Here is a 144,179-nt window from a genome sequence, read left to right as displayed (position 1 = left end):
GATGGGATCAGCAAGAATGAGCTCATTTTGTCTGCAGAGTCAGAGCATGCTGTCCACATGATGTACCTCAGCTCCCTGGGGACAAAAGGACTAATGAAACTGACCATGACAGACTTAATACTAATATTATTTCCTGAGCTCAACTCCTCATTTGTCTTACCCATGGTTTTTCAATCATTTCCTAAACTGCTTCCCTAAGTACAAATGTCAATGAATCTGATGAATAGTGTCCTTTGAAAAAACAATTTCAGTAGAGTTGGTAGGACATAGATTTTAAGACTGAAGAATCATCATTAGAATGTATGGAGTTAAGAGTTTTACTTGTCTCTTTTCACTTAACCTTGGCAAGAATCCTGCAAAATTGTTTATATTTTTTGGATTAACAGTCTGGTGTTCAGAATAGTTAAGTAACTCAACCAAGGTCCCCAGCTGTTGTGTGAGATAGGGTCTTAGCCGAGATAGAATTTCACTCGGATGTTGAAATAAAATGGAGTTGAATGAGTGGGCCTTTTCCAGAGGTGTGGGCAAGGTTAAAGATACCAGAAGGAATGTCAAGGCTCCCAGGGTCTGACGTAACTGAGAAACCATTGTTATCCTGATATGTGAAGTAGCAAAGTCCAAGTTGGCTAGTTATAGGATTAAGATCACATAAGAATGCTTGTGAGTGTAGGGGAAGGAATATTAGAAAGAGACAGTTTAAAGAAGGGATATAACTAAGAGGGTATGGATGGAGAAAGAAGGAAGGGGAAAGAGCACAAGTGGAGGAGTTAGCATGGGGGAGAAAGAACATCTCTTTCCCTGAGACCATAGAGCGCTAGGAGAGGAATGAAGGAACACTGTGGTTTGTAAAGTTGATGGTGAGACTGTCATCCAGGAGAAGAGAGCTTAAACTGGTATAGGAACCAGAGAAGAACTGACATAATAACATGGTACTGGGGGTCACACAGATGTCCGTGCAACCCAAGTTTGCCACGTATTCAATCATCAATGTTACCGGCAAAGAGACAGATCAACTGTTATTGATTTTATTCTTTCCTTAAGAAAATGTTGTAAATAACAGGGTTGAAATGATTAAAATATCATTTAAAAGACTTTTATTTCTGGAATTATGACTACTAATATTCTAATATTCGAACATACCATTTACATGGAGTAACAAGTTCTTGGGTAAATGCATTCTTAGTGATATGGCTGAGCTCTCAGGAAGGAAGGGAGGTCTTCCAAGGGCTTTCTCTCCATTCAAAAATGCCAACTGTAGCTTTGACAGACAGGTCTGGGGTTGCCCTCAGGACAATGAAAATAGCTGCACCAATATTAAGATATTGATATTGTAGTCATGGTAAAACAAAGGAGGCATATAAACTATATATTTTACAGGATAAAAATGTGAAGATGGAATTAATAAATCTTTCATCAAATAAATGTTAACACATCTCTCAAATATTATGTTAACACACATCAAATAAACATAGTAATATAGATGATCTGAACAAAATTAATGAGCTTGATCTAATGTATAGATCATATACAGAGCTTTGTTCTCCAAAATTAGAGAATCAACTTCCTCCCAACATTCCTCAAAATTGATCATACTCTTATAAAGTAAGTTGCAGAAAATTTAAAACCTGGTATATAAAGACCACTTTCTTTGACAAGAATAAAATTATAAAAAGATGGAAAATCCATATGCATCGGAAACATTTAAAACATCTTTGTAAGTAAATCATAGGTCAAAGAGAAAATTATACTGGTTATTTAATTATTTATATCAGAATAACAATAAGAACAATACATATTAAAACTTATGGCACACAGCTAAAGTAGAACTTGGAAGGTAATTTATAGCTTTAAATGTTTACTTTGGAAAAGAATAAACCTGAAATGTAATGAGCTTAAGAAATTAGAAACAAGTCAAGAGAATGCATTCAAAGAAAGAAAAGATATGATGAAGATAAGAATATAGATTAATAAAATAGAAAACAAATATACAATAGGAAGAATCAAGAAACAGGAAAGTTAAATCTTTGAAAAAGCTAATAAAATAGCTAAATTTCTGGCAATATTTATGAAGAATAAAAAGTAAAATGCACAAATAAACACTATTACATGTGGCAATGATTAAAAAGAAAAATATTATGAACAAATTTGTGTCATTTAATTTGAAAATAGAAACAAAATGAACAAATTTTTAGAACTTAAAACTGACTCTAGAAGAAATAAAAAGCCTTAACAATCCTATTCTTGCAGAATAAATTGAAGTATATTTAAAATGGTTCCCCACCCCCTCCAAAAGCAGCATAGTCTAGAAATGTACAAGTGAATTCTACCAAATTTTAAAGAAATGGATCACTCCAATTTTGGAGAATCTGTTTATAAAGTAGAAGAAAAAGGAATATTCTCAAATGTATCCTGTGAGGCAGAATCATATCAATACCAAAACTAGACAAGAACAGTACAAGAAATATAATTATAGTACAAAACCACGTACAAGTGCACACAAAAAAAACATTAATTAAAACATTAGCAAACAAAATATCTTATTGTATAAGAAAATAAACACAAAGGGATTGACTGCAAAGGGGCCTGAGGGAATTTTTAGGGTGATGACAATGACCTATGTATGCTTATAATGGAGGTACATCGACTACATATGTTTGTCAAAATTTACTGAACTGTACAGTCTAAAATGTGAATTTATTTAAGAAAATTATAACTCAATGAATCTATTTGTTAAAATAATAGATTTTTTTATAGAGTTCTTCACCTATTTCATGACAAAAATTCTTTAAAAATTACAAGAATAAAAGGAAATATTCTTATTGTAATCTACCCAAAATTTATATCAGGCATCATTCTTTTTGTTGTTGTTTTAAAACTTTATTTTATTTATTTTTATGTGGTGTTGAGGATGATACCCAAGGCCTCCCCATGTGCTAGGTAAGCACTCTCTCACTGAGCCACAACCCCAGCTCCTCAGGCGTCATTCTTAATATGGATCTAGAATCATTAACATTTGAAAAAAGATAAAGATGTCCACTGTGAAAGCTTTCATTCAACCATGTGTTGAAGATTCTAGCCACTTGGCAAAACAATAAAAAGCAACCAGAAAATAAGAATGGATAATTCCAGATATTAGATTTGAATATATAAAAAAATCTAAACAAAAGAATTAGAACAATACTGGAATTTAGCAAGCTGTCTGGCTAAAAAAAGCAAGATGATAGATATAGTTGTTTATGTGCCAGTAAGAAGCAAAACAATTTTAAGACAGGAAATAATTTGTAATAACAAAAAATGAGATGCTTAAGACTACAAATGATGTATAAGACTTACATGGAGAACTTTTTAAGATTGTATCGGAAGAAAGGAAACAAATGGAGAGATTCTCTTAGTTCATGAATAGAAAGATTCAACATCATAAATATGTCAAGGATCTTCAAGTTAATTGATTCCAGGCAGTTTCAATCACACTTTCGCTGGTTTAGAACTCATCAGGCTAATTCTAGCAACTATGTATAAGATGGAAGGAATAAGATCTAAGAAAAGTATATCTGAATCCTTGTCCTGCCCATTATCAAAGCTTATAAAGATGCCAGGTGTGGTGGTGCCTGCCTGTAATTCCAGTGATTTGATTGCAAGTTTGAAGCCAGCCTCAGCAAGTCAGGGAGACCCTGTCTCAAATTAAAAAAAAAAAAAAAAAGGACTGAGAATGTGGCTCAGTGGTAGAGCACTCCTGGGTTCAATCCCCAGTACCAGGGGAAAAATGATTTATAAAGCTTTGAAAATAGATAGATTCCTAGATAAAAACAGAGAACCCAGAAATATGTGTGTGTGTGTATGTGTATGTTTGTGTATACATGGAAATTTGATACATGATATAGATGGCTTCACAAATCACTTAGGGAAAGAAAGACTATTCAACGAATAATCTGGAAAAATTGATTATTTACATAGAAATATCTACTTCATTCATGAAATCAATTCTAGGTGTATTATGAAATGAAATGTGAAGATGAGACTTTAAAAGTCATCAGTAACATATGGAGAAAGCCTTTCTAATTTTGGGATAAGAAAATAATGTCTTAAGACAAAACACGTCTTTACCATAAAAGTAAAGATTAAAGTTAAAAACTTCTCTTCTTCAAAAGGCATTAAAAAGTAAGGAGAAACACAAGCCACGGGCCGAGGGAGTGCAGAACCATACAAGCACTCTGAAGAACCATCTGGCTCCTCTCATTAGCCTGAACTCATTTATCCTGTGGTCTGACAATTCCACGCCCAGGTATGGGAACTCTTGCTTTCCTGTGCTGGGAGACAAGGAAAAGAACGTTCAGGGCTGCAGCATCTCTAAAAGGGAACAACCAGCAACCTCCTGTCCCTTAGGAAGGGGGCTGGACTTATTTAGGGTATCTCTACGGGGCCTAACTTGGTTTGGTAAAAGGAATCTTCTGGAAGGCAGATTTTTCTTTCAGGGAAAAAGAAGAAAACTTTCTAACCATCAAAAAACATCCAACAGCTGAGTAGCCTGCCTCTCTCAGCAGTGAGTTCCCATAACTGGAAGTGATTGAGAGCCGTTCTGGGTGTTGCAGGGAGAATTCCAGCACTGGGTGGAAGATTTTAGAAGGGCCTGGAGATTTCTACCAGCTGTTAAGGTTCAGGAATTCCACACCTACTCCTCACAAGAATGCTCAGCCATGCTACCAAGACACCCCCGCAGCTGAAACACCTTATTTGGGTATCAGTGGACTCCAGGCATCCATCTTTAAAGGACAGTTGCTTCTGGGCAGTGAGCTTTAAGCAATTAGCTCATAACCCTGACCTAATTTATCAAAGATGAGCAATATGGTAGACTAAAAAAATCTGGAAGGAAAGAGAGGGAAATAAAAACAACATTACTTTTATTAACAAAACATGATCATAATAACTGTAAAGGAATTTTTACAGCAGGAAAAGTCACCCTTATCCCATTGTTTTAAAACTGATCCCACTTTGACAGGACTCCTGCCTGCCTTTGTCTCTCTGCATGCTGGGGCTTTTCTTTTGAATATAACGGCAGCCAGAAATACTTTGATTGGAGAAGGCTTGAGGAATAGGTTTAGGGTCAGCGTACTGGCTCAATGTGGATGGAATATTGCTGAAGGACTTTTAGGGCAGAAGAGTTCTAAGAGCATTAGAAGCGAAAGGGTAGGCAGGCTGCAGGAAAGAAGAATTGGCTGGGTAGGCAGACGACAGGGCAGAGTACCTGCTCCTGGGTGGTGATTCCCTCCTTGCTGGCCTTAACTAGGTAGCAGGGCTACTCCTGCCTTAGGTAGAAACCACATGTCCCCTGCCTCTGATGTTCTTGCACCCTCTCCACCACTCTGCCTCCTGGATCTCTTCCTGCAGGGAAACCCAGCCAAGCAAGCCTCCTTTTATTGCAATGTGTTCAGACGCGCTCCCAGTTCCAGATGTTGCTGGCATCGGTTGAACAAACCTCATGAAAACCATAAAGCCAAGCACAAACCCCAGATTAACTATTTTAGATGTTTTCTCTTCCTGAGAACTAGGACGGGGGTCTTCAATCTTCTTCGTGCTTCTCCCAGTTAAAGGGACAAGTAAATGTCACAATTCTTAACCAGCTGTTAATCATGATTGTGTAAGAAATCAGGCCCAGGACAGCATAGTGAACTTTACCAATGCTCAGTGGCCTCTAGCTAAAGCAGACTATCCCCTCACTGCTATGAGCCAGTAGTACCCTGAGCACCAAGAAAGGTGACAGAAAGGCATGTCAAAATCTGTCTCCCTACCTATGACAACAAAACTCATCAGCAGCTATCTCTCAGCTAATGGGAAGGCCAACCCAGGCCAAGAGGACAACTGTCACCCATGATGCTAGGCTCTTGGCAGACCTTGAAGTCCTGGGCACTAGAGGTATAGCTGCATACCCCATCCATCAGGGAAGACAGAAATATACCACTTTTTAATCCCACAACTCTCTCTCAGGCCTCTAGGCCAACGTATACACTACTCTTTTGCCTAAAATTCCACCTCTATCCAAAATCCCTTTGCCTGGCTCCTATTTAATTTTTTTTCAATATCTTTTACTGGTGCATAATAGTTGTACATAATGGTGGGATTCATTGTTACTCATTCACACATGCACACCATATAACAATACAATCCTGTTCATCTTTTAAAATGTATCTTGATGTTCCTCCTTTGGGAAGTCTTCCTGAACCGTCACATCCAAGTCTAAGTGCCCGTGACACCCTGTACTCTAGGCCTATTTTGTGTTTGTCTCTCTCCACCCTAGCCCACAGGTTCCTCTGAAGTCAGAACTGAGTCTTTTCTACTCTGGCCGTATAGGAACTGCTCAATATTTCTTTGAACAAAGAAAGGGGTCATGCTGGGATTCTGAGGAGCAGCAAGCATCAAGACACAAGACGTTCTAAAGATAGTTTGTCATCAGAAAGGGGTAGTGCATCTCCTCTCAGGAACCTGGGACCAACAGTTCCATGGAGGTCCAGGATGAGGAAGAGAACCATCCTGGAGCTCAGAGACCATCACAGTATTAGAACTGAATATGCAGAGTGGTGTAGTTGTTCAGAGGCAACTTCTAGAGCAATGATGGTGAATATCTGTTTTAATTCATGATGTTCAATTCAACATTGAAAGGGGACCCTTGAGATATTTGAATACAACAGTGTCTCAGGGATGCTTGCAGATAAGGACCAACAGGAGCCCCAGTTTACCTATGTTCCGTTGCTAGATGCATGGGAGCATCCAGCCAAACATGGGGACATTTCCTGTGGTGCGGAGTATGACCTGAAATAAAAAAGCAATGGTGGAATCAGGCACTATTGTGCATCAACCAAGCTCTCATATCTGTACATAGTTATGAATTATCTGAGGTGATCCACATAATTCTTGACAGAATAAGGAACGCATTGTGTTTCAGTATGTCAGAGAAAGAAAGGTGCTAGCAATACATATCTTACACCATTATTAATGAAATTGTTAAGCCCCAAATTATGATGACCCTAACGCTATGCAGACAATTAGGTGTGGGTAGAAGTGTTGACGTGCTCCAACCAGCCTTTGCTCTCTCTCTCCTCTTGCTCTCTCTTAGAGCAGCAAAGATCCTGTCACTCCAGGGGGGACTGTTGCTTTGTGGGTGCAAGAAAGCAGCTGTGTTGGTGGGATTGTAAATAAGTACAACCACTATGGAAATCAGTATGGCAGCTCCTCAAAAGACTAGGAGAGGAACCGCCATATGACCCAGCTATATAACTCCTTGGTATTTATCCTAAAGAATTAAAGTCATCGTACTTTAGCGTTACATGCATACCCATGTCTATAGCAGAATAATTCATAATAGCCAACTATGGAACTAGCCCAGGTATTTATCAGTGGATGAATGGATGAAGAAAATGTGGTATATATACACAATGGAGTTTTATTCAGCCACAAAGACTCAGCAACTTCTAAAGAAAACATCCGGGAACCTCTTTCACATAGTAGATCCATGGTAGCCAAGGCAGGGAATATTCGAGGTCACAGGTTGGATTTTGTTGTTGTTGTTGTTGTTTTTCTGTAAATAGCCAGAGAGTGAATATTTTAGGCTTTTTACAGGCCATGAGGTCTTTATCACAGCTACTCAACTCTGCCATTGTAGCATGAAAACAGCCATGGGCAGTCTGTAAGTGAATGTGGTTGTATTTCAGTAAAATTTTATTGGGCCATAGCTTGCTGACTCCTGAGTTAGATCAACAAAAGGCTCTCTTTACTGAACTGGTACTTCTGCATTATGATGGGTGAACAGAGGGTTCTGGGCCGCTCTGGGGAACAGTGATGAGCGTGGCTGAGCAGGAGGGCAGTAATCAACAGGAGGTCAACAGCCCCGGCCAGGCTGATGCACTGCAGGCCAGTCTGCCAAAGCAGCAGGGACTGGTCAGGAGAATGGGAGGAACAGGAAGAGGGAATATCAGAATGCACGGTGAGGAAGGTGTCTCTGTGTCCCTTGTCCCTTGGATCTGAGAGAATGGGACACAGAAGGGGACTGGGGAGAAGTAGAATAGGGAGGGTTACGACCCATGAGTGAATGGCAATTTCTGCTTTAGTAACCCCCTTTTCCTGGGACTTGGACTGGAACAAAGTTGCCTCTCCCAGCAGCTGCTATCAATCCTCCAACAGCTACAACTGGGCCAACCCTAAACTGATCCATAATCTTATGAACTAAAGGCCTGGTCCATTCTCCATGCCATCTCAGTTCATGAATTTCCTTCTCCCTAAAATTGCAGAATTCCCTTCATCTGGACTCAATCAAGTAGATGATACGCTCAGAGGAATCATAGGGCAGATCCTCTTGCCCCAGGCCTGGTCTCCACTGTTGCAGACACAATCTTTAGGAGTATTGAGTTCCTAGTCTTGTCATGTTCTCCCTGCGGGGTGGGAGGGAACACGCAGTCATTTTTTCCCCCCCTTTCTTGTGCTTCTGCTTCTTCCTCTTCACTGAGGATTCTACTCTGTTTGCAGCTGACAGATGCCAAGTAATTAAAGGTTAGGTCACAGGATGACTTCAGATATGGCAACCAGCTCGATGACAAAGAAAGCCCTTCTGAGGATATTTGTATCATGCAAAGCCTACATCTTGCCTGCATGGGAACTTGGGGTGAAAGGACACACAGGGCATGTGTCACTGCAGTTAAGATTTCTGAGAAAATACTACACAAAAGGGAGCCTATAGGTGACTGAGGGGCATTGGGGGTTCCTTCTCTTCCCTTTCCTGATTGCTGTGGTATGAACTTTTTTTTTCCCCCATAAAATTCACATGTTGAAATTCCAACCCTCAATGTGATAGTATTCCTGTTGGATGGTGCCTTTGTGAGATGATTAAATTATAAGGGAATCAGTGCCTTTATAAAAAGGACTTCACAGAATGGTCTTTCCCCTTCCACTATGTGAAGACCAGTGCAAGGGGACATCTATGAACTAGAAAACGGCCTGTCACCGGGACACTAACTGCTGGTGCTTTGTTCTCGGACTGCCCAGCCTCTTGAAATATGAGAAATAAATTTCTATTGTTTAGAAGGTATTTTGGTGTAGCAGACCAAATGGACTAAGACACCAGTCAAAGTGGTTTTTATGTAGATATAGTACAGAATGGCAGGTGCTTAAGGAGGTAGTGTCTAGTGTATAACAACCTGGGTCCTAGGTCCCTGTGCTGACACATACTCACTCACCCTCAGTGACTTTGGACAAATTATTTAACCCCATGTGAGCTGTAGCTCTCTCATCTTTAAAATGAGTATATTCATAATATCTAACTTAAAGGATTGATGTGAGGATTAGTTGAAATAATCTGTGAATTGCTTAAGATAACACATTTTTTTCTTCTTCTTCTCCTTCTTATTATTATCACATGGTCATGAATAAAAGGATGCAGATAAAGTCCTATAAAAACTCAGACCTCCTCCTCTGAGCCTATTTTAGCTGCATGATTTCTACCCCTGGAGATTCCCTTGGAATAAATGTCAATTCCTCTGGAGATAGAACAAGATATATTATCAGCCATTTATCTCTCAAGGAGAGTAAATGTGTCTCTCTACATGCATTATTCTTCACTTTAACAAGCACATTCACATACTGTAGCATATTCAGAACTTGGGCAGTTGGAGAAAAGTGAACTCGGGAGGGATTATTCTTTTTGATTTTCAAAAGGAAAAAATGAGTCATGGAGTCTAAGTCCTTCTGTGGGAACCTGGACAAAAACCAAGTGCTTGTTGTACTGAAGGCAGTGTTTCTTAGAGTGTGGGCCAAGGATGCCCCCTACTCCAGAATAATTTGGAGGGCTTGCTCAAACTACATATTCCTTGGTCACATCCATCTCAGATCTACCGAGTTGGACTGACCCAAGGTGGAGCTGGGGAATCTGTATTCTTAGCACCTTCTTCATGTAATTCTGACACGCTGCAGTTTTGAAAATCATTGCTCTTGAGTCTAAACCAGTGAGTGGTTCTCAACCACTGGTAAACATCTCAATTACCTGTGGGGGATTCACTCAAAAAATACTCAAGCATCCCTGGGCCCCATTCCTCAGAATTCTGATTCAGAAGTGTTAGAGTGGATCCCTGGCATCCATAGTAATTATGATTCCTACCCAGAGTTGAAAGTTACTGATCTAATCATCAGTGCTAAAACTCTGCTGCAGATTAAAATTACCTGTACATACTGCACTCCAGTCCAGTGAAATCAGAATCTCTGGGGATAGAGGTTAGCCATCAGTCATTTTGAAATAGCTCCCAGAGGTTCCTAATGTATAATCATTGTTGAAAAACAGTGGTCTGGATTTGGGATCAGCCAATTCTTTTTAAAGGTCTAGATGATAAATATTTTAGGCTTTATGGGCCATATGGTCTCTGATACAGCTCAGTGCTGCTGTTGTAGCATGAAAGCAACCATGGACAATACATAAATGAATGGGCACAGCTGTGTTTCAATACAATTTTGCTTACAAAATTTAGCTTGTGCCCTAGACTCGGCCCATAGGTCATAATACACTGACCTCTGGTCTAGCCAGCGTTTTTCAGACTATCTGTGATACTGGATCTTTTGTTGTTGTTGTTGTTCTGTTTTAAACTCCAATCTGTGGCAGACTGATTCTTTTGTAAAATATAATAAAAATGAGTTATGAGAAAAGAGAAATAAAAAAGATAAGCTGTGAGCCCACTGATTATGTAAGTGAATGTCACAGCAACATCAGATTGCTATAAAAGTTTCTAAAAGCTTACACTCATTTTTTTTTTCTTCTTTTGCATGAACTGATAAAAGTCCTCTCAGATTAGACCTGTCGAAGGAGGACACTTTGGGTAGTACTGGTATAATTAAAGCAGGCAGCCTCCTGTCTAAGGGATGAAGTTGATCATAATCAATGTTTTGACAAATTCACGTCATGGAATCAGTTGGCATAAACTTCATGGAAAAAGTACCTTTGAATCCAACTTTGAAAGAGATGATGGACCTCAATTGGTGAAGAAGAAATGACAAGGCATCTTGGCATAACACTTGTCACTTAAAAACTCCTCAACAAAGTTGTCTGGTATTGTTACTAGAGAGCTGTGAGGGACAGCTGAAAGAATTCAGTCAACTTCAACGCCAGGCACACCCGAGTGGCAAATTCTGCCTCTACTACTTGTATGACATTGGGCCATTTAACCTCAGTAATTCTCAATGTTTTCATCTGTAAAACAGAGACATTAATACATGTCTTTTAGGTTGAAGTAAGGACTGAAGATTGCTGAAATATGGTTACATGCAAAAGAAGTGGTAGCTCTTGAAGTGGTAGCTATTGCTTTTTTTTTTTCCTCATAGTTTTTAATTGACGTAATTCACATATAAAGTCCATTCTTTTTAAAATGAACACTTCAGAAGTCTTTTGTGTATCCACAAAGTTCTTCAGCCATTACCACTATCTATTGTTTTAAAACCCATTTAACTCAATAACCCCGAGGTTAGCCTCTGCCCTCCCACACCCCAAAATCCTCACTGAGGCTTGATAAGCGAGAAATCACACTGCACAGCTCTTAGCAACATTTCTTGATGGTCACTTTCCAAAGTCCTACACTGTACTGTGGCTGCTCCAATCTACTTCTCCTAAAGTGGTTCTCCTCCTCACCCTCTTCACCTTCTCTCAGGGATTTTATAATCTGGCCACCCTCTAAGCTCCATGTCTTTTCTCAGGCAGAGAAATGTAGCCCATTCCGTGCCAATCATCATTTCCCTGTATCAGAGACAGCTAGCTGCTTTTCTGAGATCTGTGCTATGTTTTCATAAGAAGTAGTTCTTGCAGAGGGCTCTCTAACAGCAGCTACATTCTCAAGTCCCCTTGTACCTGGGTATAGCCACATGGGCTAGGGAGACTAGTCCCCATTACTGGGAGGTGAGCAGAAGTAATGTGGGCAATTTCCAGGCTAAAATGATTAAGAAGTGAGTTTGTCTCCTATATCTTCTTATTCCTTGTCTGCTAGCTAAAAGCTGCCGCAGTCTGGCTGGGCACAAAATCACGAGCCACTCACAGCTTTGTAGATTCAAATAGAAATTCTTTATTCCCAAACTCACACCTGCCCTCTACAAACACATTCTGGGGAAATCCACGTTCTCTGCCCAAATACTCTCTGAATCCCGGGAGAACTCAATGGGAACTACAGGAGCAGGCATGCCTGAGGCAGCAGGATACGCCCTATTCCCAGCAGGGTACACCTTAAACCTGGAACCGCCCTAAACCCAAGGAGAGCCCTAAACCCTGATCCGCCCTAAACCCGGATCCGCCCTGGTCCTTGAGCAAGGTCACCTTACATGCAATGTCACTGCAGATGTCCAAGGCAAGTCCATTTCCACGAGTCCTTCCTCTAAGCAACATGGGGTACGCTGGCAAGGAAATTGTCATACCTACTTGGCTAATGGCTCTCAGCATCTCCCCCCTTCTGATTAATTAAACAACAAGCAATGTGGCTTAAGGACCGTGCCTGGTAGGTTGTCCAATTCAGCATATGGTTCTTACCCGTCATCGGAAAACTGACCTTTAGGCGTCAGCCTCCTGTCTTAGGTTGATACCACTGCAACTGGATCATACCCGTCACTGACTACCGTTCCAGCATACAGCCATACTTGTGGATAGGTCTATGCACCAGTGGAGGGGTGAGGTTCTTTGCCTCACCTCTGTATGATCCAATTGCAGTGGTATCAACCTCTGTATGATCCAGTTGCAGTGGTATCAACCTAAGACAGGAGGCTGACGCCTAAAGGTCAGTTTTCCGATGACGGGTAAGAACCATATGTTGAATTGGACAACCTACCAGGCACGGTCCTTAAGCCACATTGCTTGTTGTTTAATTAATCAGAAGGGGGGAGATGCTGAGAGCCATTAGCCAAGTAGGTATGACAATTTCCTTGCCAGCGTACCCCATGTTGCTTAGAGGAAGGACTCGTGGAAATGGACTTGCCTTGGACATCTGCAGTGACATTGCATGTAAGGTGACCTTGCTCAAGGACCAGGGCGGATCCGGGTTTAGGGCGGATCAGGGTTTAGGTCTCTCCTTGGGTTTAGGGCGGTTCCAGGTTTAAGGTGTACCCTGCTGGGAATAGGACGTATCCTGCTGCCTCAGGGGTGCCTGCTCCTGTAGTTCCCATTGAGTTCTCCCGGGATTCAGAGAGTATTTGGGCAGAGAATGTGGATTTCCCCAGAATGTGTTTGTAGAGGGCAGGTGTGAGTTTGGGAATAAAGAATTGCTGTTTGAATCTACAAAGCTATGAGTGGCTCGTGATTTTGTGCCCAGCCAGACTGCGGCAAAAAGCAAAGCACTCTGAGACCTTGGATGCCCCTGATCCATGAAGAATCACACAGGAGGCCACCAATTCGTGCTTGATTGGGTAAACATGAGCAATAAATAACACTGTTCTGTATATGCCACTGAACTGTAGGATTTGTTTGTTACAGAGGGCTAGTCTTGCCTTACCTCTGGCCAGCCTTTAGAAAACAGCACCTTTCCTATCCCCAAAAGCCTTCAGAGGGAGAATAGTTATAGATAAATTATCCTCTACTAGATTTTTTGTCATATTTTTATTACTCTTATTATACATCCCCATTCCATTTAGACGGAGACTTGCCAGGGGAAAGTTAAGAATTCTTTGTTGACGAAGATATCAAGTTGTTCCTCCAGTGGGAAAAGTGCTCCTGCAGCAGCTGATGAGAACTCTCCATCCATGGGACTCGTGAATCTGGAAGTCGGAAGTGGCTGGCTGGTATGTACACTCAGAGGAGGAGACCTAGGACCTCATCTGGAGAAGACAACAGGAGTGAGGAGCTGTGTCCAGGTAGAGAGACCTTCACACTGACTCGGGAGCAACCAAGGCTGCCGGCTACCGGGTCTGTTGCCTTAGCACAATTGTCTCTGCCTCAAGCTTGAAAAGGTCTCACACTGAGGATTGGAAATGGTGACTTGTGAAGTGACTCAGAAAGACAGAGGGTTGGTAGTGGAGAAATGGGGCCCCCAGCAGGTGGATCTTGGAAAGGTCCAAGAGCCCAAGCCTACCCATGGAGAACCCTTGGTCAAGTTCCTATGCCCTGCAGCCATAGCAGCAGGATGGAGAGGGGCCATAGCCCATCTTCCTTGTGCTCACTTTCCCTTGACGAGCCCTGTTAGGACCTCTTTTCTTCTCCTGAGGCTGCCTTTCAATCTTCTGCATCCTTATGTCACTGCAGTGTTGGGTGTTGTGTGAGTAGGCCGAGGGTGTTCCCAGAGTTGAGGGTATGGATATCCCACCCTCCACTTTCTGCCATGGGGACTAAATACTCTAATTCAGCACCCTGACTCAGTTGGTTGGTGGTGATAAACACACTCCTTTGTTCATGCATGTGCTTGCTTGCTTGCCAGACATTTTCTAAGACCTTCCTTTGTAATCAGCACTACACTGGGTGCCATGGGGCATGGGGGAATGATGAGGTCCTGATCCCTGTCCTTGAAGAGGAGAACACGGAGACAGGGAGAGGAGAGCAACCGTTTGTAATGAATTCAGTGCCAAAGTCGGTGGCAGCAGCCCTTTGGCAGTGTTCCAGGGAGGCCTGTGGATTTGGTGGGACCTGCGGGCTGGCGGCCCTGGGATGCTGTGAGGACTGTAGTTAGGAAAGATGAAGCCTTTGGCAGTAGCTTCGTGGTCTTCAAGGGCTAGGGAGGGTGGAGCTGATTGGCAGAGTGTTAAAGCATAATGAGACGGAGATGCCAGAGTTCAGCTGGCTGCTCCAAAGCACTAGGGAGTGGGCTCTGGCTGACTTTAAACAGAGACAACACCTCTTTCTCCGAAGTTGGTCAGAACAGTCCCAGAAAAGAGCAGAAGAACCTTCCTTGGAGACAGATACCCAGGGTGAACTTCAGGCGTCAGGTTTGGCTCTCTCTGTGTTCTGCTTCTTTTGTCCTTGGCTCAGTGCCCTTGGTCCAACAACGCAGGTTGAACACTGATCAGACTCGCACAAAAGAGCTGTGTCAGAGAAACCTCCATAGTGTCACTCACGGGGAGGTCCAGGCAGCTGTCTCCAGCATTAGATAATACGTCTGTGTGGCGGAGGTCACCTGCCACTTAGTAGGAATCCTCTGACACAGAGGATCGGGTTGGGTTTTTCAGGTCATTTTACCTCTTCCTTTTTTCTTGAGAAGGGGAGTGAAGAGGACCCTGTGTTCCCTAGCCACCCAGTGAGAAGGCAGGACCAGCCCAAATTCCTCCTGGGATCTAATCCTGGGGCAATTCCGGGGCCAAGCAGCCTAAGGGCTTGGGTCAAAGCTCACAATTACACTGGGAAACATCTAGTGTTACTTTCTTTCATAAAGAGAGAGTCACGTGTAATCCCAGTGACTTGGCAGGCTGAGGCAGGGGGACCGCAAGTTTGAAGCCAGCCTTAGAAATTCAATGATGCCCTAAACTACGTAGTGAGACCCTGTCTCAAAAATAAATAAATAAATAAATGACAAAAAGGGATGGGGATGTAGCTCAGTGGTAAAGTGCCCTTGGGTTCGATCCCCTGTACCAAAAATAAATAAATAAATAATAAAAAGAAAAAAAAAGTGAGAAGAGAGAATATTGGAAGATGGGTTGAAGGAGCAAAATCCCAATTCCATCCAGTCTCTTAGGTAGTCTTACAAGCAGGATTAAAGTACCCAGACCCATTGGCTGGCAGATTCCCAACCCATGAGACAGGTTCTGTGGACATAAATGCGTCCCCATAATCTTAAATTAGAACAGTTATTTTTTCCAGCTCAACTGACCCTCTGAGAATGGTTCCAGTGTTTTCCTTAGTCTGCTTTTGAGACCAGAGATTACAGAGCATAGTACCTAAAGATCTCTGCCATAGAGCTCAGATAGTTCCCACAGGGGGTCAGCTCAAGGCTCATCAGTCAGATGTCTGTCATCAATCTCTTTTCCATCCTGCCCAGGTCTAGACAGAGAGTTCTTTTGTGCCCTGTGACAAAATAGAATTTTCCAGGGCCTTCATACTGGATCACCATGATCCATGCCATGCGTTGGCCCTCAGTTTTGTGGGTCTGGAACTTATTTCCATCAGTTACTCGGATAAGCAGGCCATCTGGAGCTGATTCTCTAAATAATACCTTTATTAACAAATGTGATCCAGACTCATCAATGAGTGGTATCAGGTAGGATCATTGATGCCCAGCCTTTCCTCAGAGGAGTCCTCAGAATAATCCCACCTGGGACGCTCAGACATAAAGGAGATGTTCTTAGACAAAAGCACAGCGCAGTTTCAAGAGCATTCTTGTTCATAAGGCAATTTCATCCTGCTGGAATGCTGGGATGAACTATCCTTCTGCATTCTGGAGACATTTCTGGATAAAAATGACGGATTCTCAGATCAGGGCCTGGCATAGTATTTGAGAAGCACCAGCCAGTGTTGTGTGAATTTGTAGACCATCTCCCTTGGTGATGCCCAGTTGCCTCCAATATAACTGGGTACAATTGAGTGGATGGCAACTTTCTTTATAAACCAGGGTTTCTCAGCTTTTTGAACCTCATCCACCTACGAAACACGATTTATAAGAATTGACAGAGGGACTCCAGCTATTCCAGGTTGTTCTGCAACCCTGAAGTCTGAAGGAAGCAAAAATTCCCACATATCTCTGACTCATTGATGCCCATCCATAGGTCTTACTTAGTACATCTGTTGGAAAGCTCTGGAACATACCAGGTCCTCTCCACTGGATTTGGGAGTCTTTAGCAGAATTGGTAAACGCTAGTCTTACTAGCAACAGATTTGTTATGATCTGATTCTTCTGATGTTGGGTCTTGGGTATTTTTTTTTTTTTGCTTTAATTTCAACAGGTGGATTTTCCTACTCTCCTCCCTGATCAAGAATGACTTCCATAAAGAATCCTTTCCTGGAGCATGAGGAAAAGATGAACAAAGACGAGTGGGGGGAGAGAGAGGGAGGGAGAAGGGAAAGCATATGGAAATGGTAGGAGACCCTCAATGTTACACAAAATTACATAGAAGAGGTTGTGAGGGGAAAGGGAGGGGGAAACAAGGGAGAGAATTGAACAACAGCAGATGAGGTAGAGAGGGAAGATGGGAAGGGAGGGGAGGGGGGATAGTAGGGGATAGGAAAGGTAGCAGAATACAACAGCCACTAATATGCCATTATGTAAAAATGTGAGTGTGTAACCGATGGGATTCTGCAATTTATATTTGGGGTAAAAATGGGAGTTCATAACCCAATTGAGTCAAATGTACGAAAGATGATATATCATGAGCTTTGTAATGTTTTGAACAACCAATAAAAAAAAAAGAATCCTTTCCTATCCTGTTCCCTATTTCAGGGTTGATGCATCCAGCTACCAGCTGCTGATGGCTCACAGCTGTGTCCCTTTCCTAGGCAGTGGCCTTGGCAGAGAACTCTCTGGCCCCAGACTACAGCCCTCTAGAGGTTGGCTTATAGCCAAGGACTGACTAATGCAAGGATGCAAAGGTCAGGTCCCCTTGCACTACTGGAAATAATTTCAAAGGCTCATCTCAGCTCCAGAGCTCCCTGTTGAATTTGCTAAACCCCTAATTATAACAAAATTGGTGGTCAGTTTCTCCCTCTTACCAACCCCCAAGGAGGTATCTCTCGAAATACACAAAGTAAATCTTTTGCATGCAGTTTTCTGTCACCAAGAACACAATCTAAAGCACACCGTCTCTGAGATCTCTTTAGCATTTTGTACGCTCAGAGTCATACACTTTTTGCTTCATAAAGTGAGCAGATTTGTATAAACACATAGAGTAAATTGTTAAGACTTAACAAGCTAGTGAGCAAGCAGTCATTATGGGGAAAGATAATAGTTCAAAAGAAAAATCTGAGCTTTCCTGTGGGAAGGGAGGGAGAACCCAGAGATACGAAAGTTACCTATTCTTGGTGTTCTAGGACAAGCCTTCTTGATTGTCTGGGCCTAACTTTCTTTGTCTGTTGTGTGAGCCAATGAACATTGACCACCCACCTAAGACTTTCTACATTCTACATGCCCCTGTTTCTCTAAGGCAGTGGTTCCCAACCATGAGCCTGGCAGAACATCTTCAAAGGTGTTTTAGAAACACATATCCCTAGGCTGGGCACAGTGGTGTTTGCCTGTAATCCCCGCAGTTCAGGGGGCTGAGGCAGGAGAATTGCACATGAGAGGCCAGTCTCAGCAATTTAGTGAGGCCCTAAGCAACTTAGTCAGATTCTGTCTCAAAATTAAAAATAAAAAAGACTGGGGCTGGAGATGTAGCTCAGTGGGAAAGCACCCCTGGGTTAAATCCCCAGTACCCTCCCCACCTACACACACACATATTCCTGGGCCACACTCCTACAGTTTCTCATTCAGTTGGTCGGCAGTTGGCTCCTAGAATTTGCCGCTAACAATTTCCAGGTGATGCAGATGGCAGTGTTTTTGGTCTGGGGTCCACACTGTGAGAACCATAGTTCTAATGTTATCAAGGGGGTAAGGGTTATGAAAGAAGGACCATTTAAAACATTGTAACAGCATTGATATTATTACTCAGGTGGTTTCAAAGAGTTAATTCGGCTACTTGATTTGCTCAGTGAGAAACCCTCTGTTAAGGAGGAGGGTTCCCAGCCTACTTGAGACCTATCTATCTAAAACTAAATCTTATATGAAAACGAAGTCATTTTTTCCAGAGGAGGCTGCGAAGATTACAAACTAAATAGAGTTTGATTCATGGCATGATCCTCAAAGCAGAAAGGGAGGGAGGGAGGGAGGGAGGGAGGAAAGAAACTGTCTTTTAGAGAAGATCTTTTTGAAGACCCTGGCCACCTGAACGAGATGTGGGAAGCTGACAGGGTCTGAGGCTGGGCCTCACTGTGCACTAGAGCTCAGGCATCAGCCCACAAGGATTTCAGGGCAAGTGCTATTCCCTTCGAGGCATGCTCAGTGATAGCCGGAGCCCTTTGCACAGGGCGGCATGGCTGGAAGCGCTCTCCCTTCTCTGGCCCAGGGCCTCGCCACCCAGTGTGTTTTTACTGGACATCACTGAGGTCTGAGAGCCCAGGCGTCAGGGCACTTCCCTCTAAAGAGTGGAGTGTCTGGGATGCTGAACCCAGGCCTGCCAGTTCCCATGCTCGCCTCCAGGCCATGACGTAGCCCCACTGGCTGGAGAAAGGCAGGCCTTGCCTGTTCTCACCAAACATTTGGTTGGATACTACCCTGGACTATCCTCTGGAAGCACCCAGGCACTGTGTGGAGCAGGAAAATCTTCAAAGAAATCTTTCCCTTTTGTCTCAAAGGCAGTTTACCCATCTTTCAGGCATTGAAGGATGTCAGGACCCAGGGACCTTGAGAGGCTATCCAATCCGGCTCTTTCTCTTTAATAATCATTAGCATCCTAGACATAAGAAGAATGCTAATATTTTATAGTTAATGAAGTTTATGAAGTGCTTTCATATATATTACATTTTCCCTCACAGACTGCTCTAAATCTGTTTGAAAGCCCTGTTGACTCTTCCTGAAATGTGTGTCCCATGGATCTGTCCACCTCTCATTTTTCCTGCTTCCGGCCTGGCTATAAAACCTCTCTTACCTGTGTCCCCGTAGTATGCTGTTTTTAAGAAAAAGCAAACACGGAATGCTTTCTCCGATATAAGAAGCCTGATTTATAGTGGGGTAGGGAGGGGGAATATGGGAGGAATAGACAAATTCTGGATAGGGTGGGAGGGGTAGGGAGGGGGCAGGGGGTTAGCAATGATGGTGGAATGAGATGGACATCATTATCCAAAGTACATGTATGAAGACACGAATTGGTGTGAACATACTTTGTATACAACCAGAGATATGGAAAATTGTGCTCTATATGTATAATATGGATTGTAATGCATTCCTTTGTCATAAAAAAATTAAACAAAACCAAAAACAATCCTCTCTTACCTGCACACAGCATCAGCCTCCAAACTTGTTTCTTCTTTTGTGCTCTTGATCCCCACTGTTTTTAATTCACTGGGGGCTCTAATAAAAATACCACGAACCCGGTGGCAACAAGAGAAATGTTTATTTCCCACAGTTCTGGAAGCTGGCACAAAGACCAAGGAGGCAGCAGAAACAGTATTCTGTTTCCTGGTTCAAGGTGGGGACTTCTCTGGATTCTCACACTGTGGAAGAATAAGGCAGCACTCTGGGGCCCCTTTTATATAGATGCTAATTCCTTTCAAGATGGTTCTTGGCCTAATCACATCCCAAAGACCCATCTCATAATTCCATCACATTAGGGGTCAAGATTTTAACATACAGATTTGGAAGGGGGGCACACAAACTTTCAGACCATAGCCCCCACCATCCATTTTCCACATGGCAGTCAGAATGATCATTTTTTTAAAATAAATAAATCGGTGGGTGTTACACAATATTGTGAGTATGCTAAGTGTCACTATAAGGTTGAAAGCGGCTATTTGTGTTATGGGAATATGGCCTTGATTTAAAATATCTGCACATATGTACATGCCTATGTTTCCCTCCTCCATCAATCTAGAGAAAGGAGAGACCATATTATGTCCTGGCAAAAACAACTCTTCAATAGTTTTTCATTGTACTTAGAATAAAATAAAAATCCTCTATGTGAATATGTGAATATTAGACTGATATAATGAAGCCCTTGCAACATTTGCTACCTCATCTCCTACCACCTCTCTCACCTGCTCTGTTCCCAGGCACTCTGATTTCCTCTCTGCCCAAGCACACTGAACTCATTCCCAACTGCCCAGTCATTATCAGCATCCCATTTTATTCACATCACTACCTGATATCGCTATATTTGCATTTATTGTCTGACTCCCTCCCCTAAAAATATTTGTTCCCTGAGAGACCTTGTCTTTCTCAGTAGCACATCTCCAGGGCTTAGAAATGTCTTACTCATAGGAGGTGCTTAGGGTTCTCCAGACCAATAGAACCAATAACATGCATGTATATTGCAAGAGATTTGTTATAAAGGATTGGTTTGGGAGCTAGCAAGTCCAGACTCTGCATTGTGGGTCAGCCAGCAGAGCCCAGGAGAGCTGAAAATCACATGAAGTCTGAAGGCAGCCTGCTGGATCCCTGTTTGGAAGTCCAGTCTTTTTGTTCTATTCAGGCCTTCAGTTGACACACATTTTAGAGGGCCATCTACTTATTCAGAGTTCACAGATTTAAATGTTGTCATCCAAAAACATCCTCCGAGTTGACACATAAAATTAGCCATGAGAGTAGGTATTCTCTAAGTGTTTGTGAGCTGAATTATGTAATTTGACCTTTGGACGTCCCATGAGGTAGGGATTGCTATAGTCCCACTTCACAGGTGTCTCTAGAGCAAGGCAGTGAGCTGGTTTAATTCACAGCTGGAGGCCAGCGAAGGGGAAGTCATACACACTTTCACCACCAAGTCCAGAGCTTGCTTCAGTAGTTGGCAGTGTACTTTGCAGACATGTCATCTCATTTGTTATGAGTGAAGAGTTTCAAACTTTTTCCTCTAGAACTTCTTTCTTATGCCTACAAAAACCTTCCTTTTAGGACAGTGGGCAAGAAGAATCAAGTCTGAATGACCAGTCATAGGGTTCTTCCCTAGGATCTAAGCTTTTTGTATTTTTGTGTCTTTGGTTCCTAGTTTTCTTAAACCAAGTAAATCAACAATATATGCAGAAAAAAAAATCCACATTCTCACTCTAGTCCATCATTTACTAAAATAGCTACCATTTATTAGACACCTACTGTATGTCAAGTGGCTCTAATGAGTAGATAGTATTAACTCCATTTTGTAGTTGAGAAAGTAGAGGTTCAGAGGCTTACACTTTGTGGAGGCTTATAATTTGTAAGCAGCAAAGCAGATTCAAATCCAGTCTGCCTCCAAAATTAGTCTTTTCTTTTTACTCCAGGGTCTCTTGACAGAAGACAAATTCAGGACTGTACTATTTATTCATTCCATGTGAACCCCCTCCCCATTCCTTTTCTATTTCTCTGCCAAACTGAAGCAGTATGATGTGGTGGTAGAATATAGGTCCTGGAGAGAGAAGCCCAGGACACCTTCTGGGATGTCTGAGCAAGTCATTTGCTCTATTATTCCACAGTTCATTCACGAAGAATAAAGAAAAGGAAAAATGACCATCATTCAGTTGGAAAGAGATGCCGTCTGGGATGTCTCTGAGGACTTGAAAGTAGCCTATGTGTTAGCTGAGATTGTAACACTCCAGATACATCACTTCTGCCTAAATCTGAAACAGAAACTTGCAGAAATTATTTTCTGATTAATACAAACCCACTTAATCACTCATGTGATTTGTTTGCCTTGAGCATTAGCAAGTAATTATGAATTCATTTAAAAATGAATTCAGTGTTTGCCTTGTCTCTTCAAATGGATTGTTCAACCGGGCAGGGATTGAATTTTCTATTTCTTTTGTATTCTCTTATCATGCCCAATGCAGGGATCTTCATTTAACAGGATCTCAATAGAATCATGTTGAAGGACTGACTCAAGAATGAGAAATTGTGGGAGATGACAAGAAGTCATTCTGGTCCTGGGGTGTCAGCCATTTGGTGAATGCAAGGATGGTGAATCCAGAGAATACAAAGTGAGCGGGGAAGGCAGACAGGTTCCTAAGAGAATTAGCAAGGAGTCTTGGGAACATTGAGAGGGGTGAAATCCTGATGACCCGATGCTTCACACATTTTGAGAGGACAGGGATTGGTTAATTCTGTTTCGGGGCTGGCATGGTGCAGCGTAAAAATTGCCAAAGGAAGAAGCAAAAATCCTGGGCTGCCCTTTAACATTTGCAAGTTATTTGACATCCTTAGATCAGTTTTTAAGTTTGGAACATGATAGTACTGAACTAGATGATTGTAAGGTTATTATTTCCAGCTCAAAAAATGTGATGACACCACACAGACAAATCAACTTTTAAAAATGCCAGAAGGGTGGGGTGGGGTGGAGTGGGGGGGGGGAAGAAACCAGAGAGGTAAAGGGTAACAGAAGCAGAAGCAGCCAACTTACAGGGGAAAAAAATGGTATATATACAATTATATATATATACAGAAAAACGTTTACAGAAAAAAAGTGAAGATATTTTTAAACAAAAAGAGCAATTCAAATTAAAACTATAAAGAAATTTGACATTTTCAGCAGTCAGATTGAAAGTCATCAGAGAGTTCCACAATACACTGTACAGCTGAGAGACGCAAGAAGTCAACACTCTCAAAAATTCGTGGGGATGTATGTTGGCATGTCCTCTAGGGAGAACAATTTGGTGATTACTACTAAAACAAGAAGTTCACATTCCCTTTGCTGCAGCAATTCCACTGCTACGCGTTGATCTATAGGAAACACACGTACATGAGAAGGGACCTGGGAACAAGGGCATTTACTATAGTATTAGTTGTTGTAGCAACATTTAAAATGACCTAAATGTCCATTGACATATTATTCTTTCAATAAATTATGATATACTCTGTCGCTACACAATGCAGTGATAACAACTTCTAAAAAGTTTGAGCCATCCTGAGAAAAGGGAAATCCTGAGAAAGGAAATCTACCAAATGATGCTGTGTCTATGTCTGAATATGCCATAATGAACCCTACCCATATGTATAGTCTTAATGCACTAGTTAAAATAATAATAATAATAATAATAATAATAATAATAATAATAGTAACAATGATAAAAGGGATATCGGTGGGGTAGAGCAAGTGGATCATGGGGAGGGGTGAGAAGAGGGGCAGAGAATGTACTAGGGAATGAGATTGATCAAAATATATCATGTGCATGTATGAATATAATGCACCGATAAAAATATAGAAATAAAAATAAAAGAATGAAACATCTCTTCATGTTTTAACGTGGACAGAGCTTCAAGATATAGATTTTAAAAAGCAAGAAACAAGACAGTGTGTATTGTACCAAGACAATAGTACCAAGGCAGTTGGTACTATCTGAGTTACTAAAAAAAAAAAAAAAAAAAAAAAAAAAGCATTGCATGCTATTTAGTATGTCTATTATTTTTGTATATTAAATTACGTGATTAATAAATTCTAACTTTAAAGAGATTTAGAATAGTATTAAAGTTATAAAATAGTATAAGAATGCCCCTTACCCAGATTTATTCATTTCTATCATTTTTATCCCATTGGCATGATCAATGGTTTCAATCTGTCTGTTATAAGTTTCTCATAAGAAACTTATAACAATGGCTGCCTCAGACACTTCTCAGAGGAGGACATACAATCAATCAACAAGTACATGAAAAAATGCTCACCATCTCTAGCAGTCAGAGAAATGCAAATCAAAACCACCCTAAGATACCATCTCACTCCAGTAAGATTGGCAGACATTATGAAGTCAAACAACAACAAGTGCTGGCGAGGATGTGGGGAAAAGGGTACTCTTGTACATTGCTGGTGGGACTGCAAATTGATGCGGCCAATTTGGAAAGCAGTATGGAGATTCCTGGGAAAGCTGGGAATGGAACCACCATTTGACCCAGCTATTGCCCTTCTCGGACTACTCCCTGAAGACCTTAAAAGAGCGTACTACAGGGATACTGCCACATGGATGTTCATAGCAGCACGATTCACAATAGCTAGATTGTGGAACCAACCCAGATGCCCTTCAATAGATGAATGGATAAAAAAATGTGGCATTTATACACCATGGAGTATTACGCAGCACTAAAACATGACAAAATCATGGAATTTGCAGGGAAATGGATGGCACTAGAGCAGATTATGCTAAGTGAAGCTAGCCAATCCCTAAAAAACAAATGCCAAATGTCTTCTTTGATATAATGAGAGCAACTAAGAACAGAGCAGGGAGGAAGAGCAGGAGAAAAAGATTAACATTAAGCAGAGACATGAGGTGGGAGGGAAAGGGAGAGAAAAGGGAAATTGCATGGAAATGGAAGGAGACCCTCATTGTTATACAAAATTACATATAAGAGGTTGTGAGGGGAAGGGGAAAATAAACAAGGAGAGAAATGAATTACAGTAGTGGGGTAGAGAGAGAAGATGGGAGGGGAGGGGAGGGGGGATAGTAGAGGATAGGAAAGGTAGCAGAATACAACAGTTACTAATAGGGCATTATGTAAAAATGTGGATGTGTAACTGATATGATTCTGCAATCTGTATTTGGGGTAAAAATGGGAGTTCATAACCCACTTGAATCTAATGTATGAAATATGAGATGTCAAGAGCTTTGTAATGTTTTGAACAACCAATAAAAAAAAAAAAAAAGAAAAGAAAGAGAACTGAAGCCAGGCATGGTGCTGTATACCTGTAATCCCAGTGATTTGGGAAGCTGAGGCAGGTTGCAAGTTGAAGACCAGTCTCAGCAATTTTAGCAAGGCCCCAAGCAATTTAGGGAGACCCTGTCTCTAAATAAAATATAAAAATGGGCTGAGGATGTGGCTTAGTAGTTAAGCATCTCTGGGTTCAATCCCCTGTTATCCCCCCACCCCGCCCCACTACCAAAAAAAAAGGGAGGGGGGGAACTGGGTGAGGACAGGGGAGGAAGGTATTTTACTCTATGCCCTATTAAAACATTTGAATTTTACATATATTTACAAAAAAAGTATTAAAAATTATATGAACATCTCTATAAAAACTCTGGGGTCCGGACCTTTAGAGAAAATGTTACAATTCCAGAGAAGGAAGTTTGTTATCTGAAAGGATAAAAGGGTAAGAATGAAAGTCAGAATGTAGCAGAGAGTGAATGAATGGCGACGAGGGATAGTTTCTTTTTTACAAAAATATTCAAGCTGATAAACAAAGAAAGAACAATAGAGTTCATTTTTCTGCATTTGCAATCCCCAGTGTCTGGATCAGTGGATCTGGGCATAGTCACCTAGAGCTAGTGACACCAAAAAACACATTTATATTTATATGCTCCCCGATGGAAGTACACAAAACTGCCTCTAAAGGTTCCATGCCAGAATAACGGATCCTGAATCGGATCAGCTTCTAGATCTATTTATCCATTAAAGAATGTACAGCAATCAGAGGGGACTGTTAAATGACATTGCCTGTCCCTAGGCAACTGCCACAGATGCAGAAAAAAAATATTTAAATTCAATAATGCACAAAATTAGAATAAGAAAGAGAAAGTAATCATAAATACAGGAGAGATTTGAAATTTTTAAAAAAACATAGCACATGATTTGATGCCAATAGTCTGAAAATCTCAACAGAGGATTTTCTTGGAAAACATAGATAACCAAAATTAATCCAAGAATTACGAGAAAAAATGGATAATTAAAATTCTGAAGAAAGGGTCCTGGTTCAGGTGGGGTGCTAACCAGTTTACTACCCCATGCTTCCTCTGCTGTAGGACTCTTGGGAGGCTGCCCTCTGCAGGCCCTTTTCCCCAGGCTCCTGGGTTAGCTGGCTTCTAGTAGATTCAGGCAGGGAGAGGTACCTGGAGAAGGGTGGTGGTGGGACAGGAGAGATGCCAAGAGCTTTTGGTCTAGTCTGCTCTGGCTGGTGGAGTCTCCCACGCTGGTTCTCTCTTTTCTGTGGTTTTAGCTTCTTCTAGGCATGAACTGGAACGTGATTCTAGTTCCATGTCATGGCTTTGCCTTTGGACTACAGTAACACCACCTCCTCCCACCGTTCCCCTGGGTTAGGAGTGGGAGCAGCTTGCTGTTAGTGCTACTTTCATTTTGTTGGCTTTTCTGCTCCTTTCATTAACTAATTAATTCCCTATGTTAAGTTAATTCCCTGTATAATTAATTCCCGATGTTAAGTTTCCTCATTTTGAACATACAAGGTTGTTTCTGTTTTCTAGATTGGACACTGACCGATACAGGTGGCTTCACAGGTTCAGTATTTCCAACTTTAAAAAGAACATATAGGGCTGGGGATGTGGCCCAAGCGGTAACCCGCTCACCTGTCATGTGCAGGGTGCTGGGTTCAATCCTCAGCAGCACATAAAAATGAAATAAAAAGATGTTGTGTCCACCGAAAACTGAAAAATAATTATTAAAAAATTCTCTCTCTCTTTCTCTAAAAAAACAACAAAAAAAGAACATATAATTCCTGAAGTATATATGTTTCAGAGCATAGAAAAGAGACCCCCAGGACTCATATTTTATGATATTTACATAATATGGATTATGAAATGTGTAATGTCTGGCAAGACAAATAACTATAAAGACAGCATAATAAATGATTTTCCTTGGTCACCTGATTTGTGGCAAAGGTGCCACTGAAATTCACTGCAAGAAAAAAACTGGTCTTTTCAATAAATGATGTTGAGTCAATTAGAGTTCACTAAAATGAAAAGAATCATTGATTCTCTGCTTCACATTGTTATCAAAAAAATTGTGATGGCTTATATATGCAAACAAAGGCAATACGGCTTCTAGGAAAAGAGAACACAGGATAGTATCTTCCATTGCTTTAACCTGCTTTAGGCTTTAGGTGAGATAGATTAAAAAATTTTTAAATGAGATATTAGAAGCACCGAACAAGAGAAATGCTAGATAAATTTGATCTCTTTAAAATTAAGAACTACTATTGGGTGCAGTTTTGTACACCTGTAATCCCAGCTACTTGGGAGGCTGAGGCAGGACGATCCTAAATTCAAGGCCAACTTCAGCAACTTAGCAAGAACCTGTCTCAAAATAAAATATAAAAAGGGCTGGGGATCAGTGGTAGAGCACACTTGGGTTCCATACCCAGTGCTAAATTAATTAAGTAATTAGTAAAGATTAAGAACTATTCAAAAAAAGGGCAAAGGAGTGAAGAGGCATGGCACAGAATGAGAAATTTCCCCATCTGTTTTATGGGACTCTACTTCACAATATGAACTACAAATCAAAAGAATTCAGAAAAAAAGGGGAAAAGACTTCAAACAGGCACTTACAGAAGAGAATATGAAAACAGTTGATGAGTATATGAAAAGGTGGTTGACATCATTAGACATTAGGAAAATGCAAATAAAAATCATAATGTGACATCATTACACTACCACCCAGTGGTTAAAACTAAAAGGACAGACCGAAACCAAATGTTGGCAAAGGCGGGGTAGGTAACTAGACTTCTCATACATTGCTGATTGATAGGAGTGGACATTGGTTCAGCACTTTGGAAAACAGTTCAGCAGTTTTCTTATTTTTAATATCTTTGAGGTATAATTCAGTTATAATAAATTACACATTTTAATGTTCACAATTTGATAAGTTTGGATATAAGTATATACCCATGAAAACATTACCCTATCAAGAAATTCAAAGTGTCCACCTCCTCAGAAGTTTGCTCACACTTTTTGGAATCCATCCCATCTTTTTCAGCCCATCCCACTCCCTCTCCCCGATCCCGGGCAAGTAATTTCTAGTTCTAGGGGTCAGTTTGCATTTTCTAGAATTTTATATACCTGGAGTCACAGATAGAGTATGTTGTCTTTTGCGTCTAGTCTCCTTTACTCAATTGAGATTCATCCATGCTGTTTATATCAGTAGTTAGTGTTTTTTGTTTGTGACGTTTTTGTTTTTTGCTGAATAGTATTCCATTGTATGACCATAACTTATCTATTCACTTGTTGATGACAACATTTTGGTTGTTCCTGTTTTTTTCTGCCATTTATTACAAATAAACCTTCTGCAAATATTAGCATACAAGTCCCTGTGCGGTCATATGATTTGTTTTCTCTTGGATAAATATCTGGAATGGGATGGCTGAATCAGAGGTGGAATTTTTAAAGAACTTGCAGCAATTTATATAAAACTGAACATATTTATTCTCTATGATTCAGCAAGCTCCATCCCTGGGTATATTACCAACAGAAACAAATGTGTACATCCATACATTAGTGTTCATAGCAGCTTCATTTATAATAGCCTCAAATGGGTTACACATCCAAGTGGCCATCAACGGTGGCCAGGAATCCTCTGCCATGTTGTTCCTGAGGCAATTGGAGGCATTTTGTCACTCAGGAAATCTGACGGTTTTAATCACTCCATTATATACACTTTCAGTTCCCTTGCCTCTTTCTCCTTTCATGGTCCTTGTCTGTCAAACTCCCCCCTTCACAGAGTTTTGCCTACTCCTTGCCAACATCTGAGCTGCTGAGAGTGACTAAAGAAAATGATGCACCCTTGTAACTGGTGTCCCTGTGGTTTTTCAATCAGAAGTGGTTCAGTTCCCAGGGGTATTTGGATGATCGCAAGGGTAGAGGGGCACCACTACGAGCCAGGGACGCTAAATGCCAGGCAACATGCCTGCCCCAAACAACAGTAGTATCCCTGCTGAAATACACTAGGCCACGAACCTCTGGTGGTCACGGTGTATGTAATCATACCCTTAACCATTCCCTTTCCCACTCTCCTAAACAATTTTTTTTCTCTCTGCTTTTTTTTTTTTTAAATATATATCTTAGTTGCAGGTGGGCACAATAACTTTATTTTATTTATTTTTATGTGGTGCTGAAAGTCGAACCCAGTTCCTCACACGTGCTAGGCAAGTGCTCTGCCACTGAGCCACAGCCCCAGCCCTACTTCCTCTTTTTAAATCTCTAAGGTGTTTTCCTCCTGCTCCTTTTCAGTTGAAAACCGTATTTCTTATTTAAGAGAAAAAGAGAAGTTCAGAAGAAAACTTCCAGGTGCTCTTGGTATCTATCCACCTAACTCCCTCTCCACCCACATCCTCAGTCTCCCACTGTCACTCTGGGTAAGCTGCTCAGAGTATTTTCCAAGTCTTCTGTTTGTCTCTGGATCCTCCTCCTCTCGCCCATTCAAGTCTCCGTACTGTAATACTGCATCCTCGGTTTTCTCCCTCTGCTCTGTTACTCCTGTCAGCATATGTGCAATTCACACTATTTCATAACCTAAAAATATTCTTCCTTGGCATCATATTTACCTCCACATTTTAGAAAGTGGCAACTTGCAGGGAATCAGGTGACCTGACTCTGGCCCCCCTCTCACCCAATGACCTTGGGTGGTTGGCCTCTGCTCCTCTTAGTTTTCTGACGTATACAATGAAAAGGTGACACTTGTTAATCTCTAAGGTCCCTTTCATGGTTAACACTTGCTACCTGTGACATGCTGCATCATAATATCCGTATCTGGCAAGGCACAGAGCCAAAGGTAGGCTGCATAGGAAAGAACGTCAAGCTAAGCAAGAAATGAATAAGACACACAGTTTCCCACCTATGGGATGGTAGGGAGCCCCAGACAGAAACACAAATGACTCTTCTTTAAGGGAGATTAAGGATGAAGGTCTAAAATAAGGATCCGGTTCAGACAAGGGGAGATCAATGAGATTAGGAGAATTGGGGACGTTCTCCTGGAGGTTAATATTTATGATAGATCTCAAAGGATACTCCAAGGAACAGAGCAAATTAAAAGGGATAGAGAGACTGTGGGAAAGGTTCACCCCAATTTGGAGGTAAAGGAAAAGAAAGTATGAGAAGGAGATGAGGCTGCAAAAGGTGATAGGAGTCATATTGCTGCGGACTTGAAGGTCAAGAGTGAAAGTTGTATTCTTCACCTGAAATGTGGAAATCAGCACCGGGCAAACTCAGCCTGCAGGGTTTTGTTTTTGTTTTTGTTTTTGTTTTTACCTTCCACACAAAATTGTGTAACCAAGGCTTCATGTCTCTCAAGGAGTGAGTGGGGTTGAAGCAAACAGAAAGACATCTTTCTGTTTTATTTGGTCAGACTGCATCTGGAAATTATCAGAGGAGAATAGATAAATAAACCCCAAGTGTTATTGTAAAATATATTGTTTTTCTGACTGTGACTTTCACATTGAATTCTGAATCCTCGTTTCTCCTTATCAGGAACATTCCTTTCCAAGTTAGCACAAGAGAATGGCTGCTTCATCCAGGGCCATGCAGTTGTTTGGACGATGGCCACAAGGAGTTTTGTCATTAAAAAGGGCAGACATGACACGATAGAACAAAATACTCAGTTCTATGATCCAATATACATTCCCCTATAATTGCTAGCACATTCCTGGTTGCTTGGTATAAGGCTTAACATTAAAGACTTCAAAGCCTAGCAACCAATGGGTCTTTGTAGCAGGGAGCCAGTGGTGAATTCTACAAAGCCCTTTGGGAGCCTGAGGGCTGGAATTCCCAGTGCCTCCCCTGCCAATTCATAGGGTCTCCGTGGGGAAGTAAACAGCCATCCCTGTGACACACAAGAACTGGAGACCTCAAAGCTGGTTTAAATTTTGACCCTGCCACTTTTGTGACTCTCGGTCTTAATTCCCTTTGTACCTCTACATCCTCCTCTGTAAAGTGGGATGGGAACAATTCTTGTCTCACAGGATCGTTGCGAGACTCAAATGTGTTTATATATTTTAAGCGATGTTTGGAGCGTGCTGGGAGATGGTAAGTACTGGCTCGTATTATTCTCACCGCACTCAGCCTCTCCCCGAGGGTCTCACTGCTTATTAAGGATCGGATACACGAAAGGCAGGGAAAACACACAGGACTGCCCTGCAGAATTTAGGATGCTCAGAAATAACTTACACCTTCACGACTCACTGTTGTTTATCCTGTGAGCAGAGGAGCAGAGGCCCCTGGAAAGGAAAAGAGAAATTCTGTCAGGATTTCTTGCTTGAAGTAGTGTTACTCATTCTCTGATAGCATATTCTTCCGGGTGATTCCCCCCACCACCAACACCACTATGTCACTCATTCCCTCTGCCTTTTTCAATTTCTTATTCTTTCCCCCTTCTTTTTACTTTGGTTGGCTTATTGACCTCATGTTTTTTTTTTTCTCTCTCTCTTTCCTTGATTGCCCATTTTCAAATGTGCTTATGCCTCTAAGGTCAACAGTTCAAATGTGCCAAAGGTCAAACCCTGAGAAATTGGTTTAGAACATGTCTCTTTCTTATTACAGGTTGAAGAAAAAAAAAGTGCCGAGACTCGTGGTTTACTCAGTTAGAGAAAGTGCTTTCCGGAACCATGCAGTTCCCTGAACTCAGAAGATTTTTGTCAGCTCTATTTTCCCATGAAAAATATGGGGAATATTCATTTCTGGTTCCTGTGTGCCTTCCTCACATCTGAAGCTAAGGTAGTTAAAAATTCAACTCGGGAGTACTCATGGGAATGCTCTTAGACATGTTAAAAATACACTCAAGTTCAGCATACCTCCAAATCTGAGTTCCTTCAGGAAAATTATCGCAAAGCCCCACCTCACTAGAACCAGGCCCAAACAAGGACATCCTATGTAGAATGATTACGGGCAATCTACCTGGCATAGCCTCAAATTCAAAGAAAGTTCTAGTCTTCTCAAATATCTTTGCAACTCTTATGCCACATGCGCATAATTTGTACTTGGAAAGTGTTATAAGCCAAGAAAGTGGATTCCTGTCCATAGATCACCCAGAATATTATGATTGGAACAAAGGTCAGGACTAGCAATTCTCTGCTGGAATGTGTTTGCTTTCAACACTTCACTGTCAAATCAGGTTCTTTAAATAAGAAAGCAACAATCTGGTGCAGAGACAGTCAGATCTCCTGGCCTTTATCACTGAACACATTGTCCTAGACTGCTCCGTCTTGTTCCATTCATCCCATATCTGCTTGAGGAATCTTGACTTTATTGTCACTTCTTTTCTCCATCTCCCACTACTAAGGTTGGCTGCCAATCCTTGCTAACACTGCAACAGGATGTAATCATTGACTAAGGCGCTCAGGACTTTGTGAACTGCTTCTGCAGCACTGTGTTCTTTTAAGGAATTTGCCTTGGCAACGTCCTTGCATTTATTATATTAGATTTGGGCGGACAGAGGCCATTCCTAAATGATATAATTCTGGTTAATCCTTAAAACGTCTAGGGTGAAGGGATTGGTCTTCATTTACCAAGGATGGGATGATATTTTACTAGTTGGAAATAGTGCTTTGTAGTTTACACTTACCTTTGGCTACATTTTGAGGGGGGATAAATTGTAATTACAGGAAAAGAGTAAGACCTGGAGATAAAGGGCACATAAGTAAGAACACTGAGGAGATGGCATCTTCTGATGCCACGTTCTCTCTTCCATCCTTGGAGGTTGGTAAAACTCCTCTTACTACTGCAGCAGTGAAAAGAAGAGACTCTACCAAGGTGATTACTATAAACAAACGAGAAGAAGCAGCAGAAGAAAAAGAATATTTAACCCTTAAAACAGAGCACAATATTATGGCATTTTAAAAATAAGCTGGGACAAGAATGCTCTCACTTACCAAATAATGCATTTTAGGGAAAATGTCCACACTTGTCTCTTTTTTAAAAAGAGCCCATCTAATGTCCAAAGTTATATTAATGCCTCTTCTTGATATTTAGACAAAGGGAAGACATTGAATTTTTTTGTCTTCTTTTTTTAAAAAATATATTTTTTTTAGTTTTTGATGGACCTTTATTTTATTTATTTGTATGTGGTGCTGAGAATCAAACCCAGTGCCTCACACATGCTAGGCAAGCGCACTACCACTGAGCCACAACCCCAGACCTCTTGCCTTCTTTTCTTCCTACTTTCCCAACAATACCCACCCCAAGTTGTAAAACATAGCTTTGTAATGTATGGCTTAGATATTTTTCATGATAAGTTCATAATTTATATTATAAAGCAGAGAAAAACAAAATTATGGGGGATACAGTTAAATATCATTCACCCATTCACAGGCAATAAGTAAGCCAATTTACAAAGTGTAGTGTAATCAAGGAGTATATATTTATAATGTCTTTATCGGAAGTAACTATAAAGGGCAGGGCTTCCAATCAGCTAGTCAAAAAATATGTATTAAGAGCCAACATTGTGCTCAGTGCTGTAGATACAGTGTGTTCAAAATAGATATTGCATAGTTTGCCTTATTGGATGTTGGTGGGAAGATGTCTTGTCTTTCATCAAAACCTACCTGGAAGGTTAGTAGAACTCCCCTGTTACTGCAGCAGTGGGAAAAAGATATTTTGTGGTATAACCCAAAGGCCTATTTCCAGGCTGGGAGAAGACTGGCCAATCTGATGACTCCAGGGATCGCCCAAGTAGCAAATAGGTAGAGAAATGCCTGCAGCAATAGAAATAATGTTGCTAAAGATTCTGCACTTTGAAGGCTAAACTTTTAGTAACCTCTCACAGGGACAAATATCAGTCTCCAGCAAACCTGAGGGGTCCCACACCAATCTGGATCACACAAGCAGATGGGTGGTGTAGACCAGCAAGATGAAAAACAGAGGATCTAAGTAAAAACTGGGCTCACATAAATCATGTATTAGGCTCCTGATGGTAACAATCTGCTGGCAAGGGGCTGAGTGAGGCGGGACTGGATGATCATAAATACAGGGGAGGAGTTGGTGTCTCCTCTTCTGAAAATGAGCATATGGTCTCAAAACAAGTTCAGAAGGACAACATTTGTATTAAGATGACAGAGTACAGCACAGGAATTTCTATATAAGGATGCCTTTCAGATCATATAGAAAGGCAGAAAAATGCACAAGAGAGTGTAGAATCATGGACTTGCATGTTTTGATGATGCATAGATGTTCAACTCAACAGCTCTATAATTTATGACCAAACAAAACTTGTCTGACAAAGCTTAGTTATTCTTAGCTATTCTGGGTGACTCTGTCTCTACCACCACAGGAGGCTGCCCAAAGCTCATCAAGATTGCCTCATCCCCTGAAACACCTCCAGGCTTTGTTGGCCTAACGTATAATATGACTAGTGTCCATTTCCAGGTCTAGTATTTTGTTACCAGTTTGGGACCTGGAACCCAATTTTGGCTTACAACACCTTGCCTGAAAAACTAAAGTATTAAGAGTTAATGCCGTGAGTTAAAGCTGCTAACCAAAGAAAAAAGCTTATTTGTCTTCTATAAAAAAAAATCATAACTTAATTCCTAGGTCTTCCCTGTTTTCCGGACTGAGGGGTTCTCCTGATTCACATCTCACATTTTTGGTACCATGGGCATAGATGCACTTCATTTCTTCCTTCAATAATTATTTGAGAGTCTACTGTCTGCTAAAGACAGTTCAAGGAGACATTGGGGATGACGCACTGAACAAAGCAAAGAAGTCTATGCCCTTTGCCAGTCAGTGTGTGTGGTGATAAATGTGAAATATAAGCTGGTATGGCGCTGGCACTGACCGATCAGAAATGATACCCGTCGTTGTCTTGGAGTGGGATCCTCGAAACATGAGGTGCTAACTCTTTCAGTGCTGGAAGGTAGAGAGATCCATGGAATCTGGAGGAAGAGTGGGGTAGTGAAGGCACTGGAGGGCTTAGGACAAATAGCCGCTCTTTATCAACTGACAGCAGTGGGAAGAAGTATTTTGATGATTTCAAAAATGGATGTGGGGCTGGGATTGTGGCTCGGCGGTAGAGCGCTGGCCTAGCAGGTGCGGGGCCCTGGGTTCGATCCTCAGCACCACGTAAAAATAAATAAATAAAAAGAAAGGTATTGTGTCTGACTACAACTAAAAAATACATATTTAAAAAAAAATGATGTGGCTGAATATGAGCTGGTAATAAATGTCATGGAGAAAAATTAAATGGCATAACATAACCAAATTATGAATACAGTGACTTGTCCTAGGAACAATGAAAGAAAATATTCATGTTCTGAAATAGAGCTTAAAGAGATGCAGTGAAACAGAGGGAAAGCAGTGGATGACGTACGAAGTGCCTTCATGTTTTCAAGCAACAGATTTTGTTTTGACACCATCTGTGAACACAGAACACCCTTGATCCTACTGTTGACTTGGAATGAGTCATGATCTCAAGGTCCTGATGTAAATGACAAAAGCATAAAATAACAGATGCTTGATAGGAGAAAATAAAATTCAGTAACATTGGAACTTAAGAATGTCAGGTTATTAATAACCCTTCCCACTGACTTACCATGAGGTCATGGGTAGAAAATAAATCTTTAAGTGATTGACAAGAGGCAGAAGCAGCAGTAGATCTCTTCGGCGTAGCACACTAGATTCACCCTTGGTTGTTCTCCAGGCAATGAAGATTGGGTGCTTCCCTAACAGCTCTATTTTTGAAGACAAAAAATTGCATGCTAATCTGAATGGGCTGTGGATCTCACTTTTCATTCTGAAGCATCTTGGATTCAATGAAAGTCATTTTTCAGTAATAATTCTTGAGGAAATGACTTTTAAGGGAATCGAGAGTTTTAAAAAGTATGCTTAGCAGCTGTAAAGCAGACTGTAGAGGGAAAAAATAGGCCTTAATCTCTAGGATATATAAGAAACTCAAAAAACTTAACACCAAAAAAAACCCCCCAAATAATCCAATTAATAAATGGGTTAAGAAACTGAAAAGACACTCCACAGAAGAAACACTATCAATCAACAAATTTATATAAAAAAAATGTTCAACATCTCTAGCAATTGGAGAAATGCAAATCTACTCTAAGATTTCACATCACTCCTGTCAGAATGGCAATTGTCAAAAATGCAGTCAACTATAAATGTTGGCGAGGATGTGGGGGGAAAGGTCCACATTGCTGGTGGGACTGCAAATTGGTGCAACCACTATGGAAAGCAGTAAGGAGATTCCTCAGAAAAGTTGGAATGGAACCACCAATTGAACCATCTATCCCACTCCTCGGTTTATACCCAAAGGACTTAAAATGTGCATACTACAGGGACACAGCCACATCAATGTTTATAGCAGCTCAATTGACAATAGCTAGACTATGGAACCAACCTAGGTGCCCTTCAGCAGATGAATGGATAAAGAACATGTGGTATGCATACACAATGGAATATTACTCAGCTTTAAACAAGAATGAAATTGTGGCATTTGCAGGTAAATGAATGGATTTGGAGAATACCAACTCCATTCATTTACCTGCAAATGGTGGAGAAAAGCTATTTACCTAAAGGTGGCCATGAAGCAGAGAGAGAGAGACGAAGAGTAGGGGAGTGGGGGGGCAAGACAAAATCCCCAAGGGCACACCCCCAGTGACACTTCTCCTCTAGCCATACCACACTTGCCTACAGTTACCATGCAGTACGGTAATCCTTTCAAATCATTATCCCAGCAAATGGATTAATTCTAAGCTTTAAGTTGATTTCTCTAGACATTGAGAAGTCTGAATGCATGGGAGTATCCATACACATTTTTATGGGGTTATATATACACATTTTGACTTGGGTACAGAAAAGATTTCCCTCTCCATTTGTAAAGTTGCCATTGATTTTAACATGGCATAACTCAACAATTCTACTCCATTGAGTGCCCAGTGGCTGTGTGGACTCAAATGTGAATGGTGCCTGCCTTGCTCCTTTCCTTGAGAGAAAGCCATTAGAATGTCTTCCCCTTTCTTTCTCAGGTTTAAAGAATCTGATGAGCCTAAAGTCAACCAACCCAAATACCTGTGAACATACCTTAATTAAACTGGGACTTTAATTAAATCCATCTCATTTATTGATTCTTGATTTTACTTTTTGCACTTTAGGAGTCTTGTTAAGGGAGTCAGTTCTTAAGCCAACATGGTGAAGATTTGGGTCTACTTTTTCTTGTATTAGGTTCAGGGTCTCTGTTCTAGTGCCTAATCTTTGATCTACTTTGAGTTGAGTTTTGTGCAGGGTGAGAGATAGGGGTTTAATTTCATTTTGTTACATACGGGTTTCCAGTTTTCCCAGGACTGTTTGTTGAAGAGGCTATCTTTTCCCCAATAAATGTTTTTTGTGCCTTTGTCTAGTATGAGATAACTATATTTATGTGGGTGTGTCTCTATATCTTCTATTCTGTACCATCTTCATGTCTGTTTTTGAGCCAATACCATGCCATTTTTGTTACTATGGTTCTGTAGTATAGTTTAAGTTCCTATACTGTGATGCCTCCTACTTCACTTTTCTTTCTAAGGATTGATTTGTCTATTCTGGGTTTCTTATTTTTCCAAATGAATTCATAATTGCTTTTTTTATTTCTATGAAGAATGTAACTTGGAATTTTATTTTATTTTATTTTTGGATTATGCTTTGCTGTTTTATTAATTAAAGGCCATATCTCATAACATTTCCTGCCAAAACCCAGAAATCAGAGGCAGAAAAATAATATAGGAAAAGCCTCAAACCATATAATTTAAAACCCGAAGTGCAGACTGGAGGTGTAGGAGAGGGCAGAAGACGGGCCATGAGGGCTGAGGCAAGAGGGTGACAGCTGTTGAATTTGCCCAGCATGCTAAGTCACACTGGCCTTCTCTGGGTCTTCACTGGAAGGACCATGGTGCATGATCTTCAGTACATGAGCTGGTAAACCGTGGCACTGTTCTTGGAGCCCGTGACCAGATACCGGTTGTCAGAGGACAAGTAACAACACAAGATATCTGAGGACTCCTTTACCTGAAACAGCCTTTGTAGAGAAGGTGTCGCTAAACAATGGATCGACTCGTCCAGTGTGGTCACAAAATAGCTGCCACAGGAGGAGAACTTGAGGCTATGGTGGTGGGTGTATTTTTGTAGGACAGCCTTGAACTTCTCCTTCCGATGAGTGTGTAGGATTATGATATCACTCGTTCTCAAGCCCACTAGCATCCATTCCTCGCTAGGATCGTGGGTAATGTTGAGGATCTCATTCTGTAAATTGAATTGCTGAAGCCTCTGGTAGCTCCGCAGGTCCCAGGAATACAAGCTGGTGTCTTCACCTCCCGTCCAGAATTTATTGCCTGCGATGTCAACACAGCGGGACCCGTATATAGGGACTTCGTGTTTCCTGATCAAGATTTGGTTCTGTAAATCCCAGATCTCCACAAATCCTCTGAAACAAGCCAGGCAGATATGAGCATCAGAGGAGACGGCCAGAGAATAGCACATGGGGCTCGTGGAGGCCAGCTGTGCCCTGACGCGGGGTGTGGGTGCCAGGTCCCAAAGAGTCAGGGTCTGGGACACGCCTCCCGTGATCAGGCTCTGCTCATCGGGGAACAGCTTGCAGGTGAGGACACAGTTCTGAGGGTTCTGCAGGTCCAACTGGGCCTCAGGGGCCTTGTCCCAGGCGTGCAGAGCACTCTCGTCCCACACCCTGATGTAGCCGGAGCCACATGTGTACTCGTGGCGGGTTGCACCACCCACAGCCACCGCGTAGACTCTCTTCCCGTGGCGGAGCCTGCCAACCTTCCAGGAATCCCGTGGGGGCCTCTGCCTGACCACTACTTCACCTGGAATGGGAGGAACCCCTCTGAGGAGTGACCAGACTTCTCTACTGGGGGAAGGTGAAGAAGAGGGCTGGCCAAGCGCAGATCCTGGTAGGAAGCTGGGGCCAGCCTCTGCTGCCTCTCCTGATTCTGCCCCCGAGAACCACAAGGCCCGGAGCTCAGATGTGTCTAGGGTCTGCAGGTTCCACTGCTGCTGGGTCATACCGCTCATCTCCTGATAAACAGGGCCATGCTGCATGGGGGGACATGGAGGGATCTGGAGCATTTCATAAGGACTGTCCGGTTGGTACTGCACTTGTTCATGCTGAGAAGAAATACCAGAGCTTTCTGGCATATTCCTTCTCTCCTCTGGTTCATCATAAATCCTGAGTATACTGAAAGAGTCCTCTTCCTTCTCTCTACTCATGTCCTGGATCAATGAAGTGCCTGAGCCACCTGGCTCTAGGGCTTCAGAAATAGACCCACCAAACAGATCCTGATCCCCTCAGAAGAGAGGGCAAACCCCAGGAAGTGCGAAGTCAGCAGAATGCAGGCCCAGCCAGGCCCTCCCCCATCCCTAGAGCCTCCCCTCCCGTAACTTGGAATTTTAATAAGAATTGCATTCAATCTGTATAATGCTTTTGGTAGTATGACCATTTTGACAATGTTAATTCTGCCTATCTAAGAGCATGAGAGATTTATCCATCTTCAAGGGTCTCCTTCAATTTCTTTCTTTAGTGTCTGTAGTTTTCATTGTAGAGGTCTTTCACCCCCTTTGTTAGATTGATTCCCAAGTAGTATTTTTTTGGAGGCTATTGCAAATGGGATAGTTTCCTAATTTCTCTTTCATGGATTCATCACTGATGTATAGGAACACATTTGATTTATGGGTGTTGATTTTAAATTCTGCTACTTTGCTAAATTGTTAGTTTTAGAAGTTTTCTGGAAGAAATTTTTGGATCTTCTAAATATAGAATCATGTTGTGGGCAAATAGTGATAGTTTGAGTTCTTCTTTTCCTATTTGTATCCCTTTAATTTCTTTTGTCTAATTTCTCTGGCTAGAGTTTCTAAGACTATGTGAATAAGTAGTGATCGAGGGCATCCTTGTCTTGTTCCAGTTTTTACAGCGAATGCTTTCAATTTTTCTCCACTTAGAATGATGTTGGCCTTGGGGTTAGCATGCATAGCTTTTATAATGTTGAGGTATATTCCTATTCACCCTTGTTATTCTGGTGTTTTGAACATGCAGGGGTGCTACATATTGTCAAATGCTTTTTCAGCGTCTATTGAGATGATCAATTATTTTCTTTAAGTCTATTGATGTGATGAATTACATTTACTTAGTTTCGTATGTTGAACCAACATTGCATCCTATCGTTTTAATATGTTTTTGTATGGGATGTGCCAAAATTTTATTGAGAATTTCTGCATCTATGTTTATCAGAGATATTTGTCTGAAGTTTTCTTTCCTTGATGTGTCTTTGTCTGGTTTTGATATCAGGGTGATACTAGCCTTATAAAATCAGTTTGGAAAGGTTCCTTTCTTTTCTATTTCATGAAATAATTTGAGGAGTACTGGTGTTATTTCTTTGAAGGTCCTTATAGAACTTGGCTGAGAATCCATCTGGTTCTGGGCTTTTCTAGGTTGGTAGGGTTTTGATGGCATTTTCTTTTTCATTGCTTAAAATTGATCTGTTTAAATTGTGTATGTCTTCCTGATTCATTTTGGGTAGGTCATATGTCTCTAGAAATTTGTCAATGTCTTTTGGAATATTTTCTTTTATTGGAATATAAATTTTCAAATAGTTTCTAATTATTTGTATTTCAGTAGTGTCCGTGGTGATATTTCCTTTTTCCTCACAAATATTAGTAATTTATTACAATTTCTCTTTATTTCTCTTCATTAGCGTGGTTAAGGGTTTATCAGTATCATTTTTTCAAAGAATTAACTTTTTGTTTTTGTCAATTTTTTTGAATTTTGTCTTGTTTCATTTTATTCATTTCAGCTTTTAATGTTTTCCAGTCCTCTACATTTTTAATTAAAAATCAATTTTTTATAGATCTAGATGGACAGATGATTTGTTTATAAAAATAAAATTCATGCTAAAGCTCAAACCCAGAGCTTCACACAGGTTAGTAAGCACTGTGGCACTGAGCAACAGTCCCAGGCCTTCTACTGCTTTTGGTGTTGATTTGTTCTTCTTTTTCTAGGGCTTTGAGATGTAATGTTAGGTCACTTATTTGTCAACTTTCTAGTCTTTCAATGAATGGGCTCAATGCCATGAACTTTTCATCTTAGCACTGACTTCAGTGTCCCAGAGATTTTGATATGTTGTATTGGTGTTCTTTGTTTACCTCTATGCATTTTTAAATTTTCATCCCTGATTTCTTCTGCTATCCATTCCTCATCCAATAATGTATTATTTAGTCTCCAGGAATTGGAGTAGCTTCTGTTTTTAATTTTTATTTTTTATTTTGTCATTGATTTCTAATTTTATTCCATTATGATCTGATAGAATGCAGAGTAGTATCTCTATTTTGTGTGTGTGTGTGTGTGTTGCTAAGAATTGCTTTGTGACATAAGATACGGTCTATTTTAGAGAAGGATCCATGTGCTGCTGAGAAGAAAGCGTATTCACTCTGATGGATGAAATGTTCCATATGTCCATTAAGTCCAAATTATTGATTGTATTATTTAGTTCTATAGTTTGTTTAGTTTTTGTTTGGAAGATCTATCCAGTAGTGAGAGAGTGTGTTAAAAGTCACCCAGTATTATAGTGTTTTAATGTATTTGATTCTTGAAATTGGGATGGGTTTGTTTGATGTACATAGATGCTCCATTGTTTGGGGTGTAAACATTTACGATTGTTATGTCTTGTTGATGTATAATTCCCTTAAGCACTATGAAATGTCCCTTTTTTAATATTTATTTTTCAGTTTTCGGTGGACACAACATCTTTATTTTATTTTTATGTGGTGCTGAGGATCAAACCCAGCGTCCCGCGCATGCCAGGCAAGTGCGCTACCGCTTGAGCCACATCCCTAGCCCAAATGTCCTTTTCTTTAAATAATTTTTTAGTTGTAGATGAACACATAATATCTCTGTTTATTAATTTATTTTTTATGTGGTGCTGAGGATAGAACCAGTGCCTCACACATGCTAGGCAAGAGCTTTGCCATTGAGGTCTAGCCCCAGCCCCCTGCAATGTCCTTCTTTGTACCTTCTAACTATCTCTGACTTGAAGTTCTACTTTATCTGATACGAGGATGGAAACCAATGCTTGTTTATGTGGTCCATGTGAGCAATAACAAACATTAATCTTTTTCTAAATTTTTTTTAGTAGTAGTTGGACACACAATACCTTTGTTTTATTTATTTATTTATTTTTATGTGGTGCTGAGGATTAAACCCAGTGCCTTGCATGTGCTAGGTGAATGCTCTGCCACTGAGCCACAACCCCAGTCCCCCCAAATTAGTATTAAATACATATGTTTATTAAATGAGGCACAAAGATTATAATATTATAGCACTTTCCAAGAAGATAGAAAACCAGGTTGTTTTCTGGTTGCACAAAATTATCAGGTCTATTATTATCCTGTTGCCTATTTCTGTTAATCAAAGGGTACTACACATATGAATATAGTCCATGAAATAGTTAGTATCCCTCAAGGCTCAGCAAATTAGGTTGTTTCTGTGTACATTTTAAAGTTTATAACTTGATAATTCATTGATTAAAGTTATAGTGCTGTCTATATTAGGGCTTATTCAGACAAATGCCATTTGCTGACTATGGAAAAGCTTACTTTTCCTGTGTTTACTCATCTCCAAAGAAAAAAGGCTAAACCATATAAATTACATTCCTCCCTACCATTTCAATAGGCTAAAATTAGGTGTAAATAATGGTAAGGGTTAAAGAAGAATGAGTTCGAATAGTTACAGTTAAAAAAGCTGCATCTTCTAGATAGGATCAAGTGCTCAGATTTACATTTGATGTGAGACATTGATGTGTGCACATCTTCTGGCTGTACACGGGGAATACCTTAATTTTCTGGGAACAGCCTTTCTTGCTAATATTTTAGTAGAAGAAATCTGATAATGAACTCTCTTTGAAACATCATGCTTGGTGAATTCTGTTGCTTTATGTATCACTTAAAATTGAGCATTATAGAAATATAATATTTCAGTTTTAACTGCCAATGTCTATCTAGATAGTCCTATTACCTTTTATGTCTTCAGTGAAATTTCTGTCCCCAAGTAAGGCAGGATTACAATTTATAATCTGTTTCCTAACAGATTGAGTTGGTGTAGTACATTCTTGGTCATCAGAAATACCCACATTGCTGTAGAAATACCCAGAAATACCCACGTTGCTGAGTTGATGTATAGAAAAGCATGATATATATACACTATGATCTCAATCACACAAAATGGGATATTATGTATATATATGAAGGACCTAGGACACACTCAACTAAGGTGGTCATGACCAGGACCACTGTGTTCTTTGCTTCTTGTATTTTTCTGTTTCCTGTAATGTACATAATAACTTTTTTTTTTCCTTTGGTACCGGGAATTGAACACAGGGCATGTAACCACTGAGACACATCCACAGATATTTTTATTTTTTATTTTGAGACAGGGTCTCGCTAAGTTGCTTAAAGCTAAGTTTATCCTGAGGCTGGCTTTGAACTTTTGATCCTTCTGCCTCAGTCTCCTGAGTCACTAGAATTATTTATGAGCCAGGTACATATTAGCTTAAATAAAAAACACCAAAAAGGAAAAGAAAAAAAGCTGATCTCCTCACAGTTATTTTAAAAAGTACTCACCATGTGAAAAAACCAATGCTTAATTATTAGGTGTTATTCAACATTTGTATAAACATTATCTCTAGAAGATACCCAAATGCTCAATGACTTGGCCATACCCATTTTATAGATGGAGTGGAAACAGGAGATTAAGGAATTTACCATGACATTGCTAGTACATGCTAGAGCTAGGATGCCACTGATGACTCTCAAATTTTGATGAGGATGCAAATCACCCTAAGGACCTTTGAAAAAAACTCATTGTCTGATTCTGTAGCTCTGGGGTTGAGCCTAAGAGTCTGCATTCCTAACAAGTCAAAGCTCCTGATTCATAGACCTTAAATAGTAAGATATTACAAGATTCAGTAAAGGGTATGTAGATGACCCTTTATTGTTTGCTATAGAGTATACACACATTTGATGACAGGGATTCTGAAAATGGAAGCTTCAGTTTACAGACATCCTGAGGAATGTCATTGAATATTGTTCAAGGTAAACCTATGATCAGATAGCCAGTGTCCTTCTCTGGGAAATAATGTGGTCTTCAATAAACTGTTTCTTTTATTGTTAATTTGTTTCTACTTGGCTGGAATATATCTTTCATAAAAGTTTTATGTTTCTAGCCCCTAGCAGATTGCCTGGATTATGGCAGAAAGCTAGGTACCAAACTCTATTCTCCTGGGTCCCCAGACACATTCCCTACTTCCCAACTGCTGAGAGCCATAGCCGAGTCAGAATGATGCATGGGCTTGCTGGCGTCACCTCTCAACCACTCCGTTCTGGCAAAAATGCCATGCGTCATTCCGACTCGGCTATGGCTCTCAGCACCCAACCTTGCAGTGAGATGTAGCCATGTTATCAAGTCCAAACAATGGATTATGAAAGCAGGTGGTGTCAATTCCTGTTTTTGCACATAAAACCCTTGAGTGCAAGTCCTTCATGTTCTCCCATCTACTAGTTGAAGCAGAAAAGCGCAGATTCTTTTGGAGCCTCTCATTGAAAGATGGTGGAACCACAATATTGAAGGAGCTTAGGTCTCTGAATAAAGACTGGGAGAAGAGCTGCTTGTTCACAAGCAAGTATTTAGACTCTGTGTGAGAAATACATTTCTATTGAGTTTAAGTCATTATGCAATTTTACTTTGTTACAATAACTAGTGTTACTTTTACCTAATATATAGAATCTTAGTAACTATTTGCTGAATGTATGGAAAAAGTCTAGTGTCTGTAATGTGATCTTATTTATTTCATCCAAGAACAATTTAAAAAGAGAACTTTTTTTTTCTGGCATAAAACCCATGATGAGAGCCAAGGATCCAAGATGGCGGAGTAGAGGAGATACCATTTCTGGCTGCCCTGTGCATGAATCCAAGAAAGCAGTCAGGCGGCTTCTCCATGGGGGTCTCTCCTAGATGGAATACAACATCTCAGAGCGTGGAACAGGACCCCTCTACAGTGGATTTTCGCAGAATCCACCAGATCTGCGAACTCTGAGCAGAACTCAGAGCCTCTGTGTTCTGGTAAGACTGCAGACTCTGGTCCCAAAGCCTGCAGTTTGAGCACACGCACGCGGCTCTCAAGCGGCGGAGCAGAGACACCAAATCAGTACCTCTGTAGAGTGGCAGAACTCCAGACTGCGCTCTGCTCCCACGCAGGTCACCAGACCACGTTCTAGCCACAGCACAAGGACATCCCAGTTCCCTCCACCTCACTGGACACGCTGGTGCTGGAAACAGATGGACTCCATCTTGGAAAACCTTAATCGCCATTTTTTAGTGGGCATGGCTATCAGCCCGGATCTGCGACTGAACAGGTACCTGGTTTCCAACTCCCCCTCCCCGCAGCTGCCATAACTCGGCACAGTGACTACCCAACACAAAAACCGTTCTCAGTTGAACATGAGCACAGTGCGACAAGGGCGACGCCCACTTGGTGTGAGCCTGTGGCTGAGAAGTCCCCCCAGTTGAGACCTGATAAGCAAGAGAGGGGAGGTGAGGGGTATAAAAACCTGGAGCAAGTCAGAGAGACCAAGATAAGGGAAGCTCCAGGCAGGAGAGGGAAAGGATACCAGGAGCTCAAGTCTTCTCACACTGGTTACCTACACCACCCTGAGTGCAGAGACTCAAGCTTGGAATAGACAACTCCACCTACTGGAAGAGAAGGAAATGGAATTCTAAGAGTACTTTTTTTTTCTCTTCCATTTTATCATTTTTCTTTCTCCTCTACCCTTCTGTCCTCTGGTCCTCACAACCCCTACATATGTGAAACTAAGAACTTTGCATGAAATAGAACTTTGAGAACCGAGTCACCAGAATAATATAATATAGACGAAATGCATAAGCCCCCCACTTTTTTCCCCTGTCTTTTTTCTCTTTCTTTCCTTTTTTCTACCTTCCTTTCTTCCTCTTTCAACCTAATTTTACTATTTTTACTTCTTGTAATTTTCTAAATACATATATGTGTTTGTTTTCACGTACTCTACTGTCCTCCCATGTAATTGTCTACCCTAAATTACCTCCTGTCTATTCCCCTGCTATTAACCCTCTTTACTAGAGTTCTCCTCCAAATTTCCTAAGTTATATTAACCCCATACCCTCACATTTTCCCCCCTAACCATAATGTCCCATGCCTGACCCCCAGTTCTCTGTCTACCACCAGAAACTGTACACCTTGTATGAGACTACTGATTATATTTTAAATAATAATAGAATCCAACATTTCTGAACAATGAGACTAACTATAAATGTCTTAATAACAATCATTAGTTCATAGGTGATGTATTGCTGATATTGGGATCTGTTAACATTGTCCTTCCCCACAAAGGAGGGATCTTGGAACCATACAAAAGCACTACAAATCTATAGGATAAAAACAATAACACACCAGTCCCACAGAGCTGGAAAGAAAGAAATGCAAGCAACATGAAAAGATAAGGGAAGAAAGTACCACAAACAATTCAAGACAACACATCATTAGAAGAATTAACAGCTACAGCAGACAAAATTACAGAGAAAGATATCAGGATATACATAATTAAAATGTTTTTGAATCTCAAAGAAGACATTAGAGAACAAATACAGGCAGTGAAAGATCACTTTGACAATGAGCTACATAAACAAATCCAAGAAGCAAAAGATTACCTCTACAGGGAGATAGAGGTTATACAAAAAAACCAAACAGAAATCCTTGAAATGAAAGAAATAATAAACCAAATTAAAAACTCAAATGAGAGCATCACCAACAGAGTAGACCACTTAGAAGATAGGACATCAGACAATGAAGACAAAGTATATCATCTTGAAAAGAATGTAGACAGCACAGTGAAAATGACAAGAAACCACAAGCAGAATATCCAAGAAATATGGCATAGCATAAAAAGACCAAATTTAAGAGTTATTGGAATACAGGAAGGAATAGAGGTCCAAACCAAAGGAATGAGCAATCTATTCAATGAAAAAATATCAGAAAAACGTTCCAGATATGACGAATGAAATGGAAATCCAAATCCAAGAAGCTACAGGACACCGAATGGGCAAAATCACAACAGATCCACACTAAGACACATTATAATGAAAATGTCCAACATACAGAATAAGGAGAAAATTTTAAAAGCCATAAGAGAAAGAAATCAGATTACATACAGGAGTAAACCAGTTAAGATAATGGCAGATTTTTCAACACAGACCCTGAAAGATAGAAGATCCTAGAACAACATATATCAAACTCTGAAAGATAATGGATGCCAACCAAGAATCTTCTATCCAGCAAAATTAAGCTTCAGATTTGAAGATGAAATAAAAACCTTCCACGATAAACAAAAGTTAAAAGAATTTATAGCTAGAAAACTGGCACTACAAAACATCCTTGGCAAAATATTTCATGAAGAGGAAATGAAAAACAACAATGAAAACCAGCAGAGGGAGGTAGTACACTAAAAGAAAAACTAATCAACGAGGAAACCAAGTCAAGTTAAATAACAAAAATAAACAAATATGGCTGAAAAAACAAGCCATGTCTCAATAGTGTAACCCTAAATGTTAATGGCTTAAACTCACCAATCAAAAGACATATGGTAGCAGATTGGACTAAAAAAAAGATCCAACAATATGCTGCCTACAGGAGACTCATTTGATAGGAAAAGACATACACAGATTGAAGGTGAAAGGTTGGGAAAAATCATACCACTCACATGGACTGTGGAAGCAAGCATCGGTTTCCATACTTATATCAATAAAGTAGACTTCAAACCAAAGTTAATCAAAAGGGATAAATATGGACATTACTTACTGCTCAAGGGAACCATACACAAACAAGACTTAACAATCATAAATATATATGCCCCAAACAATGGTGCAACTATGTTCACTAAACTCTTCTCAAGTTCAAGAGTGAAATTGACCACAACACAATAATCTTGGGTGACTTTAACACACCTCTCTCACCACTGGACAGATCTTCCAAACAAAGGTTGAATAAGGAAACTATAGAGCTTAATAACAAAATTAATAACTCAGACTTAACTGACATATATAGAATATATCAACCAGCATCAAGCGGATATACTTTCTTCTAAGCAGCACATGGATCCTTCTCAAAGTCAGACCATATACTATGCCACAGGGCAACTCTTAGCAAATACAAAGGAGCAGAGATACTACCATGCATTTTATCAGATCATAATGGAATGAAATTGGAAATCAATGAGAAAATAAAGAATAAAAATTTCTGCATCTCATGGAGACTGAATGGGTTAAAGAAGACATCAAGGGTGGAGATTAAAAAATTCTTAGAGGTGAATGAGAACACAGATATATTGAAATGTCTGGGACACTATGAAAGCAGTACTAAGAGGAAAATTCATTGCATGTAGTTCATTCCTTAAAAGAAGAAAAAGTCAACAAATAAATGACCTCACATTACATCTCAAAGCCCTAGAAAACGAACAAATCAGGAGCAAAAGCAGAGGAAGGCAAGAATTAATTAAAATCAAGGCAGAAATCAATGAAATGGAAACAAAAGAAACAATTGAAAAAACTGACAAAACTAAAAGTTGGTTCTTTGAATAAATAAATAAAATTGACAGACCCTTACCCATACTAATGAAGAGAAGGAGAGAGAGAACTCAAATTACCAGCATGCATGATGAAAAAGGCAATATCACAATAGACACTACAGAAATACAGACGATAATTAGAAATTATTTTGAAACCTCATACTTTAATAAAATAGAAGACAGTGAAGGCATCAATAAATTCCTTAAGTCATATGATCTGCCCAGATTGATTCAGGAAGATATACACAACTTAATCAGACCAATATCCAGGGAGGAAATAGAAGAAGCCATCAAAAGATTACCAACCAAGAAAAGCACAGGACTGGATGGATACACAGCCGAGTTCTACAAGACCTTTAAAGAAGAACTAATACCAATACTCTTCAATTTATTTCAGGAAATAGAAAAAGAGGGAGCGCTTCCAAACTCATTCTATAAGGCCAATATCACCCTGATTCCAAAACCAGACAAAGACACTTCAAAGAAAGAAAACTTCAGACCTTATCTCTAATGAACATAGATGCAAAAACCTCAATAAAATTCTGGCAAATCGAATACAAAAACATATCAAAGATTGTGCACCATGATCAAGTGGGATTCATCCCAGAGATGCAAGGTTGGTTTAACATACAGAAATCAATAAATGTAATTCATCACATCAATAGACTTAAAGATTAGAATTATATGATCATCTCGATAGACACAGGAAAAGCACTGGACAAAATACAGTACCCCTTTATGTTCAAAACACTAGAAAAACTAGGGATAACAGGAACATATCTCAACATTGTAAAGGCTATCTACACTAAGCCTCAGGCCAATATCATTCTAAACAGAGAAAAATTGAAGGCATTCACTCTAAAAACTGGAACAAGACTTCTATTTAACATAATTCTTGAAATAATGGCCAGAGCAATTAGACAGACAAAAGAAATTAAAGGGATAAGTATAGGAAAAGAAGAACTTAAACTAGAACTATTTGCTGATGATATGATTCTATTCCTAGAAGACACAAAAAACTCTACCAGAAAACTTCTAGAACTAGTAAATGAATTCAGCAAAGTAGCAGGATATAAAATCAACACCCATAATTCAAAGGCATTTCTGTATATCACTGACAAATCCTCTGTGAAGGAAATGAGGAAAACTACCCTGTTCACAATATCCCTAAAAAAAAAAAAAAAAACTCTGAAAACTACAGAACCCTAAAGAAAGAAATCAAAGAAGACCTTAGAAGATGGAAAAATCTACCTTGCTCATGGATAGGCAGAATTAATATTATCAAAATGACCATACTTCCAAAAGCACTTATACAGGTTTAATGCAATTCAGATTAAAATACCAATGGAATTCCTCATAGAAATAGAAAAAGCAATCATTAAATTCATCTGGAAAAATAAAAGACCCAGAATAGCTAAAGCAATTCGAAGCAGGAAGAGTGAAGCAGGTGGTATTGCTATACCAGACCTTAAACTATACTATAAAGCAATAGTAACAAAAACAGCATGGTATTGGCACCAAAACAGGCAGGTAGACCAATGGTACAGAATAGAGGACACAGAGACTAACCCACAAGATTACAAATATCTTATATTAGGCAAAGGTGCCAAAAACATTCACTGGAGAAAAGATAGCATCTTCAACAAATGGTGCTGGGAAAAGTGGAAATCCATATGCAACAAAATGAAATTAAACCTCTATCTCTAACCATGCACAAAACTTAACTCAAAATGGATCAAGGACCTAGGATATAAACCAGAAACTCTGCATCTAATATAAGAAAAACTAGGCCCTAATCTTCATCATGTGAGATTAGGCCCCAACTTCCTTAATAAGACTCCTATAGCACAAGAATTAAAATCAAGAATCAATAAATGGGATGGAATTAAACTAAAAAGTTTTTTCTCAGCAAAAGAAACAATCTGTGAGATGAACAGAGAGCCTACATCCTTGGAGCAAATTTTTACCCCTCACACATCAAATAGAGCACTAATCTCTAGGATATATAAAGAACCCAAAAAGCTAAACACCAACAAAACAAAACAAAACAAACAAAAAAACAAATAACAAATGGGCCAAGGACCTGAACAGACACTTCTCAGGAGAGGAAATATAATCAATCAACAAATATATGAAAAAATGCTCATCATCTATAGCAATCAGAGAAAATGCAAATCAAAACTCTCTAAGATACCATCTCACTCCAATCAGAATGGCAGCTATTATGAAGACAAACAACAACAAGTGTTGGCGAGGATGTGGGGAAAAAGATACATTCATACATTGCTGGTGGGACTGCAAATTGGTGCAGCCAATTTGGAAAGTAGTATGGAGATTCCTTGGAAATCTGGGAATGGAACTACTATTTGACCCAGCTATTCCTCTCCTCGGACTATGCCCAAAGGACTTAAAACAGCATACTACAGGGACACAGCCACATCATGTTTATAATAGCACAATTCATAATAGATAAACTGTGGAGGCAACCTAAATGTTTTTCAGTGGATAAATGGATAAAAAATGTGGCATATATACACAATGGAATTTTACTCAGCATTAAAAACGAACAAAATCATGGCATTTGCAGGTAAAAGGATGGCGTTGGAGAAGATAATGCTAAATGAAGTTAGCCAATCCCAAAAAAACAAATGCTGAATGTTTTTCTCTGATATAAGGGGGGTGACTCATAGTGGGGTAGGGAGGGAGAGCATGGGAGAATTAGATTAATTCTAGATAGGGAAGAGGGGAGGGAATAAAAGGGAGGGGGCAGGGGATTAGCAAGGATGGTGGAATGTGATGGGCATCATTATACAAAGTACATGTATGAAGACTTGATTTGGGTGTCAACATTCTTTATATACAAACAGAGATATTAAAAATTGTGGTATATATGTATATTATGAATTGTAATGCAAAAAATGAAACACAAAGAACATGTATAAAGGCCAAAAAAAAAAAAAAAAGAAACCCATGATGAGTTTTATGGCTAATAATAATAATTTAGTTTCTCCTATGGAAGCTTTAGAGCCTCTCCTGAAGTACATTCTGTGCTTGAGAGGGCACCACTTGCCTAAGGTAGCATAGGTTTCTTTGTGGTATAAGTTCATCATATTCAGATTATCATTTAAAAATATTATTTAAAAAGTAATCACCAAGCAAATGGTTTAAGATGCCACCTTCTCCTCTGACTTTGCTGTAAGGGGATATTTTTCTTTAAGGGGTGGGACAGTGAATGAACATTTGGGTAAAAATTAAAATCCCAAATTTTAAAGGTAAATTAACATTAGCCACTGCCTCAAAACACTTTCACAGTCCTTGAACAACTCTGCGGCTAGTTCCTAAATTCTGCTCTTTCCTTGAAACCTGGCTGAGGAAGCACAAGGTATATAAAAAATAAACAACACGTTTAAAAAACAGATGTGCAAACATAGCTATAACAATGAGCTCTATAGATGCAGTCATCCTAGTCTAGTTAGTATCTATGTGATGTGGCTATTAGTCCAACCTGTCTTTGGGGCCTCTATTTCTTTATCCATAAAATAGGAGGGTTCAGTGGTTCTGTAGTTTGAGAACCAATGTCCCTTCCTTTCAGAATATTTCTTCATACCAACTTAATTATAATAAGTATAATTCATGGATAGCATAACTCATCTATACATCGATTAAAAACATATATATTAATTTATAATAAGCATTCAAAATATAAAGGCCAATGTTTTGAATTAGAAGATATAATGAAATTGTCAAAAGCCTTCTATATCTATTAATAAAGAATTATTTGGAATTTAAAGAGGCAAAAGATCAAAAATATTCCATCCAAGTAGTAAAGGAAAAGTTATAAAAAATAATACAGTCTCATTTGTATTCAATAAATGAAAGAGGAAAGTAACTTTAACTGAAGAAGGATTCCCAACTCAGTTTGAATAACAGACTGATGAAATGAAGAAAGCCAAGAACTGAGCCTTATCTACAAAAATGATGCCAGTCAGTGAGGCTGTTATAGAAAATCCATCTTCTCTCTTGATAAACCACACATATGGAAAAGCATGAATTCACTGAATTTAAAGACCTGGCAGAGAGGGAAAAGAGGCTGGGTAGGAAAAGAAATTAATTACCTGCACAGCAATATTATTATGATGTCACTACTTAAGATATAGGGAAATAAAACAGGAAATATTTTAAAGCTTCCTGAATTAACAAAATTCAATGATAGCATTATATTTCATGTGCCTCCACTACTTTAACAATTTGTGCAAATATGTTTTTAGTAAGTAGGGGAAGAATCTGAATTTGACACGTCATCTTTGTTAATAAATAATTTAACTTCTGTTACAACTCTCTCCTGGTATTTTCTACCATCACCAAATACCAGAAAAAAGAAAAAAAAAATCAACCTAGCCTGCAGGTAAGTAGGTTTGTTCAGTTTTTAGAAATCCAGAATTTATTTTAGAAAACTAGAAAGAAAGATAGAATACTACTAGAATACTACCAGAAACTACTTTAAAGGACAGTTAGAACAATTTTTTGGATGCTTCAGAGATGAAAATTAAGAAGCATGCATACTTAGAAGTATGCATTCATAGAATTGGCATGGGATATCAGGATAGTGCTTGTGGGAGAAATTCCATGAAAAAGCTATTTTACAAGTCAGGGAGAATATCATGTTATCTCATAAAATAATCTCATGTAACCATAAAAGTACAAGAGCACAATAATGCACAAGTTGAACCTAATGGTCATAATAGCAATAGTGTACCATGGCCTAGCGTGATAGTCTTTAAATGAAATTTATTTTTTGTTATTATAAGTATTAGCACATCACACAATCATTAAAAGGAAGAAACCATTTCCTCTCTACAGAAACATTGATTTTATATAAATATTTTTAAGAAAATAATTTAAGATAAAAACTTTTAAAATAAGCAACTCACATTGATATTCTATAGTTTTTATAAGAGCATGAGATTTGGTATCAGATTTGGATTTGAATATTGATGCTACAACTCAATAGTTAAGAAATACACACACACATATTCACATACATATATATGTGTGTGTATGTATATATACACAAACATATGTGGGAGAGAAGTGGGGTAGAGAGAACACTTAACATAATTTGAGGCAAACAGCAAATCCTCAATGTTAAGCTAATATTATTTCTAATCCAAGAAGTGGTAACTGCCATTTATAAACAGTATGCTTAAGGGACATTATTGCATTTATTTCTCCTAATCACTCAGTAAGTATTACCACACCTGTTTAATACATGAAAATGCTGAGGTTCAGAGAGGTTGAGAAACATGCCAAAATTCTGAACTTGGGCATGTGAGAAATCAAAGCACCAAAGCTACTAACCACTAAATTATTGCTTCTTAAAGTGAAAGCTATTAAAAATCCTTGTGGAGTGTATTTGTGTGCATGTTGGGGGTGGAGTACCCATGATTTGACTATGAGAATTATATATTTTTCATGTTGATGAAACACTTAAAATAATCAATATTCATGTCCTGAATTATCTGGATAATTGTCTTAAAACCAAATATTGCCAAAATATTTCAGTGCCTAGGCTTGCATTTGTATTTACTTCCACATTAAAGAAAGCGCAGTTCTGCGTTAGTTGTGGAAGCATATGGAAAACATTGCCTGACATAATAGGGAAATGATGCACTCCTTCTAGAAGAAGACCAAATAACATTACTATGTGCTGAACACATGAAGTCGTTTTAAAGACAGAAAAGGGAGAGAACCAAGTTACTCACAACACATGGCAGGACATGCATGCTCAAGTGAACTGGTACTGTAGTATTCAGTGCTATAACCATTTTAGGAGTGATGTGGCAAAACAAAACCATCCATCACATTTAATGAACACTCTTAAATTTGAAAAGTTTTTATAGTTTTGCCTATTTCTAATCTGCAAACTTGTTTTGGTTTTATACTTGTGCATTTATGCCTAGTTTATACCTACCTATGTTAATACACATAATTAAGGTAATAGATATAACAAACGGAAACGGAGGAGTTAAGAGATTTTTCCCTTTTATTAAAAGGGGATTACATTTACAAGTTTGAGAAACACTGCTCTTCGCTGCATTTCTTGTACACATAGTCCTCAGCAGGTCACTTTAACTTCCATTACTACCTCACTCTCAGGACTTGCAGGAGTACTCAAAGAAATGAGTGTGAAAGTGCCTGGCCTTCAGAAGGTATTAATATGATAGTTCTGTCTTCTTTCTCTGAAATGGGGAAAATAATATAGGAGTTAAAGGCTTTTACTCTAAGTGTGGGCTGGGGAGTATCAATTTTACCTGAGAGCTTGTTAGAAACCAAGAATCTTCAATTTAACAATCTCCCTAAGCTGACTTAATATCTGCACATTGAAGTTTTGAGGAGCACTAGTGTAGATTTCTATGGAGAATGTTGACAATAAAATTCAGTGTGTTCTGTACAACTCTTTAGGTTAACTTTGGTGACTAGAGAAAGGCCTAGTGTAAAGAGCCCAAACAGAATGTCCTTCCCTGGTTTCAGAATAAATAGTATTTTCACTATTGGCTCTTTTATTTATTTTTTTATTCTTTTTATTTTTTAGTTTTCGGCGGGCACAACATCTTTGTTTGTATGTGGTGCTGAGGATCGAACACAGGCTGCACGCATGCCAGGCGAGTGCGCTACCGCTTGAGCCACATCCCCAGCCCCACTATTGGCTCTTTTATAGGCTTTATTTGCATACAGTGGAGCTCTCTTTGAAAGGAATCTAATTTCAAATCTATTTAGACAAAATTTCTTTTTAAATACAAAGTGTTCATAAAAGCTTTCTGTATTTTGAATAAACAAACTTTAGGATCCTGACAATTAAGACATATTTAGGTTTCCTTTATCCAACAGCAATTCAAATAATTTATATATGTTAAGCTCTTAAATGTTTTAGCACATATGATATCTGGTCTAACAGAGTCGTGGCTCAGCTTATAACTATGTGCTTACATTAACAAAATATATTATAAAAAGTGTGATTGTGTATACAAAATATTAGCTTTACTGTTTGACAAAATATTATATCATATTCAGCAGTTATAATTTTGTTAGTGAAATTCACCTAAAGAATACTGTGATTTTGTTCCTGAATCCAGTGGCCCTATACATTTAAAACAAGATTCAAAGATGCTAGTCCTGCTAATGTAGAAAATACTTTTCATGAGAGCCACTAATGTCTAAACTAATCTGGATAATGTTTAGGAGTTAGTTTGGTAAGAATCAAAGCTTGAACTGTTTTATTTATTGCTCTATTTCTTCACATATTGACTACAGATGTCATATTCAAAGACTGTAAAGCAAAGAAGCTCATGTATACGTATGTGTATGCATATGTAAATATCTATGTTCAGGCCTACTAAGTGATCTTTATCATCTCTGGGTTTATAATATGATCCAGACTCTCGGTGTATTGTGGCTTGAATATTTGTGCCCTGCCCCATTGTCCCATTCATCTGTTGAAGCTCTAATTCCCAGTGATGGATCTGGAAGTAGGGCCTTTGGTATGCCATGGGGCAAAGCCCTCATAAATGGAATTAGTATCTTTAAAAGAAGAGATAGGCAAGTGATGATCTCTTTCTCTGCCACATAAAGGTACAGGAAGAAGACTATCTGCAAACCAGGATGAGGGCCCTCTTTGGGAGCTAAATTGAATGGTACTCTGACCCTAAGATTTCCTAACCTCCAAGTACATGTCTGTTGTTTAAGCCACCCAGTTTATGGTATTCACTCAAAGTGACAAAGACAAAGTAGAATCTCTTTTCTCCTGAAGGAGATCTCAGGTAATAACAAACCAAGAGTTAGTCATAAGCTATGAGGCTGCATTAGTGCGTGCAACTAAAACACTCTATTACCTATTGGTTATGATGATGACAAATTAAGAGAATTCCAATAGGAAGCTTACCTGACCCACTTCAATTTTAGAGGCATTTAGAGGTTATCTTATAGTTCTTTACATCTTTAATATAATTAATCCACTGTTCCTAGAACTATACTCTTCTTCTGTATCCTGTATTTCAAATTGTAATTTCTATTCATATATTAAGCAATTTCTATTCTGTAAACATATAAACAGACAATGTATTAGGGGAACACTATGTGATTTTTACCTCATGCTAAATACTACATTTTATTACTCTTCTATTAACTGTCGCAAGGTAAAGACTAAACTGTTACCTATAGTTCAAATTCATTAAACAATATCTAAGCAAATGAAAAAAAAAACAGGAAGAAACAGTCTATGTTTTTATACTAGAGTGATTAAATATATATATCCATCTTATTCCTTTAAGACTTCTGAAATTTGATTTAAAAAATCTATATGCAGAAGGGGGGAATAACTCAGTGGTAAAGCACACAGCACTTGTCTGTCATCCTTGAAGCTCTGGGTTTGATCCCCAGCACCATTAAAAAAAAAAAAAAATCTATATCCACTTTTTCCACCAAAAATACTCTATAAATACCTGTTGATTACTCTCAAAACACTATGGATTCCTTTGAAAAAGGAAATGTAATAAAGTATCAATAAAATAAGTTATATATTAAAGGAAAGAAAATCTTTAAAATCAGAATCAGTTGCCCATAAGAGTCTGATAAGGACTATGCTCAAGAGATCATTTTCAGATCCAGAAACTTGGATGTGGGTGAATTAAGAACTCAAATATATACTGAAGCAAGAAATATACTTGTTTCAAAAATTGTATTATGCCTTATAATTAATAAATTAGTATTTTGTAAGTTGTGTCTTCAGCAATTCAACTAGCTTTTGGCATGACCAAAGCATAATTGAACTAAGCTTTTGGTGGTAGTTTGGATTAACCTCAGATGCTAGTGGTCATCTCCACTCAGTCACCCCTTTTTCCTCAAAGATGTCCTAGAAAATGACATGTGTTGTCCAGGCTATACAACTTTTTGACAAAAGCATATACACACACACACACACACACACACACACACACACACAATGTTAATCATTTCAGTATCAAGGTCACTGTGTTTACCCTCTAGGAAATAATTTCATTATATATAAGTGTTATAATACTTTCGACAACTATAAAAGAATGAACTTGGTCCCATGAGACCATAATTCCACTGAGAAGAGGTGGCCCTTATGTTTCTTTAGTCATAATCATTAAATTATGAAATACTGTTGATACATATAGTCCCTTTATAGCTTAATATATCAACTACACTAGAATCTCAGCAGAGAATCTTGCATTGCTAAACACTAATACACTGGTATAAATAAAGCAAAGGAAAGTTCTTTCAGAATTACTGCCTACAAGAAATTGTATATATAAATTTGCTTCCTTTCAAATGGCAAATTAGCTGCAATCTGTACTATTTATAGCAACAATCATCTAGGCCAGTTGAGGTAGGTAAGTACAGATTTAAGAAAGAAAAGTTGGCATTTTTTATAGCTGCTTCCAGTGAAAAGGATACTTCAGATATATCCAATAGTTGACTATGGAATATAAAGTAAGAACTCCAGATTTTAAGGCTCAAGGGGTTAAAAGAATACTGTTGGAGAGGAAGCTTAACATCAGAATTCTGACTGCCTTTTTGGAGCTAATGACCTAGGGAACATTCTAGGAAGTCCTTAACATAAAGTATATATGAGGAACAAGTAGATTTGATGTCTGACACAAAGCAAATGTGTCCAGTACATGCAAAAGAATGTTTATCCAAGAAATGTGAAGCCCCTTGTTGTTTACATGGGAAAACACAGGATTGGAATAACATAAATATAGGGGATTTTCATATCATAATGAAGTGTGTTTCTGTTATCTCCACTGAAGTAAGTTTGGGCACAGGGGAATGGAATGTTTAGAAGCACTGATTCTGAACACATTGGAACAGATGGGTTCTACTTTGTCTTCTCTGAACTGCAAATATACATACATGATGGGGTGAGGGAGATGAAGTGGGTGGGTGTAGGAATCAAAAGGAGTATGAAGACACCCAGATGGAAATGAAAATGGTTTGACCTTAATTCAAGAAGAAATCCTTACAATGGCTAACAGATGTCTCCAATTAAGGTGCAGCACTGGGGAAGGAGAAGGCCAGAGGAAATTCTGGAAAAAGCAGGAAGGTGCTCATCAGGGCTGCACTAACTGTTCTTGCCTCCCATGAAAAAAAATATCATTCCACAGGTGATGAAGACAAGAGTGCCTTGTAGCATTTGCTCAAGTATATTTATTCCCATTTAAAAACTAGCTGAAGGCACCCCATCACACAAACTCCCTCAGACATTTTTCATCCAAAGTCTCCAAGTTCTTTCTAAATATTACCTTTTTCATACCTAGATGAGGGAGGTAGCATATCCTTTTACTAATAAGTTAAGGCACAAATAAAGTGCAACTCAAGAGACACTGAGCCAAACAAAATCCTTCATGACTCTGGAAGACAGCATGCTCCTGAGGGATGAGTGATGAAGTCGTGGGATATGCTCTTAAGACTGCTAGCAGGTGCACTCCTTTTGAATAAGATCAAATCATCTTTGATTGTCAGAAAAAGACTGAAGATATAGTCTTCTTGTTTCCCTACACTGTTAAAACAGTGGCAATGTTACTAAATTGTATGATCTTAAATCCTAGTCTCAACTTACGTAGTCAATTTGCAAGTCCTACATTTTGCTACTGATGTTTATGTTTTTCAGCAGACATATTTCTACATTTTTGGTCCCAGATAATTTTCTTACAACTATGTTATCTGTATAAAATATAATGGTATTATCAGCAGGATCTAAAGCAGACAATGCATCCAGTCAGCATACATTGGTTATATATATTTCAAGAAATATTTAAATACACAAAGGAAGCGTGCAATGTTTAAGAGAAGACATGAACATTGTTGGTGGCTTATGCAATGGAGAATCCGGTGTCCTTCAGGAAACTGAAGATACTCAAAGGTTGCTCCCCAATTCCTATTATCAACACTCTAAAAATGAACATTTCCATTTGATACAAATATACAAATTTAAAATGTGTGCAGTTCAGAATGACCTACCATTTTTAGATTGCTTATGTGCCAGAAATATAGTCAATAAAAAAATACCAGAGAGGTGGGGACAAAAGGCTCTCTGGATCTGTACAGCAAAAATGAATATCACTTTAATAGGTAGTGATTTGTGGAAGAAGTGACATCCTTGGAATCAAGAAGCACTAGAAGATGGCAGGTCACAAATCTGGTGATGGGGGGTAAGATGTGTAGTAAGGCCCATTTTCCTGTGGAAAGAAAAACAGACAAGAACAATAAGTAACAAGACCAATTTCACTGGAAATGTGAAAGAAAGGAAAGTATAGTCAACAAGGTAGGGTGTGTAAAATGTCTAGTACATGTCTGGCACTGAGCAGCCCTCAGCTGTTAGAGTAGTTTCAGGGCAGTGAGTCAGAGTTCGTGTAAAATAAATAGAAGCAATAAAATGATAATATGCTTTGACAATGTCACTTATTGAATATTCCATATGCGAGACATGGTTTTTCACTATCATTTTAAATTCCCATGTAATTCCATGCAGTAGGCAACATCCTCATTTCACACAAGAGGAAAATGATCACACATATCACATAATTCACCTAGTCACCTGCCAGTATCCAGCAAAACCTGGATCTAAACACAAATCTACTTGAATATAACATGCAGATTCTTTTCTGTTAGAATTTGTTGTCTCACTGTGTCCCAAATCTTAATACAGTTATGAAACAACAACAAAATTATCTCTGAGGAATGTAATAACTATAACTCTGGGCAGAAGTGAGTCTTCTTCATGACATACCCAAGTGGCAAAACTTATAACAATTATAGTTCTAAAGGAATTCATTTCCAGCTCAAAATGGAGAATTAAATGCCAGAACTTTAATGTCAAATGAAGAAAGCAACAAATCAGAGTAAGGAGAAAATGTTTGGCCCATACTTTGGCTGATTTTATCTTAATAAAAGCCAAGACAAGTTAATTTTATGGTAGGAGGATCCTAGATGAGATTTAATGAGACTTAAGTTTTCTCATTTTTAAGAAAGTTTCTTATTTTTAAGAAAAGTATTTCTTTGACAATGAACTTGTTTTCAAAAAAACATAAACAAAATGTTTGGCATTAATGTATACCAATAATTAGAAATGAACAATGAGAAGTAAAATGAAAATAGATTGCTTCATAGTATATTTACGTTATAATTATGGAATAGGAGTTGACACTGGTGCTATAACCAGGAAAACAAGTAGGGAAACTTATTTCTGATTATAAATATGCCAAGATATTAAAAAAATGGCTTAGATAGAAACACCCTAGGACTAGCTACATATCTAGAAACTTGAAATAAAACCTTTTTCATTTTAGCACTTCCTATCAAGATCTGTCAGTAGCCAATCCTGATTCTTCAATATACATGGAAGCTATGACAAAGAAACATTCCCTGAAGAGAGAAATCTTTTCTGAAGTTCATCTGAAAAGAAATAATTTACTGATTGACTTTAAAAGTTCTCCATCCTATTCTACCCCCATACTTCCTTAGGTTTCTCATATCCATGCTGAACTGCTGTAAATTAAGAAGGTCAACTTTATATGTAAGGCCACAAATTAGGACTCACATTAATCTCACAAGGGACTGTGAAACAATCAAATATTTTTTCTATTTCTGGAAATAATCATAGAAATTTTTAAAAAATTGTTGCCAGGTAAGATTGTATACTCTCTGACTGTATTTATAAAATTACTGACTAGCCCCTTTTCTGAAGTGGCTTCAGTATCATTTTTACCTAGATAAAAATTACCTTTTAAATACCCTGAAAGGTCTCTTTCAATCCTACAGAATTTATGTCACTCTTCAAAGTCATAAAAGTCCCAGACCGGGGATTTTTCTAAAAAAATGAAGTCATCCACCACGACTTCATTGCTTCACCCAAAAATAAACCTACTATGTGCAAGGCACAATTGAACATGGTAATAAAATAAATTGACTCCATACTTGTTTCTTTTCTTCAGTCCTATTTTTAATTCTTCCCATGCACTAAAGGAACATGTTTCCTTACAAGTCAACATCCAACCACCTTCTGGTATCTCATCTCTATGTCCCACAGGGCACATCAAACCTAATGTGTTATAGAATAACATACTGCCTGTCCCTTCCACCCAGTCTCCCAATGCTTTTCCTTCATATTGATTCTCTGGGGTAATGGCAGCACCACACATCAAGTCTCCTAAAGCATTTACTTTCTGCTTCATCTGTAGTGACTACTTACTTACCAAATCCTGCAGATTTTATTTCCTAGTGTCTATTTCTAAATATTTCTAAAATATTTGAATCTCCTCTGACTATATTTATAAAATTACTGACTGGTTCCTCTTCTGAAGTGGCTTCAGTATCAAATGCATCTTACCACAGTCACTACCACTGCCTTTACTCTAGTTTTATTTTTCCTCTGGCTTCACTAATAGACTCAAATCTCCTTGCCTATCTCCCTCTCGATTCATTCTCTCTACTGTTTCTGTACTTATCTTTCTAAACAGGAATGCAACAGCAGTTTTTCTTTGCAGAACACTCTCCACTGACTAAGCCAAGACCTGCAACATAATGTGTAAAGTTCCAGGATCTAGTGATCTGCCTGCTGTTTCCTCATCATCTCCTGATGCCCTGTTTGGCTTCTTCCCCATTTTATGCATCTCTCTGGCTTCGATATACATATGACCTAATAAGTCAATTAATAGTTTGGAGATTATTATATTTAATTTTAATTAATTATATTATATCTGTATTACATATACCAAAAAATAACAAGAAAGCTAAACAAACATCCAAAACAAACCAGAAAAACACCAAATCTGAATGTGGTGGAGTTTTAACTAATATTTAATAAAAGCTTACTTTACAGACCCTTAAGAATAAAAAAAATGTTTAGGCCTTAAATAAACAGTCCTTAAGGTTTTCTAACCAATTACTCAACTTATATATTTTTACCCCAGAAAATAAATTATAAATACAGACACTAGCTTTGAATTGTCTTTCCAACTTGTTGGTATTAAAATGTTCCTTGGTGCCTTCATATTTATTGTGATTAAGAACACTGAGTGCAGTTCAAAGCATAACAATAAGGCCACTTTTCACTCCAACAATCCGCAGTCAATAAAAAGTGATAGTTTTTTTTTCCTACCATATATTCAACAATCTTTGTATTTATGATCCAGCTGTTCCAATTACAAATTCTCTCTTTGCAACAGCCAAACATGAAATTTTATTAGCTATTAGAACATATTAAACACTCTGCTCTTCACATAAGGGGAACAGAAATCACAGCTGAAGTTAGAGAAATGTTGGATAGAAAATGTGTTACAGGATTTTTATTTGACTATATGCATGTTATACAATAATTAGGGGAGAATAATTCATTTCAAACTTAAAAACTATCAAATACATTCTTTGGTTCATGTATAAAGAAATGTAATCAGCAATAGTTAAACAATGAGCTTGCTGAGCTTCTGGCCAAGCATGTTATTATTTTTTTTTTTTTAATTACTGAGGTGATCTTGTGAATTGATACAATGGAATAGAATTTTGGTGAAATTCAAGAGTAGCCCTTTAGTGGTTGAGTAAGAGATCTATAAATGTACCTATAAATAATGGCAATATAATTGGTTGATGCTCTTAAAAACATTACACCAAGTGTAGGAAAATAAAAGTTTTAGCAAGGGTAAAGACTATTAAGATAGGCTGATTATATTATTGCTGAAAGTGGACAAAACTAATTCTGACTGGTTATATAGCTGAAAAGTCATTCAATCTAAAGAAAATTAGGCAGAGGTACTTGTCTCAAATGTGGTAGAAAACTGACAAAAGTACCAAGGGGTGCTTCAAAATCAGAGCAGAAAAATCTCACATTGAAATGTTTATCTGGAAAAAAAACCCTCTTGGGACAAAGACTTTTCCTCAAATTATTGTAGGAAAAGAATATTAGTAATATTATCAAGCTTATTAAAACACACTATGCTACATCAGTATCTTCTAATGGTAGAATGTTGTGATCACAGAAACAGCTGCATAGATATTTACTATACTACACAAAGAATGAGATTGAGAGGTACTTACCCTGGCATCATATTCAAGGACAAAGGGAGGAAAGTCAATTTGTTCCGGTGATATGGCAGAAAATAGCTGGTGTAGGCTGTCCACATGGTGGATTTTATCCTTCAGTCCTGAGACAGAAAAGGTGGTGAAAAACCATGTTGATACCTGATTAACAGAAGAGAAAAATATTTTAAGCTAATAGCCATAAAACCCATAAAACATGATTTTGAAAATTTATACTAGATAAAAACTATATTTCAAAATCTAGTAACTGGCATTTTCCAAAGTGCAGTTTGTAATTCATCAGTGTGATATGCAATCACTTTAAAAGATTATGAACAACACTAGAAACAGAAGAAAGTAGAATAACAATTACTATGGACTGAAGTAAGGATAAGTTTTATTTCCATAACTTTTTGTTTCATTATATGTATATACACTCCTGTGTGTGTAGTATGCTTCTTCTGTGGATGGCTGTCAAATCCACTGCATTATTTGCAATCACTGGTGCTCTGGTACTCTGAAAATGGTTAATATCTCCAAATCTCACAAACCCCTTTTATATCTCCAAATGAGACTGAAAAGGAAACTTTTGTCAATATTTTAGGACAAATATATTTTTGGTTGACACTTGACATGTGGTCTCTTTCTTGAAGTAAATTAAAGTGAATCACCTGGAGAAGCAGAGCCACTTTGTTCATTTCACTGTACAATATATAAGTCTACATATGCTCCCCAAAAAGGAAAAATAAAGCGGGGTGGGGGGGAGACTTCTGCTAGCAAGGACTGACTTAAGGTACATGATAGCTAGAACTTAACACCTACTCTTGGTTACCTATTTAAATCAGCAATCATAAATTAGCTCACATTTACTAACAGGTAACACAACAGTACTATGAGGTAGGTGATATAGTTGCTACCCCCATTTTATTAAGAAGTTGGTAACATGCATATGAACTTTCAGGGTACTGGAAAAACATACCGTGAATAGGTAGAAACTGGGTACATTATAAATACATGTCACTTTGGGTGCTTACCACGGATGCCAATCATTTGGTTCATTTCTTTTTAGCACTCTATATATTCTTCAGTGGTTGTTCCCAAAGCTTTTACATATCCCAGGCCCCTGACATGACATATGTCTTCATACTTACTTGAAAGAAGAGGCATAGAATAACAGAGAAAACACTAAACCTAGTTATTGCTATCAGAATCCTATTCGAACTTCCGAATCAGTACAAATCTCATCCTACCATTATTTCTCCCTTACCAATCCAAAGAGATTTTCCCTCGGCTATAATCATTTCTATAATCTCCTTGGTACCTAGCAGATGATCCTAGAAGGATAGTTTTATGAGGTACAGAAAGAGCCATGAGTTCACAAGTATTTGTTAAAGAACGAATGAAGATAAGGTCTATTTTACAGTGGTGTCTATGGCCTAGGTCACTTTTCTACATCAGATATACCATCAATGATTGATAAAGGGCTTCAAATACTAGCAGTATCCTCTGTACTCTCTCCCCTCCCATTTTACCAAGTTTATTTGAAGGGAGGCAATGGGCAGGTGCTAAGGGAAGTATTTGGCTTCACCAGAACCAAGTGAGTTTAACAAGTCACTGAATAGCATGCCAAAATCAGTTTGTTTTAACACATCTATTATATACTTTATTGCTATAATTTTTTTTTCAGATTAGATGAGTTGAAAATTCCAGATTAGGAGCTTCATAATTCATCACAGAAGACACTATGGCGAGTTTTGAGATTCTAGAAAGAGCAAGAAAATCAAAGATCATAGGGGTAGAACAGGGAAGAAACCTCAAGGATGTGTTAGGAGGTACTGTTGTGCAAGGAGATAAACATCCACAGGTGTGTCCTAAGAACTGACCTGGGGTTGTATGTGACAGGATAACTCACATGTCTTTTCCTTTAAAGAGAGCTAAGATTCTAATAGAGCAGCTAGATCATTAATAACTAACAATCTAACAATCTAATCTTAACTACCTAAGGCAAAGCTTGTTACATGTGATGAATGGTCCAAAGGAAACATGTGAATACCTATTATATGCAAATACCTCTGCTATTTGGAAAAGATCTAAAATTATGGAGCTAAGAAGCTGTGCAGGGAATTTCTGTGTCACGGTTTCTTACCTTGGGATATTTTTACATGCTTTTCATTTAGCCCTTGATACTTTTTCCTTCAATTCTTTGCCTGGCTAATTGTCCTTGAGAATTCATAACAAAATTTGTCTCCATGAGGAAGCTTTCTTTGACCACCCTCTATCCAAAGCTGGCAAGGAATCTTCGTTCTAAGTGTCCTGACAAAGCTGTTTTTATTCATATTACTGTGTAATGAACACTTTGTATTGTATTAGCTAATCTCTAAATAGACTGTAAGCGTCCCAATATGGGAACTGCCTTATTCAATGTCATATTCCTATATACTCGTAATAGCTAATACACAACATCAAAGGAATTTAGTGTTTTTTTAAATCAAAGAATAGATTTATAGGAGTCTCTGGCCTTACTATTTAGGAATGCTATAATGTTCCTTCATTTTACAACAAGAGTAAATTACACTTTAGTCTGGGCTTAGTTTCTCCATCTATAAAATGAAGAAGTTCCACATAGTGATTTTTAAGGTCTCCCTCAAGTAATACAATTCTTTAAGAGGACTCTTACATATTTAAAAAACAACAACAACACTATACTGATATGGTGGGGTGGTGGTGGTGGAAGAGAGAGAGAGATTGGGTTGGGGAAGAACAGACAATGCTCTTAGGAATACAGTTTTTGAAAGAGGAACAATTCTCCCTGACATTTTCTCCCATTACATCTTTTACATACTCCAGGTATTGGTAGGAGAAAATTTCTCAAAAATATAAGTGGAAAGTTAGTTAAAAGTTTTCAGGGAGACCCAATAGCATTGTCTTTACCTTTTTTTAGTTTTTGAGTTTTATACAGCTTAACTTTAAATTTTCAGTATGTTTATAATGTAAACTAACAGACATTAATTTAAGTAAACTTTCACTACTTAGTATCTACTACTTTAAAAGTCAAGAAAACTTAAAATTTGGGAAAGGATTATTGATATATTTTGTGAGTTCTATAGATTCTTTCACTCAACTATTCAAAAATGCAAAACCAAAAATGCAGGATCACAAAACAATCAATATAAGCTATGAAAAGACAGTACACATGTGTGTCCTCAGATAATCTGCTAAGGCCAGAATCAATGGTGGGTTTAAATTCTATTAGTAAACTACAAAGAAGAAAAAGAGGAGTGATTTATACAAGCTGTCAATTTAATATCTCTTAGGGTGGAGTGGCCTAGAAAAGATCTGAACTATATGGAAATCATAATAGTGTGATTTGATGGTTTTATTATCTATTAATTTCATCTCCTAATTGCAAACACTCCATTTGTAGCTTTGATTTACTATAAAATAATGGTGGGTCTTATTACACATGGGTCTTATTCTCTCATTTTCTCCATTTCCCAAATTATTTATCTATCCCTATATCCATCTATCAATTCATCTTATTTTTCTGCTATATTTCCAAGTATAAACTGCAGATATCAGCAAACTTTCCCCAAATACAGTACTTATGTCTTTAATTACAGTTTAATATTGTTAAGTTTCTTTGCTATAAATTTTCAGTCAATGAAATGAAAAGTGTACTTTTGCTGTCAAGCAGATATACAAGACTCTATAAACAAAACTCCTATTAAGGTCAAAAACATTGTCCTCACCCCAGAAAGTTCCATCATGGCCCTTTTCTTCATTCTCCATACCCTAGAAGTAAACCCATGATTTTTTTTTTTTCTACCACAGATTAGTTTTGTCTGCTTTAGAACCTCAAGCATGAATGGAATCACACAGCTTGACTATTACATAACATTTCTTTAAGTTTATATAAGATATAAGATTCATCCATACTGTTGTGTGTTATCAGTAGTAAATGTTTTTTTATTGCTAAGTAATTTTCCATTACAAGAATATATCAGAGTTTAATTATTCATGATCCTATTTACAAACACTAAAGTTGTTTCTAGACTTTGAGTATTATAAAAAAGCTGCTATAAACATTGCTGTAGAAGTTTTTTGTGGGTATAGGTTTGCATTTCACCTGGGCATGTACCTAGCACTGAAATTGTCAGGGGATAGACTGGGTATATGATTTGTTCATAAGAAACTGCCATAGTTTTCTGTGCAGTGGTTGCACAAATTTCTCACTTCCACTTGTGATACAGGGAATTCCAGCTGCTCTAAGACACTGGCAATGTTTGGTATTGTCAACTCTTAATTTTAGCCATTCTGGTGGCAGTGTAGTGGCATTTTATTGTAGTTTTACTGAGATACAACTGCAATGTACAATTTAAGTTTTGACAAACACATACAACCCCCCACTCCCATGAAACCATTATTATGACTAATAAAATGAACATATCCATCATTCCCAAATATATGGAAACATACAGTATGTACTCCGTTTTGGTCTGGCTTCTTTTACTAAGCACATTTCTGAGATTCATCTATGTTGTTGTACATATCAAGTTTGTGGTTTTTATTGCTGAGTACTATTCTAGTGTATAGATATACCAGACTTTGGTTATAAATTCTTCCAGTGAAGGGCATTTGAGTTGTTATAGTTTTCACTATCACAAATGAAGATGTTGTTAAGTATTTGTGTATAGTTAGTTCTTATATGAATGTTTTCACTTGGCTTGGGTAAATGCCTAGAAGTGGGATGGCTGTATCACATAGTAGACGATGTTTTAATTCTTAAAACAGACTTCCAAGTTGTTTGCCAAAGTAACCTATAGCATTTTAAATTTTGATCAGCACTGTGAGAGTGTAATAATAGGAGTGTAATGATACCTCAATGGAGTTTAATTTGTATTTCTTAATGACTAATTAGGTTGAACATGTGCTTATGTGCCTATATGAATATCATATTTGGTGAAGTATTTATACAATCTTTGCCTATTTCTAAACTGAGTTTTTTCCTAATTATTTTTTTTAAGTTTCATTTTTTTTCCATATTTTTATTGGGTCAATATAGTTGTAAATAATGGTGGGATTTGCTGTTATATATTCATACATGCACGCAACATAACAATATAATTTGGCCAATCATTCCCCAGCATTTCCCCTTTATCTCCCCTTCTCTCTTTCCTCTATTCTACTGTGATCTTCCTTTGATTTTCATGAACCACTCCCTTACCTTTTTTTTTCTTCTCTAGCTTCCACAAATGAGAGAGAACATATGACCCTTGACCTTCCAAGCTCTCACTTAACATAATATTTTCAAGTTCTACCCATTTTCCTGCAAATTACCAGTTAATCTGTTGATAGACACCTAGACTGATTCCATAGTTTGACTATTCTCATTTTTCTTTATGGCTGAATAAAACTTAATATATATACCACACTTTACCAGTTAATCTGTTGATAGACACCTAGCCTGATTCCATAGTTTGACTAACGTAAATTATGCTGTTATAAACATGGGTATGCGTGTATTACTCTAGTATAATGGCTTTAATTCTTTAGGATACATACCAAGGAGAATACAGTTGGGTTGTATAGTGGTTCCATTCCTAGATTTTTGAGGAACCTCCATATTGATTCCCATAGTGTTTGCACCAATTTACAGCCTTACCAACAATGTATGTGTTCCTTTTTCTCCACATTGTCTTCCTAATTACTGGTTGTGAGACTTCTTTATGTCTTAGATACAATCCTTATCAGGTATATGATGTACGCTGATTTTTCCTCTTAGGCTGCAACTTGTCTTTTTATTCTCCGAACAGTGTTTATTAGAGGGCAAACACCCAGTTCTTTTTTTTTTTTTTTTTAATGGATTATGTTTTTGGTATTATACTTAAGAAATATTTGCCTAACTCAAGGTCACAAAGATTTTCCTTCTATAATTTCTTCTGCAATTTAAAGTTTAAAATTTTATAGTTAGGTCTTTCTTTATTCTGTTCCATTGATTTGTCTATTTTTGTGCATTGTATCACCATCTCATGTACTGTAGCTACAGAATAAGCTTTCAAAGCAGGTAGTGTTAGTTCTCTAACTTTGTGTTTCTTTTCCAAATGGCTGACTACCTTAAATTCCTAGCCTTTTCCCATTAATTTCAGAGTTAATTGGTCAATTTCTACCAATATACTTACTTAAATTTTGGTTGGGATTGGAACTAGATTTATATATTTATCAAGAAATAATAATATTAAGTTTTCAAATTCACAAATACAGTACAGGTTTTCATTTATTTAGGACTGCAGTTTCTCCATTGGTGTTCTATAGCATATAAAACTATACAGAATGTAAGTCTTTTACATTGTCAAATTTATCTCTATGTACTTACTTAATATTTTATCCTCATATAAATGATATGTTTTTTAAATTTCAATTTGATCATCAGTTGCTAATATATACATTTTATTTGTGTGCTGAGGATTGAACCTAGGGGCACTTAACCACTGAGAAAAATCCCCAATCCTTTTTTATTTTGAGACAGTGACTCACTAAGATGCTTAGGGACTTAAAAAATTGCTACTTTGAACATTATTTAGTATATCATGTTCCCTCATGTGATACCTACATGAAGGCCTAGATGAAGGCACCTAACAAGCAGTTCAATGCACAGATCTAGAGCCTAGAAATGATGATAACAGCTAACTTTATTGAGGGATCATGATATGCTAAGTAATGTTCAAAGCATTTTACATGTAATAACTCACTTCATTTTCCCAATGACTTATGACCCTATTATTACCTCCATTTCATAGAGGATGAAAGTAAAACACAGAAAGATTACACTATGTGCCTAAGATGATAAACTGGTAGTTGGTAGAGCAAGGATTAGAACTCAAGTCATCTCAAACCATGTTTCTAAACATTAGAAACATGTAATTGGGGATTGCATATAATTTGAAGGGTTTCTGAAAACACAGAGATGAAAAAAAGATACAGAATGAAAGGTGAGGGCAGAGGACTTGGGAACATTAGCGTTCAAAGGATGAGTAGAGAATGAAGGTCCACAAAAGTGACTGAGAAGGAGCAGCTCGAAGCAGGGAGAACCAGGTGAGGTAAGTTTCAAAGAAGCCAAGATAAAATGTTTCACAGAAGAAGTGATCAGCCGTTTAAGGCTGTAGGGAAAGCAGGTTACATTAAGACAGAAAAGCATTTACTGGATATAGTAACACTGATTATCAGTGATTTTTGTGTGAACAGCTTTAGCTGGCACAATGGGATCAGAACAGATCAGAGTAATTTAAAGTGTATGAAAAATAGAGATGGTGACTACAAACCATAGATTAACTAACAAATTCTGGCTGTCAAGGGGAACAGACTAACAGATGCTGTGGCATGTTTAAGAGTTGGTGATTTAGATCTGGCAAAATGAAAGAGGAGAAAGATGCTAATTGCTGAAGAGATATTCCCAAAGAAATGGAAATAAACACTCTGTAGTTAAGAGTGTAGAGGCTGGGCACGGTGGCACATGCCTGTAATCCCAGCGGCTCTGGGATGCTGAGGCAGTGAGATTGGAAGTTCAAAGCCAGACTCAGCAACAGTGAGGCGCTAAGCAGCTCAGCATGACCCTGTCTCTAATAAAAATACAAAATAGGGCTGGGGATGCGGCTCAGTGATTGAGTACAACGACAACAACAACAACAAAAGAGTGTATGCTCTTAGATTAAAATGCCTAGATTCAAATTCAGCCAGTAGTTGCTACTACTCATCGTTGGTCACCTTGTGGGCCTTGTGGGAATCTCGTAATATAAATATTAATTCCCTTTTGTGTAAAATGGGAATTCTACCACTCTCTATTTTCTAGAAACATTGTATAGCTTAAATAAGATAATGCATGGAAAGAACTGGCAGATAGTAAGTGCTCAAAAAAAAAAACAGCTACAATTATTACTATGGGAGCCAGAGCACAGGTAGAGGCAGTATCCATTGTTAAGAAGGAGCACATTTTTTTTTTTTTTTGGTGAAAGGGAAAAGGGAGGCAATGATAGAAACAGATGGCAGGTGAGTTTGAGTTGGGAGGAAGAAGGCAGAAAGTTATCTATAATGGTTTCAATTTCTTGATTGAGAATGAGGGAAAGCTACCTGTTGGGAATACGGAAAAGCTGGTAGGACGGGACTTGAGGAGATGAAATATTCTGTCCAGTGAAACATCAAAATACCTCTACCAGTGAAAGCAACTCTGAGTCTGTCAAGACTGCAACTCCTCATGCTGTATGATTTCTCCACCAGTGTTCTACTCAGACGGAGAAGTGAAGAAAGCAGAGCAATGGATTCGGTCAAGCTGAGGTTTCATGGGCAGGTGTGACAAAAGAGTAAAAGGTCACAGGTTAGTTTATGCATTGATAACAGAGTCTGAAGTGATGCAAGGTGTTTTAGGATAGATAGGGAAGAATAAAAAGCAAGAAGGATGGCATTCCCCGAAAAAGTAAAAGGACCAAGGGACTAAATGTCTTGATGAAGTTAAGGTGTCAGATCAGATAATAGGAATAAAACTGTGAGCAAGACAGCTCTATTCTAGGACACATGGATCTTGCAAGCTAACATAAGGCAGAGAATTAAATAGTCAGAACAAAAGCATAACAATAATAGAAGACTATGGGACTTTAAGGGATATGATGCAGGAGTATTTATTACCTATAGGATTAATCAAGGAAGGCTCTGTGTAGACAATAACTATTGAACCAAGATCTTAAGGAAAGCAGGAGTCAGCCATAAGCAGAGGAGTAAGTATATTCCATACTGACAGCATGAGCAAAGTCCAGATGAACAAAGAGCAACAAGAGGCACAGGTTGAGAAGTTAAAGGCTTAAAAGGTTGCTCCAAAAGATACTAACATCACACACAACCAAAACATTAGGACCACAACTTGGGATCCAAAAGATACTAACATCACACACAACCAAAACATTAGGACCACAACATCAACCTAATGTTTTGGTTAAAAAGGAAGGGCAAACAAACAATTAGCAGTTACAATGGTGGAAGCAATAATTAAAATGCTGAAACTTTTTATCTTAATATTCAGAGCATGCAGTACATTTAGGAGTTAGCCCAAAAAGGAAAATACCATACCTTTGAACGAAATGTTGGATGAACAAAATAAACAGCCTTCAAATTCCTCTTGTATCTAACGAAAACAAACAAACAAAAGGGTCAATATAAATCATTCCTAAAACTAGTCACTATTATAGAAAATTAACTCTTATATATATAAATATATTCAGGGAAGTTAAAAATATTTTAGAAGCAGCTCTGTGTATTGAATTTTAGGTGAAATTCTGAGAATATTTCATCACTTAAAATGTCTGTTTTACAGAAAACACTAAGTTTCTGTGGGCTATGAGAGAGACCCTACCACCTAAAGGTAACACAAAATTAAATAAACTTATGTTTAACACATTTATCATGTGTTGTTTTTTATATAGTGATAGAATCACTTGGAATCAGATATAAGAATTAAATAACATTAAAACCACTTAAAATTACAGCAAATATTAGAAACTAGAAGTTTCCATGGTCATATTTCAACGGAGTTTACGATATCCCACATATAGTATAATGGCTTTCTTTCTTAATACTTGTAATAATTCTGTGAGATGAGTACTATTATTGCCTGTTTTAACCCTCTTAAAGTCATGCAGCCATCGAGTGGTAAAGCCAGGAAATAAGCCCAGGCCATACTGCTCCAGAATCATACTTATCCACTATTTCATCTAGCTTTTCTAAAAGGTGTGCGTGAGATTTTTTTCCCAACAGTTCAACAATTATTATTGAGTCACATGAGGCTATTGGTAAGAACTTCAGAGAAATAGTATAAACTGTTCCTTTTATAGCTGAGGCCTATTCCAAGTTAAAGAGCTGGTTAGTGGCAGAAGGACAAAGAGAACAGCATTAAGTTTCCATTTATATACATATATGCGCACACACACACCCCTCACATTCAGAGCAAGTTAAGACTGCATTTATTTTAGATAATGAAAACATTAATATTGTTAATTAATCTGAGATTTAATGGGAGGAGCAAAACAGCTATAAATTTATGGTAATTTTCCTTCTTTGTACCCTAATTGTAAAATGTAATCCATGAAGACACTGTGATGCTAAAAATAACAAAATAGTTACTAGGAGCGTAAAGTGCCATTTTTATTTGGAAATACATTAATGAGAAAAGTTTAAAACATTACATTTGATGTAATATATATTTTCCATTAAATTTTCAATTGTCATTTCATGGGTAATATGGTTTAACATAAATAAATTTTCCAGCTCCAAATTAGTAGGTAGTTAAGTCCAAACTCTGCATTTACTATTGTGAGTCCTTGGACAGCACACTTCACCTTTCAGAATGTCAATATTCTCCTATCTTTCAAATGCAGAAAGCATTTTTCCTAACAATCTCATGGATCATTAGATCAAATCAAATAATGTTTACATAAGTATATATTGGTAAGTATGATATACCATAAAAATAAACAGTAAGTTTTTATTACTTACACAAAGATTGGCCCCAATCCTCTTTAAGGTATTTAAAAGTGGGAAAATAATACATATAAATCTAATTAATTTATTTAATTCATTTAATCAATTAATGCAAAATAAATCTGTTAAAGAGGGCCTGTAACTAAAATAACTAATTTATATGATAAAAATATTTCATATGAAATACCCTTTCATAGAATACATTAGAATGTTTGCTATTGCTTCAAACTAAAAAATAAAGAAACTACATCTCCCTTTATAATTTACAAAAATAACTAACTTGACATCAACAACATCGTAGAGTTTCTTCAGGAAGTCAGAGTCCAGGTGATTGTATTCGCTGGTCAGTGTGTGAAAATATACTAGCACATATTCTTTCACAGCAATGTGATCCATTACATGGATAAAATATAAGAGAGCCTGGAAGAAAAGGAGGAGTAAGGATCATTTTGCACAGTAGACTATTTACAGAGGCTGAGAGAGGGAAAAACCCAAAGACTAATCTATGTCCCAGTCATTACAGATGAACAGGCCAGGGTGATGAACATCAAGTTTCTTTAAAAATATCTTCAGGAAAGTGAATCATCCCAGAATTTAGTAATTCTTACAAAAGCTATGGTACAATCCCCCAATAGAAGAGAATAAACAGTCTATGTTTTGTGAAATAACTTTTCATATGTTGAAAAAAATTTATTTTTATTTTTTTAATTCTCTTTTGGTTGTAGATGGACACAGTGCCTCACATGTGCTAGGCAAGCACTCTACCACTGAGCCACAACCCCAACCCCTGGAAAGAATTTTTGAGTCAACTACCAGGTTTCTTCTCTTTTGAATAAAGACATCAGAATCTTTAGAAGTAGAATTTCTAGACTTTTAACAATTCTTGAACTTTCTGCCTGGATTTGATCAAAGTCCTTGTAGTCTCTACTCAGATACAGACTCATGGCTCTGATGTAACCAAAGGATTACTATAAAAGAATGTAATTACTGTTTTATGTGACTCACTTTAAGGGCTAATTTCTTAGCATTTTTAATGCTGATCTAAATGAGAAAATTGGAACAAGTTTCGATGGTAGGTAGCAAGAGGTTGGGTAGCATTTCTAGTGCTCAAAAAGACTAAAATTTTGTTTGACGCAGTTTGAAAAGAGAAAGGTATTCCACTACAAGAAATGTAAGAAAACACTAAAAACAAAAACAGAGATCCAATATGAGCAGGGCTGGTATGACACAGTGGTTTAACTGTAAACAATTATAAGGAGGAAGCTAAGAGGTAACAACCAAAAGGACTACCATAGAACAGGCTGGTTTCCAATTCCTCCTCAGATGAGACCTTGGCTTTAACATGGAATAGAATCCAACTGCTATCAGAGCCGACAGAGATGGGCATTAAGAAAATACAGTATCTTTCTAGTTGTTGCCTGGTTTGGACCTCACAATGTATCTATTATTTATATGAAATTTATATAATATCCAGGCTACCATGCAAATACACACCAAAATCAAACAGAGGGATTTAAATTTTAATTGGTATTAGTCACATTATTTTCAAGAATGTGTGTCATACTCTTTAAAAAGTACACAAAACAAATAGTTGTAAATAGAAATTAAATAATGTAGTTTTCAACAGTTGGGCCTTTTCTCTGTGTGTATATATATTTTTAAAGTTCTACTTCTCCTCTTACTAGATTTCCTCTTTGTATTCTTTCTGTCCACTTTTTACTCCCAAACCAGCACTATTAGGATACTTCTCTTTGCTTTCAAATTCCCCATCTTTAGCTTTTTTGTCATTATAAAAAGGTATAATGAAAAAATCTATAAGATAAATTCTCTCCCAAACAGCAAAATCCATTTTGAGATATTTACTTCCAGTTTTTACCTTAATGCTTAAAAAAAACAAAGAAACAAAAACAAAAACTCAATTAATATCAGTTTAGATACAATTTACTGCACACTCTCTCCTACTGATATTATGTTGTAATCCTTTCTCTATTGTACTCCCCTCTATGACCATTCAGTTTAAGGGTCATAGAATATTCCATTTCTGAATGTGTCACAATAATCCATTAGATAATTAATTATAATTTAAATTCAAATTTATAACTTTTTGCTATAAATGGGCCTTTGAATATTCCAGGTTCAATACTTTCACATTTTTTTCTCCCTTCAAACACCAGTGATGAAGAATTTGAGGGCTTAGCTGAAATACTTATTAGCTTTTGCAAAAGTGAATTTTATTTTACAATTATATATAATTTTGTATTTTTAGGTATATAATTTTTGTGTGGTTAATACTTATTGATCAGTTAAAGTTATTTTTCTCCTTTGCAGTTTCTAATAAAACTGATGTTGTAAGAAAATCTACATATTTATCTCATACATTTAATCATACCTTACCTGAATATTCCACTTTCGGCAATTTTAGGGCTTACACTTACTTCCGTACTTTGCATTATGTTCCTAGTACAATTTCTCATAAATGGAATTACTGGGTCAATAGGTGTGATCACTTTTATGTGTTGATTCATCTTTAATGACATTATTATTTACAAGTTCTGACTAATTTTGAAAAGGACAAAAGATATTTTGACTCACTTCTTTTGGACTACTAATCAGTTTGAGTATCTTATTTTTATTTATCAGTTGTTAGCTATTTTTTCTTTTAGGAATCATCTGTTTCTGTTCCTTGACCTCCAATGAAGGGATTATGAAATTTTGCTACCTTGGGTAAACTATATTTTTGTTTTATTCTCTTTTAGACAGCCAAGTATTAATTTTCTTTTTTCAAAACAGTCTAAATTTGATTTTACCATTACAATACAGAATGGTCCAACCAAACACTTGCCAGTTATATCCAAAACAGAGCAGTCATGCTTTTGGAGATCATATTTCAGTTTTCTAGTACTTTAATACAGTTCATTCACAGAACCAGGGCTGCTTCCCTGATACACAGTTCAGCTTCACCATGTTTTTAGTCTTGATTCCCAATTCATATCCTACTTCTTTTAAAAATCAACACTATTTATGAACGAGAACCTCTTTTACGGCTTACCTTGTCCATATCTATCAATGTTACAGGAATGTTTCTTCCGACTACCACCATCACTGTGCGACCACAGTTATCCACACCTAGAAACAGACAATGTAGTCAGCACCCAGAAACTTCATTATTGTCCTGGCTCTGACTACATAAAAAATATTCCACACGTATTTAAAAGAATGACAACCAAGAAATCTGAGTTTCTCAAATTTCATCTTTAGAGTTCTCTTACTGTAAACAAAACAACATTTTTTCTCTTTCTTTCCTTCTTTAGCTTTATGTGGTTTTGATCATTCCACTGACTTTTAAGATAAGACCTCTTAAAATTTTAAATAGGGATAGTCTATGATATTTTTATAAATAACATTTTGTTCAAGCTTACCACAACTTTAAACAACATCAGTGATCTAGGAAAAACTAAACAGTGATCAAATCTGATTAATGAGTACTGTCAGAAAAAGAAATATAATTAAGAAAGAAAGGAAATCTGGAAGCTTTTGCTGTTGTCATTATATATTTATGTGAGGTCTAAATTTTGTAATAGCAAGTATATATAAGATACTTATAAAAGCATTTTTTTAAAGAAAAAGGACAATAAGAAGAAATAAAGTTGGCAATATAGGACCATAAGTTGAAAATGTTATAGGTTGGTACATTATTTTTAAGATCTTGATAAAGGCCATAGAACTATCTGCATTAGCACTAAAGAAATAGAGAAAAATCAACTCTCAAATAGCAAGCTGGGTAGGATTCCTAATTCATGAAAAGAATAAGTCATCATATAAGTAATTACGCTTACCTGTTTGGTATAAGGCTTTCAAAGAAGCAATATCAGACAGATCCTCAGATCTTGCTTGACATAACCAGCGATTATAACTACACAAATAAAAGAGAAAATGATTAAAATAAATTTTTGCAAATTGATTTGCAAATGGGACCAGTTTTCACTATATTTCCCTGATCCCCCAAATTAATGTTTTATTAAAATGAGGAAGGAGTTAAAGAGGCCATTGTATCATGCAGAATTGTATGTTAATCGTGAGTTAGAGAGAAAACAAGGTGTTCAGACTACACAACTGAAAGAATCCTTATGATCAAATAAAGACTACACGGATAAATGGCTAAGCTATCAAGAACCTGAGCTAACACTGTTTAAAAATACTATTATTTTCCTTTACTACAAAAATTCAAATACAGAAAGCCTAAAACAATGCCAGATCTCTAAAACTGATGTTCACTCATTCAATAAAGTTTTATGAGTGTTTACTCTACTGAGAATATTATAGTTAAGAGATAATAGGATCCCTGCCCTGAGGAGTTCACTTTTGAGAAAAACAGGCAAGTGCTACACATGTAATGTGGGACCACAAGAGAGCCAGGTAGTTTTGTGTAGGGAAGTCAAGGCTTATTTAATGATTGGTTAATCAAACTAATTGTACGGATACAAGATCATATGGATCACATTTGGTTTTGGCCTGGAGGATTTTAAAGCTAGAAGAAACAGTAAAGGTCTCAGAGGGAGAAGACTTGCAAAAGATTAATGGTCAAGTCAGTCTTAGAGTTGTGGCCAGTTCATGTTGCAGTTAAATTTGAAGTTGAATTTGGGTCTCTAGATTTCTAGAAAGCTCAGTTCCCTGCCCCCTCCAAAGTGTAGCTTTCAAGGTACCAAAATGTATCAAATCAATTTTGAAATGTCTGGGTCACAGATGGCAATATCCAATAACAAACAAAAAGAGCTCAACTGGGAGAGAGGAGACCTTAATTTTAATCCTATTGCTTTAGTGTAGTGTTAATGAAGTCCTTTTACCTCTACACATCTCAATTTCCTCATCTGAAAAAATGTTGCTTATGTGATACACCTTTCAGCTATAAACTACAATCACACAATTATGGATAGTTAACAGGAAGACTATTACATATAGATTATAATTAATAAGTAAATATGCCTGCTAGTTTTATATTATTTTTGAAAAACACACTTAGTATTGCATTAGTTCTACTGACTGCCTTCTTAAATTTAGTGACTTGCCAATCTATGGAAATTGAAGTCAAAAACAATAATTTTAAATTTTGGTTTAAAATATAACTGAAAAAATATATAATTTGAAAGTCAAGAAAAGACCTATGTTTATGTAATTCTCCCTAATTCATATGAACTATTCCGTATTTTCACATTAATTTCCTAGGTTACACACATTAACTCTTCAATTCCACTATTCTTTCTCCTTTTCAAAAACTTTATATTCTTTTTTTTTTTTTAAAGAGAGAGAATTTTTTTAATATTTATTTTTTAGTTTTCGGTGGACACAACATCTTTATTTTTTATTTTTATGTGGTACAGAGGATTGAACCCAGTGCCTCGCGCATGCCAGGCGAGCGTTACCACTTTAGCCACATCCCCAGCCCATATTCTTTAATTGATAAAAATTGTACATATTTATGGTGTACAATATTATGTTTTGATATATGTATGCATTGTAGAATGATGAAAACAAGATAATTAGCATATCTACTGCCTCACATACTTGTTATTCTTTTTTTTGTGCGTGACGAGAACACGTAAAATTCTACTCTCAACAATTTTCAAGTATATAATGCATGGCTCTTAGTAATAGTCACTATATAGTACAATAGATCTCTTGAACTCATTCTTCTTGCCTCAGAGAAATTTTGTAACTTTTGATCAACATTTCTCCCCAGCTCCACTCCCTACCCTCAGCCCCTGGTAACTACCCTTTTACTCTCTGCTTTTACGGGTACAATGTTTTTAGATTGACATATAAGTAAGATCATGTGGTATGTGTCTTTCTTTGCCTGGCTTATTTTGCTTAATATAATGTCTTATATCTTTAATATAAAGGTTAAAGAACAAAATTACTAGCAGCTACATTAATCTGTTAAGGGATATACAATATCAAAACATGTCAATCATGATATCAAAAAACATGAGAGGGAGAGAATAAAAGCATAGAGGTTTTTTTTTTAAAAAAGAATAATTCTATCATTTTCTAGTTGGTTTATGATTAAATCATCTCCATAAGCCTAAAGAGAAAAATATATCTACATTTATTAAATATCTTATGGGTACCAAAGGTCCTAGTTCAAAGTATATAATCATTCCTGGGTATCAAGGGCCTACTTCAACAGCTGAATGTGGTGGATGCTAGAGACCCTCGTATAACATAGTGTAGTATGTGCATATACCCTATAAATAACCTCTTGTATACTTTAAATTATCTCTAAATTACTTAAAATACAATGTAAATGCTATGTAAGTAGTTGCTGTACTGTATTTTTATTTGTATTACTTTTTATTATATTGTATACTTTTTATTGTATTACTTTTTATTGTTGTATTGTTATTTTAACTTTTTTTTCCTTGAACATTTTCTATCTGTGGTTGATTGAACCTGAAAATGTGGAACTCATGGATACAAGAAGGGATTCAATCTTTGCTGAATGAAATAACAGACATGACTATTATGCAACTATTTTTGAGGCTTGAGATGAAAAAAGACTCTTGGCTTCAGAGAGTTTAATGACGAATATATGAGACACATATTACAAAGACAATTGTGTAATAAGACAGAATGAGACAAGCAACCCAAAGAAGTCTAGACTCTATCAATCAAATATGTATGCTGAGAAAGAAACCAGGGGTGGTAGGAGGTGGGGTATGGAGTACAGGCCTGTCCCTCGTAGCTTTGCAGAAATAACTACATCCTTTTTTGTATTCCCCAAATTTCTCTGCTTGCCAATACAAGAGTTACTTACTTTTTACAATGTCTGCTTCCATTCTAATATATTCCCATAAGATAGGAATATATCTTACTTGTCTCTACAGTATTAAAAACAATAAAAAACCTATTATGTAATGAAAACATTATCATGAAAAAAGCTGTGTTTAAGAAAAAAAACTATATTCTGACCTCCTCACACTTTTGAGAAGCACTATTTATTTTACTGTTAAAGCAAAATGAGCAGGTCATTGCCTTGGGTTTGTTTCTGTACCAGGAACCCTTACACAGGCACACCCACACTTAAGTAAGAGGTCTTCCTTTATCTGATTAATTTTGGGAGAAACAACAACAACAACCATCACCACCACTACCACCAAATTGAACTTCAGCCAATCACAACCTGCCAACTAGATGGATCATATCCAAATAAGGCGACAGTTAAGTAACTGACTTTGCTTCTGCATTGGGCCTGTAAAAGCCTGTTGCTCACACAGCTAGAGAAAAGCTCTCTGAACCTCTTCTGGTTTTGAGTGTTGCCTGAGTCATGAATCCTTCTTTGCTAGAATGAACAAATTTATTTTGTCTCAAGTTTTTATTTTAACATCAGTTATAAGTATTCTGCATTACAGATATAAGACAAAACCTCATCTTCAATCATCACACACATAAATATGAAATCAGAAATTGCTTGATTCAGGTATTGCATATCACTCAAGGGAACTGAATGGCAAAGGTGCTATCTTTGTTTTCTGCTCTAAGGCTTTTGGATCCACAGGCTGTGCTACAACTATGTGCTAACTTACATGCACAACTCTGATGGCTGTTCAGAACGTCTGCCTCAAAGTGTCTTAAAGCCACTGGCATCTGAAGGTAGGTGTGGGTGACTCAAATGTTCAGAAATCAGGGACTATCTTATTTAAGTCTGTACCTAGAATATTATCTTAAAGAATAAGTGGCCAATGTCTCCCAGAACCAAATGGAAAAAGTCACTATGTAACACATTTGCCCCTCCAGATCAAGGCCCTCCACCAGCACAAAGGGCAATGTTTTATAGAATATGTATTTCTTCCTAGAAGTTATCTCTTTTCTAGGGACTCCTTTCCAGGAAGTGTGAACTCAGTAAATATATATTCATTTTAATAGTGGCTTGAACTAGTAGTTGTTAAGTGAAACAAATCAACTCTTTAGAAAAAAAAGAGATAAGAAACCAGCTCAAAGATAAATTTAAAAAATTCTAGGTTATTTGTACCACTTTATGAAGAAATAAAAAAGGTATGTGATATGTAATTATGTGAGAGAGAAAATATGTTGACTGATTTGAGAAAGGTAACAATGTAGTTCTTTCTTTCTGAATAGAAAAACAAAATAAAACAAAACAATATAACAAAAACAGAAAAATCTTTAGTCTTTTAAAACCCTGAACTTTATGTAAATAGGTTAAAGAAGGTAATAGAGAAGGGAGGTATGCTACAAATGGCCACTTTGAAGGCTCTTACTCAATCAGCTGTACCTATGGTCAGCCATCTGTTGGGTCAGTTTACTCCATGTAAAGGGGTCACACAAGATCAATGATTTTGGATACAAGGTAATAAGAAGCTGCAAAAGGAAGATTTTTGAGTCCTTCTCATAAAGGTTCTGATTCAGGAGTTTTGGTGTGGGGTCCGTGGACTTTTAACAAGCACCTCTGATGATTCTTACAGTTGACTATGAACTCAACTGTACCAGATGTTTCCCCAAATTCTTTCCAACTACAAAGTATTGGTGAGACCACAGACCAGGAAAGTGTGGTTTCAGATGGGTCTGAAGAAGTTGAAGGACATCATAAGCAAGTTGCAAAGTCAAAACTATTTTCATAACAATACTAACATATTATTTCCATTTTCACTGTGCTGATGTTAGCTCTGTCAGTGCAAAAGCAACTGTTGGGTAAAAATGGCTGGTAACAACCTTGCACAAATCAAGGCAGTGGCACCAAACTATAGTGGCAGCCACTGGATTCTTCAATGCTAAATATTCATGGGGGGAAAAGCCATTTTCATATAAGAATGTCTTTGATAAAAAAGTAAAAGTTAATAATTTTATTAAATCAACTGCGGAGAACATATCTTTTTAATATTAATGTGTGACAGAATGGGAAGAACACATAAAGCACTTCTGGATACTGAAGTATGTGGATGTCTTGAAGAAAAGCACTATGTGGTTATCTGAGTCACAAGTTGAACTAGCTATTTTTTTTCATGGAATATCACTGACTTCAAAGACTGGCTGACAAACTGGTCATACAACATGAATTGTTGCCTCAAAAATGAATAAAACAATCCTGTTATTTCAAGAAAAATAACCAACAGTTTTTGATGACAATGATAAGACTCATGGTTACACAAAATACACATATATACACAGACATACACATACACACACACACACACACACACACACACACACACACACACAATACCCTGGAAGATCTGTATTGGCATGCTTGACAGTTCTTAATAAAGTCCTCAATAATTTCTAATGAGGTTGGTGCTGATACTAGCAAATATATTTTGATATTATATAATGAAATGTGTCAATATTAGAAGATCTGAATATTTCAGCAAATCAATATTTTCTAAATGACTTATGTATTATGTCATAAAGTCATGTTATAAATTCCTACTTTAAAATCTGTCCAAAGTACAGTCTAGAACAACATATTTTAATCATAGTACAAATACTCATGGATAGGGCTTGGATCTCACAACTGAACTTATTTAGGAAACTACCATTTGTCAAATTCTAGTGCAGTGTCAAAGAAATATATTCCCATTTGTGTGAAAAGATTATTAAAATACTCTTTGTCCTTTTCCAATTATATACTTATTATCTTCATATACTTTTATCTAAAACAACTTATTGTAATAGTTTGAATGCTAATATGAGAATCCAGATTTTTTTTATTATGTCAAACACCAAAATATTTGTAAGATTAAAAAAAAAAAAAAAAGAAATCCAAAACAGTGGTATGCTCACTAGATGAAAAAGTTATTTTTCAAAGAATTATAGGTTATAGGTTAGTTTATAATGAATCAATAAATCATTTCTGACCCAATAAATATTGACAGATACAACCAATTTGACAAAAGCTCTGTGGGAGTCCTCAACACTTTGTAAGAGTGCAAAGGGAATCTGAGATCAAAAAGATCCATTAGCAATGCATAAAGTATGATTGATGTGAACATGTTTTAAAATATACATAGGTCACAGTCAAGTGAGGGGAAATACAGTCTCTGGATTTAAAGAAAACTATCTGCCAGATGATTCTTACAGAACCAACTTCAGAAACCATAGAATTATTTGATCCCGACTGTGTCCTTTGGAAAAGCTATTCACTGCTGCCCCCTAGTGGCAAATTTGCTTTTGTTTTTTAAAGATAAAATTGGAAAAATAGCTGGGACTAAGGAGACATAAAATTTTAATTATGTAAGGGTCTCCAGGGATCATTGAGTTCCACTCCCATTTTATACACTGAGGATAACAACATCCATACATCATTACAAAACAGTATAATAAATACTATGCTATGCTTTGGGTAAGTGTAAGTATAAGCTATGAAAAAGCATACAGGAGGAGACATCTATTCCAGACTTTAAAGTTTCCAGAGTCAGCTGCTTCTGAACCGAAGCCTGGCAAATGGACAGGATTCTGAAGGATGAGAGTAGTCCAGTAGCAAAGCTCAAAGAAAAAATATACCATGACTTGTTCAGTATTGAAGAGAATAGCAGTGACCAATTTTAAGAGCCTGACAAATATTAGGTACTGCATTAAAATTATATTATCTTATTTAATGCTCTCTAAGTTTGTGAAATGTTACCCTATAAGGTAATGAACTGTAGTTATTTATAGTTTATTATTTTTTCTTTTAAATTTTTCAAAAAGCAACTAGCTTTACTAAGACTATTAATCTTTGAAAAAGCTTAAAAGTACAAAAGTTGCATCTAGTTTTAGAAATATGTGGAAAAATGGAATATGCTAGATGTTTGTAAGATCCCTGGGATACACTGGGGAGAAATAAAACTCTTTTTAAGTTCAACAGAACTTTAATTAAAAGAAAGTAGAGTAAAAAATTTTGCAACTGCCTTTCTCTTCCTAATTTCTATTTTTAGACTATAACGTCACATGCAGGCATTACAATTAGTGTAGGTGGAGCAGGAGCTCTGAAATCAGAAATGCAATTGAACACTGGCTTCACCACATGTTAACTGTGACCAATGATAAATTACTTAACACTCAGCTCTGCATCTACAAAATGGGATAGTATCTTCCTCACTGAACTGTCAGGAAGAATAAGGAGAACACATTATATACGAATATAAACCTTTCAGCAGATGTCAGGTCCCTTTCTTGTTTCTCATCTCCTCATGTGTCTAACAGTCCAGAGAGGTTTGCCTTACTTTCTTTGATGCTGCTTCTGCAGGGCTGCTTCAGACAATTGTCCCTGAAGGATCAGTTTTCTTTGCTTATCAATATCTCCTTCCATTCGAGCGAAAGCATGAGAGCCAATGAAAGACAGATCGACTCCCAAGCCTTCATCCTCCTCTTCTTGGTTGTCTGTAACAAAAATCCTACTATCAACAGAGAGCCAAGGACAAAACTAGACAGTAAATGAAACAGACTGAATGCCGTGATAGGAATAACTGTTAGGTAACTCAAAAAACGGCTTAATGTTAGTTTTTGAGAATGAAACTGAAGTAAGATTTAGGCATTTGTGGAACTGAAATAATGAAATGGAATATGTGAAATCAAATCAAGATGACTTGGTTGTAACTTTAGAAGAAAAGTGTAGAAAGTGATCATAAGCAAAAAGAAGTAATTAGACTCTTTTTGGCTTCAAAGATAGTTTATGAAAAGCATCAAAAGGTAGACATATTCGACTGACTGGCACATAAACCCCACCCTTTTGTAAGCTAACACTCTAACAAAGATGGATGAACAGGATCACAGGATATGATCCATATTCATTTAGAAATATTACAGTTGTAATTTAGTATCAGTTGTAATTTCTATGCTGGTCATACCAAAATAATGATTTTGGCTTTTAAGAGTTATAGTTCTTACTACAAATTAAGAAGCAAACTTTCTGATCTATCTATATGATCCTTATGAATTTGGCTAGTAGAAGCCACTCATTAAAGAACAATCATCTCTTGGTGTGGTGGCCACTGTCTTACTAGACCTGTTAATAACAAAAACAAAAACAGATCAATACACCTTGGATCAATACAATTTCCCAAGGTAATGCCACCACTTGAATCTCAGCTTGGTTAGACTATCAGCTGGGACTTCTCTACTTCCCCTTCACTGCTATTCAAACTGTGACTGGTCAACAACTTAGAAGAAAGGGCCTACTTTAATTAAAACTTACCCCAAATTAATCTTTCTTCAGCTCCTCAAGTAAAGTCAGATACATATATGTGTGAAACCCATCTAACACTGTAATTAAAAAATATTTATGAACACTAAGGCCTCTTCTATAAAGTAAAAATATTTTCTAAGATATAAATGCAAATTAAACCTCTTTGAGATGGGAACCTTTTGGCCTAATGAGTTACTCTAATCTACTGTTCAGACATGCCATTTCAAATTGATTTTGCTGTTCCCTACTCCTTATCTCACTAAATGCATTTTATGGAAGAAAAATTATATGCTATAGTGGTGGATGAGGATTTCTAAATGACTCTGGCCTTACTTCAAAGATCTACTCTTATTAGTGGGTCCTCCAAAGTGCATAACTACTTGTCCAGCAAAGCTTGTGATTTGAGGCCATTTGTAATTCCCTCCACTTGATGTAATAATGTGATAAAAAGGAGCTGAGAAGCTTTCTACAGATTCTAACTTGGTGTTTATTTTTTTTTTTTTAAATTGTTCATGGTAGGTATCTTACAGTAATCCCCTAAGCTGCTGTTTCTTAAGATCAGGTCCCAGCATTGAAATGTGTGGAGCATATCTTCATACAATGCATTTATGACCTTTTGTACGTATGAGCTGTCAGTACTGAATATTCGGATGGGCTCCCATCCCAACATGCTCTTCCTGTTACTACTTGAGCACAAAACCTGACAACAGAAAATAAATGATTATAGTAGTCCTGTCTTATTATTTATCCTTACATATGAAATGTAGGGACACTATTAAAACTGTTGAAAATTTTTAGATGTTAATGGGTTAATGTACTTCACTGTCTCACCAATGTCCTTAATGAGACTATAAACTTTGTTAGTCTGAGAACGTTTGGGTATATTTAAAGAATTAATTTCTTTAACTAAAAATAAGACTGGAAACTTCAAAACTGGTGTTGTTCTTAGGGTCATGCTAATAGAGAGTTTCCCAAAGGTCAAGCTGGACTTCCTACCTCTTTGGTGGTTGGTGCTTCATTAGTACACAACTTCCTTAAGAAGGAAAGTGAAGATAGAACTCTAGAACTTACCTTCTGGAGCACCAGGTTTTTCACTTATTCTAATTTGCCGTTCAGGTACCACAGGCTCCCCTTCTGCATTTCCAATATCTGCAGGAAGGTATGGCAATGATCGACTCTCTTCCTTTAGTGACCTTGGGAAGTACAGAGGTAGCAGCTTTTGGTAAGTAGCCTGCATCAGAAAAGGAAGGCATTCTGTAAAAAATAATGAAGTAATGAAGCAACCTGAGCAATGCTTAGTGCTGTCTGTATGTGGTGAAGACAGTCTTCATCAAGGATAAAGACCTTGGGGCTGGGATTGTGGCTTAGCGGTAGAGCACTTGCTTATCATGGGTGCGACCAGGGTTCGATTCTCAGCACCACATAAAAATAAAGGCATTGTGTTGTGTCCATCTACAAAAAAAAAAAAAAAAAAAAAAAAAAAAAAAATTCTCTCTCTTTAAAAAAAAGGCTAAAGACCTTACAACTTCTGAGCTCACAATGCATGTGGTCTAGGACCCTCAATCACTTCTTGTAGTAGATAGAACAACTGTTAGCCAGTGGGCAATTCTAGGCCACCAAACCTGCAATGTGTAAGTCCCACCATTCCTGTCCTCACCTCCACCTTCATTTCTAGAGATAAATGTCTTTCAGAACTCAGCTGAGATGCTACTTCCTTAAGTTTAGTATGCCTTAGGCTCCAGTGGACCCAGGTATAGTTTCTGAGAGTGGTGTGTGTGTGTGTGTGTGTGTGTGTGTGTGTGTGTAATACTTCTAACTATTTGTAAAAGTCTGTTATTTCATGATTTTTATTCTTTTTTAGTTTTTAAAACTTCTTTTTAAAAAAAGAAATGGAATAAAATTCATCCTACTTTGTAATTTCCATATGGGTTGGTCCACTGCACTCAATTTAAACCCACAGTACCTTACAGGCATTGATGTTCTTATTTTTCTTATATCTTGAAGCATCTTGCTTTTTTATCACCCTAGGAATTATTTTATCATTGCTCAGTATTATTCATCAATTATTCCTAACTATATTTAAAAAGAATAATTCAAGTAGTAAGAAAATAAATGATGGCATAGTCTAAGGAACAATGAAATCATTCAAAAAATCATCTTTTGGTTTGCTTATTGTGCTGCACATAGGACTACATCATCTTTTAAATAAGCAAGTAAGAGGACTAGGAATACCAGTTTTATATGCTTTTCATTTAAAAAAAATAGATATAATCGACATACCATAAAAGTAACCCTTGGAAAATATGTAATTCAGCACTGATATATTCACAAAGTTATATAATTACTACCACCAAATTTAATTTCATTACAGTATCACCACCCTCAAAATCCATTAGCAATTACTTCCCATTCCTCCTTTCCCCAATCCCTAGCAACTACTAATCTTTTTGTCTGTATAGATTTGCCTATTTTGAACATTTCATACAAATGGAATACAGTATATGGCTGTTTGTATCTTGTTTCTTTCATTTAGCACAATATTTTCAAGGTTTATTCCTTTTTATGACAGAAAAACATTTTATGTATTTACTACATTTTGTTTATTAACTCAAGGTGTGAATTTTTACTTTTTTGGCTATTATGAATAACAGTGCTATGAGTATTTGTATATAAAATTTTGTATGGATATATTTGTAGTACTGGAGATTGAATCTAGTGATGCTCTTACCACTGAGCCATACTTCTAGCCCTTTTTTTTTTTTTATTTTGAGATAGGATCTCACCAAGTTGCGGAGGCTGGCCTTAAACTTATTGACCCTCCTGCCTCAGCCTCCTAAGTAATTCGGAATTTAAAGGTGTACACCTCCATTTCTATCTGGATCTGTGTTTCTAATTCTCTTCTGTATATAATGAAGAGAGGATTACTGGCATTATATGGTAAATCTATGTTTAACTTTTAAAGGAACTATCAGTCTATTTTTTCAAAGCGGTGATACCATTTTTACATTTCTAGTAGCCATCTTTGAGAATTACAATTTCTACATCTTTGCCAGCACTTATTATCATCTGTCTTCATAATTATAACCATATTAGTGAGTGTGAAGTTACATTTCACTCTGGTTTTTATTTGCTCTTGCCTAAAGGTTAATGTCATGGAGAATTTTTACACTACTTACTGGTAATTTGTACATCTTCTTTGAAAAATGAGTATTAACCATGTTTATTTTTTCTTGTTTTTTATATTTTATGATGTTTTCACATCTTAAAAAGCTTGTTGGCTGGGTAAGACTGGCCCTCCCATGGGAAGCTAATTCCTAAGATAGTAAACAACTTACTTGTATGTAACACATCTTGTATGTGCAAACCAACCAATAGTATTCCTATTTTTTTCCTTTCGTATTTTACCAAAGCACTGGGAGGCACAGTAACTTGTCTGAAGAAACAAAACTGAGAAATACTAGAAGCTGAATTAGACAGCTAAATAAAGTTTAATACGACAAAGATTTGATTTTCCCAATCAGTTCTGAATTAAACTGAAACACACTAAATCTAACTATATTCAATAACACATAAAAACCTCACAACTTAATACCACACCAGGCTGTAACCTGTTTCCAGGCCAGGACACACCAGAGCCTCACCAGCACAGCAGTAGTTTTCCAGCTATGCTGCCTAGGCATCCAATGCTCAGGTGACAAAGCAGTGTCCTGAAAGTCAACAGAGGCAGCAAACAGAACAGCCCCAGCTGTGAAGTTTGCCCTCACAGTGAAAAACACAAACAAAAAGCTCCTCTTGACTTACTTTTAGTTTCCAACATAATCTTCAATAAATGATGGTAAGTCCCACTGACCAGTATCTACACAATTAGGATTTATCTGCTGAAAATTCAGTAAATAAACAATGACAAGACAAAGGCAAATGAAAGTACAAATAAGATTTAAACAATGCAAAATAATTAGCAAACTACCTCTTCCAGTTCAGAGACAGCGAATACTACTTTTTCAATGGTTTCTCCATGAATCTCCAGAAACCGCCTTACAGTGCCTAATGAAGAGAAAAAGAAAGATTATTCAATAAGAAATTATCTGTGCATAAATAAAAAGTAAACTCTTCAAAGTTTTATTTTTATAAGGGATTCTCCTCACTTAATTCAGTCTGCTCGGTGACCCTTACCAGAGAAGCCTGCCTGGACTGCCCTTCATAAAAACTTTTCTGATTTGTTTTCTTCCAGAGGCATTTTATGGAGGTCCTTGCTTACTGTATATCCTCTCTGCCCTCAATCATTGTCCACCAAGATGAAAACTCCATAACAGCATACTTCCTTATTGCTCTTCCTGCAGTGTCTGTAACAGTGCCTGGCCAGGGAAGATGCCAACTCCAGACAATCCTGCCTTATGCAGCATAGTTCTCTTATTCCCTGGGGCATCTCTCTTTGATCAGAATGATCTAGCACAAGTGGAAAGTACAAGTGTCCTTCCATTCATTCAGTCACAGTATCAGATGCCCTATTTAGTTATCTCTTCACAAAACGAAAGCTAAATTTTTTTCTTAATTTTGTGTTATACTGATGTTTCTCTATCAACTTTCTAATAACAAGACATAATGGCCTTTTTCAGTTCTTCATTTACTGAAGAACAAGATTTTATTATTTAATCCCCATGCCCTACAGAATACTTTTTACAACATTTTTATTTTCTTGATATACATATTCTCCTCAACTCACTATTTATTGGTTAGGTTTACCTCAGGTGCTGATGGCTCCCAAATCTTCAGATTCTGTTATTTGAACAAAAGAATCTGAATTACCTATGGCTTATTAGATATATCTGCCCCAATAACCCACAGATATCTCAAACTTGGTGTGTCCAAATCTTGACTTCTGCCTTCTCCCTGTGTTCCTTATCTGAGTTACACATCAACAACCAACTAGAATCCAGAATTTGCTTTGACATTTCCTTCACTTCTTTCCTCATCCTGCATTTTCAAATGGTTCACATGATCATGAAATTCTATTTACTTCTAATATTTCTAATACCTACACCTTCTCCATTTTAACTGCTTTCAGGCTCTTAATGCTCAGCAGATGTTTTGGCAAATAAGCTCCTAAATGTTCACTTTGTTTTTCATTTCTAAAACTATACATTCACAGTTGCCTGAGTTATGCTAACTTCTTATTAAACACTTGTGATGGGTCTGTGCTGCTTATGGATTAAGATTCAAAGTGCCTAGCATGACACTCGTTACTTTGACTCCCAAGTCACTTTCCAAGTCACTTACTCGTTGTTGTTCGTATATAGGATGGTCCTTGACTTATAATGGTTTGAGTTTGACTTATGACTTTTCAGCTTCACAATGGGTTTACAGGATGGTAACCCCATCTTAAGTTGAGGAGCATCTGTAATGGTTTGAACAGCCTTCTAGCTGTGAACTTCTCACACATGTTAAACTGTACTGTGGATTTTTGAGGCCAAGTGTATTTTACAATAACATATATCAATTAAGGCCTAGCATATCTTGGGCTATGATGTGCAATCATTCAAAAGATTAACCAGTAACTGAATTAACAATGTGTGGCTCTGGTTAGATACAGATCATATGCTACTTGCCTTGGTCAAAGTTGCATTTCAAGAATCCAGTAAAGCAGGCCCATTTGTTAAAAGATTGAACAAATATTTATGGATCTCAGTCTCCTTTTTAAAAATATTTTTTAGTTATTGATGAATCTTTATTTTTATTTATTTGTATTTGATGCTGAGAATCAAACCCAGTGCCTCACACATGCTATACCAGCACACTTCCACCAAGCCATGTACAAGCCCAGTCCTATGGCTATCTTTTAAGTAACAAATTTATTTTTCATTTCTCTATTCTGCTGTAATGCTTTTTTCTTAAAAAATGAACTTGCAAAAAGGGATTTTCTTTTCTCCTATTTACTTTAACACCAAGTTTTAATATTCACACATAACAGTTCCTCAGTACATAACTGTGGTATTTTCTTTAGAAGACAAAGCATAATACCAAATAGTAAGCAAACTGAATTCCCAGAGTTCATTTAGAAAAGTAATCCTTCAAAAGGTGAGAAAGGAATGATCTCATGACTCTCAGTTTTTAGTACTAAGTGTCAGTCTATTGTTTCTTTCAAAGTTTCATCTGTACACTATTCTCTGCAACCAATCATTTAGTGAAGCTTAGCATTTAGTAAAAATCCTTTAACTGATGAGAATGACATCTGAGACATTAAAATTTCCAGCACAAAAACACAATAAGAACAAATACCATCTTTTTTATTACCCCTATACATTCTTGTGTAAAGTACAGAGCCTAGTATGCAGTAGACACTCCAATTTTGTTGAATGAATAAACAGCCTGATAAATTTATTTCAATGTGAATGTTTTGATAGGTTTTTTCTTTCTTTCTTTCTTTTTTTTTTTTAAGAAGAACTGCACATGAACTATGAAAGAAAAAAAAGGTTGTGGCTTAGTGATAAGAGAGCTTGCCTAGCATTATGAGGCACTGAGTTCGATCCTCAGCACCACATAAAAATAAATAAATAAAACAAAGGAATTGTGTCCAAAGAAAAGAAGTCTTCATTTATCTATGAAGAAGATATTACTTAGGTTTGACGAAACCTAAGATGAAATAAATTTTGCAAACAATTTAATAAATAAGAAAGCTTTCTATACTAAGAAAATAAGAGTTACATTATTAAGTTTGTTCTTGGCCAATATATGCTACAAAAGTACACAAATCATTTGCTTTTCAAATGCTTAAGAAAGTATTCAACAAAGGGCACCTTATCTCCATTTGTACAGATTTTTAAAAAAAGAGATGCAGTAGTTATTCTATTGGATTAAAGATGTAACGAGCCAAATGGACCTTATAATATAAATTAACTTGCTTACTTTAAGAGGTGCACATTTTCTCTTTGTCAATTAAATTTCTAAAAACTGCTTCAATACAAGTCCCTTAATATCTGCTATTGACCTTATCTGCCATTACCAGTTACTCTCAAAGTTGACTTTCTTATAGTCAACTTGGAACAGTGATTTACCTCAGAACACAGAGCTAGAGCTGAACACATAAAGCACATGCCTGTAATCCCAATGGCTCTGGAGGCTGAGGAGAGAGAATCCCAAGTTCAAAGCCAGCCTCAGCAACTTAGTGAGCCCTAAGCAACTTAGCAAGATCCTATTCCAAAATCAAAAATTAAAAAGGGCTAGGGATGTGGCTCACTAGTTAAGTGCCCCTGAGTTCAATCCCTAGTACCAAAAAAAAAAAAAAAAAAAAATCCACAATATTCTCAACTCCCTATTTAAAACATTTTCTAAAAGATGCTGCCTCTTTAAACTCTGGCTTTATGATTACTTTGATTAAAAATGCAAAGTAAAATCAACTATGCAATAAGGAAGCAAGGGTTAAGTCAAATCAAAGAATACCAAGCCTGCCAAAAACCTTGCCAGAAACAATGATATCAAAGGGATTTTCGCTTTCGTAAGGCACCATTTACAGAACATGCAGGTTGTAACATGTGGTCTTCCAATGAAGCAATTCTTACTCAGAGTCTAGTCAAACAGGCAGGTTAATAGATGAGGGAGTCAGAAAGCCTGGACATATGTTCTAAGTCGGCCTGGTCCTGAGAATATGATAAATTTGAGTCCCTTTTGTTAGTACAATGATACCACCTACTTAAAACATAGGGTTGGTTGTTAAGAAAATGAAACAGACTTTTTATTTGCTCCTCTTAAAAATACATATTTCTTGAGCAAGTACCATGTCAAGCATTCTTGACAAATTCCCAGGAAAGATGCATTGTAGCTACGAAGATTTATAAACTCTGGAAATACAAAGATGAAAAGATAATATCCCTACCACTCAAGGAGAATATTCCAATATAATGTATATAAAATAAAACTATAAAATATGATTTACCACAAAATCATTGAGCAGTGTTGATTTTAATTTTTAAAACAGCTTGTAATAAAAAAAACTATTTAAGACTGAATAAGTCTTACTCCAAGTTTTAGGTTATATAATAATAATAGGTTTAGGTTATATAATAATAATTTGATACTGAAGGTGTATGTATATATGTGTGTGTGTGTGTGTGCATATATATGTGTGTGCACGCGCATATGTGTGTGTGTGTGTGTTTTATATATATGTGTGTGTGTATATATATAATTTTTTGGCTCTGGTGGATATAAGACTTTGAGCTCCTCATTTTAAAATTCTAGAAATAAAAGGGATCTTAAAGATCATTTAGCTTCTTTCCCAAATAAGATTGTTTTCTAAAATATCATGAATCTTCTGCATGCATGTTTTCAGTGACAAGAAAGTCACTAAAATACTCTTCAGTTACAGACAGTTCTATCTGAAATGGGACCAAAATCCCCTGTCCTTGCAACTTAGTCTTAGATCTTGCTTTCTATCATAGGCATTCTTGTGCAATCCTTATGAGGATCTGTAAACTTCCTGAAATAGCTTGTAAATACTATGCTTATACACATTCTTCTGGATAAAGGGTCCACAGAGTTCTTTCATTGGATGCACAATGTAGTTTTTGATATACCCCATACTCCCAAGAACTATTGCTCAAAAAATATAGCACAGAATATGTGCGCATTGAGAACTCTTTGGGTATTTGAAGACAGATATCACATTCCCTAAAAGGAGAATACCACTAAGGTTTCAAGCTATTTGCCCTCTAGTTTGTCAGTGTCTCAGGAGCTATGACATTCAAGAGTGAACTTGAGATGTTATCTGAACCTGCATATAATATAGTAAGACCATGGACTCTATGAAGCTAAACAGTGTATTTTGTGCATATGGACTAAACTTAGGTGGCTGTGGCCACATGGAGCCAGATGAATCCTGTCTGATGAGTGCCAGTAAATCAAAAGTGGGGTAGACCCAAAGTAAGATTGCAGGAAAGTTACTCAAAGGCTAATAGATAGGGTTGATACTTTCTAAGACCTGATTAGCACAAATTTTGACCTTTAGCACTGGTACTTTTTCAAAACCTGATTAGCATAAATTTGGATCAATAGTGTTGACCCAAGAGCTATATAAAACCCTAGACAAGCACACCAAAGTTGCAACCCCTATTGGGTTCCTTTTTGATCTGTGAGAGCTGTGTCTTTTCTTCTCACTTGAATAAATCCTAGTATTTTACATCCACTCTTCCTTGTTTGTGGATTTCATTTTTAGAATGTGTGACACAAGAAACTGGAAAGAAGAAATTGGTGGTGAGCTACTGGCATCTGCTACAACACTAAAGGGCAGAGCCTGCCATTAAAGAACTAATATACACCATTCAATAGTAGTGGAAAAGAATTTGGTTTTACCAGCTGTGACCCTTGGAGCTGACACTGGTGGCATCCTCTGCCTTGATTAGCTGCTAACACTAAAATAGACTTTCTCAGCTGCCCAGGCCTGCATGCAGCATAAGCAGACCCTACCCACTACCAGAATCAGAGAATTAAGATTCATCTCAAGCTCTGGTATTACCATTGAGCTATACCCGAGGCCAACACAATATTTTTATAGCATATATATTACATTTTGGTTCATATTGATTGGACCCATTCTTTCTTTCTTTCTTTTTTTTGGTGGTGGTGGTAGGGGGCTTACAGGGAATTGAACTCAGGGGCACACAACCACTGTGCCACATCCCCAGCCCTATTTTGTGTTTTATTTAGAGACAAGGTCTCAATGAGTTGCTTAGAGCCTCGCTTTTGCTGAACCTGGCTTTGAAATCATAATCCTCCTGTCTCAGCCTCCCAAGCTGCTGGAATTACAGGTATGCGCCACTATGCCTGGTGGGATCCATTCTCTTTTAAATCTAAATGCAGGGTTTTATATTTCAATAGCACACCCAAAAGCTACTGTTTAAATTGCAAAGTGCTATACAAATATGAAGTATTTTGAATTCATTGTTGTTATTTTGAATTCATTGTTGCAGCCTGCCTGTTAAGATTATTCTGAATTTGATTCAAACCCAAAGCATCAGTCATATTTCCTAATTTGGTATCACTTTTGATACCAAAAGTGAGTTTCCTGGGCTTTTATTCAAATGGATAAAAATGTTACTGAGAAAGTAAATTGAGAACTCCATAACCTGTCAATAAAAACTTCCTTCTAGGGTGCCACAATCATTTAATCAACTAAACTTCTTTGGCTGTAACTAGTTAAACAGTGATAAAAATATTTTAAGACTTGATTTATGTAGCGTATCCAATATTACTCACGAAGTGCTATGTGTGTTGCATCCTCTAAAGGATAACCTCGTTTTGCAGAATTGATGACACAGAATCCAACAGAAGACATTGACTGCTCTCTGCAATCAAACAGAAAACACAAAAGTTGCATTACAAGCATTTATAATACGTTACAATTCATAACTAATTTCAAAATGCAAATCAATTTCTTCTTTCCTACCTTCTCACAAATTTACTGTAATAATTAACCCAATTGTACTATTCAATAATATACAATTTAATCACTCTCTTTGGGGGCTACACAATTCAAGTACAGATTGAATAAAATGGGAATAGGTTAAATTCCCAAGTCACTCAAATTTGCCCCATTTATCCTGCTGTTTCAAAAGATCTATCTTCAAGTCCTCCTAAATTATTAAAGCCCTTCAAAGTTTGATTTCAATAATTAGGTTCATCTTCAAATCCACAGCTTTTAAAACTGCATGGCATGCTATGTCCAGGAAATGAGTAGACTATACTTTGCCAGCTGAAGTACATTTCTGTAGCAGCTGTACAGGGAACTCTCAGCTGCTGTGCGATAGCGGCTCTTGTACTTAGGTCCCACTGTGTGAATGATGAACCGGGCAGCTAGATTAAATCCTTTTGTCAATTTTGCTTCGCCTGTTCGGCAACCTGGGGACAATGGAAATATACTTAAGTCAGGAGGTATTAGGGAAAACAATAAACCAAAGCATAAAACAGAGAAAGTAACAAGAACTTTGAGAAGTTTCAGTCAAAAATATGGATCAAAAATAAGCATTTACCTCTGTTCCCTCTGACAGTGAAGTAATACAATAAGTATAAGCACTAAGAAAATGGAGAGAACATGAAGCAGAGAAGCATCATCAAAATTTTAAGCAATAATAACAAAAACAGCATGGTCCTGGCACCAAAACAGGCTGGTAGACCAATGGTACAGAATAGAGGACAGAGAGACTAACCCAAAAAATTACAATTATCTTATATTAGACAAAGGTGCCAAAAACATGCATTGGAGAAAAGATAGCCTATTCAACAAATGGTGCTGGGAAAACTGAAAATCCATATGCAATAAAATCTCACCATGCACAAAACTCAACTCAAAATGAATCAAGGACTTAGAAATACAACCAGAGACCCTGCATCTAATAGAAGAAAAAGTAGGCCCTATTCTCCATCATGTGGGATTAGGCCCCAACTTCCTTAATAAGACTCCTTTGGTGCAAGAATTAAAATCAAGAATCAATAAATGGGATGGACTCAAATTAAAAAGTTTCTTCTCAGCAAAAGAGACATTCTGTGAGGTGAATAGACAGCCTACATCTTGGGAGCAAATCTTTATCTCTCACACATCAGATAGAGCACTAATCTCTAGGCTATATAAAGAACTCAAAAAGTTAAACACCAAAAACCCAAATAACCCAACCAATAAATGGGCCAAGGACCTGAAGAGACACTTCTCAGAAGGGGATATACAATCAATCAACAAATATATGAAAAAAAAATGTTCATCATTGCTAGCAATTGGAGAAATAAACAAAACTACTCTAAGATACCATCTCACTCCAATTAGAATGGCAGCTATTATGAAGACCAACAACAATAAGTGTTGATGAGGATGTGGGGAAAAAGGTACACTCATATACTGCTGGTGGGATTGCAAATTGGTGCAGCCAATATGGAAAGCAGTATGGAGATTCCTTGGAGATCTGGGAATGAAACCACCATTTGACCCAGCTATCCCTCTCCTTGGTCTATACTCAAAGGACTTAAAAACAGCATACTACAGGGACACACTCACATCAATGTTTATAGCAACACAATTCACAATATCAAAACTGTGGAACCAACCTAGATGTCCTTCAATAGATGAATGGATTAAAAAAAATATGGCATATATACATAATGGAATATTATTTAGCAATAAAAGAGAATAAAATCATGGATTTTGCAGGTAAATGGATGGAGTTAGAGAAGATAATACTAAATGAAATTAGCCAATCCCAAATAACCAAATGTTTTCTCTGATATAAGGAGGCTGACTCATAGTGGGATAGGGACAGGGAGCAAGGGAGGAACAGATGAACTCGAGATAGGGCAGAGGCGTGGGTGGGAAAGGGAGAGGGCATGGGGTTATAAATGATGGTGGAATGTGATGGACATTATTATCCAAAGTACATGTATAAAGACACGAATGTGTGAATATACTGGTGTGAATATACTTTGTATACAACCAGAGATATGAAAATTTGTGCTCTAATAATAAGAATTGCAATGCATTCTGCTGTCAAATATAAATAAAATTTTTTTTTAAAGGGCAGAGTCAATGGACTAGGAATGACTGACTGACTTACATAGAGAAACCGAATAAATGGGGTAACCAATATGAAGCAAAGCAGATCTGTACAGAAAAGCAGTATTGGATTAAAGATAGATTGCTGTGATTTAAATCCTGAGTCCATGATGTTTCTCTTGTTAACAGTGAGCAGGTGCTTGACTCATCATTTCTTATTTAAGGGAGATATTAGTAGTATTTCACAGGATTGAGTTAATATATTTCAAGTGCATGCATGCAGTAGCTATTACTAGTCTTGTTATTACCGGAGAACAGTAGAAAGGTTCAGAAGGAGGAGGCCCTACATACTTCTATAGACTATGCATTGAAGTGGGACCAAAAAGACTTTAGGGTTAGAGGTTTGCATAAAATCAGTAAAATCTCCAACAAACTTTCTCCTCCAACAGCACAGCAAGGCACAATGATTTCGTTACCAACATGGCAGCATGGAGAGAGTTTATTCTCTGGAGATGCTAATCTAGAGAGTTTCTGGGTTCCAGAACCTCAAGCACAGTTAAAAAGAGGAAATGTAAAGTGTAATACTTATTAGTAAAACTAAAAGTTAACACTCAGGCTTGTAATCCCTTGAGCATTCTTTTCTGGGAAATTACGAGGCCTAACCTAAAGGACTCAGAGATTGTGATAATTGAAGGATGTACGCCAATAAAACCATATAGCTTCTGCTCTATCATTTGCTTCAAGATTCCTTAAAAATAATCATTGTCCACTGTGATACTCAATGCTACTATACCCTCAAAACTCATATGTTGAAACCCTATCCCCTAATGTGATAGTATTGGGAGATGAAGTCTTTGGGAGGTAATTAGATGTGATCATGAGGGTCGAGCCCTCATAAATAAAATTTGTATCCTTCAAAAGTATTCAGAGATCTTGCTTCCTCTTTTTATCACATGAAGATGCAAAGAGAAGTCCGCAATCTCAATACAGAAGAGCTCTCCACCAGAGCCTGAATTGCCGGCACCCTGAACTCAGATCTTCAGCCTCTAGAAATGGTGAAAAATAAATATCTGCTGTTTATGAGTCATCCATCTGTGATACTTTGTTAAACCAGCATGAACACATTAAGACGTTCTTGCACAAAAACTTCCCATTAGGCTTTTAGTTAGTCTTTAGCCTTTGATAGGTCAACAAAGAAGTGAGGACAGCCTCTAAGTAAAACAGAAGGGGTACAAAACAAAGTAATGCCCAAGAAATTCATAAAGCAGGAAAGGAAACTTAAAAAAACAAGCCCTAAATCTTGGTACCATGAATACTACTCTCAGAGAGGTAAAGGAAGATACAGTATCTCTGAATCAAAAACAGAATCCTATAAAAAAAAAAGAATATCAGAAAATATGAGATAGGATTGATATAACTTTTATAGCAAGTGAAAACTGTGATAACAGAAAAAGCTAAAACTGAAGTTCAGGGAATTATTCAGGAATTAACAAAAAGAAAATATGGAATAATGGATAATAAAATAGAAGATAAAATAAGAAATAACACCTAACAAGATTTCTTCAGAGAACAGAGCACAGAAGAAATTAATAAAGAAATAAAGCAGATATTTCTCAGAACCAAAAGACATGAAATTTTAAACTTAAAGAACCCACTGAATACCCAAACCAAATGAAGGCACATCACTGTAAAATTTCAGCATGTCAAAAATAGAGATGAGATCACAGAGCTTTGAGAAAGAAACTGATAACATACAAAGAATCAGGAATATCATATAAGATTTCTGAACAGAAATAGCCAAAATAGAAAACAAGAGAGTAGATGCCTTCAAAATTCAGGAAAATAATTTCCGAATTAGAATTCTATTTCCAGCCAAATTACCAATTAAGTCTGAAGGTATATCTCAGCAATTCTGCCCTATTGCAATCTTCTCAGAAATCTGGCAGACTTACTGACAAAAATGAAGGAGTGCATTAAAGTAGGAAAGGGCCAGAGATCTAGGAAATGAAGGATTCAATCCATTAAACAGAAGAAAGGATTTCCTAGAATGAGGGTAAACACAGTTCCAGGACAGTAAGCATAGAGCAGGGATAGAGAGCAGTTTAAAGAGGAGAGGGGAGAACGGAGGGTTCGAAAAAGGACCCTGTCGAGACAAAAATGGACTGAAAGAAAAATTCAGAAGAGAAGGCTTCTGCTTGTATTTAATGTTTGGGGTTCAGTCAGTGGCTCAATAATAATGAATAATAAGTAACTAAAATAATAAACAATCAACAATTATTTACATAAAAATCAATTCATTAATAACCTAAAGGAAAAAGAAGTTGTATAAAAAGAATACTAATCTGTTTTCTAATCAGTTCTGAACAACTGTATACATTAAAATTTGGTAAGATGGTGGTAATGGGGAAGAGAATCTGTATTTTATATATATATATAAAATGGGGCACGGAAAGGGACAGTTTAATCATTCACTCCCACAATGAGAAACCCACTGATAATGAAATAAATCAACACTGTGGTTTTAACAGACAATTAGAAGGTAAATAACATAAGGCATTCAAAGGGTTGAAAGTACTTATCCCTGGAGAATAGGAATTGAGATAGGCAAGGGCAGAGCAAATGACTGGCTTTTGTTCATATAGAACACAAACTTCACTGACTTTTTAAACTATGTATGTTGATCAATGAAAAGCCGTTGGCATAAAATGATACTCAAAATTTAAGATAAAGCCAGGAAAAACTCATTTGTCATCATTTGAAGCGGTTATTGAACTAATCCTTTATTTTTCAAATTGATAATTAAAAGAACCAAGCATTTATCCTCTCTCTCTAACACAAATTGTAACTCAAGAGTAATCAAATAATACTGGTTAGTGAGGAAAAGCTCTACTTTATAGAATACCAGGTAGTAAACATGGATGAAATGATTGCAAACAAAACTTCATGGGCTTAATAAGAAGTATTGATTCAGACAAAAATTATCAATTTGGTACTAAAACCAACAGGTGATTATATGATGGGGAAATGAATAATCGTAGAGTCTAAAGGCCACATCTGTCCTGCCCTTGCCTATCTCAATTCCTATTTTCCAGTGATAAATACTTTCAACCTTTTAAGTGCCTTATGATATTTATCTATGTTTCCAGGTGCATGTAGAAACTACAGTGTTGATTTTATTTCATTACCAGTTGACTTCTTATTGTGGAAGTGAAAGATTAAACTGTCCTTTGTCCACTAGTTTTCAGTAACCGAGGTAAAAGGTAAGTGCACAAATGTAAGGATCAAACTGCCATCACCCCAATCCAGATAGCAATTTTAGTATTAGTGAAGGATCATTAACAGGTCAATCAGGATTTACATGTCTTCTAATACCATCCAACATTAAATACACAACACAATATCACCTATGAAATGCTTGAATCCATTAGATATGAATTTCAATTTATAGGATATACAAACTAAGTGATACCTCAAGTAAATCTGACAAATCTAAAAGGCAGGATATTTTGGAAAACAATTGGCCCAGTTCACTCAACAAGTCAGTGACATAAAAAGGGGACTGTTGAATTAAACACACACATACAAATTAATGGGCATAACAAAAAGATGCAATATGTGGTGCTGTACTGAATACTAGTTTGGCTCTGGATTAAAAACAGCTGCAGAAGACATTTTTTTGATCAATTAGAAATTTCCGAAATTAAAAGGTGGAATTCATTTGCTGAAGAAGATGAATTGTACATAATTCTTATTTTGAGAATAGTATACATAAAATCATTTTACTTTTGTTACTAAATTCAAGGTATGTATACACCCACACCTACATGTAGAAAAACCTAGAAGGATCTGCACTAAAGTGTTAGTGAGGTTATCTCTGTTGGTGTAAATGTGGAGATTTTAGTTATTTTTAGCTTATATGCATACAATTTACATAATACTATTTGAATAACTAGAAAATGATAATTAAAATAAGTAATAGGAATGTATTATTTTGTTTAAAAAATAGCAAGCAAGCATGGAAACACTGGAACACTCAGTTTGGTGAGTCAGTCCTGGAAATCTCAGATCAGAGCTCAGAAAGAGAAGTTTTAAGTGTCATGAATATTCTGGCTTGGAATCACACTTTTCCTCTTGAAATCTTTAATAATTTTTAGCAGAAACTCTGGACCCTCAATTATGGTAAGTCCTGCTATACTGTTTCCCCAGCTTTCACTTTTTCTTTCTAGTCCCAATTTTTTCTAATCCTAAAGCTTGAATTTTAAACATCACTATAAACATTTAAAACACAGTCCTGAAAGTATTCTTAATTCTTGTAAAATAAATATAAATCCACTAAATAACTTTACTTGGGGCCATAACTCTGCCCAGCATTTTGTCCTTGTCTATGTAGTGCTGAGGAACAGTGGTACAATGACAAGTTGAGTATCTGAGTATTAAAGATTAGCTGTGACTTTTCAATTTCACTTGTTTCTCTCCAAATTCTAGCTCATATATGAAGCAATATGTTATAGTTTGGATCTAGAATGTCCTACTGAGGTAAAAGGTAAGTGCACATTTGTAAGGATCAAACTGCACAAATGTAAGGATCAAAATGTAAGGACCAAGGTTCATGTGTTGAAAGCTTGGTCCCCAGTGTAGTAATTTATGTTCAGTGATGGGGCTTTTGGGAAGTGATTGGATCATGAGGATCTGATTTCATCAATGGGTTAATCTACTGATGTTTTCTCTCATCTACAAATTTTGGTTGAGTTATATTCTATAATCATTTATTTATTAATAAAAATGTAAAAAGGGAACAGAATTAAGTATTCAACCCTTCAGTGCATTACTGATACCTCTCCTCAGGTTTGCACTGATTTATTAAACAAGTCAATTGAGACCTAACAGCCAACAGGAACAATGATACTTGTTGAACATTTAAGATGTACATGCCTAGCCTTTAACATCCATTATTTCATTTAGTCTTCATGATGTTAATTTTTACACTCCCAAATATTAATTAAGCTCTTGCTGTATGAGGCAGAAACTACTATTATTATCCCTATTTTAGAAATGAGAAAATTCAGACTTAGCAGTGAAGTAATTGGTCTTAAGTCATGCAATAAAGGGCAGAGTTATCATATGAATGCCAGCTTAAAGACTCCCAAACGCACTCAATTAAATATTGAGGCTTTATTTGTATACCTGAACAATAAATTAAATATTGTAACTATATTAACTTTTCTCATTTTCTTTATTATCTGTAAGTCTAGTTCTAAGTGTATGTGTACACACACATGCACACACATATTGCTAGGAATTATTCCAGATCAGCTTCTGTTACTTTTAGCAAAGAACATATTATCTTTAATATCCTTTCTAATTTCTACATGTTCTTTATGACATTGTGTTCCATCATTTAATTAAGATTTTTTTTCATCCTCTGCTTTCACAGTTAAAATTCAGTTTCTTGATCAGATAATACAATTACTTTTTTTTTAAATTACTTTTTTCATGGAACCAACATTATAAGAAATCCTGTTCAAATTCTAATATTGTTACTGTATCAAAAAACAGTTGTCACTGTTAAAGGATGGTTATCAAGGAAAGCAAGATTTTATATAGGTAGGATTTGCTGTTTACATTTTAATAATTATTGCTGTATTTCAAAAACACTTTTTATAAAATGGGTAGACAGAATTTCATAGTATTCAAGTTGGACTCAAGTAATATTTTTTAAAGAAGGGCTTTTAGGCTGGCAATTAAAAAAATTAATGCAGTTAACCCAGCTGCTCAGGAAGCTGAGGCAGGAGGATTGTGAGTTCAAAGCAGCTTCAGCAACAGCAAGGCACTAAGCAACTCAGTGACACCCTGTCTCTAAATAAAATACAAAATAGGGCTAAGGATGTGGTCTAGTGGTTGAGTGCTCCTGAGTTCAATCCCTGGTACTCCCTTGCCCGCCCCAAAAAGAAATTAATGCAAACAAGGTCAAATGAGTTTCTGAAAAAATACAGCTACTCCTATTCCTATTTCCAAAGAAATATTTACAGAAGCATGTTCTAGTAAAAACAAAAGCATCAAATACAAATTAATTGAGAATATATGTGCTCTTGCCATAGACTTTGATTTTATCACTAAGTAAATTTTCATTTTGGAAATGTAATGCTCTATGCTCTATATCTAAAATGTATGTAAGAAATTTTCAGCTGGGCATTGTGGCATACATCTGTAATCCCAGTGACTCAGGAGACTGAAGCAGGAGGATCGTAAGTTCAAAGCTAGCTTCAGCAACTTAGCGAGGCCCTAAGAAACTTAGTGAGACTGTCTCACAATAAAATATAACAAAGAGCTGGGATTGACTCAGTGGTTAAGTACCCCTGGTTTCAATCCCTGGTATAAAAGAAAAAAAAAAGAATTTCTTTATTGATATCAAATAATAATAAAAAAATTTCAGTTCAAGATAGTTGTTTTATAAGAACCATCAATGCAAGAAAATATATAACCAGGAAACTGCTACCAAAGATCTAATTAGCTATAGTGATTATCATTTAAAAATTCACTGACAAGACAGAGAAATTTGGTAGTAAAATCTCTAGGTCCTGCTTAATATATTTTGAGACTTTCAAAAGCTTTTTATTTAGTTCTATGAAATTTTCTCATTTAAACACAAAACATGCTTCAAGATAAAGGGAAATAAAAATAAATGTTTCCTTATAAGCAATACTATGCCTTAGACAATTCACTTACCACTCACCTTTAAGTTTCTGTAGGTCCTCCTTCAAATCAGGCCCTGCAAGCATGAAGATACTTTCTGACACAGGATTCTTATCTGTGAGACTTTCATTGCTGGTATTCACAATGGCTGTACAGTTCAGTAATGCTACATCTCCTTTCCTGAGGAAATAAAAAAGCAAAAGGGAGAAGAAGAGGGAGCTTAAGAGATCTAGTTTCTTATTATCTTGAAACATTCTATCTTTGCTCACTTTTAAAAAATGTTTTTGCTAGCCCACAAACTGAACAGTATTAAAAAAGAAATGGATGGCTCAAAAAATTAACTGGAATTTAACCAAAATTAATCAAAAAATGTATAGCCATACAATGCAATATTATTCAGCCACAAAAAAGAAATGAGGTACTAATTTGTACTACATTGAAAACAGTATGCTAAGTCACAAAAAAGCCCACATCTTATTATATTGATTCCACCTTTATCAAATGTCCAAAATAAGTAGAGAGTAAATCAGTGGTTGCTTAAAATTGAGATATTGAGAGAGCGCTTTGGGCTAATAAAAAACTATCTAGGTTATGTAATTTAAATTGGTGAATTATATGGCATTGAATTGTGTTTCAATAAAGGTTTTTTAAGCAATTAACTAATACTAATATATGTGCCGACCTACCTAAACTTAAAAATAATTATGCTGAATGAAAGAAGTCAGTTCAAAAAACACATAGTTACATTTATACAAAACTCTAGAACATGCAAACTAAAATATGATAGGAAGATCACTAACTATGCAAGGGTGTACAGACAGGGATGGGCATGATTACAAAGGAACAAAAAAACAACTTTTTAAGTTGATGGGTATATCTGCTATCTTAATTGTGGTGATATTTTTACAGATGCACATGTCAAAACTTATTAAACTGTAAACTTTATTTATGTGTTTATTTATCTTTGGGTACTAGGGATTGAACTGAGGGGGCACCTAACCACTAAGCCACATCCCCAGCCCTGTTCTGTATTTTATTTAGAGATAGGGTCTCACTGAATTGCTTAGTGCTTCATATTGCTGAGGCTGGCTTTGAACTCATGATCCTCCTGCCTCAGCCTCCCAAGCCACTGGGATTATAGATGTGTACCACCATGTGTGACTGTAAACTTTAAATATGTGCAGTTTATTATACATCAATTTTATCAATAAAGCTGTTTATGTATATGTAAGGCAATACTTTAATACTAGAGCTTACTTAAAAGGAGTTTAGAAGAAATTATGAAAAAGCATTAATCATAGTATAATATGATATAATCAAAGAATTACCAAAGAACCACTTTTCCATTGATATTCTTATTATAAAGAAAAGGTGACCTAATACTATCTTCCTGAAATGTTTCAGCTGTAATATCAGAAGAATTCAATTCATCTTCATATGAGTCGCCCCAACTTAGTAGTGTATCCACATCCACAAACTGGGAAGGTGCTCCCAAAGGATCCATGGAATGGGAACTTTGGCTTGTCTTTTCCCAAATTCCTCAGCGATTCAATATTCCCTGGAGACTTCAGTTTAAGAGAAAAGAAAGAATCATTTTAATAGAGAAGATATTACTTTAATTCTACTAAGTCAGAACACAAAACTCTACTATGAATTGCTGTAATAATACATGATGTAATTATAGTCATTTAATGGTCAACAAAGAATTGCTACCACTTTTCTAAAAACAGGAATGAAAGAATTATAGCCGTTAAAATAATTATATGGCCTACAAGTTCTACTTTCCAGAAACAGAACTATTCATTCTACATTCACTGAGTGCTTACTATTTTTTAAAAAGTGCTAGATGCTACAAGAAATACCAAGATAAATAATATGTATGGTTTTAAAGAGGTCAGCCTGACAATAATGTGGAAGACATATTTAAAATGACATGCTGGGAGGTTTCTATAATGAAGTAGTAAGATAACAAAGGTTTCAACTAGGCAGCAAAGAAGATAGAGGAGGTATGGATTTAAAAGGCAATATGCAAAGGAAGAATAAGCAGTATTTGAGAATTTATAGGATATGATGTATAACACAGTGATGTGGCAGAGGGTTGGCTGTATAGATATATAGTATTAAAGGTGGGGGTTACAAAAGTATCAAGTACTGGAGAGAGGTCATGGGAGATTCTGCCAGAGAAAGATATTTAACTTGTTATTAAGTCTGACAGCTGTTTCAGTAAAATGGTTGATTGATTCATGCAATAATCTTTGTATACATCTGTTATGTGTTAGGTACTATTTCAGACACTGGGGATACACTGGTGAATAAGAGAAAAGTTCCTGCCCTTAGGGAGCTTGTTTCAGTGGAAAAGAGATGAGAGATGATAAAGAAATAAGTAGGTCTATTGTACCTTATATTCTATTTGTATTTCATTAAATATTTATTAAAAGAAAGAAAAAAGAAAAAAACAGGTATCTAACAGAATGACTGGATATAATAAGCTTTGTGAAAGAAAAGATGATATCTGAACAGAGAATTAATTTGAGAGAATAAGCCATATGAAGCTCTGCAGAGTGTCTCAGGTAGAGAAAATAGCAAGTACAAAAGCTGACAGGGAAGGTAGGAGTGCACTGTATTCCAGGAAGAGCCAGGAGGGCAGTTTGGCTAGTGTAGAAAAGTGAGGTAATGAGAGGTAAGTGAAGAGGTTGGTGGGAGAGGAAAAGATCAGATGATAGTCTGTAAACTGTGGTAAGAAGTTTAAGACTTATTCTAAATATGAGGGGAAGCCTTTGGTGGATAATCAAGATAATTACTAAGAATAAATAATATTTGAAAAGATTACTCTAGTTACAATGAAATAAGAGGGGGAAAGTAGAAAGTAGAAGTAGAGGCCAAGTAGAAAACAACTGCAGTAATCTAGGTGAAGTGGCAGACATGAATAATGCTAGACTTGGAATGTCATTTGAAGGTAGAGCCAACAAGACTTGCTAAATGAAGGTAGAAGTGAGGGGGCGGAGAGCAGAATCAAAGATAACTCCTAGATTATCTGTTGCATCAACTGTGTGGATGATAATACTGTTTTCAGAGAAGACAAGAGAAAGTTGCCAAGTAGAGTGCTAATCAATTGACTCCCCAATAACCCCCACCTTTTTTCTTTTCCCCTTTTTGATGATACTGGGGATTGAATCTGAAGAGTTCTACCACTAAGCCACATCCCTAGTCTTTTTTTGTTTGTTTGTTTTTCTATAAAATAAATAAATATATATATTAGAGAGAAAGAAGAGAAAGAGAGAGAGAGAGAGAGAGAGAGAATTTTAATATTTATTTTTTAGTTATTGGCGGACACAACATCTTTGTTTGTATGTGGTGCTGAGGATCAAACCCGGGCCGCACACATGCCAGGTGAGCGCGCTACCGCTTGAGCCACATCCCTAGCCCACTTTTTTGTTTTTAAGATGGGGTTTTGCTAAGATGCCAAGGCTTGTCTCAAAATTGGGATACTCCTGCCTCAGCCTCTGGAGTTGTTGGGATTACATACATTCACTGCTGTGCCTGGCACTTTAAGTTTTTTTGGACTTGTTAAGTTTGAGATTCTCATTTCGTGGTCAAGTGTTTATGTCAAACATCCAATTAACTGTATAAGGCTAGAGGTCAGAGAAGAGGTTGAGCTAAAGGTATAAATCTGGAAGCCTAAGCATATGCAATGATATATAAAGCTGAAGGAACTAAATGAGATTGTCTACAGAGTAAATTCAAATAGGGAAAAAGAGCACTTAAGACTAATTCCATTCAATTACACCATAGATTATGCTATGGTAAATTTGAGACTATTTTTGTTTGATACTAAATACATATTTGAAATTATTTTGATATAAAGAAACTTATTTTATCTAGCAAAATTTAGAAATTAAAAGGAAAACAAGTCAGAAAGTGAGACAGAGGAAAAAAAAAGAGTTAGAAAGAAAGGAAAACCAGAAAAAGTTTGGTAGCCCAAGGCTAAGTGAAGCAAGCATTCCAAGGAGGAGTACAGGAGGAAGATCAGCTAGAGTTAAATACTACTAAAAGGTTGAGCAATAGGACCAAGAACTGATTAGTGGGTCTAGCAAGTTGGAGGTTGCTGGTAACATGAACATACACTAGAGCACACAGATACTGAGGGGGAGAAAAGTGGATGTGTCTGTGATGTGTCTTTTACGCTTCAAAGTAAAGACTTTTTATAAGGCACAACATTTTTTAAAAGTTTTCCAATGTTTGTTGTCTGAATCTGGGAAAACAAATATGCCCTTTCACAGTTAATTCGGTGGTGTTTGTTGCTGAGACATGGGATACAAACTGGAAAGTTAGTGCAATATGCTAATTCCATATCAACATTATGGTATAGGAAGTGTGATCATTTATGTAGTTGCAATTTTTTGTAGATTATACTATGGTAAATCTGAGACTACTTTTTGTTTGATACTAAACACATCTTTCAAATTATTTTGATATAAAGAAACTTATTTTATCTAGAAGTTGGTGTTCAGTCCATCTACTCAGCCAGAGGCAACCAAATTTTGCTGATCTAACTACAAGTATTCAAACTTTATATGCACAAACTGAACTGAACTAAAACTGGACAAAAGGAGACTACACTCACTTATCATAGTTGAACTGCTCCAATCTCAAGGGAATGAGTCCTTGCTGAAATTCAAAATTTCAAAAAATATGCAAACTTTTGATGACCATGACATGTGCTGAAAGTTTGTAACCATAATATTTAAAGATCCCATTAAACATAGTTTTCAGTTTACAAACTTGAATATCAACCTTCAGGATGGAATTGCTTCTTTAAAATAACCTTTCTTTCTAAGTAGAACCTGTTTATAGAATATTTGAAAAGTATTAAAATATTCCAGATGGAAGAAATCTCTCAAATTTTGATGCAGTTTCTGTTTCTGTAATAGGTAAAATAACATTGTATGCACAATGTAAATCCAGCTTCTGTAGTATTTTAAGTTGAGTATCTCCACATTCAATTACATAGTGAAGCAGAGGTAGGAAAATACAACATAAAAGCTCAGGTTCTGATATCAGATGGCCTGAGTTTGCATCCAGGACTTTAATATTTGTGTTATTCTTGATTGTACCCAGAATTTATTCTTAAAATAAGGTTAATTAACTCCTTGGGTTGTGATGATTAAATGAGATAATCTGTGTCAAAATCATATAGCAGAGCAACAGGCACAAAGCAAAGCACACCAAAAGTTACTGGTTATAACTTTCTCAGAGCCAATGTAAGTTTCCTGCACCAGAGTTAAGATGAAGTTACATCTCTAAAAGCACATGCTTTTGACAAAGACTCTACGGGGTACCAAACAAATCAAACACAAATTGCTGAATTTAGACATATTTTTCCATATTTCAATGTCATGACTTTCCATTGTAATGACTTGTTAATTCCTAGATAAATCCAACATCTGTTTTCTCTGATTCTGTTCCTGTGCCACGAAGGGGGAAAAAAAAAAAAATCATGTAATCAGCAGTACTGACTGCTGCCAAAGCAAATGTTTTCCTACATAAGCCAGATCATCCATCAACACTATTCAGCAATTGTCTTAATCATTCCTGGTCCTACTCCCTGTAATTCCACACAGCATCAGTGGTAGACAGTCTCTAGGATGTCCTTCAATGAACCTGGCTCCTGGTATTCATGCCCCTGTGCTACTGCCTTCGACAACAGGGCTAGTCTACGTAAACACAAGGACACTGCAGAAACAACAGTGTGTGACTTCCAAGTATGAGTTACAGAAGATTTTGCAGCTTCTACCTTGTTCTCTTAAACTGTTAGCTCTGAAAAAGCTAGGCCCCATGACATCAGGATGTCAATGCAGCACATGGGAGTGTCAACCTGGGAAGAAATTGAGAGTTCCTGCCAATAACCAGCATCAATGGAGAAACATATAAATGAACCATGGTGGAAGTAGATCCTTCAGACTCAGCTGGACTTAAAATGATTTTAACTCCTGCTGTCATTTTCACTAGACCTTAAGGAAAACACTGAATCAAAACCATGCAACTATGCATTTCTGAATTCCTGACACAGAGTTACACAGTGAAGCAGAGGATAATAAATGCTTATTTACTTACTATGTCCCATACTATGTCCCAGCATTCACTATTCAGGCACTGTTAGGCGCTGGGTTTTTGTCAGTAGAAGAGACAGAGGCACAAAAAAAGAAAAAAAATCAAAAAAACATATAATCACAGAAATAAATACACAATTAAAGTATGTGAAAATGTGCTATAGTAAGAACAATTACACATTCTGTCATTTTCTTCTCCTATTTATTCAAGCTATTGCAGTTTTGCTTCTGCTCCTCCCAAATGATAAATTGCTCTTTCAACAATAACTTCCCAGAAGTCAGCTAATTTAGATTGGAGAAGCAGAGAATGTGTGTTCCTGAAAGTGACAATATCAAAAATAGGAGGGTTTTACATACAGATGTCAAAGTAAACCTAGGAGCCTTAAGGTGGAAAATAGACACTAAAGAAGCACAAAAAGACCACTGTGACAGGTACAGTAAGTCATAGAGTATTAGACATGTTACAAATATGTTCTTTAATCCTTGCAGAAAATCCATGAAGTAGGAATTAGAACTTGTATTTCACAGTGAGGGCAGTAAGCCCCAGAGGTTCAAGAAACATAAACAGAAAACATAACTAGTAAACATAAACATAACAAGACCTTGAGATCCAAATATTTTTAAGAACATGAAGGGAAGGACAGATTAATATTAAAATCCATGTTATTCTCAATGCTCTTTGTTTTTTCTGATGTTCATAGTTCAAGTTATCTGTAAACTCTATTTTCATTCACTCTTTCCAAGTAATTTTAGTGTATATTCTGCATGTTTAAGCCAGTCCGATGGCCTTGATTTAAGCATTTACTCCATTAACTTGATTAGTTCTTCTTTAAAAGAATGTAATAACATCAATTCTCCCTTCATAACATCTCTTTTTATTGTTGTTGTTATTGGTGGTGGTGGTGGTACTGGGGATTGAACCCAGGAACATTCAACCATTGAGCCACATCTCCAGACCTTTTCATATTTTATTTAGAGACAAAGTCTCCCTAAATTGCTGAAGCTGGCTTTGAATTTGCAATCCTCCTGCCTTAGCCTCCTGAGCCACTGGGATTACTGGCATGCACCATCACACCAGGCTTCCCTCATAACATCTCTCCTTCCTCTCGTCCTCTTATTCTCAAAAACTATTCCATTTCTTTTTCAGAGCAAAGTGCTATTTTTCACCACTTTAAAAAATATATGTATGTATAACTTTTTCTTTCTTTCCTTCCTTCCTTTCTTTCTTTTTTTCTGGTGTGTGTGTAGTTCTGAGAAAGAAACCAAGGGGTGCTCTACCACTGAGCTACTTCGTCAGTCCTTTTTATTTTTTAAGACAAGGTCTCACAAAGTTGATGAAGCTGGCTTTGAACTTACTATCCTCCTGTCTCAGCCTCCCCAGTCACTGGTATCAGAGATGTGTACCACCACCTAGGCTACCCATTAACTTCTTAAGAGTAATTTTTACTACTGTGCTCTTTTCTCTTATTTATTCAACATATTTTAGTTTTGTTTCCACTCTCCAGAAATGCTAAAATTGCTCTTTCAAGGTCAACAATAACTTCACAAAAGTCAAAGCCAAGAGTTAATCAAATTTTAGTCACATTTACAATTGATCACTTCCCTTCTTGAAATTCTATTATCTTCTTTGATATGCACTAATAGTTCTCTTATATCTCCAATCATAGTTTGTTAGTACAATTTGTTGGATTTTCCTCTCAGTTCTTAAAAGTCCTTGTGACCCACAAGACAATGAGTCTTAAATGAGTAATGTAATGCTCATAGTTCTCACTATAGGGCAAAATTTAATGGAATTTATGGAAAGGCCATTACATTTATGTCATAGTATTTAACAAATTTTAAATTCTTTTTTTATGGGTATTGATTTTTTTAATTTGTTTTAATTAGTTACACATGACAATACAATGATCTTGACCTATCATATATTTGAATCAGATGGGATATAATTTCTCATTTTTCTGAGTGTACAGGTTGCAGAATTACATTGATCATGCAGTCACGTATATACCCACAGCAATAACAAAGTTTGAATTCTTTTGAAGCACCATCTCCTAGCAGAAATTGATCTTTCTCATAAAAAAAAAAAAAGATTTAAACTTCCCGTTCCCCTCCCCCCTCCCACACACAGTAGCAATGAAACAAAAAGAGTAGCAAACCTAAAGTAGGCAGCAAAATCTGACTTAGGAATAGTAGTTCTTAACATTCTCAAGGCCATAGACCCGGAACCACATGAAACATGAAGACCCTTTTACCCCCAAAATATGTTTTCGAGAACTCATACAATCACGGATCCACAAATAAATTTGAGAGAGTTCTCAGATTAAAAATTCCAGTGATAGAAAAGAATGCAAACAGTGCTCAGGTGAGGGAGGGAGCAGGGAAAGACCACAATAATCTCCAGCTACAGCCAGAATTTTGGATAACATTAATGGGGAGCAAGATTTTCTGGTGAAAATAAAATGATCAATTCTGTTGTTTGAACAAATTCATAAGCAAACACTAAGCATTAATAGAACAGGTTTCTGAAGCATATTAATGTCCTCAGACCAAAAAGTCTACATAAGACAAAAATCAGAAGATTCCAGAATGGATCAGATCTATTTCCCTAGCCATACTTTCTTTGTATCTTAGTGGAACAGAAAGAACTTAAATATAAAGAGCATTATGCACACTACTTATTCTTTATATTTAAAATGATCTAGTGTAAACAGTTCTCATTACACTGCAGCTCTTTCTCCCCTGCCCAAATCCTGTCATCTTTCAGTTTAAGAAGTTCTCTAATTATTGTCTTATATGAATAACTGAGTTGGCTAGAGAAATTAAGAGTTTACAGTTAAAGAATGAGTAGGAAAAAAAAAGATGGGACAGAATCACGCAGAATATCCTGATCACTGTCTCAAAAACCTGAAACTTTTCTAGACAAAAAGAAAATGGCATTGAAGAGAAAAATGAGAACTTCTATTTATTTGTCGTTCAAAATACTTACATTGATTAGACAAGTGTGGATAAAAGAACAAAGAGAATTGGTCCATACACCTGACCTTCAATAATTACCAGACTTATTTCACTGGTTTTGCATAAATTACAAGATTACCATTCTTTATGTCTTTGTATTTCAATATTTACAAATTCAGGGCATATTAGGATATTTGTACAGACCACCTCTATCCCAACACTAAATCTATTGTACTTGAGAATCATTTTATGCAAATAGAAGGAACATATTTTAAGTTGCTCATATAAAAACTAACTAGTCAAATGTGTCAACAATAAATACAATAAAACATTTCTAAGTCCCATCAATGGGCCCATTTCAAAACACCATCATTAAAAAAAAAAAAAAATGCCAAAAGCACATGCCCTGTTAGTGAATTAGCAGCACCACTTTCATATCAAACAAATCATGTCATGTTTCAATTGAGCAATTCAAAATTTGAATATGAAAGTAGGGTTATAACCCGGATATAGTGTAAAGGAATTTTATAAGATCTGTTATCTTAGCACTCACAGCTGTTCTGATATCATTCTTACTAAAATTCTTTCTTCTGTAGTTACCCCTTCCCTTAATTTTTAATGGTAAGAGAACTTTTTTCTTTTTTCTTTCTTTCTTTTTGTTTTTGGTACCAGGGACTGAACCCAGTGGCACTTGACCACCTAGCCACACCCCCAGCCCTATTTTGTATTTTATTTAGAGACAGGGTCTTGGTGAGTTGCTTAGCATCTTGCTTTTTGTTGAGGCTGGTTTTTAACTGGAGATCTTCCTGTCTCAGCCTCCAGAGCTGTTGGGATTATAGGCATGAACCATTGTGCCCAGCATGAGCACTTTTTTTTTTCTAAAGTAAAATTATAACTCTGATTTTTTTTTTGAGAGAGAGAATTTTTAATATTTATTTTTCAGTTTTCGGTGGACACAACATCTTTATTTTATTTTTATGTGGTGCTGAGGATCGAACCCAGTGTCCCGCGCATGCCAGGCGAGTGCGCTATGGCTTGAGCCACATCCCTGGCCCAAATCATGACTCTTTTAAATATCAAAATGGACACATCTTCAAGATTTTATTTGCTTCAAAAGGCAGCTAGATTGATGGCAGATAAAGTGAATATCAGAATTAGATCCATTAACAAATTAGTAATACTGAAATGAATATGCAAAAGGAGGCAAAATTTCCAATGAACCTCTAAAAGACAGGAGAGAACTTGCATGTCTACAGAAAAATAAACTATCATTAATATTATGTGCAGTTTACACAGTTGTAAAATAGCTTCCTCAGAGTCAGATAATCCAAGGGGTATCTTTAGGTAGAATTTAAACTATGTAGTTTGTTACTGAAGCACATATTTTGCCTCTATAAGAATGTGTAGGATCTTAGGAGATATTAACAATATACATCCATCTGAACTCTCCTTACAGACTTCTTGAAATAAGTCTAATGCCACCATTTCCTGCCTTCTCATTCATATAATTCACATAAATCTTGTTTCAAAACACCCATTTCTATGGCGATCCAGTATCCAATGTCATCTCATGTATTCTTACTGCTTTAATTTTCTTAAAAACACGAAGACAATCATATAAAAGTTCAATTTCCAGGTTGATTATAGATGTCTCCTTGTTCAATAAGCGATGGCAGGGGCTTACTTTAGTATATTATATGTTGGGTTTCATCTTGCACAGCTATAGATGTCGGAGTTAATTTCTAAAACTTCTATGCAGCACAAGAATAAAAATGGGCAGAACTGACAAAGAGAAAAACTAATTTTCACCTGGCAACAGAGCACCAAAGCCTCAGTCAGCAAACAAGGAGGAGCCAGCCCTGGTCACTTCCCTCTCAAATGGCCAGAGAGCGGAAACACAAAGCCAGACCAATGTCACTTAGGGATTGCGTGGACCTAGACAACTCAACATCCTGGGCTCAGCGTCTATCCACTCTTAACCTGAGCAGCTTTCACGAGGTGGAACGCCCAGCACGCAGGGACGACGGGACGGACTAGACTTTGGACCTACAACCCGCAGAGCTCCCGGACGCCCAATTCTGTCTGCATCCCAGGACGCACACCTCCTTGGCTACCGCAGCACGGTCCGGGTCTGTGTACCCTCTTCTAATCACCACAACGACCCTGACAGCGCCTCGGCTGAGAACCTAACCAATAGTCGGGAAAGAAGTACCACGCTCATTCTTGTCAAAGCCGGAGGAGGTAACCCCTCCGCACAGCCCTCGCCTCAGGGGCCAGGTCCCGTGAGCCGCCGGCCGCACCCCCGCCCTCCCCATCCCGCCTGCACTCCCGGCCTCCGTCCCGCCTCTCACAGAACTCCGGCGGTCCCATCCGGGCGGCGGCGGGACGGGTTAAACTCCTCGTCGAAGGCTGCCAAGTGACATCTCCTGACAACCCTCGGCAGGAACGCGGTGGTTAACACCAAAGTCTCCCGAAGCTGGAATGACCAGCTGCAAATGCTCAGGGCTGCGAAACACCGGCTTCCGCTCCCAGCACCGCCGCCCAATCAAGTGCCGCTCTCCCGTCACTTCCGCCTAGAAGGTGAGGGGAAGGTTGGGCGGAAGAGGCTCCCGACCGGCCCGGAAGAGGCGGATCCCGTGGGCGGGTGTTGATGGCCGGAGCCTCGTGGAGGCTGAGGTGAGTCCTAGAGATGCACGGGGACTGCAGTTTACCTCTCTTAGGCGCTGTTGTTGGGTGGAACTTGGCGGAGGCCTTCGTGGTGTCAGCAGAGTTGTGCGGCGGAATTGGCGGCGGATCGCAAAGATCGGGGCAAACGGGTTACTGCCGGGGTCCGCACAGCTGTACTTGGAGGCCTCTCTGCTACATTCGCGGCTGACGCGAGCAGAGTAGACCTGCCCGGCCACGCGTGTGCACGGGCTTGCCCGAAGATGCTGAGCCGTGTTGGTTCGGTGTGTGGAATCCCCTCACTTTAATCCTGGCTTTCGGGACGTGACGAGTCCGTTCCCACAGTCCACGCCTTAAATGCATTACAGAAACAGCGTGTTTGGGAGAGCTGTAAGATAGGAAGTGGTGATGGTGTAGTTTTGGAAGAAGATAAAGTCGTGAAGTCTCTCCAGAAGGAGGCGAGATCTGAGTACGCGAAACAAAAGTGACCAGTGCCAAGTTGCATGGAATGTTGTTTAAATATAGACTCCATAGAAGAGGCTGCAAGAATAGGGCTTGCCGGGAAAGAAGTGGGTGTTAGAGGATAATCTAAGTAAAATGGGTAGACAGGAGAATGCATGTTGTTGTAGGTGAGAAGATAATAGGAAAAAAAGCAATGTCGCAAAAGGAAACCAGTCCTACAAGAGAGAAGGTTGAGAGAGAAAGGAGGATGAATAGGATGTTATTGGAAATTGGAAAACGACTTAGCCCTTTCAAGGGCTTTGAAGTAGGGACAGTGCATTTGAAAAAGATTAGTCTGGTAATATTGCTTTTGAAAGAAAATAATGAAAAACATGGAAGTGGAGGTGCTAGTTGAAAAACTGTGCAGTGATAAAAAACTGGAACTGAAAGTGCCAGAAAGAGAAAAAAGAATTTTTACTTCAGGAAAACAATCAGGTTGAGTTGACAGATATGAGAGGAGAAAAGTGTTTTAGTGTAGTGGTTTAAGGCAAAAATTTTGGAGTTCAGACTTGCTGAATTGGAATATGAACTCTGTAATTAGTATTCATGTAGGTAGACAGGACTGGAAATAAAAATAATCCCTTGGCCTAAGCATGCTATATGAATTCTCCATATGATAGAGGGAGGTGGTAGATGGATTAACCCGTGGAGCTATAGTTAAGAGGCTTTAGGAGTAAGAGGAATTGGGAAAGAATTAATCAAATGGCTAGGCCAAAATCATTATCACCATATCAATATTTTCTTGACTTTTTTTGGTGGGGGGGGATACTGGGGATTGAACCCAGCCTCATTCCCAGCCATTTTTATTATATTTCTTATTTTGAATCAGGTTCTTGCTAAGTTGCTTAGAGCCTTGCTAAGTTGTTGAGGCTGGCTTTGAACTTATGATCCTCCTGCCTCAGCTTCCCAAGTTGCTGGGTACAGGCATGGGCCACCACACCCAGTTTTTTCTAGACTTTTAATTGGCTTTGTTTTAGTGTCTGTGAGTAGAGCCTTGAGGCCAGTAGATGAATACTAACAAATATTAGTAGAGTTTGGAATTGAGTATTTTTCTTTTAAAGTAGTAATACGTTGATTCTAATCAGAAAGAGACGCTTGTGGAGTTAAACCAAACAAAAACAAGAAACAACTCCTGAAAAAGAGTATAATCTCTGTGGTTTTTTTTTTTTTTTTTTTTTTTTAAGTTGTGTGGGTGTTTGGGGAACACTTTTGAATCTTCCATTGGCAAACAGACATGATTGACTTACCCACTTTTCTTTTTGTACCTTTTATTCACAACCAGCATTTTTATGCATTTACAGGAATCTTTCAAAAATTGTGTGCCAAGTTGCTCCACCATTTTTGTGTCAAGGGAGGTGCCTGTTCTGATTTTTGAAATCAAGGACAAACCTGCATTTACTAGGACAGTAATTCTAAAAATGTGGTCCAGGACCACAGTAGCAGAAATACTTGGGATCTTCTTAGAAATGAAATCTTAGACCCCACTCCACACATAATGAGTAAGAAACAGGTACCAGGAGTTGGGGTGAAGTAGTTCTCAGCAGTTTTTCTATAAAACTTCCAGATGACTTGGTTGAATACTAGTTTGAGAACTGCCATGCTAGAAGGTAAGTACCATGGGGTCAGGGCTTTTGTCTTGTTCAGCACCATATTTCTGGTGCCTAGAATAGTGCCTATCTAATTAGTAGGTTTACAGTAAATACTTATTGATAAATACGTTCAATCTCAAGCTGCCAATCATAGTGTCAAAACTTTGTGATTCAAGGGGCAGAAGTGAATTGTTTAGATGCACTGAGGCATTGTGTCAGATATTTGGTATGAGGTTGATCTGATAGTCTAAACAATTTAAAGCTTAAAGCATGAAAGATCGCATATCCTTAGTGGATTTAAAAATAATGATTTATTCAGTCTAAATAAAGGTTAAGAAACCACAAGTTATATGCTTTTAACTACATGATAAACAGAACCAAGCAACCTAAAGAACTGAGTTTTCTTTGTTTATATGCACAGATTACCTCCCCTGCAGTATCAGACATCATAACATGGGGCTTACCAAGCAATACCTACGTTATGTTGCTAGTGCGGTCTTTGGCCTGATCGGAAGCCAAAAAGGTAATATTGTCTTTGTGACACTTCGTGGTGAGAAAGGACGCTATGTGGCAGTACCAGCCTGTGAACATGTTTTCATCTGGGACTTAAGAAAAGGAGAGAAGGTGAGTCAAAAATCAACTAGGTTGATACTGATTTGTGGGTATTTGAAGATGGATACGTAGAAGTGGGAGAGCTCTGATTTATTTATCATCTATTGATTTTTTTGTGTGTGTATGTGTCTTTAGTAAAAATATCTTTTACCTTTGGATCTAGACAAACTGGCCATCAAATTTTGTTGTGTTCTTCACCAAATTCTGAAAATCATAACCAAATAGGATCTGACTTCTTAGATGTCTGGTAGTGATATTTGTAGGTCATTATTTGTGGTCATTATTTATTCCTAGCATTCTTTGCATTTCTCTACCAGTTTCTCTGTTTTCCAAGTTCTATTTGCTCTTATAGTCATTTATAAAATATTAGACATTTAAATTTATTAAATTAAATTTAATACACATTAAATGGTGTATTACTATGTTATGTTGATAACCATCTTTTTGTTAGTTATGCAGATGAGGCCCAAGGGATTTTAAACCAGGCTTTGACTTTGTGTAACACTAAATTCCTTAACCTTACCACTTCTTCCAAATCAAATATAAGTATTTTAATTTTGTCCATTCACTATCTGACTCCCAAGAGGTTATTATTTTGATACTCTTGCCACCCAGGGTTTCTTGGGATAAAACCACATGGTAAACAGTTTGTTATACTACATGGCCATGCAGATCTATTTCTCATAAAATGGGGCTCAGTTAAAGCAAAGAGGAGTTTATAACCCTTTATTAAATATCATTTGGATGAAACTTATGAATTTATTACATTGCCCATGTAATTTTTGTATGTTATACCAGTGCACAGCTTTAGACAAAATAATTTTACTTTTTCTTAAATATTTTATTGCCTAGTACAAATAATAATTTCTACATTAAATAACTTTAAATGAATAACAGAGTTTTATCATTTATAAGAGCGATTTGGAATTATAGATTTTCAGTTATTTCTACAGTTTTACCTTGATAATATGCTTAACTTTTCTACCTTGTTTTTGATTTTTATGATTTCAGATCCTCATCCTTCAAGGGCTTAAGCAAGAAGTCACTTGCTTGTGCCCTTCCCCAGATGGGCTGCACTTAGCTGTTGGCTATGAGGATGGGTCTGTTAGAATCTTCAGTCTCCTGAGTGGGGAAGGAAATGTGACCTTTAATGGACACAAAGCAGCCGTCACTATCTTGAAGTATGATCAGCTAGGTGGCAGACTGGTTTCTGGATCCAAGGTGAGACTTTGAAGCAGGTGCTCAGACTTTGATACATTAAAGGCCTTATAATTTATGCTAAAGCAGGTTTTTCACAAAAATCGTTGGTTGAAATTATAGACTTTCAATGTTCAAAATCCTATACAGATGGTAGAAATACAATGAGAAGAATGAATGTGAATTGGGAGATTCATTTTTTTTTTTTCCTGTTATACTTTCTAAAAGACTGAAATTCAGGAATAAGACAGATACCCATGGCAACCATAACAGAACATCATGGTAGAATACCACCCAAAACCATAAAACAAGAAAAAGAAAACAAAGACTGGAAAAGAAGAGACTATGATGATTATTTGCCAATGAGTTCTGTAAAATTGGTAGCTTAGATTTCATTCCCAATAAAATGTTGAATAACATAAAAATACCATGAAACTTTACTGAAGAATATAATAGAATCCTTTTTTTGGGAAACAATTCATATTTTTGAATAGGAAGAGAATATATTAAGAAAATGCTAGTTTTTTTTTTAAATTAATTTCTATAAAGTAATTTAAATATCTCAAAGGTTTTTGTTTAGAACTTGACCAAAGTTTAAAAGCTTGTATGGAAAAGTGAATGAATTGTTAACAACAAAATTTGTGGAAAGGAGAATAATAAAAGGGACATTTTAAAATATATTATAAAACCCATAATTTCAAAAGTGTCATATCGATTTGTTACCAATGCAAAATAGGTTATTGCCATCAAATGGAAATCCTATGACCAAATCCACTTTTATATTTCTAATTAGTATATTTTCAAGATAATATTTCTGATAAGTGTAAAGACAATGGATTACTTATAAAATTGTATTTAGATAATTAACTGAGAATTTTCAATTAAGTCTTTACCTCATGACATATACAAAAATGAGTTGTACATTGAAGACTTAAACATGAGAAAGTAGTATTTTAAGTAAACCAGAAAGTAAATATTTATCTGATATCAAGGTGGCAAAGGACTTCAAATGTATTAGTAAAGAAAAAATTAAAGGAGAAGATTGATAAGTTTGATAAATTTAAAGACAAAGGACAAAGAGAAATAATATTTTAAAAGGATTAATGTATATCTATTAATAATTTACAAATGGTCAAGTAAAAGATGATACCCGAAGCAAATTAGGTAAAAGACATGAATTGGCAATTCTAAAGAGATGCAGTGGTCGCTTGTTACCTACCATGGTGCATGTAGAAAAATTCTCAGTATTCAGAAATGCAAATTAAGATAAATGTTTTGACTGAGCATTTTTTATTTATGAAATTGGCAGTGGTTTTTGAGAAAATTAATAATACTCAAGAGTTAATCAGATGAGAACTGGCCTTGTCATATGTAATTGGTTCTATAGGTCAGTGCATTCTGGAGATTATTTCAGTAGTGTGAATCAAAAACTTTAAAAATAAGCATAAGTTTTAATCCAAGAATTTCCCATTTTAATGTTTATCCTAATAGGTATATGTATAAAGATGTGTATAAAAGTATTCATTTCTGCATCTGTATAGTGATAGAAAATTTAAAACTATCTAAATATCTAAATTAGAAAAAATATTAAATATGGTATATCCTTAGGAGTAATTATTATGTGAATACAAATAATGAGAACACTTTGGAATGATACGGAAAAATGGAAATATTAAATGAAAAATGGTTATAAACTTGTCTCTGTTTTATAATAGGAAAATAGCAGAAACATAAATGTAAATATACATATTATGTACATGTAGGAATGAATAAGTGGAACAATATAAAACGAAGTGTCTGCTGATTATCCCTGGGTGATAGGATTAAGGATGATGTTTATTCCTCTGTACTTTCTATGTGTTTTTCCAATTTTCTAGAAAGACTATATTTTGCTTTGTAGTACTTAAATACCATTGTTTTGTTGGAGTAAAGGAAGTTATTTTTCTTCTGTACTATTCCATCCCTTTAGGATACAGATGTGATTGTGTGGGATGTGATCAATGAAAGCGGCCTCTACCGCCTAAAGGGCCACAAGGATGCGGTCACACAAGCATTGTTCCTACGAGAAAAGAATCTGCTAGTTACTAGGTAAAGAAATAATGGTTTTTATTTCTAATTTGTTTTCTTACTTTCTCAGCACCATGGTCATGCTTATTCACTAGGCTCTTTTTTTTTTTTTTTTTTTTTTTGAGAGAGAGAGAGAGAGAGAATTTTTTAATATTTATTTTTTAGTTCTCGGCGGACACAACATCTTTGTTTGTATGTGGTGCTGAGGATCGAACCCGGGCCGCACGCACGCCAGGCGAGCGCACTACCACTTGAGCCACATCCCCAGCCCCTCGCTAGGCTCTTTTTGCTCTGCTTTTCTCTCTCCTCACCCTTCCCAAATAGTATCATGGAGCCATCTAAAATTATAGCACTTTAAAATTCTTTTTTCTGATTTGTCATTCATTTCTTTGATATTAACTTTTCTATGTTCCTTAATCTTTTGATACAACTTTTATGGAGGGAACTTTGTTTACTTTCTAGAACTCTAGAAAGACCAAAAAGCAAAATATGAAGCATTGGGCGGCAGATATGAATATCAGGTGTTTAATTTAGCCTATCTTTTGAGAGAACTGTTTCATAAGCCTTCTGCACATCTATAAGGTAGAACCATTTGAAATTTCCATTTTTGTACGTCAAAATGTTCAAATAGCAATTTCATATGTGGTTCAATCTCATTTAATAATAGTCTAATAATTATTACTCCTAAGAAATGACCAATCAGGAAAGACTGAGGTCTTAGTTTGCCTGGCAGTAACTATAAAAACTTTAGTAATGACTCAGGAAGAGTGGAAAAAAAAAAAAAAAGCACTAAATGCTGCCCCAGTGGTGAAGTTGTTGCTATAGGACAGGATCCAGGTGTATTAGGATGTCTTGTTCATATAAGAGGTTCTGTGAGAGAGTGACACCAGCAAGTAGGATAATATACTATGTACGTAAGTCGAATTTTTTGTGGAGTGCTTCCACTCCTCATGAAGGAGGATTTTATTTGGTTTATACTGATGAGGAAATTGGAAAGAGGCATCTAAGTAAAAGAGTAGAACCATTGGGTATTACTTCTTTGGTAGGAAACGGAGGTTAAGAGCCAGTTATAGATGGTTTTGAAAGTGATGCTAATGAGCCTGATTTTGATTCTGCAGAGATCATTGAGTAGGTATAAATTTTTAAAAATGAGATTATCTGACAGTGATATAGTGGGCGGGATATCTGACAGTGATATAGTGGGCGGGATGAGAGACCAGCAATGGATGTAGACATCAGATGAGTGGCTGTTAAAGATAATTCAGGTAGCAGGACTGAAATTCAGATTTTTTAATATCAAAATGGATGGGAAGGTGTCTAGAGACTTCACAGAGGAGATGTTTTAAGGACATAGTAGCTAACTAAACACAGGAGAGAAGCACAGGGATGGTCTAAGATATCTGTTTCCGTGTTAGATGGTCTTAGAATGTGAATGTTATGGTGATGGAAATGGTGGGAGGAAGGCATGATGGATTTGATTTTTATGTTCTTAAAGAACATAGAAGAGTACTAAATACTCTGAATTCAATTCATTTTTTGTGCTTACAGTAGGTGAAACATCTTAATCTTTTATATAAGAATAACCACAGGGACAGTTAGGATTTTTTGCTTTTCAGAAGAAGGGTCAGATAGAATAGAAACTTTAAACACAGCTGCTATACATTTTTTTTTATAGCAGTAAGTGAGTCCTTTATTTCCATGTTAGTTTAATGATTCTTTCTAAATAATTTTTTTTTTTCCTGTTTCTTCTTTTAGTGGGAAAGATACCATGGTGAAATGGTGGGACCTTGATACTCAGCACTGTTTCAAAACATTGGTTGGCCACCGAACTGAGGTACATGTTGGGTCATGGACCCAGAGAAAGAATGGGAAAAAGGTGTTTTGTCTCTGGCTCTATTTATTTCTTTTTACTGCTCATTCTTTCTAATCATCATATGCTGAATGGTATCTTTTTTGTGTGTGGTGGTGGTAGTGGTAATGGTAGTAATCATATGCGGTGCCAGCCATTGGAGCAGATATAGCAACTCTGGCATTTAATAAAAATTGACCTTGAATGGTTTTTAATCTTGAGTTTTATTATTTCTGACTAACAGTCCACTTTTGATTCTACAGAGTTCTAAAGATAGTCTGTGTATGGTGCCTGGTGCAGCAACATGTAGATATTGTAACTATTGTGGCTTGATCTGTTCAATCAAGTACAGGCAGTAATTACATATCTTCACATCCTTTTCAGTGCTGTGTTAATATCAGGCTTTCAAACCCATAATACCTTGAATTACTGAAGAAAAGCAGATTTTGCAACACTATTATTATTTTCACTGTTTGATTCTTGGACTTAGAAGTCAAAAATTTTGCAATAAAGATTCATAGGGCACTTTTTACTTGCTAGATACTGTTGAAATCAAAGACGTTTAAGACTAGAAGCATCATTTGAATGGATTACAGTTAAGATTTGTGTTTAACAGCCATTACCTAGTATTGTGTAAGCAACAGTTCTACAGTGGGCCTCTGTTTTTTGTTTTTTGTTTTTTTCCCTCTGTAGAAGTTGCCTTAATGTGTCTTTTCTGAGACTTCAAAAGGCCAGGCCAAAGAGATTTTACTTATAGTATTCTTAGATTTTGGAATGTCATATTTTACAACCTAGAATCTTTTTAAAATCTTATGCATCTTCTTATACCCTACAGGTATGGGGGTTGGTTCTGGTTTCAGAAGAAAAACGACTTATCACTGGCGCTTCAGACAGTGAATTGAGAGCTTGGGACATCGTTTATCTGCAAGAGGTTAACTACTCTTTTTTTGGGGGGGGGGATTATGGGCAATTTCATAGGCTCATTGAATCAGGTAATTAACAAATTCTATCACATTGATAAGCTACAACCTCTAAACAAAGATGTTTCTTCATTATATATATGTTCTTGCCTTGTTTATTTGAGCTCTGAAGAAAAATATCTTTAAACTTATAACTTATGATAATGCTAGTTTTAGATTATGGCATTCTTAGCCTGATATTCCTGGACCTTTAGTTGTCCATGGATGTATTTCAGGATATCGAAACCTTTTCCCTCAAACAAAAATGTATAAACTTTATGTGTGTTTATAAATATATATATTCTAGTTTATAACTGTTTCTTAAATACTCAAAGAATTTGTATGAAGGGGAAAGGTTATAGACGTTAGGTTTAGATGAAGTTAGAAATATGATGGTATAGCCACCATAGAACCCATTTAGGGTTCTACGTACATTAACATACAAGGTTTATGGTCTCCTAAGAACAGAGAATGTTTTGAAGTAGATGAGGAATATTGTGATTTTGCACTATTGTTTGCTAACTGGTTGTCCTTACACTATAGGAAGTTATTGACAGTTATTGACAGTTATGGTACAGTGAATAACATTTTGCTATATATGATGTAATCAGTCTTTAAAGTAAATTCTGGTGCATGTCCTGCTGTTGAAGTTTGATCAGAGTTCATTAGTCAAGCTATTAGTGACCATAGGAAAGACTTCAATATTAAGGCTAAGTATCACCACCTGAAAGACATTTCAGCTTTTATTTTCCCAATTTTATAAAACAGGTTGAAGACCTGGAAGAACCCAAGCCCAAGAAAGTCAAAGAGTCTTCTCCTAGAAGGCAGGACTCACTTGTAGCAGAGGATGATGCCCTTGAGCTGGATGAAACTCCTGAAGATGTAATTCATTTTTGTTTCTTTCATTGAGTGTGAGACAAATAAGAACTGCAGAGTTTTAAGTCTATAACTTTTGTCATCTTTTAAGGAATATTTTTTTCATCTGCATTTCTCATAATCATATCTTTTCAGAGGTTCAGCAGAACTTACATTTAACCTTCATTTCTTGCTTCTTCTGTAGCGCATCCTTTCATGCAGAAAAGCTGGTTCCATAATGCGGGAAGGAAGAGACAGAGTTGTGAATCTTGCAGTGGACAAGACAGGCAGGATTCTTGCTTGCCATGTGAGTACCAGGCTTAAAGGAGAAAATAACAAGGGCTATATTGTTCCTTTCAGGTACTTCTGTTCTTTCACGTTCGGTGTAGAGATGGGTTTTTTTCTTTTTGTAATGTTAATAATCATTGTGTGGTACTTTGTGGATCTATGATCCTTATTTTGTATTTGCATAACAATACTATAATTATTTTTGTTAGCAATCATTTATTAAATGTTGACTTTTCTAAGCAGTATTAAAACACATACCTTTTTTCTAGTCTTCAAAGCAGTGCTATAGGTAGGAAATGGTATTCTCACTTTAGAGATGAGACAACACAGAGATTTTGTTCAACATAATTAGTAGGGGGAAAAATATTACTGTTTAGATCTTACTATGAATAAGTTAAATTACAGACTGCCTTTCCTGGACTCACAACCACCTTTTTTCCTTTCTAGGGAACTGACTCTGTGCTAGAAGTGTTTTGTATCCTGTCTAAAGAGGAAGTTCAGAAGAAAATGGAGAAGAGGATGAAGAAAGCTAGAAAGAAAGCAAAGTACGTTTTCTTAAGTTTTTTTCTACAGCTTTGTGGGAAATCATTTACAAACAACAGAACTCACTCTTCTACTTTTTAAATTTTTATTGGTGCATTATAATTATACATAATAGTAGGATTTGTTATGTTATATTTGTACACGCACATAGCATTATTTGATCAGTCTTCCTTTAAGTATCCTGGATAAGCCACATATTACTGAGAAAAATCATGGCTTCTTTAAGGAACAACTTTATTACTAGTTACTTTATTACTAATTACTGTTAAAAGCTAGAGAAGAATTTGTGAGTCTGAGTCCATGTTGAATTTTTTTTGGCGGGGGGGTGCATCTTGAACACATTTCTGAGTCTTGGACTGAGAGAGAACTTGAAAGAGATTGCAGAGTTTTTAAAACAATTTTTAAACTATTTAAACTCAAAGGCTAGCAGTTTGCTTTTAATGGCATGCAGTAGCCTATAAGGAAGGAAAGTGGATTGTGTAATGTGCTGAGAAGAAAGACTGGACTTTTATAGAATTGAATTTTGAGGGAAATATAACTTTGAAATAGCTCATTATAGTCATAGAAATCCATTCTCTGATGGTTAAAATTTAGCACATCTTCTGAGACCTTTTCTGGTTTATATGACATGATTAGACTGTTGAGTACAAGACAATGAGTTTTTTTTTAAAGTCTTAAAGCTAGAAAAGTGTATTAGAAAGACTTCAGTGGAAATTTTTATCATCCCAGGAAATTTTATGAGCTCTTGCATCCAAAATGTATTTTTGAGGTTACCCATTAAGTGGAATAATAGTTTACATTGATTAATACTCATGGTAATCATGTGTAGTTAAGTATCTTGCCCAGAATCTATATAGCTTGTTTTCCAGTGGGCAGGATTTTGGACTGGTAGAGTAGAGCTGCTTCAAGAAACGTGATAGTTGATACTCTTTTTCTTCTCCCCCCTCTAGGTTAAATTCTTGCAAGGAGGAGGAGGAGGACCTTGAAATCAGTGTTGAAATGACTCTGCGAGATGAAATCCAACGAGTGACTAATATCAAAACTTCTGCCAAAATCAAGTGAGTAAAAATATGGTATCTGAAGTTATTATAGAACGGTAAGCCACAAAGTATTATTGGTTTTTTTGTGTGTTTGCATGCTGTCTATATAAATTATATTTTTTGAGACCATGATCAATCACTCTGTCAAACTTCAAACTCTGTTACTGTTGCCCGCATCTTGGGCCCATCTACTCATGTCATATTTGCATTATTATAGCTGTTCGTTAACTTTCTTTTCGTGTTTCCAATTTAAAAAAAAGTATTATGTCTCATGTTCAGAAAGGATTTTAAATGACTTATGAAAAAAATATACAGAAAAATAAGGTACACTTCAAAACCAAAACCTGAGCCCAGGATTTTTTGTTTAAAACACTGTACTTGACTACTGTTCAAGACTCTGAGCACTCTTATTTGTAAAATTCTTTATATTTCTTCATATAAATTGAAGACATTGCAGAGATTTCCCCCTATACAAAGTTACAAAGTTAAGTTTGTGAACTGAAGAAGTAGCTAAAACTTTTATGATTGTTTTCCCATGCAGATCCTTTGACATGATTCATTCACCCCAAGGGGAGTTAAAGGCTGTGTTCCTGCTACAAAACAATCTGGTGGAATTATATTCACTGAATGCATCTTTGCCTACTCCTCAGCCCATCAGGACAAGCAGAATCACCATCGGGGGTCATCGCAGTGATGTGCGGACTTTGTCATTTAGCTCAGACAATATTGCTATACTTTCAGCAGCAGCTGATTCCATTAAGATATGGAACAGGTTTGTGAAATATCTTTCATATATCTTTATTCAGTAGAATTTTTCTTTTTTTCTTTCTTTTCTTTCTTTTTTTTTTTTTTTTGGTATCTTTGACAGTGATTATTTGTTTCTTAAGGCACTGTGTACATTTCTCTTAAAATATATGTTCAGTGCATCTTGACCACAGGACTGTGGAGCTTACACAAGAAAAAGTTGCCTTTTTATGTTTGGTTCATTTTGATCATTTAGTAAATGGCTATTGAATGTAGTGACACATTTGATTTCTACAGCTATGCATCACTTAACAAAAGGGACACATTCTGAGAAAAGCACACAGTAGGTTTTTATACATCAGCACCAACACAAACATGAGTAATGCATTATACTTAATATTGCAACAGTATCAGTGTCACTAAGCAATAGGAATTTTTTCCCATTAATCTTATAGGATCATCTCATATGCAGTCTCTTATTGATCAAAATGTGGCATATGACTGGTAGATGAACGTGATCCTATAAAATGAACTTTTCTTGTAGTGAACAGTCTAGATGCTAATTCAACTTGTATTACTTATGCTTACCTATTTCCTGGTTATGATAGAATAGGTCCTGTGAAGTCCAACAGATACTTTCCCTACCCTGCTTTTTCTATTATCTCTGTTCCTTAAGATTATGAGGTTTCTGCAAAGAAAACAAAAATTTGGTAAATGTAATATATTCTTTCTTGAGTATAAATGAGTTTGAGCCAAGATTATTAAGACTTCTCTCATGTTGATCTCTGTGTGGCTAAATGTATATCAAATTGTATATACCAACATTTAAGATGTGTGAACAGGTTGCCTTATTAAGAGTTCTTTTTTCCTTTCTCATAGGTCTACACTGCAGTGTATTCGCACAATGAACTGTGAATATGCACTTTGCTCATTCTTTGTACCTGGTGATAGGCAGGTGGTCATAGGAACAAAGGTAAACTGGGACTTTGCTTTGAATTTCTGGGGACTTTTTTATTCAATATCTTAAAATTGTTTGAAAAATGTGGTTTTTTTAAGCAAATGGTAAATATAGTAGAGCTAGATAATATGGAAGGATGTTTATTGTCCTTTTGGGGGGGCATTTTTAAAAATCAAAAATCTTTTCTTGATTTATCATAAAAAAATATGTCAAATTATGAAGAAAAAAATTGAAATCATGATCCTGAGATGGCTGCCATTTATATTTGGTAATTATTCTTTCATGCATCTTTTTATGAACATATATGTAATTGTTTTAATTGGTGACAAAATGTATTAAGATTAATGATAAATTAAATATCTGGTATCATGTTTGACAGATAAAGGCAATAAAATAAAAACAAACTTCTCTCAAGTACTCATTCTTAGATGCTAATCAATTTGAGCCTAAGCAGACATGGATTCGAATTCAGATTCTCTGTATACAAAATGGGTAATTTGAAGCAAGTCTCACAACTTGGAATATTCCTTCATCTATATAACAGGAGGGTGACATTTGCATTTAAATCCTGGCTCTGTCACTTTAACTAGATATTTGAGCAAGTTACCTTAACTTTGTTAGCCTTGATTTTTCACAGGTGCAGTAATATTAACAACACACTTCATAGGGATGCAGTATTACTTAGCATAGAGACTGGCCCACAGTAAATAACTAATAGATAATAGAGCTGGTAGCAGAAGTAGCATTAGTGGTGGTGATAGTAGTGGTGAGAATAAAAATGAATAATGTATGTGGGGTATTTTGATGCTGCTTTGTAAATATTTGTCATCATTATTCTCTTAGACTTATGCCTTATTTGTGTGAATTTTATTAGAAAAAAATCTGTGTATTATTAAATGGATATTTTTGCCATGTGAAAAATATGATACATTAGAATATTTTAGATTGAATATCAGAGAAACAGCATTAACATTTGAATTAAAAGTTTCCTATTTTTTATTCTTTCTTTCAACAAATGGCCACCTAATATTTGCTATTGGGAAAGCACTTTGTGAATTGGTTGGAGCACTGCGTATATAAGTAGCATGCAGTCCCAGACCTAGTCCCTGTGGTCGGTAGGTATCTGTCACGACATTTGAGAGATTGCGGATATAATCTCCATTTTACAGATGATAAAAACAGGTTCATGGTGATGAATTCTCTGGTGGTCACAGAATTAGGAAGAGGCAGACAAGGAACTCAAGTCTTTCAGCTTACCTTTACCACCACATTGTGCAGAGGCTCATCACATAGCCAGGCTTTGCCTTTGTGAGTATGTTACATACTGGCTCTGTGATGGAGTCACAGAAAGTTGTGGCACCAATGACAGTGACAGGATTACCACAAGGTTGTACTATGCATTGTTGTGCAGTATGGTGCCAAGGTTAATTCAACATGTCAGTAGGGTATTTGAAAGCATTTATTCAGATGGGGAATACAGAGCATGGGATACATTTTCTTAGGCGTTTCACATTGTTCCTGGTTGGTTGTGAAATCTTTTCTAAATTGTAAAAGCATGAATCATGGGTTGTAGAAGTGCTCATTAGAACTGTGTGCATTTTGTGTCTTTCCAGACAGGGAAACTGCAGCTTTATGACTTGGCCTCAGGAAATCTGTTAGAGACAATAGATGCCCATGATGGAGCTTTGTGGTCCATGTGTCTCTCTCCAGATCAGGTAATTGAACTAGATTTTAAAGCTGTGGACTTCAGCTCTGTGGTTGCATTTCCCAATTTTTATATCAAGTTTAATATCTGTTCTCTTTAAAGAAGAAAACTTTAAAGGAAAAGTGTGCCTAATCTTCAGAATTCTTGTATGATACCATCTCATATATCTGGTAATGTGATTAGCTGTCATTATGAAATGAATTCTGGTTCAGTTGCTCTTGACCATCAGCAACATGGCATCAAATTACTTATCCTTACAATTTTTCATACCAATGGTTTTTAATCCTTGAGAAGAAATGTACTCTTGAGCAGCACAATGCAGAGGGTAGATTTCTGTTTCTTTTTTAGTAGAAATACTTTGGCTATATAAGTCTAGTGTTTTCAGAAAATCTATAATCCTAAGCCTTTATGAGTCAATAAAAGTTGGAGTTACCCTGGAGACCTATATATTCATTCCAGTGATGGTGCTGGTTGCCCTAAAGATTTTGGCATCATGTTTTTTGACAATACCTTAAAAAGAGATTTTGGCCTATTCATTTAAATATTCAAGAAAATAATCTAGAGTTTAGAGTGACAAATGTCATTTGAGATAAAAACAAAACAGCTGTTTATTTAAAGTATTAATAGCACCTTGCATATGTAGCATTCTCTTTTCCTTTAAATGATGTGATTTTTTTGGTACAACAAAATGAAGGTTCATGGAAATGTTGTTTCTTGGATTATAAATCTGTGAGATGTTGTTTCTTGGGTTATAAATCTGTGAGACAGCACAATAGACAACTGAGATTCAGTGATCTGACTCCTTATTTTGTGTGCTTTACACCAACTTTATGCTGTAATGGGTCTGGTTTCTTGGAAAAACATTTCAAACATGTTTTAAACAGATGCATTACAAGGATGAATTTATACCTTCTCAGGTGAAGTACTTTTAATGAAATTAGATTGCCATTCTATATACATTTGTCAAACTAGTTTTAATTACTTCTTTATAGCAAATTCTTTTGATTATTTCATTCTTGTGTGAGCAAAAATTCCCACAATGTTCACTAAGGATTTTTCTTCCCAATGCAAACAAGAGTATAACTAGGACTTTTCCTTAGTTATTACCTCTGTCTTTTGTGGGTCTGTGCTAGGAGTTCTCAAATAAGGTCGATAGCAGCAGCCCCAAAAGAGATAATAGAAAAGGTTTGGGAGAAACACATTTTTCTGAATTCTTATCAAATTCTTATAAAAAGCTTTTTCATTATTTTGATGTGTCTTCTTTGCAGAGTTTCTATGCTAAAATAGTCTGTAACTGAAATGTCATTTAATTTCCAGCGAGGCTTTGTGACAGGTGGTGCAGATAAATCTGTCAAATTCTGGGATTTTGAATTGGTGAAAGATGAGAAAAGCACCCAAAAGAGGTAAGTGGACATTTTTTGTGTCCATTTTTTTTGGAGTGAAGAACGGGGAGCCATTGAATAACCTTTAGACATATGTAGCTGTGTTGTACTCTAAAACTGGGAATTTTCTGAATGTGGAGTACTTATATATGTATATTTTTTTCTTGACGCTTTCTGTGGTGCTAGACTTTCTGTGAAGCAGACCCGAATGTTACAACTAGATGAAGATGTTCTCTGTGTCCGTTACTCTCCCAATCAAAAGCTGTTGGCTGTGTCTTTGCTGGACTGCACTGTGAAAATTTTCTATGTTGACACATTAAAGGTACATTGGTTATGCCTGGGAATATTTTCTAATTCTGATATTCACAATTTGGCTTGAGATTCTAAGGAGGTAATTTTGACTACACCCAGCAGTGGTATATATCTAAAAACTTGTGTGTGAATCAAATTATTACTGTAAGTGCAAAGGGAAGAGTTTTAAAAGAGTTCTATTATTCATAAACTTCATGTAAATCAAGTAATGTATGGTGCACATGTTCAGGAAATCTTTCAGATAGAAAATTCTACTATAACTAGTAGAATTTTAAGAGCATTTCTAGGTGTCCTAGTCAGTAATTGCACACTTGGCTATACATTACCATCATTTATTTATTACTAGACCCCATGCCAAGAGTGCTGTTAGGCCAGAATAAGGAAATATTTTTGTGAAACAAATGTCCCAGTCTTTTCAGCTAAGAGATCCAAAGAACATCTCTGTGCTACATTCTAACTGAGGCAGTAGGCTTCAGGGGGCTCCTTGCCTTCACTGTATTGTAGTACTCCTGGCAAGTGCATGTAAGCTCTGCTGGACTGAAGTAATCATAACTAGCTATCTTCAGTGCCTTGTCTCTGAGAATATATGTAAACGATCCAGAAATGCCTTTAGTTATCTGAAATTTGTATTTCAGATGCACATGATATAAATTATACCTATGTTTTATAGACAGATATAAATTATTTATGTTCTTTTTCTCCTGTATTTAGTTTTTTCTTTCATTATATGGACACAAACTACCTGTTATATGCATGGACATCTCTTATGTAAGTAAAGCTTAAGTTGTGTCTCAGTAACAACTTATTGTCTAAATTTCAGTAGTTGGTAGAGTACCCTGAAAATGAAACACTAAAAAGCCATCCTCCTTTGTTTTGTGAAGAAGGAACTTGGTTTAATATTTGGATATTATAGTTAATTTTCCATTATGTGTATTTTAGTCTCTCAGGCAGAATCTCATATTTTCCAGTACCTTGTTATGATTAATAGTGAGAATATATATTTAAAAAACAGGGTCTATTCTGTGTGAAAGGGGAAGGAATTGACCTCATAGCTGTCTGATTTGTACATTAATAGAAATATTTGTACACTGAGAAAGGGAAGATAAGAGGAAGTAATGACAGAGGATTATAGGATTCGAGGCTAGGTCATAAACATTTTAGTGGATTCTTTTCCAGTCTCTTTTCTCCTCTGTCCTCTTCTACTCTTCGTCCAAATCCCATTGCAGAAATTAGAGATTCTTTTTCCTATTTAACAAAGCAAATAGGTAATCCTATATCAAAGCACAGCACTCCACTGTGGCAGTACAAAAATATTGAAGCTACAGAGTTCATGCTTTCTCCTAACAAGCTTTTTAAGTATAAGTATCTCTGTAGGTAAAAATAAAGAATTAGGTACTTCTGGTAGAGAAGAAAATTAATTTTTTGGCTTTACGGGTTTTGAAAGAAATGAGTTAAATGTTCTGGTTAGCTTTTATCTATCTAACTTGCAAAATTAAAATACTAAGTAATGTTTTATTTCTCTTTCATATAGGATGGAGCACTAATAGCAACTGGCTCTGCTGATAGGAATGTGAAGATCTGGGGTTTGGATTTTGGGGACTGCCACAAGTCTCTCTTTGCACATGATGACAGGTAGGTATAATCTTCTCAAAGGCTTCCCTTTGAGTCACCTGTAAGTGTCCTTTCCCTAGAGCATCTGTGTCTGTTATTCAGTGTTCTCCAATAGTGATAAATTGGAAGTTTAATGTCGTCAGACACTCTAAAGCTAGCTGGTCAGAAGCCATTCTTGTATATAGGACTCATATATAATCTCTTCTTATGACACTTGAATACTTTTCTCCCTTTTCAGTGTGATGTACCTACAGTTTGTACCTAAGTCTCACCTCTTTTTTACCGCTGGGAAAGATCATAAGATTAAGCAGTGGGATGCAGACAAATTTGAACACATACAAACTCTGGAGGTAATCTTACCTATACTGTTTGATCAGTACTTAAGAACTATTTTTCAAATATTTACATCACCCACTAATATAAACATGTAGTGTTCTATGATGAGTTATTCTTATTTGAGTTCTTCTGGTTTTCTTTCTCCAGGGGCACCACCAGGAAATATGGTGCTTAGCAGTCAGCCCCAGTGGAGATTATGTTGTATCATCATCCCATGACAAATCTCTGAGACTTTGGGAGAGAACAAGGGAACCTCTTATTCTTGAAGAAGAAAGGGAGATGGTAAGAACTTTAGGCTTGATTCAGATATGCTGGTGGGTAACTGACAGACTGACACAGCTTAAGTTTTCTCTTTAGTATAGTCATATGTCTTTCAAGAACCTTGTTTCCAAGATGGTTGTCATCCATTTCAGAAACCAGGGATAGTCAAAGATGTCATAGGGAAATTATGTTTTGAAAGAAGCAATGTTGGCCTGTTTTATTTCTCTTTATGTAAAGACCATGTTTTTTCTCTAAAATTAACATATCTGTCTCATGGCAGCAAAGGGAAGCAGAATATGAGGAGAGTGTGGCCAAGGAAGACCAACCAGCAGTAAGTAAATCTTTCAAAACCCTGAAATTTTTGATAATTTTAAGAATTCCTAATGGAATTAGAATTAGGGATAGATGCCACAGTCATCACTAGCTGATTTAAGTATCTGTATAGTGCTTTTTATTCAATTTTATGTCCCAATTTTGTGAGACAAGTCATTGACCAAATTTGGTATTGAATAATTGTCACTTTTTTTTTTTTTAAGTGAAGGTGAGAATTATTTAGAACAAAAATAAAAATAAAAGAACTTTGAGAAATTGAACACTATTTTTAATGCATATATAATACTGAGCATAGTGACTGGCACTTACTGAACAAGTATAGTATCTGATAACTATGTTAACATTTTTATAAAATAATGTCCTTACTGTTTTTATTGACCCTTTAACTTCTGTCAGTGATATATTTTTGTTTTTGGCAGGTTCCAGGAGAGACTCAAGGTGACAGTTATTTTACTGGAAGGAAAACTATTGAAACAGTCAAAGCAGTAAGTTGATCTAGAATGTAGTATCTTGTTTTTTAATAGGATCCCAACTATTTAGCAAAAGTCTTATTTTGTATTAACCACATTGTAGCCCTTTTGTGGCAAAGAGGAAATTGAAGATGGGGAGTATAACCTCTGTTTTCTTCCTTGTAACCAAGGACAGGAGTAGTCCTGTGTCAGGACCTGGATTCTAGCAAGGAAATCTTCTGAATGTGGCACCTTTTAGGTGCTCCTGGGAACTGCCCTACTCATGGTGTTCAGTCATGATCTTACCTGAGTTCCTGACACTTTTCTTCTTTAATACATTAAAGAAAAAAGAAAACCAAAGACATCTTAAAAGTGCTATTTGGCACTCTATTGGCACATCTTTATTAGTCAAGCTTTCTAGTTTCACTGTCCTGTGATGGTGGAGTGTGTTGTGATAGTTTCTTTCCTTTGTCATCATCTGTGCAGGCTGAAAGGATCATGGAGGCCATTGAGCTATACCGAGAAGAAACTGCAAAAATGAAAGAACACCAAGCCATTTGTAAAGCTGCAGGGAAAGAGGTGAGATAGTCCATTAAACTAAGCACTGAGAAATATTATAAATACTATTACTGAAAAAAAAAACCCATCATTTCAGGATTTATTAACTCTGATTAGGATATAAAATAAATGCAATAAGATATTTTTGAATTAAAAAATTAGAAGAAATGGAATAACTATTGGAGGAAGGAAGCTTAGTCTTAATAAAAAGGGGAGGCTAGGAAATTATAGACTGAAGTGATTAGCATACTGAGCAGAAACATATTGAGTTCCTACATTTGTTTGGAAAGCAGGGTAACCATTTCACATTTTTAGATGAAATGTATTTCCTAAACTCATTTAAAAGTACTTAGAAACTAAAAAGCCTGACAATTCTTTTATGCTTATCCAGCAATTTCAATTTTTAGGGTCTCTTTTCTCTGTTTGAAATTGTAAAATACTATTATTACTCTGTAATATGGCAAGTACCATCAAAGTCTCACTTTAATTAATGACTTGATTTAATAATTTCTTCATAGGTTCCTCTTCCCATCAACCCCATCCTGATGGCTTATGGCAATATTTCAGTGAGTAGAATGTCTTAGAGTTTCCCATTGGTTATTCAAACATTGCTTTCAGAGGAAATGAGAAGGCATCATAATTTGAGAATGGATGTGACAGGAAATCTTTTTTTTTTTTTTCTGATTTGTGAACATTTTTCATATGTTTTGGCCATATGTATTTCTTCTTTTGGAAAATGTCTATTTAGATCACTTGTAGGTTTATTTGGGGGGTTATTTGGGGGTTTTTGTTGTTGTTGTTGTTAAGGTTTTTAGTTGTTTATATATTCTGGATATTTCCCTTATTAAAAGAGCTGCTAGAAAAGACTTCTCACATTCTGTAGACCCTCTTTTCATGCTCTTCATTCCTTTGCTGTGCAGAAACTTTTTTTTTAAATTTTTTTTATTATTAGTTGTTCAAAACATTACAAAGCTCTTGACATATCATATTTTATACATTTGATTCAAGCGGATTATGAACTCCTATTTTTACCCCATATATACACATATTGCAGAATTATATATTACATATGTAATTCTGCAATATGTATGTATGTAATTACATATTACATATATACATATTCCTGAATTACATCGGTTACACATCTACTTTTTTACATACTGCCACATTAGTGTATTTGTATTCTGCTGCCTTTCCTATCCTCTACTATCTCCCCTCCCCTCCCCTCTTCTCTGTCTACCCCATCTACTGTAATTCATTTCTCCCCCTTGTTTTTTTTTCCCCTTTCCCCTCACTTCCTCTTATATGTAATTTTGTATAACAATGAGGGTCTCCTTCCTTTACCATGCAATTTCCCTTTTCTCTCCCTTTCCCTCCCCCGTCTCGTCCCTGTTTAATGGTGATCTTCTTCTCATGCTCTTCCTCTCTTCTCTGTTCTTAGTTGCTCTCCTTATATCAAAGATGTTTTGTGTTTAAAAATCTTTTTTTTGAATGTTGGCATTCTCTTGGGTATCTTGTATTTCAAAAGGACCATTTTACTGTGACTTCTGAAGTCAACCTCTTCAGTTGTACTGGACTGACATTCTTCTGTGTTCTAGTCCTATGTATCTCAGTGTTGGAAATCCTCAAAAGATTGTGTTTATTTAAATGAATTTTGAAATAAATCTTTGGAGGAGAAATTGACATAAATCAGAGAGAAAGAGAAAGGGAGGGTAATGAGAAAACATGCTTATCCAGCAATCATGAATTACTATGTATATTACCTTCATGTTTCATTCATCGCAAAAATCTTGTGAGTCAGAGTACTTTGTTTTATAAAGAAACTGACCTATTTATGATAATGTGGTTGGTAAGGAACAGAGCTTAATTGTGAACCCAAATCCAACTAAGTGTAAACCCATTCCAGTGTTGCCATTATAGAACACTATCAAGTGAGAGAAGGCTCTATGTTTTATTGTTGTTGTTGTTGTTTTCAGGAAATTGAAATTATTGGGCTTTAGTAGGAACCAATAAAGAATATCACTAATGGTATTATCCTTCCTTTATAGCCTTCAGCATATGTATTAGAGATTTTTAAAGGGATCAAATCAAGGTGAGTCCTAGGGTACAGTTACTAATGATTGTCAGGTAACAAAATTTATTGAATGCTTATCTGAAAATGAAATAGAGATTACACTTGATGGTTATTTCCTTATAAGATTATGCCAAAATTTTCATGGAAAATAATTCATTACAATCTTTTTGAAATGTGAGAGCTAGGAGGTTCCTTCTAAAGTATGAAGGGAGATGCTTTTGAGAGCAAGTGTAGGGTAGTAGTTATAATTCAATCAGAAGTGTCAACTATGAACATTTTTCTTAAGAGTTCTATAAGCCTAATAACTGATCAGTTGGCATGAGATTTTTTTCAGGTTTCTGTTGTTGAATTACTTTCCAGAGTCTTTCAGTTGGTTTTTAAAGTTTTTTTTTTTTTTTTACAAGTTTGAGAAGCAAAAGCTGACATATTCATTTCTTTTGATTATTAACAAAAGTAATATTTCATCATGTTTATTGACCATTACTTTTTTTTTCCTGTGAATTTTTTAATTGCTTTTTGTTTTTGTTGTTGGTTCTTGTACTGTTTTTCAGACTTTTTAAGTTTCTTTTGTCATACATTTTTGGAATAATATTTTCCAGGATTTCTCTTTTGGTTTTAAGTTTGACCCACTGAAGGTTATTTTCATAACAAATCACAATATCTACATATGAGCCTTACTAAACATTAATAGGGCTATCTAAAGATAATGATGAAACTTTACTAAAGAAAAGTAAAAGAAAATTGATTATGGAGGTAAAAGACAAACCAAGATGAGAAGATTTGGTTTTCTTTAATTAGTAGATTTTTTACCCCATTGAAATATTCTTGAGATTTTTAGTTAGAATTGATGATATAATACTAGAGCTAGTACTAGAGGGAACAAGCCTCTGAAAAAACAAAACTAAAATAATGTCAGAATTAATCATTATTGTAGACTGAAAAGTCCTAGAACATACACATAGAAGAACTCGATATATGGTAAAATAAATATAAAAATAGAATATTCAACAAAAGTCTTTGGGGACATTCATCTAGAAAAAGAAAACTTTTTCAGATTTTCCTACCTACCATGCCACCTTCCTATATGCATTCCAACTAGATTAAAAAATATAAAAATCAAAACAATGAAGAGAGAATCATCCAGAATATAAATGAATATTTAATTAAACACAGAATGGGCACGATCAATTCTGGTATAAAAGCAGTAGAAAAATAGTTAAGGAAGAGAATTAAAAATTGACCATGTTAAAAAATGTGATATCTTCAATATTTTTTCTTCTTCAGTGAACTGGAAGAGTCCCTACTTGTGCTGCCTTTTTCTTATGTTCCAGACATTCTGAAGCTCTTTAATGAATTCATCCAGCTGGGCTCTGATGTTGAACTTTTATGTAGGTGCCTCTTCTTTCTCCTCAGGTAATTTCTTTTTCCAAAAAATACCATGTCTTCTCAGCAGAACAGCTGTTAACTGACATCTTTGATACTTTGGGATTAAAAATCTTATGTTTCTGTTTCAGAAACTGTTACAGAAATTGTCTTCTGACATAGCATATTTCTGACCCTTTGGAATCATCTTGCCTTTTGTAGTGTTAAGGCATTGCTGTGATAGATCTTCAAAGTGCAGTCTTAGTGGCTTTGGTGTCAGTTACTAAATAGCCAGTATATTTATTTATATTTATTTATTTGTTGTTTCTTTTAAACCATTTAGTTTAAGCTGTTTTTTTTTTCCTCATAATGTTTTAAATAGTTAGTTTCTGTCTCCCATCTATACATGTGAAAATGGAAATGTGGGAGCATATATGGAGAGAAACTTTGAACATACAGAGCATATGTTCATTAGGCTATATTCTTAAATGTGAAGAATTCTCTGCATATATGTAGTTGAGAAGAATATATTTTGAAAGACTTAAGACTCTTAAGTTATTCTGCTCCTCTATTCTCTGAACCTCACTCTCAGGCAGTTATTAGAGGTCAAGAATAGGGACAAAAATTGAATATTCCTTAAAATAACTGCTAGAGGAAAAAAAAAAAAAAAAACTGGTCGGGCAATACCAAACAGTTAAGCAGAGATAGTAATTGACTAGAATCAAATTTGGTGAATTGGCATGTTTAACTCTCTATTCATTATATTCAGGATAGTAACAAGAGAAAATGGTCCTAGAACACATACATAGAAGTTACTGTTACTGTTTATATTATTCTTTTGTGATTGTTATGATTTGGGGTATGTTTTGAAGAGAGAAACTCATATTTAATAATCTTTTATAGCTGTGGCATGTATACTATTGAATCAGAGTGAAATCAGAGTTAACTGGTTCTATGAGAAACACTGAATACTTACAACTGTTCAGAAAGTTGTAGGTGAGCACTACCTGGCGGGTTTCAGAGCAGGACTGACCATTTAGGGCATCTTGGTACTCTAGATCAGAATTTGACTGCCTGATGAGTGACTCCTTTTTGCTCTGCCTTTATTAGTAATATTAACATTTTTTAGAAGGCACATTCTGTCTCTGAGCTTTTCATAATATACCACCAACAAAATCTGTGGCCACTGGGTAGATTGCTGGGAAAAGAAACAGCTTGCAAATAAGTGTGGTAAGGTTTAGTACAGTATTTTTTAAATTATTATCAAATTGAGTTGAACTGTCTGAGCAATAAACTGTTTTAGCTTTTTTTGCTAGAAGCATTTCTGTACTCCCATTTGGTGAAGTGAATCTGTATTTTGTTGTTGCTTTAATATTGTGTCTTTTTGCTATTTCTAGAAAGATTGGACCAGAACTTTTCTTTGCAACGTGACTCTGTTTTGTTTTCCTATTAGAATTCACTTTGGACAGATCACTAGCAACCAAATGCTTGTGCCAGTGATAGAGAAATTAAAGGAAACAACTATTTCAAAAGTCAGACAAGTACAGGTAAGTTTTTTTGTATAGAATTTTAAGAATCAGGCAAATCTCAACATTTATGTGACTTAGAGATGTGGAGTATGTTGTGCCTTATCTTTAGCAATACCAACCAGATATAAATCTGTTTGAGATAAAGTTTTTGTTGGTATTGGTAGGAGTAGACTTTAAAAGGAAACAAATGAAAATCCCTACAAACTCAGGGAAGGAAGGATATGTAACCATATTTAAAGCTATGGTTCCCCTAGCTCACATATGCTGCTATATTAAACTGAAGTGTCAGAAAGCTTGTTTAATCTTTCTTTTGTTCCTCTCTAGGATGTTATCGGCTTCAATATGGCAGGTCTTGATTATCTCAAAAGGGAATGTGAGGCAAAAAGTGAAGTTATGTTTTTTGCTGAGGCTACTACCCAATTGGAAGAAAAGAAAAGGAAGAGGAAAAAAAGAGAGAAGCTAATTTTAACATTGACTTAGAACTGAAATGTGGTGTCTTTTCTACTGTTTCCTTAAAAGAACTTCTAAACTAAGCAGTAGTAGCATGGCGTCATCTTAAAAATGCCAAATAATAGAAGATTATGTTGCGGAAGATCTCAGAATATGGCCCCCAGCTTTGCCTGAGGGAATTTCAACATGAGTCTATGATCTGGCTCCACTTGTTGGACTTGAAAGTGTGGACTTGAAAGTGTGACTAGCTTAAAAATCTTTGTGCTTGCAGCAGATTAAGTCCCACAGGAATTGCCTCCTTTTTATTTTCTAGCAGGGAACAAAGAATTTTTAAAATTAATTATTTATTTCACTGCAGTTGGGATTAAAATTTCAAAAGGGTTTTTAAAAAAATATTTCTTATGGCAGATAATTTGTTGTATGCTTTGTTACCTTCATACTAGGTTTTACCTCCTTTTAAGACAATCAGGTGCATAATTGATTTTCATTTGCCCATTATGCAGTGTCATGGACTCATGAAGCTGAAAAGGATCACAAAAATTATCTAGAAAGGTCTCCTTAAATGTAACTTCTTACAGGTTGTTTTATCTGTATATAAGATCTTAATTGCTCTTTATACATTTCTGAATAAAATAGTTGTTTCTAATTAAAGAGTAGTCAAGCTAAGATGCCTTGCTGGGCTTCTGAGTGATTGATGCTCTGTGTTTATGTTCATGTACATGTTTATGTTCATGTTCATGTACATACATGGTATATTTGGGGAGGTGGGAATGTTCTAGGTAGAGATTGACACAAATACCTTTGGACCTGTGCTTTTCTTTGGGGAAGTTTTTATATTACTAATTAAGATTCTTTGTTATAGCTTGTATTCAGATTTTTTTATATATTCTTGAGGTAGTTTCACTTTTTATATTTCT

General features: G+C 36.6%; 2 protein-coding genes and 1 pseudogene across 6 annotated transcripts; 1 reads left to right on the top strand and 2 right to left on the bottom strand.

The window, feature by feature from the left end:
- Nucleotides 1-38,203: 38,203 nt before the first annotated feature.
- On the bottom strand, nucleotides 38,204-39,523 carry LOC143402917 (transducin-like enhancer protein 7 pseudogene; annotated as a pseudogene).
- A 15,457-nt stretch (nucleotides 39,524-54,980) lies between these two features.
- Nucleotides 54,981-117,591, bottom strand: Gdap2 (ganglioside induced differentiation associated protein 2). Of its 5 annotated transcripts, none has more exons than XR_013091925.1 (15): nucleotides 117,386-117,591; nucleotides 107,298-107,534; nucleotides 106,010-106,149; nucleotides 97,484-97,637; nucleotides 96,996-97,084; nucleotides 90,715-90,791; nucleotides 87,819-87,978; nucleotides 85,786-85,942; nucleotides 78,409-78,485; nucleotides 77,622-77,698; nucleotides 74,853-74,992; nucleotides 73,166-73,220; nucleotides 64,070-64,213; nucleotides 59,999-60,216; nucleotides 54,981-55,194 (listed from the first exon to the last, which is right to left on the bottom strand). XR_013091925.1 is itself a non-coding variant. In XM_076862820.1 (15 exons), exons 3-15 carry the CDS (start codon nucleotides 107,471-107,473, stop codon nucleotides 60,169-60,171), a joined length of 1,494 nt encoding a protein of 497 aa, XP_076718935.1. In that variant the 5' UTR covers nucleotides 107,474-107,534; nucleotides 112,084-112,132; nucleotides 117,386-117,591; the 3' UTR covers nucleotides 59,233-60,168. The 5 variants fall into 5 exon arrangements, 4 of the variants coding, with proteins under 4 accessions (XP_076718935.1, XP_076718936.1, XP_076718934.1 ...); XM_076862820.1 differs by lacking the exon at nucleotides 54,981-55,194 and adding an exon at nucleotides 112,084-112,132 and having other exon boundaries at nucleotides 59,233-60,216; XM_076862821.1 differs by lacking the exons at nucleotides 54,981-55,194; nucleotides 117,386-117,591 and adding exons at nucleotides 112,084-112,132; nucleotides 117,247-117,299 and having other exon boundaries at nucleotides 59,233-60,216.
- A 44-nt stretch (nucleotides 117,592-117,635) lies between these two features.
- Wdr3 (WD repeat domain 3) lies at nucleotides 117,636-143,913 on the top strand. Its single transcript, XM_076862817.1, has 27 exons — nucleotides 117,636-117,710; nucleotides 120,210-120,412; nucleotides 121,412-121,621; nucleotides 123,567-123,685; nucleotides 125,420-125,498; nucleotides 126,349-126,444; nucleotides 127,241-127,354; nucleotides 127,533-127,634; nucleotides 128,063-128,160; nucleotides 129,109-129,216; nucleotides 129,740-129,970; nucleotides 130,822-130,915; nucleotides 132,514-132,615; nucleotides 133,923-134,008; nucleotides 134,174-134,309; nucleotides 135,011-135,067; nucleotides 135,831-135,931; nucleotides 136,149-136,260; nucleotides 136,394-136,528; nucleotides 136,788-136,838; nucleotides 137,260-137,325; nucleotides 137,776-137,868; nucleotides 138,366-138,413; nucleotides 139,896-139,939; nucleotides 141,206-141,334; nucleotides 142,737-142,830; nucleotides 143,137-143,913. The coding sequence occupies exons 2-27, from the start codon at nucleotides 120,242-120,244 to the stop codon at nucleotides 143,290-143,292; spliced, it is 2,832 nt and encodes a 943-aa protein (XP_076718932.1). The 5' UTR covers nucleotides 117,636-117,710; nucleotides 120,210-120,241; the 3' UTR covers nucleotides 143,293-143,913.
- Nucleotides 143,914-144,179: the final 266 nt, after the last annotated feature.

The sequence above is a fragment of the Callospermophilus lateralis genome, chromosome 7 (assembly GCF_048772815.1).
Source record: "Callospermophilus lateralis isolate mCalLat2 chromosome 7, mCalLat2.hap1, whole genome shotgun sequence".
Lineage (NCBI taxonomy): Eukaryota > Metazoa > Chordata > Mammalia > Rodentia > Sciuridae > Callospermophilus > Callospermophilus lateralis.
The sequence above is the reverse complement of the archived record's forward strand: the minus strand, read 5'-3'. Positions and strand labels throughout refer to the sequence as shown.

Excerpts from the sequence above, each read along its gene's own strand:
- Gdap2 (XM_076862820.1), bottom strand. The coding sequence starts at position 107,473 with ATGGATCCTTTGGGAGCACCTTCCCAGTTTGTGGATGTGGATACACTA. Across the intron at positions 87,979-90,714 it reads CTGTCTCTGAACTGGAAGAG|GCTACTTACCAAAAGCTGCT; the intron begins GTAGTTTGCTAA and ends TTTCTGATGCAG. Across the intron at positions 64,214-73,165 it reads ATCCAACATTTCGTTCAAAG|GTATCAACATGGTTTTTCAC; the intron begins GTATGGTATTTT and ends TCTGTTAATCAG.
- Wdr3 (XM_076862817.1), top strand. The coding sequence starts at position 120,242 with ATGGGGCTTACCAAGCAATACCTACGTTATGTTGCTAGTGCGGTCTTT. Across the intron at positions 132,616-133,922 it reads TGTGTCTCTCTCCAGATCAG|CGAGGCTTTGTGACAGGTGG; the intron begins GTAATTGAACTA and ends TTTAATTTCCAG. Across the intron at positions 137,326-137,775 it reads CTATTGAAACAGTCAAAGCA|GCTGAAAGGATCATGGAGGC; the intron begins GTAAGTTGATCT and ends TCATCTGTGCAG.